Source organism: Capricornis sumatraensis, chromosome 3 (assembly GCF_032405125.1).
Source record: "Capricornis sumatraensis isolate serow.1 chromosome 3, serow.2, whole genome shotgun sequence".
Lineage (NCBI taxonomy): Eukaryota > Metazoa > Chordata > Mammalia > Artiodactyla > Bovidae > Capricornis > Capricornis sumatraensis.
In genome coordinates, this window is record NC_091071.1 from 14,572,867 (window position 1) to 14,694,762 (window position 121,896).

The following is a 121,896-nucleotide window of genomic DNA, read 5'->3' on the forward strand; positions in this document are numbered from 1 at the left end:
ATCACAGAGGCTATTGCGCTGGTTCTGGAATTTTGGGTAGTGGCAGAACTGAGGTACACCCCAAGACCTGTGCCATAAAACAAGCAAACGACTGAAAGATGAGACCCACAGGTGGAAAATGCCTTAAACTTCCCCCTTGCTGATGTAATCCTCAGTATGGAGGAGATAATCCGAGAATAAGAAACAACAATGCCAGAGAGGGGAATAATGCCCATGAGCACAGTGGCAAAATACATCTCTATGACACTGAGAAGATTGTCAGAACAGGCAAGTTGGATAACCTGATTGATTTCACAGAAGAAATGGGGGATCTCCAAGTCAGTACAAAAGGACAGCCGCAACACCAGCAAACCGCGTAGCAGAGAGTCCAGGACACTCAATATCCAAGATGCCAGCAACAGCCAGCCACAGAGCTGGGGGTTCATCTTGATTGTGTAGCGCAGTGGATGGCAGATGGCTACGAACCGGTCATAGGCCATCGCAGAGAGGAGGAAAATGTCCAGTTCTGCAAAAAGGATGAAAAAATACAGCTGAGTGAGGCAGCCTTCATAGGTGATGCCTTTGTTCTGGATGTAGAGGTTCAGCAGCATCTTTGGGATGGTGGTAGAGGTGAAACAGATGTCTGAAAAAGACAAATTGGAGAGGAAGAAGTACATGGGTGTGTGGAGGTGGGAGTCGTAGATGGTGGTCAGAATGATGAGCAGGTTTCCAGCAATAGTCATCAGGTACATGGAGAGGAAAAGCCCAAAGAGGAGAGGCTGCAACTCTGCCTCACCTGACAGTCCAAGGAGAAGAAATCCTGAAAACTGTGTGTGATTTTCCTGTTCCATATAGCAGGTGTGACTGTCTTGAAAGAGGCAATAAAAAAAATACAAACAAATAAACATTATCAACCAATTGAACTACTACTGATTATATTTCTCATATCATATGCTGCTGCTGCTGCTAAGTAGCTTCAGTCGTGTCCGACTCTGTGCGACCCCATAGACGGCAGCCCACCAGGCTCCCCCGTCCCTGGGATTCTCCACTCAAGAACAATGGAGTGGGTTGCCATTTCCTTTTCCAGCGCATGAAAGTGAAAAGTGAAAGTGAAGTCTCTCAGTTGTGTCCGACTCTCTGCCTACCAGGCTCCTCCGCCCATGGGATTTTCCATGCAAGAGTACTGGAGTGGGGTGCCATTGCCTTCTCCGCTCATATCATATAAATGCAGTTAATATTACAGTTTACATGTAATATAAATACATTCCTATATTTTGTTAATGGATCAGAGTCAGTATAGCCCAAAAGTTCAGAGGATTAAAAGTGTAGCCAATCTCCTTCTGCCACTGTCCCCACTTCAGTATGCAAACTAGCCGTTCGTAACGGCTATATTCCTCAAAGCCAGTGTTATTTCTACCATTTCTCTGAGATAGAATTATGTAGCTCCTTGCTCTTCATTGTCACTCATGGACTCACAGCATTAGCGTCATCTGGAAAGCTTGTTAGAAATGCAGAATTATATAAGAAAACTTAGGGATTTCCCTGATGGACCAGGGGCTAAAACTCTGTGCTCTCAGTGCAGGAAGCCCAGGTTTGATCCCTAGTCAAGCAACTAGATTCCACATGCTGCAGCTAAGACCTGGCACAGTCAAATAAAAAAAAATCTTTTTTTTTTTTAAAGAAAACTTTTATGAAACTCATGGCTAATAAGAATGCAAGCCATGCACAAAGACAGACATATAGATCAATGGAACAAAATAGAAAGCCCAGAGATAAATCCACACACATATGGACACCTTATCTTTGACAAAGGAGGCAAGAATATACAATGGAGTAAAGACAATCTCTTTAACAAGTGGTGCTGGGAAAACTGGTCAACCACTTGTAAAAGAATGAAACTAGATCACTTTCTAACACCGCACACAAAAATAAACTCAAAATGGATTAAAGATCTAAATGTAAGACCAGAAACTATAAAACTCCTAGAGGAGAACATAGGCAAAACACTCTCAGACATAAATCACAGCAGGATCCTCTATGATCCACCTCCCAGAATTCTGGAAATAAAAGCAAAAATAAACAAATGGGATCTAATTAAAATTAAAAGCTTCTGCACAACAAAGGAAAATATAAGCAAGGTGAAAAGACAGCCTTCTGAATGGGAGAAAACAATAGCAAATGAAGCAACTGACAAACAACTAATCTCAAAAATATACAAGCAACTTATGCAGCTCAATTCCAGAAAAATAAACGACCCAATCAAAAAATGGGCCAAAGAACTAAATAGACATTTCTCCAAAGAAGACATACGGATGGCTAACAAACACATGAAAAGATGCTCAACATCACTCATTATCAGAGAAATGCAAATCAAAACCACAATGAGGTACCACTTCACACCAGTCAGAATGGCTGCGATCCAAAAATCTGCAAGCAATAAATGCTGGAGAGGGTGTGGAGAAAAGGGAACCCTCCTACACTGTTGGTGGGAATGCAAACTAGTACAGCCACTATGGAGAACAGTGTGGAGATTCCTTAAAAAATTGCAAATAGAACTACCTTATGACCCAGCAATCCCACTGCTGGGCATACACACCGAGGAAACCAGAATTGAAAGAGACACATGTACCCCAATGTTCATCGCAGCACTGTTTATAATAGCCAGGACATGGAAACAACCTAGATGTCCATCAGCAGATGAATGGATAAGAAAGCTTTGGTACATGTACACAATGGACTATTACTCAGCCGTTAAAAAGAATTCATTTGAATCAGTTCTGATGAGATGGATGAAACTGGAGCCGATTATACAGAGTGAAGTAAGCCAGAAAGAAAAACACCAATACAGTATACTAACACATATATATGGAATTTAGAAAGATGGCAATGACGACCCTGTATGCAAGACAGGAAAAAAGACACAGCTGTGTATAACGGACTTTTGGACTCAGAGGGAGAGGGAGAGGGTGGGATGATTTGGGAGAATGGCATTCTATCATGTATACTATCATGTAAGAATTGAATCGCCAGTCTATGTCTGACACAGGATACAGCATGCTTGGGGCTGGTGCATGGGGATGACCCACAGAGATGTTATGGGGAGGGAGGTGGGAGGGGGGTTCATGTTTCGGAACACATGTAAGAATTAAAGATTTTAAAATTAAATTAAAAAAAATTAATTAAAAAAAAAAAGAATGCAAGCCATGGTTCTAATCAACTTATTCGTCAATTCATTTGATCCTCATAGTGCTACGAAGTAGGCAAGTTGCCACTTAACTGGCTGCTTAAAGCAACAGTGGCTCATCAGTAAAGAATCTGCCTGCAAAGCACGAGACCTGGTTCAACCTGTGAGTTGGGAAGAGCCCTCGGAGGAGGGCATGGCAACCCACTCCAGTATTCTTGCCTGGAAAATCCCATGGACAGAGGAGCCTGGGGGGCTACAGTCCATGGGGTCGCAAAGAGTCAGACATGACTGAGGGGGCTAACACAAAGCAACACCAGTGTATTTTCTTACAGTTCCAGAGTCTATACTTTTGAAATCAGTTTCACTGAGCTGAAGTCAAGGTGTTGGCATGGTTGGCTCCTTCTGGAGGCTCTATCATGGAGTCTGTCTTTTCCAGATTCTGGAGGCTGTCTGGATTCTTTGATCCTTTTGTTCACATTACTCCAACCTCTTGTTTCCATCATCTCATGGTCTTCTGAGTCTTTGAGCTTCTGCCTCCTTTATAAGGAACGCTATGATTAAAATAAGTCCACCCAGAGGAGCCCAACCCTAACCCTGCCTCTCGGACCTCCCTCCCACTCCCCTTATTCCACCCGTCTAGGTCATCACAGAGAAGCCAGCCGAGCTTCCTGTGCTTTATATCAGGTTCCCACTAGCTATCTGTTTTACACATGGCAGTGTATATATGTCAATCCTAATCTCCCAGTTCGTCCCACCCTCCCCTTCTGCCCCTGTGTCTGCATGTCTGTTCTCGACATCTGTGTCTCTATTCCTGCCTTGGAAATAAATTCATCTGTACCATTTTTCCAGATTCCACATATATGCGTTGATACAGTGTGTTTGTTTCTCTCTTTCTGACTTACTTCACTCTGTATGAGACTCTGTATGAGACCCACGTCTCTACAGATGATCCTATTTCGTTCCTTTTAGGGGCTGAGTAATATTCCATTGTGTATACGCACCACATCTTCTTTATCCATTCATCTGTTGATGGACATTTAGGTTGTTTCCGTGTTCTGGCTCTTGTAAACAGTGCTGCAATGAAACAGCCAAGACATGGAAACATCCCTGGTTCTGAAGTCCGGTTTCCCCACCATGAACAAATATTCAGAAAGAACTGGCTTATTCTTATGCACTGTGTCTCTCAGATATTTCAATTGCTTCCCCACTACTTCTGTCCCATCTCTGTGGTCCCTCATCATCTCTTCCTCTGAAATGCCAGGAGACTAGCATGTCTCCAGCACAATTATTGCATTGGCCCCAGAGAGATCTTTCTACAATGTAAACCTACTCATGTATCACAGTTTCCTTTCTCCAGATATTGGACCTGTTTTGTATTAAATTTAGAAATACCCTAATTGTATAACAGGGCACTTACTGATTTTTGTCTTGCCAAGCCAATTTCATCTTTTATTGTTCTTTATCTCCCCCACATTGTTCTCCAAGCATTTAGGATTATTTTTCATATCGTAAGTATGCAATGCACTTCTTAAAAATTGTGATAAAACTCACATAACATAAAATTCACGACTGTGATCATTTGAAAAGTATACAATTCCATGGCACTTAGTATAATCACAGTGTTGTATGAATATCACCAGTATTTAGTTCCAGAAATTTTTTGCTATCCTATAAGAAAAACTTGTACCCATCAAGCAGTCATTCCCCATTTACCTTTCCTCTAATCTCTGGCAACCACTAATCTACCTTCTGTCTCTACATATTTGTCTATCCTGGATATTTCATGTAAATAAAACCACACAATACGCAGCCTTTCGTGTCTGGCTTCTTTCGCTTATTATTACTCCACATTTTTACACCCCAATTTCTTCTGCCAGGAGAGCTCATACCTTGAAAATTCCAATTCCTCCATCAAGACTCATTCCAACATTTTTCTCAGGGTGCATACTCTAATTTACCCTAGGTCTTTATTGCCCCCACCCCCTGCTCCCTGACAGAGCTGAACAGTTTTTATTGCACTCTGTCAACATGCCTCCTGTGAGATTTTTTTTTAAAAAAATATTTATTTATCTGGCTGTACTGGGTATTAGGGGTGACATGCAGGATCTTTTCTTTTCTTTTCTTTTTTTTAGTTGCAGCATGTGAACTCTTAGTGGTGTCATGTGGAATCTAGTTTCTTGACCAGGGATTGAACCCAGGCCCCCTGCATTAGGAGTGTGGAGTCTTAACCACTGGACCACCAGGGAAGCCCCATATGCCCCTTTTAAAGAGATGGTAGCTGTCTGGCTCCAGCTACTTTTTGCCCAGTGGGAATATGGTCCTCCAGGTGTCTAATCTTTCAAACTGTCAAGAGAAACCATAAATCTAGGCTGTATATGAACCTTACCCCAATTTGGTAGGGAAGTCCTTATCATGGGATATTACTTTTAGTTTTTTGGTCTTAGTCCCCTCTTTGATGGAAGGAGTAACATCTTGTCCCTTCCTTTATTCCAGAACACAGTTAAATGTTCAATTTAGAGTAATCCTTGCTAATTATTTCCTGAATGAAAGAGTTTGAATAGAAATTGTTGATAGTGGAAGATAAGAGAAACAGAAACAAAAGGGAAAGCTGAAGTGGATATGGAAGATAAACAGGAGAAAATTCGGGAGAGGAGGGGAGGGGCAGCCCATGCAACTGAACGAAAAGCCAAAGCAGATAAACCATATTAAGAAACAATAGGCCACAGTTGATGCTAAAACTGTTTCCAGGTTCTTAAAACTGGAAAGTCTTGGTTTTGTTGAACTTTTATTTCTTTATCTCTGTTAGGAACCTTGAAAGTTGATACCATTAATAGGGATCCTCCCTCCATAGCTCATTTATCTCATTTTTTTCTGCACTTACAAGGATTCTCTGGCTTCCCAACTTGTATCAATAGAGTCAACTTACACTGACTCCTTTTCCGTTTCTCCTGTGAACAATTGTTAAAAGATAGAAGCTCTGCCCCCAGGAAGGGCAGGGAGACAAAATCACTCATGAGATCTCTGGAAGATACAGTTGTGCTTCCTCTATCACTGATTAAGTCAAATTGCCAAAGATGTACCAAAAAAGAAACCCATTACAGCTTCAGAAGTTTCCAGGATCAAAGTCTCATTGTGCCTCATTAAATAAATTGTTACATTGTTACTCTGTTCTCTGAGGACTAGAATTATCTAGAAGCTAAGGAGCTAAATAAAAGTTGATTTTGTTTTGGCAGTCATGCCTCTTGGGACTAGCTATGGATCTCAATGTGTGTCTTCTAATCAAGGTTAGGATTATTCCCTTAGATGTGATCTGTAGGGAGCAGGGTATAAGGATGGTCCCCTTTATATCTCAGTGTAGTTAACTCATTATAGACCTAAAGCAAAGGGTTGGAGAAAGTCTGCTGAGCTCCCTAGGCTTTGACCAAGAAATTTGAAAATGATCAAAAAATGTAAAAATTACAAAGCTTCATTGTTTCTCCGCACAAAACATTATTATTGTTATTTCTAAACAGTTATCTGGACCTTTGCTGCTCCTTCAACTAAAAGATTTTATAACCATTGTTATCAGTAATCATTGTTTATACTTCATTTATCTTATTATATTACCTACATAAATTCAATAAAAATGGAATTTCTTATTACAGTCTAAATATAGACTCTCTTCAGTGTCTAATGTACATTTTTCATGTAAATGTCTAATGTATTAATACATTTTCCAACATCAATCATTCTCAGCAAATCAAAATAGTCCACCAAATGGAAATGGGTCTTTAAATACTTGCCCATTTAGGGACATTTATTTGCTTTCTAAGTTTTCTTTATGACAATATTGATTGATTTTAAGTATGTCATTTTAGAACCATGGTAACTATATCTTTAGAGCTATATCTTGCTCAGTTTTTAAAGATATTTCCTTGATCATATTATAAATGATCATCTATTCCACGATATTCAGTTCAGTTCAGTTCAGTTCAGTCACTCAGTCGTGTCTGACTCTTTGCAACCCATGGACTGCAGCACGCCAGGCTTCCCTGTCCATCACCAACTCCCAGAGTTTACGCAAACTCATGTCCATTGAGTCAGTGATGCCATCCAACCATCCCATCCTCTGTCGTCCCCTTCTCCCACCTTCAATCTTTCCCAGCATCAGGGTCTTTTAGGTCTTCGCATCAGGTAGCCAGAGTATTGGAGTTTCAGCTTCAGCATCAGTCCTTCCAATGAATATTCAAGACTGATGTCCTTTAGGATTGACTGGTTGGATCTCCTTGCAGTCCAAGGGACTCTCAAGAGTCTTCTCCAACACCATAGTTCAAAAGCTCAAAATTTTTATGCTGTCAAATTTTTATTTTTTGTGCCATATTTTTATATATCTATCTGCATAAAATGCTTAAATAATGAGTAGAAAAATGTTATTTCTGTCTACAATAGTTTTATGTCAGGTGCCAGGTTACTCTTTCAGACAAACTTCAGAATCATCTAGCCTTGTTGCAAGAAAAATACTATGGGTTTATCCAATACTCGATTAAACTTCAAATTTAATTTGCAAACAATCGACATATTTATTGTATTCAGAATTCCATCCTAATAACAAGAATTTGCCTTTAGGTATCTCAGCCTCTTTTGGGATAAGCTTTCCTGTAGTTTGTAGATTATGCTAATTTACTGATAATAGTATTTTAATATATTTTAGGTTTACTTCCATTAAGGTATTTCCCCTATTATCTGATATATTAGGAAAACTTCTGATATTTCTGTATTTTTGAAGTATCATGTTAGTTTTCAGGATTTTTTTTTCTTAATTTTAAGATTATTTGCAAAATTCAACTTTATACTAATAATGTGTGTTAGTATTTCAGTCTTGTCTGCCTCTTTGCAGCCCCATGGACTGTAGCTTGCCAGGCTCTTCTGCTCATGGAATTCTCCAAGCAAGAATACTGGAGTAGGTTGCCATCTCCTTCTCCAGGAGATCTTCCCAGCCCAGGGATCAAACCTGGGCCTCCCACATTGCATGCAGATAGATTCTTTACCGTCTGAACCACCAGACTTTTATAAAACCTATTTCACTTTTAGGTCTTATTGCATTGATTTGACATTTCAGTGCACTATGAAAATTTATGGCAGGAGTTGGGAATTCTTGATGGCAAATTGAAGATGGTGATGTTTAAAGACCCTGACCTCATCTCCTTCCATGGGTACGCCAAAACTGCAACTATTTACAAAGCAACTATCTATGAGAACAATCTCCATGATAACAAGAACAACAATATTCCTTTAGACTAGTAGAAAAGATCTTCTACAGCTAAAGATATAAAGAAAGAACCACAGTGAGTCAAGTAGACAGAACAGAGATGGAGCCCCACCCACCAGAGGCCAGCTGCTGTAGGACCCTCCTGAGCCCTGGTCACCCCAAGACCTGGCCCCACTCACCAAAAACCCAGGGCCAGCCACACCCACCAGCAGGCTGACAGTAGCTCTGGGACCAGAGTGGCCCTACAGCCATCATGTCAAGACTTGGCTTACCCATTAGCAGGCAGGAATTGAGACTACCCTGAGGCATAGCCTCACCAACCAGTGGCTGGCAGCCTTGGCACAAGACAGCCTGACAACCAACTAGACCTGCCATGCCCACAATAGACAGCTCACTACAACAGGAGGACTCATGCAGCCCACACAGAGGGCATCTCTAAACCATGTAGCTCTGGTGACCTGAAGGGAGTGGACTACTGGACCCCATAGGATATTTCCTACATAAGGCCACTTCTCCAAGATCAGGAAATATAACTAACCTACCACATACATAGGAATAAAAACAACAAATTATGCAAAATGAGGTAATGGAGACATATGCTCCAAATGAAGAAACAAGATTAAACCCCAGAAGAACTAAACTAATTGAAGTGGAAACAAGTGATCTACCCAATAAAGAATTTAAGGTAATGATCATAAAGATACTCAAAGAACTTGATGAAGGGATGAATAGAGTGAGAAGTTAGCAGTTTTTAATAAAGAGTTAGAAAATATAAAGAAACAAGGAGAACTGAAGAATACAATAACAAATAAAAATACACTAGAAAGAATCAACAGTAGATTAGATGATACGAAGAACAGACACACAAACTGGAAGACAGAATAGTGGAAATCACTATAGCTAAACAGAAAAAGAAATTTAATGAGAAGAGTTCAAGAGACCTCTGAAACAACAGTAAGTGTACTAACATGTTCTTATCATAGGGATTCCAGAAGAGAAGAGGAAAGGCAGAGGACATATTTGAAGACATAATAGCAGTAAACTACACTAACCTGGGAAAGGAAACAGATGTCTAGGTCTAGGAAGTACAAAGAGTCCCAGACAGAATCATCACAAAGAGGGCCACACCAAGACATCTTGTAATTGAAATAGCAAAAATTAAATATAAAGACAAAATATTAAAAGCAGCAAAGGGTAAGAAACGAATCTCCAGTCTATGTTCGATACAGGATACAGGATGCTTGGGGCTGGTGCATGGGGATGATCCAGAGAGATGATATGGGGTGGGAGGTGGGAAGGGGGTTCAGGATTGGGAACTCATGTACACCCGTGGTGGATTTATGTCAATGTATGGCAAAACCAATACAGTATTGTAAAGTAAAATAAAGTAAAAATAAAATTTAAATAAATAAATAAAAGCAGCAAAGGAAAAGCAACAAGTTGCCTACAAGGAAACTCCTATAAGGCTATCAGCTGACTTTTTGGCAGGAAGTCTGCAAGCCAGAAAGGAGTGATATGATATATTTAAAGTGGTAAAAAAGAGGAAAACCTACAACTAAGAATACTCTACTCAGTGAGGCTTTCATTCAGATTTGAAAGTGAGATAAAAATGTTACAGACAAGAAAAGCCCAGAAGAGTTCCAGCACTATGAAATCAGCTTTACAAGCAACCCTAAGCAGAGAAGAAAAGTCACCGCTAGACATGGGAAAAGTATGAAAGGAAAACATCTCATTGGTAAAGGCAAATATACAGTAAAGATAGTAGATCAACCACTTATAAATCAAGTAGGAAGGTTAAAAGGCAAACATAGTAAAGTCACCTATATCCACAGTAGGTAGATATTAAGGGACACGCAAAACAGAAGGATGTAAAATATGATGTCACAAACAGTAAACACGGGCAGAGGGACTAAAAATGTGATGTTCTAAAATGCATTTGAAGTTAAGCAATTAGCAATTTAACATAACGATTTTTATAAGTTGCTTATATATATATGTAGCTTGCTACATATAAACTTTATAATAAACACAAACGATACTCCAGTACTCTTGCCTAGAAAATCCCATGGACGGAGGAGCCTGGTAGGCTGCAGTCCATGGGGTTGCTAAGAGTGGGACACAACTGAGCGACTTCACTTTCACTTTTCACTTTCATGCATCGGAGAAGGAAATGGCAACCCACTCCAGTATTCTTGCCTGGAGAATCCGAGGGACACGGGAGCCTGGTGGGCTGCCGTCTATGGGATCGCACAGAGTCGGACACGACTGAAGTGACTTAGCAGCAAATAGATGTATTAGATACACACACAAAAAGAGAAAAGAAACCAAACATAGTAACAAAGATAGTTGTCAAATCGCAGGGAAGAGAACAAAGAAAAAGAAAGGAATGAAAGAGAACCACAGTTCAGTTCAGTCGCTCAGTCGTGTCCGACTTTGCGACCCCATGAATCGCAGCACGCCAGGCCTCCCTGTCCCTCACCAACTCCCGGAGTTAACTTAGACTCATGTCCATCGAGTCAGTGATGCCATCCAGCCATCTCATCCTCGGTCGTCCCCTTCTCCTCCTGCCCCCAATCCCTCCCAGCATCAGAGTCTTTTCCAATGAGTCAACTCTTCTCATGAGATGGCCAAAATACTGGAGTTTCAGCTTCAGCATCATTCCTTCCAAAGAAATCCCAGGACTGATCTCCTTCAGAATGGACTGGTTGGATCTCCTTGCAGTCCAAGGGACTCTCAAGAGTCTTCTCCAGCACCACAGTTCAAAAGCATCAATTCTTCGGCGCTCAGCTTTCTTCACAGTCCAACTCTCACATCCATACATGACCACAGGAAAAACCATAGCCTTGACTGGGCGGACCTTAGTCAGCAAAGTAATGTCTCTGCTTTTGAATATGCTATCTAGGTTGCTCATAACTTTTCTTCTAAGGAGTAAGCGTCTTTTAATTTCATGGCTGCGGTCACCATCTGCAGTGATTTTGGAGCCCAAAAAGATAAAGTCTGACACTGTTTCCACTGTTTCCCCATCTATTTGCCATGAAGTGATGGGACCAGATGCCATGATCTTCTGAATGTTGAGCTTTAAGCCAACTTTTTCACTCTCCTCTTTCACTTTCATCAAGAGGCTTTTTAGTTCCTCTTCACTTTCTGCCATAAGGGTGGTGTCATCTGCATATCTGAGGTTATTGATATTTCTCCCGGCAATTTTGATTCCAGCTTGTGTTTCTTCCAGTCCAGCATTTCTCATGATGTACTCTGCATAGAAGTTAAATAAGCAGGGTGACAATATACAACCTTGACGTACTCCTTTACCTATCAATAATTACTCTAAAATTAAATGGATTAATTGCATCAGTCAAAAGACATACAGTGACCAAATGGATAAAGAAACAATACTCAAATATATGCTGTCAACAAAAGACTCACTTCAGATCCAAAGACACACAGACTGAAAGTAGAATCTGTTCTCCATTGATTTCTATGTTTATCTTCACACTAAACTACAATGTCTTGATTTTTGCACCTTTAGAGTAAGTTTTGAAGTCAAGTAATATGAGACTTTCTCTTGTTTTCTTTCAAAACTCTTTCGGCTATTATAGGTTCTTTGCATTGTTATATAAATATTACATAATGGTCAATTTCTATCAAGCAGTCCTAACAAATTTTAATTTGGATTTTACAGCATCCACAGAGCAGTTTAGGCAGACTTGCTCTGTATCGGGTCATTTCCCATGAGCTCTAAAATATTACTTACTTCTAACATCAATTCATAATGTAGGTGAAATTTCCTGAGTTTATCAATAAAGAACCGAAGACCAAAATGTTTTACTTCCTGTCATTAAGGAAATATTCAACAGGGAGGTGTAAACTTGAGTATGCAGAGACTGAGCTACCAAGTCCCACATTTGACCACCTAATGTCAGACCTGAGGTGTGGAACGGTCCTTGGTAGAGAAGGTCTCAAAATACCTCCATCTGACTCTAACAGTAGACCACAATCTTGATATTCAAAGTGGTAAACAGAAGAGGACCAGCAGCACCAATATCAACTCAGAACTAGTTCCAAATATAGAATCTTTGGGCTTGCGTAAGCAGAATCTGCATCTGAACAAGATTCCCAAGTGATTCATATATACATTAATGCTAGAGACATTTTGGTCTAAAATACTATTTCTCAAAATTTTGACTTTTGTGTTGGATAATTCTTATTTTAAGTTAGTTAATTGTTTTATTTTTTGGCTGTGCTGGGTCTTTGTTGCCGTGCACCGGCTTATTGAAATAGCTTCTCTTGTTGTGGAGCCCTGGTCTAGCATGCAGACTCGGCAGTTGTAGTGCATGGGCTTAGCTGCTCTGTGGCATGTGGGATCTTAGTTCCCCAGCCACGGATTGAACCCATGTCTCCTACTTTGGCAGGCAGATTCTTAACTGCTGGACCACCAGCGAAGTCCTTGGAAAATTCTTTGTGATAGGAACACCTTGTGCAGTACAGGATGTTGAGCAGCATTCCTTGCCTTAATCCAACAAATGGCAGTAGTACTTTCCCACTTGTGACAACTAAAATTTCTCCCCAAAATGCCAAGGGTGCCTGCAGGCAAAAATACCAGAGTTGAGAACCACTGGCTTTGAGCATGAGAACGAAAAATAACATAATGGGGCTCCAGTCAGACCTCATCCTTTAGTAACTTAAGGCAGATTACTTCACCCATCTAAGCCCAACTTCTGAAAATATAGAATGATATTCAAACAGTATGGACTCAGAGAGTGGGCTTTAGTAAAAATTAAATGAGACAATTTGTATGAGAATCTTAAGTTCAGTTTCTGGTGCATAAAAAGATCCAAATATATTATATATATATATATATATACATATACATATATAAACTAATGTTTTCTGAATGGCTGAATTTAACTCAGATGACCATTATATCTACTACTGTGGGCAAGAATCCCTTAGAAGAAATGGAGTAGCCATCATAGTCCACAAGAGTCCAAAATGCAGTACTTGGATGCAATCTCAAAAATGACAGAATGATCTCTGTTTGTTTCCAAGGCAAACCATTCAATATCACAGTAATCCAAGTCTATGCCCTGACAAGTAATGCTGAAGAAGCTGAAGCTGAAAGGTTCTATGAAGACCTACAAGACCTTCTAGAACTAATACCCAAAAAAGATGTTATTTTCATTATAGGGGACTGGAATGCAAAAGTAGGAAGTCAAGAAACAGCTGGAATAACAGAAAAATTTGGCCTTGGAGTACAAAACGAAGCAGGACAAAGACTAATAGAGTTTTGCCAAGAGAACGCCCTGGTCATAGCAAACATCCTCTTCCAACAACACAAGGGAAGACTCTACACATGGACATCACCAGATGGTCAATACCGAAATCAGATTGATTATATTCTTTGCAGCCAAGATGGAGAAGCTCTATACAGTCAGCAAAAACAGACCAGGAGCTGACTGTGGCTCAGATCATGAGCTCCTTATTGCCAAATTCAGACTTAAATTGAAGAAAGTAGGGAAAACCACTAAATCATTCAGGTATGACCTAAATCAAATCCCTTATGATTATACAGTGGAAGTGACAAATAGATTCAAGGGATTTGATCTGATAGATAGAGTGCCTGAAAAACTATGGACAGAGGTTTATGACATTGTATGGAGGCAGTGATCAAGACCATCTCAAAGAAAAAGAAATGCAAAAAGGCAAAATGGTTGTCTGAGGAGGCCTTACAGATTGCTGAGAAAAGAAGAGAAGCTAAAGGCAAAGGAGAAAAGGAAAGACATACCTATTTGAATGCAGAGTTCCAAAGAATAGCAAGAAGAGATAAGAAAGCCTTCCTCAGCAATCAATGCAAAGAAATAGAGGAAAACAACAGAATAGGAAAGACGAGATCTCTTCAAGACAATTAGAGATACCAAGGGAACATTTCACGCAAAGATGGGCTCGATAAAGGACAGAAATGGTATGGACCTAACAGAAGCAGAAGATATTAAGAAGAGGTGGCAAGAATACATGGAAGAATTGTACAAAAAAGATCTTCACGACCCAGATAATCATGATGGTGTGATCACTTATCTAGAGCCAGACATCCTGGAATGTGAAGTCAAGTGGGCCTTAGAAAGCATCACTATAAACAAAGCTAGTGGAGGTGATGGAATTCCAGTGGAGCTGTTTCAAATCCTGAAAGATGATGCTGTGAAAGTGCTGCACTTAATATGCCAGCAAATTTGGAAAACTCAGCAGTGGCCACAGGACTGGAAAAGGTCAATTTTCATTCCAATCCCAAAGAAAGGCAATGCCAAAAAATGTTAAAACTACCACACAATTGCACTCATCTCACATGTTAGCAAAGCAATGCTCAAAATTCTCCAAGCCAGGCTTCAACAGTATGTGAGCTGTGAACTTCCAGATGTTCAAGCTGAATTTAGGAAAGGGAGAGGAACCAGAGATCAAATTGCCAGGATCCGTTGGATCATAGAAAAAGCAAGAGGGTTCCAGAAAAACATCTACTTCTGCTTTATTGACTATGCCAAAGCCTTTGACTCTGTGGATCACAATAAACTGTGGAAAATTCTGAAAGAAATGGGAGTACCAGATCACCTTACCTGCCTCCTGAGAAATCTGTATGCAGGTCAATAAGCAACAGTTAGAACTGGACATGGAACAACAGACTGGTTCCAAATCGGGAAAGGAGTACGTCAAGGCTTTATATCATCACCCTGCTTATTTAACTTATATGCAGAGTACATCATGTGAGATGCTGGACTGGATGAAGCACAAGCTGGAATCAAGATTGCTGGGAGAAACATCAATAACCTCAGATATGCAGATGACACCAACCTTATGGCAGAAAGCAAAGAACTAAAGAGCCTCTTGATGAAAGTGAAAGAGGAGAGTGAAAAAGTTGCCTTAAAACTCAACATTCAGAAAACTAAGATCATGGCATCCGGTCCCATCACTTCATGGCAAATAGTTGGGAAAACAATGGAAACAGTGGCAGACTTTATTTTCTTTTGCTCCAAAAATCACTGCAGATGGTGACTGCAACCATGAAATTAAAATATGCTTGCTCTTTGCAAGGGAAGCTATGACCAACCTAGACAGCATATTAAAAAGCAGACATTACTTTGCCAAAAAAGGTACGTCTAGTCAAAGCTATAGTTTTTCCAGTGGTCATGTATAGATGTGAGAGTTGGACTATAAAGAAAGCTGAGTGCTGAAGAATTGATGCTTTTGAACTGTGGTGTTGGAGAAGACTCTTGAGAGTCCTTTAGACTGCAATGAGATCCAACCAGTCCATCTTAAAGGAAATCAGTCCTGAATATTCATTGGAAGGACTGATGCTGAAGCTGAAACTCCAATACTCTGGCTACCTCATGCGAAGAACTGACTCATTGGAAAAGACCTCAGTGCTGGGAAAGATTGAAGGTGGGAGGAGAAGGGGACGACAGAGGATGGGATGGTTGGATGGCATCACTGACTCAATGGACATGAGTTTGAGTAAACTCTGGGAGTTGGTGATAGACAGGGAAGCCTGGCGTGCTGCAGTTCATGGGGTTGCAAAGAGTAGGACATGGCTGAGAGACTGAACTGAACTGAACTGAATGTTTTCTAAATGGAGGGCCAAATGACAGTTCTTCATCTGTGTTGAAAGCATAAAACTCCTAATTGACTTATCAAAGGCATCACAAAGCTAATGGCTAGTACTTATGGTTTTATCTCAAAGGAAAACATCTCTCACCCTTGTGAGAAATTCTCACCTGAGAGAAAAACCAAACTAGCCCAGAGCCTAGAGATTATTTGCTAGGTAGACTGATTAATGGATCATTCATTTATTTAGTATGTTAGAAGTATCCTTTGTACAGGATGCTTGGGGCTGGTGCATGGGGATGATCCAGAGAGATGATATGGGGTGGGAGGTGGGAGGGGGGTTCATGATTGGGAACTCATGTACACCCGTGGTGGATTCATGTCAATGTATGGCAAAACCAATACAGTATTGTAAAGTAAAATAAAGTAAAAATTAAAATTAAAAAAAAAAAGACAGCTTCAGTGTCTCCAGACTAGTTTCTCAGCCTCTTCTATCATGAGTAACTTGATTCTGTGTAATTACCTTTAAAAAAAGATGTACACCTGAAACTAATATGTTATAAATCAACTATTTCAATTAAAAAATAAAAATGAAGAAAAAAAAAGTATCCTTTGGACTCAGAAATGCAAGAATCATTGCAACATTTAAATAATGGTAATGCAAGTCCTTTCAGAGGAGAATAAAGAAGGGAACAAAGGTGTAAAGTGGTTCCAATAAAATTATATCTGAAGCCTTTTGCATTGAAGAGGAATAGCAAAATAGAGTATTAGGTGTGGAGGCCTGTGCAGTGAACTGAAAACATTTAAAAATATTTACTATGGGGTGTATTTGAGCATGTTCTGTATATATTAGAAATCCAAGACCATAATATAACTTTGCAACAACAGTTCTTAAGATGAATATTTTGCATTGGTAGCACGCTGAATATTCACATGAAAAAACATTGTGTTTAATATGAAAAAGAGTATGCTAAAGAGCCTTACTTTACAATCATTTTATTACCTATTTGTGAAAGTGATGGACACATTTGAGAGGTAGAATAAAAAATTTGGCCTCATTTCATCATCATCTTCATCCACAGGAAGGAATTACACTAAGCTTTTTACATATGTCACCTAAATCAGTACATAGATACCACTATCCCCATCATTTGAGTAAAGATTCCTGTGTTGAGAAGATCCCCTGGAGAAGGGATAGGCTACCCACTCCACTATTCTTGGGCTTCCCTGGTGGCTCAGCTGGTAACGAATCCGCCTGCAATATGGGAGACCTGGTTTCAATCCTTGGGTTGGGAAGATCCCCTGGAGAAAGGAAAGGCTACCCACTCCCGTATTCTGGCCTGGAGAATTCCATGGACTATATAGTCCATGGGGTCACAAAGAGTCAGACACGACTGAGCCACTTTCACTTCACTTTCACTCACATTTTAAATGATTTTCTTGGCTCTCTATAGACCAACAGCTAATACATGGCAGATTTGATATTCTATAGATGGTTTCCTGATCTGAAAGTTTTGCATTTAAAACCATTTAGAAAGTTTTTTGCCATTTCATCTTTTACAATCCCCAATATTGCATGTTGTAATTTTCTGTTGTAAATTGAGGGTTGATTCCCTTTGCTCATTTTTCTAGTGGCATGTTCAATTGATAAGATGTCGTAACATTGTGAGGTATCATTCCTTTCCCTTGAGGATAATTTCTTTTTCCTGCTTTAGTAGCTATTCTGCATGTCAAGGGGCTATAATGGGATTAGAATGCTGCCAGAACCGGAGGAGCTTTCTCCCTGTCACAATCTCTCAGAAATCTCCTGAGCATTTTGGATCTTTCTTTTCATATGTCTTTGTCTTTTGCCTCTCTCTGTTTTTGAAATGCTTCTTTTGTTTCCTTAAATATAAGACACAAACTGGCCATATAAATATGGAACCCCATGGCCATGTTAGCTTTCCAAATGGAATTGGGTTACTGTTTCTATATTCTTCAGGGTAAAAATAATCAGATGTCCACAGCTTCCCTTGTATCATTTATTTCCTAATCATTGTGGCAGTGGTGAGAAGATCCTGGTAATAACATGACCCCAGGAAATCATGAAGTGGTAACATGCTCGGTGTGTGTATGTGTTGTACGTTGGTTGTGTGTGTGCCCTTGTGTTTTGTGGGGCATGAGCAGTTCTCAGGGCAGTGGTACCCAGCCCATAAGCTCCCAAATCTGACGTTTAGTACAGATGCCAAAATGCTAACCAACAGATGGAAATAAGAGCATCATCACCACCCACATGATTCCTTGGAAACAAAATTGATGAAGCATGAGGGATGGCATATGAATGAGGGCTCCCTGTGTCTTGAAGTTTCATTGCAGCAGAAAAGTCACCTGGTTTCTCCACATCCTCTGACAATATCTTTCATCACATTCCCTCTTGTTTCCTCTCAGCACACTGGCCCCATTTTGAGTTTTGGATATCTGAAACAAGCCCCCTTTTCAGAGTTTTTGCTAAGTCTCTCTCCCTTGTGAAAGTGTTAGTAGTTCAGTCGTGTCTGACTCTTTAACCCCATGGACTGTAGTCCTCTGTCCCTGGGATTCTCCAGGCAAGAATACTGGAGCAAGTTGCCATTTCCTCCTCCAGAGGGAACCCCAGGGACTGAACCCCAGCTCTCCCGCATTGCGGGCAGGGTCTTTAACATCTGAGCCACAAGGGAAGCCCCTCTTGTCCTTGTAGGGCAACCATTTACCCCTGAGAACCTCATGTCTTATATTCAGTCTTCCTTGAGTTCTCTATTTTTATTTGCAGGGCTTTTTGAATTCCTATTAAAAAATAACACCCTTTCCACTATTTTTATATCTACTCTTTTTTTCTTCTTCACAGGTGATAGTACCTGTCACCATTTGACATGATATATGATATTTACTTACTTATATTTTTCACCATCATTTTATTCTAGGGAATTTTCCTCTCAGTGCCTATACCTTTTGCCTAGAAGATAGTTGGTACCCAGCATTTATTTCTCAAATTCATGAAAGCATTTCTCATTAAACTTTGCAATATATGATCTCTTTGGGGAAAATCTAAGTATGGGATAGGAATCCCTTGTCAGAGAAGTCATGGGAGATCCCTTGAAGAGTATTCATGCCTGCTTGCTTAGTTGTTCAGTCATGTCTGACTCTTTGCAACCCCGTAGACTGTAGCTCACCTGCTCCTCTGTCCATGGAAATTCTCCAGGCGAGAATACTGGAGTAGGTTGCCATTTCCTCCTCCAGGGAAACTTCCCAGCCCAGGGACTGAACCCATGTCTCCTGTCTCCTGTACTGCAAGCAGATTCTTTACCTGCTGGGCCATCCGGGAAGCCCTTAAAGAGGATAAGATCCGTATAAATAAATATGTTGATTTCTTGACTGCCTAATATAAATAGTAGCAATTCAAAAGTATTAGCAATGTCTATTTGTGCAAAAATTAGTCATTACTTTTTGTTTCTTGGTCATCACCACCACCATATGGTACCAGGCAACGTCACATAATTTTCAAGATTTCTTCTGGGGCTATCAAAAGAACCAGAACTGCAGTCCCTCCTATTTGAGCTTTTTTTCCTCCATGTACATAATCACTGTGTTGGAAATTTGCTTAACATCCCAGCCATCAGTGCAGACTCCCACCTCCACATACCCACATACTTCTACCTCTCTAATCTGCCCCTTGTAGCGATTTGTTTTTTCACCACCAGAATTCCAAAGGTGCTAGTGAATATACAGAGACAGAGAAAAGTTATAACCTATGGAAGTTACATCAGCCAGATGTATCCTTACATATACTTTGCAGTAGTGGATATCTTTCTTCTGACTCTGATGGGCTATAACCACTTGTTAGTCATCTGCCACTCCCTGCGCTAAGTGATCATCATGGACAAGTCATCTTGCATCAAGCAGGATATCATTATACCTTTATTATCAATGAAGTTGTATGCTGTAGTCTCTCCTGTGTTCTGAGTCTGTAGCCAGGGGTCAGTCTATACACTGTTTTTAAGGCTCATCCATACTGTGTGTGGCTGAATGCTCTTCCATTTTATTATCAGTTTACTACATTCCTATGGGCTTTCCCTGGTGGCTCAGAGGTTAAACTGTCTGCCTGGAATGCGGGAGACCCTGGTTCGATCCCTGGGTTGGGAAGATCCCCTGGAGAAGGAAATGGCAACCCACTCCAGTACTCTGGCCAGGAGAATCCCATTGAGGGAGGAGCCTGGTAGGCTACAGTCCATGGAGTCACAAAGAGTCGGACACGACTGAGCAACTTCACTCACTCACTCACGTTCCTATATTTAGGTTAATCTTCTATTTACAGTAAAATGACTTTATTATGTCAATTAATTAAAATCAGTTCCATTGTTTCTATGTTTATATATAGCACTTGGCTTTCTATCTAGTTAAAAGAGATATTTTCCACGCTATAAAGTGAGAATCAGCTACGTGTGCTCCAGATACTACCCTTAGCTATGCACCATGCATTTTTCCTTTTTATCTAAATTATTGGAGTTCAGTTCAGTTCAGTCGCTCAGTCGTGTCCGACTCTTTGGGATCCCATGAATCGCAGCACGCCAGGCCTCCCTGTCCATCACCAACTCCTGGAGTTCACTCAGACTCACGTCCATCGAGTCAGTGATGCCATTCAGCCATCTCATCCTCGGTCGTCCCCTTCTCCTCCTGCCCCCAATCCCTCCCAGCATCAGAGTCTTTTCCAATGAGTCAACTCTTCGCATGAGGTGGCCAAAGTACTGGAGTTTCAGCTTCAGCATCATTCCTTCCAAAGAAATCCCAGGACTGATCTCCTTCAGAATGGACTGGTTGGATCTCCTTGCAGTCCAAGGGACTCTCAAGAGTCTTCTCCAACACCACAGTTCAAAAGCATCAATTCTTCGGCTCTCAGCCTTCTTCACAGTCCAACTCTCACATCTATACATGACCACAGGAAAAACCATTGCCTTGACTAGATGGACCTTAGTCGGCAAAGTAATGTCTCTGCTTTTGAATATACTATCTAGGTTGGTCATAACTTTTCTTCCAAGGAGTAAGTGTCTTTTAATTTCATGGCTGCAATCACCATCTGCAGTGATTTTAGAGCCCAGAAAAATAAAGTCTGACACTGTTTCCACTGTTTCCCCATCTATTTGCCATGAAGTGATGGGACCGGATGCCATGATCTTCATTTTCTGAATGTTGAGCTTTAAGCCAACTTTTTCACTCTCCTCTTTCACTTTCATCAAGAGGCTTTTTAGTTCCTCTTCACTTTCTGCCATAAGGGTGGTCAAAACTACAGTGAGATATCTCCTCACACTGGTCAGAATGGCCATCATCAAAAAATCTACAAACAATAAATGCTGGAGAGGGTGTAGAGGAAAGGGAACCCTCTTGCATTGTTGATGGGAATGTAACAGCCACTATGGAGAATACTACAGAAGTTCCTTAAAAAACCAAGACTAGAACTACGATATCCCTACTGGGCATACACCTTGCTGCTGCTGCTGCTGCTGCTGCTATACCTTGAAAAAACCACGGTTCAAAAAGGCACATACACCCCAGTGTTCACTGCAGCACTATTTACAGTAGCCGGGACATGCACGCAACCTTAATGCCTATCAACAGAGGAATGGGTAAAGCAGATGTGGTACAGAGATACAAAGGAACATTACTCAGCCTGCTGCAACAAAAACAGAAATGAGTTGTTTTTTTTTTTCCTCCTGAAAAACAAGGAAAATAAAGAGAACAGTGAACAGGCTAGAGAAGAAACATAAAATGGCCTGAGAGAGCTAACCAATCTAAGTTTTATTTTAACAGTTACTAATCGGTAGTGTGTATAACTAGATTTGTCCATCTCAAAGCTTACCTCCTATCATCCCTAGTATTATATAAATTACCTCCTGCACCTGGTATTTCCTCTCCCTCACTCTTTAGCAGATCACCACTTATAGCTGTTTGCATTTCAGAAAGAAGGTTGCAGGCCAATAAGCCAGAGGTGAATGGACCCAATTACAGGGCTGTTGGACCCAAGTACCAGGCCACATGATGCCAAAAGTGACTGCTTTATAATCATGCCTGCAGAATGCAAAACCTTCACCACCTTGTTCCTTATCACATACCCTGGACTACAAGTTTCCACCTATAAAACCCCATGTACTTCCCCAGGAAGGGGGACACAGTTCTTGAGGTGCTAGCCTATCACATTTCTCTTTTGCCAGGCAAAATAAAGCTACTCGCTTCTATTTCCTCCAAACTCTATCTATATATTTCTATTTGGCCTCAATAGACAGGTAGCCAAGACTTTTGGCAGCAAGCTATCAAAAGGAACAAAATTGGGTCCTTTGCAGAGACATAGATGGACCTAGAGACTGTCGTAAAGAGTGAAATAAGTCAGAAAGAGAAAAACAAATACCGTATATTAACACATGTGTGGAATCAAGAAAAGTGGTACAGAGGAACCTATTTACAAAGCAGAAATAGAGACACAGATGTAGAGAACTAATGTATGGCTACTGAGAGGGGTGGGAGGAATTGGGAGACTAGGAATGACAAGTATACACTGCTATGCACGGAATAGATAATTAATAAGAGCCTGCTATATCGTGTGGGGAACTCTACTCGATGCTTTGTGATGATGGGAAGGCAATCCAGAGGGGCGGGGATATATGCATACATATGGCTGATTCACTTCACTGTACTGCAGAAACTAAACGCTGTGAAGCAACTACACAACAATAAAAAAAGATCCTAGATGAGTCATCCATCATTTCATTTTTTCTTTTTAATTAATTTACTAGAGTATGCTGTGCTTAGTTGCTCAGTCATGTCCGACTCTTTGCAACCGCCAGGCTCCTTTGTCCATGGGGATTCTCCAGGCAAGAATACTGGAGTAGGCTGCCATGCCCTCCTCCAGGGGATCTTCCCAACCCAGGGATCGAACCCGGGTCTCCATAATGACATAAAATAAACTGCAAATATTTAAAATATACAGGCAATAGAAGAAGTAGAGGACTTTCTTGGGATGATGTCAACAAGACAACAGTAAGGAACTTTCTACCATCTATCCCCACCCAGAAACAGCAAATTGATAATGATATTATTAAGATAATGATATCCATAATTATAACTACTATATTTATGTATTTATATAATTTTGGTACATGAAAGAAAATGGCCATACCAATATGGAGGCCCAGATTTATCTATCATGAAAGGCTTAAAAAAGTTGATTTACAATGTTGTGTTGGTTTCAAGTGTACAGAAAAGTGATTCAGTTATACATATATGTATATATATATATTTATTTCAGATTATTTTCTCTTATAGGTTATTACAAAATATTGAGTATAGTTCCCTGTGCTAAATAGTAAGTCCTTGTTAGTCATCTACTTAATATATAGTAGTGTGTGTATGCGGAGAAGGCAATGGCACCCCACTGCAGTACCTTTGCCTGGAAAATTCCATGGACAGAGGCGCCTGGAAGGCTGTAGTCCATGGAGTCACTGAGGGTTGGACACAACTGAGCGACTTCACTTTCACTTTTCACTTTCATGCACTGGAGAAGGAAATGGCAACCCACTCCAGTGTTCTTGCCTGGAGAATCCCAGGGACGGGGGAGCCTTGTGGTCTGCCGTCTATGGGATTGCACAGAGTCAGACACGACTGACGCGATTTAGCAGCAGCAGCAACAGTGTGTGTATGTTAATCTCAAACTTCTAATTTATCCCCCCCTTTTCCCCTTGGGTAACTATAAGTTTGTTTTCTATGTCTGTGAGTCTATTTCTTTTCTATATGGAAGTTTGGTTTTATCATTTTCTTAGATTCCAAATATAGGCGATATTATATGATTTGTCTTTCTCTGTCTGGCTTACTCCACTTATTATGAGAGGCTACTGAGTTGGGAATTCTGGGTACCATTTCTACATTCTTAGAGACAAAATAATACATCTGGCTGGTGTGAGTTGTATTTGTTGTTGTTGCTCAGTTGCCCAGTTGTGGCTGACTCTTTTCGACCCCATGGATGGCAGCACGCCAGGCCTCCCGGTCCCTCACCACCTCCCAAGTTTGCCCAAGTTCATGTCCATTGCATCAGTGATGCCATCCAGTCATCTCATCCTCTGATACCCTCTTATCTTTCTGCCCTCAATCTTTCCCAGCATCAGGGACTTTTCCAATGAGTCAGCTGTTCACCTCTGATGACCAAAATACTGAAGCTTCGGCTTCAGCATCAGCCTTCCCAATGAATATTCAGGGTTGATTTCCTTTAAAATTTACTGGTTTGATCTCCTTTCTGTCCAAGGGACTTTTAGAAGTCTTATCCAGCACCACATCTCAAAGGCATCAATTCTTTGGCATTCTGCCTTCTTTATGGTCCAGCTCTCACAACCAAACGTGACCACTGGGAAGACCATAGCCTTGACTATATGGACCTTTGTCGGCAGAGTAACGTCTCTGTTTTTCAACACACTGTCTATGTTTGTCATAGCTTTCCTGCCAAGAAGCAATTGTCTTCTGATTTCTGAACTTCTGGAGTTGTATTTACTCCTCACCTAATCAGTAAGCCTGGGAATGGAAAAGGCATGGTAGTAACAGCCCAGAAGACCATGGTTAGATGTGTGCGTGTGTTTGGGTGTTTGCGTACCTTGTGGGATGAGAAGGCAGAGTTGTTGTTGAGTTGCTAAGTTGTGCCAGACTCTTTGAGACCCTTGGACTGTAGCCCATCAGGCTGCTCTGTCCATGGGATTTCACAGGCAAGAATACTGGAGTGGGTTGCCATGTCTTTCTCCAGGGGATCTTCCCGGATTAGGGATTGAACTCGGGTCTCCTGTATGTGGCCTCATAATTCCGAGGTGACTCTTACATTATTGACACCATAAATAAACCAATAGGTGGTACTAAAGAGCCAATCAATTCAGGGGAGGCCCTTGCAACAAAATTAAAAGTGTGGAAGAGGACCATAGTGTGAATGAGGGATTCCCTCTGACTTCCTTTTAGCAGCAGCAGGGAAGCCACCTGGTTCCTCAAATTTTTCTAACACCATCTCTCATCATGCACCTTCTTGCTCACACCTCTCTGACATACCTCGTTCCTTTGGAGCCTTGATTTTTCTGAAACGAGCACCTTTCTCAGAGCTGTTGTTCTGGCCATTCCTGCATTGAAGCATACACTTCAGATAACTTCCTGGATCCAACCGTATCTTCTTTGAGATCTGTGTTCAAATGTGGGACTTCCCCATGGGGTCTAGTGGTTGAGACTCAGCGATGCCACTGCAGGGGGCACTGGTTCCATCCCTGGTCTGGGAACTAAGATTCCGTATGCCTCACAGTGTGGCCAAAAAACAACAAAAAAAAGTCACCTTGTTTGCTGGTGTTACCTAAACACTCAGTAAAAAAAAAAAACAAAAAACCCACACTCCTTGTCTACTGTCTCCTTTATAACTGATTTCTTCATCCTGGCAGCGCTCACCATCTGACATGTTATATGTAGTGTGATAATTAGTTAGTGTGATAATTTCTAGGTCCATCATATTTCCTTGAGTTTTATTTTTTTTTCCTCGAGTTTTAAATAGCGTTTGTAGGTGTGTGCCTCTACTTTCAGGTTAGAATTCAGGTTACAAATAGCAGAAACCTCCTTAACTAAGCTTTGAAGTCTTCTGTTCTTAACAACTCAGCAGGCAGGCTGTTAGAATCCTTTCTTTTGGTTTCCAGAAGGTGGCGCTACAGCCCGTTTGTATTTTCCCCCTTGGCCTGAGCGCCCTCTGTCTACTAGGGCTCACTCTGGCAGAGGTTGCCTGGGAGCCGGCCTCAGAGTCCAAGGAAGTATGGGTTTAGCCCTTGGGGTTCTTGGGGTTCTTGGGGTGCCCACAGTTTGTAGGGGTTTCCTTGGGTGAGGTTCTCCAACTGGTTCATGGGCAGACTTCTTGCGGAAGTACTGGAGCAGACAGCAGGAAGCGAACCATTAAAGCCCTGGTTCTTATGTTTCCTGCCATGTTCCCCTCTCTTCCCCCAGTTATGGAGATCCCTCCTCAGAAACCTGGGTACTGCTGGAGAGAAATGGGTTTCTCCAGTTGGAATGTGCGCAGCTAGGAATGGGAGGCAGTCACTCACCCCTCGCGCTTCCCACCCACTCTGTGAGAGGGGTCAAGGCTTTCCACCTCCTTTGCCTGAGGGGGGCAACCCTGCTGCTGTGAAAAGCTCAACGCTGGTGGAGTCGCCCTGGGGAGACCGGCCGCCTTGGCAAGTTCCTTCCTCTCGCCTCCAGCCTCATCCTTACCTTGATCTAAGGACATGCTGACGGCCCCTCCAGGCAGTCTGGACTTCCACAAAGTCTCTCCAGAAGAGTCTCTTGGTCTCTTCCCAGTTTGCCATCTCCAGGCTTCACCCTTCCACCCCCTGCCCCCTTGTGACCAGTGGAGATAGAGGAGATTTGTGTCTCCCTTGGATCTGCAGCCCTAACTGAGGTCCTATTTGTTAATTTTCAGATACACAGGTGGGTTAGAAACCTTCTGGGCTCCTTGATGGAGTGTGCAGAGGCACTTTTGTTCCCTTATGGATGTCTACTTAGTTGTTTGAAAAGGGAGAGGAGGGACTTCCCTGGTGGTCCAGTGGCTGAGACTCCGAGCTCCCTATGCAGGTGGACTGGGTTTGATCTCTGGTCAGGGAAATAGATCCTACATGCCACAGCTAAGAGTTTGCATGCTGCAACTTAGACCTGGCGCAGCCAAATAAATAAATCTTTTTTAAAAAAGGAGGAAGGGGACAGGGAGAGAAAAGAGCAACTTAACCCACTGGCTATATGCCATCATCACACCATCTGTCTGTGCTGATCTTTCTAACTCCAATCCATTACCACGTAGATTATTCTAACCACCCCCCAACCTTGGTTATCCTTAAATTCCCACTACATTGAGAAACTCAACTCCCATTATCCACCATGTATTTACGCCTATTGTTCATTTCCAATGAGCATGTGCAACAGTATCAGAATTATTAACCAGTACTAGGGCACAGTGCTTGTATGCAGTTATCTATGGCTTAGTCTTATAGATTCCGTCATTTCCACAGTCCGATACATTAGTACATTTCATTCCCCAACCCTCTACAGTGAGGTTGTCTCGTACTTTGTCATAGTTTGATTCTCTTGTCACATGCTGCAGTGTAAGATAAACGAGACTGGGAGGTTCCAAAAACTTTCTCCTAGACAGCATGTCAACAGGACCATGCTTTCTGGTGAGCCTCTATCTCCTTCTTTTGGTCCCCTTCCCTGTCCCTCAGCACTTACTGTTACGCTCTGTCAGCTGGCCCCTCCTTCAGGCTATTTTAGTACTTCCCAGTGGTTACTTAAGGCTGCAAACCTCTGCTCTAAGAAGTTTGATCTTCAAGACCATATTTAGGAAGCAGGGCTGAGGGAAAGGGGACCAACTGTCTTCACGATTCAGGGATCAGAACCAAAGAAGAGCCAACGAGCCAGGAAGACCACCACAACCAGAACTGGTCTTTATTGAGGTGTCAGGGTGCAGCAATACCATGAAGGAGCAGAGCCCAAGGACTAGAACACAGAGGCAGCGTTTAAGGGTTTCTTAGACTTGCAGCCTGGGTCTCTGGGCTAGGAGAAAGGCAGCGTGTGAGGGGCTGCTCACGAGGACTTCAGGAAGTTCCTGTATTTCTCCAGGAAAGAGGCAGACAGGGTGTCGAGCTCTTGCCGAAACTCCTGCAGAAACTTGTCCTGCTCCTGTTGCTCCCCCGACAGCTGCTTCTTGTAATAGTTGATGTAGAAGCTCACCCAGTCGTTCACCACAGTCACCATGGCTTCTTCAGAGATGGCAGGATCACTGAAGACCTGGAGGGGACATAGGGTGGGGTGGGGGTGGGGGGCGATCAGAATTTGGCAAAGGAGACCCGGCTCAGACATGTGACTCAGGAATAACCACAAACTCTGACCTCCTTTTTTCTCTGATTTGTATTCCCTGTCTCTCATGGTTTCCATCTGGTCCACCATTACCCTCCCCACTCCAAGTTACTCTCCTTTCTCTGTCCTCATCCACCTCCCAACACTTCAGGCCTGTCCTCTGAAACAGAGCACCAGGCTTACCTGCTGATTTAGCAGGGTGTTGAATTCCTTTATTCCTTTGGAAATGAGATCCTTATTGGTCTGAATAAGGGCCATCTGCGTGGTTAGAGAAAGAGATGAAATTTAAGTATCCTTTTCTCCCAATCTCCTCACTCCCCCCGAGGATCCCTGGTGCCCTGCAGTGTCACTTCCCCTGCACCGCCTTTCTGGACGTGAACTGCCCTGAGATCACATTTCTCCCCAGCTGGCTCACCTTCAAGTCCAACGGTGCTGTGTAGGTCTCAGCCACACTTTTCAGGCTCTGGCTGTCCCTCTGTGCCAAGCTAGATGTAGACAAGGGGTCCAGTGTCAGCCAAAGAGGGAAACGCCCTGCATTTTGGTCCTGAGGGAGGGTGATATGTCAACCAGGGGAGGGGAAGGAGGGAGAGGTTTCCCTGAAATTAGTAAGATAGCAAAGCCAAGAGAAGAGATAAGTGGGGAGACCCAGAAAACCACACCAGGGACAGCCTTGCCTTCCCCGCCACATCCCAGAAGCCAGGTTCCAAAGGCTAACAAAATTAACAGTGACTGATCCCCCATTGCAAGACAAGCACTTTAAAAATCATCCCCCTATAAGTGATGGCAATTATTCTTCCAATTCATAGATGATATATTCATAGCAGCTAACATTACAGTTATGATTTGTGCGAGGCATTGTTTCAAGCAGTATTAAGGTATTTTTTCTTGGGAGTTCCCTGGAGGCCTAGTGGTTAGGATTCAGGGCTTTCAGTGCTGTGGCCTAGGTTCAATCCCTGGTCAAGGAACTGAGATTCTGCAAGCCACACAGCATGGTATTAAAAAAAAAAAAAGAACACCTCACAAAGTATGTATTCTTATAAAAGCTTCCATCAGTCCAGTTCCAATAACAGTCATAATTTTGCAGATGAGCTATTTGTAAGATGGGAGGACTGGACGCTACCAGGCTGAGTTCCACTGGAATGGACACACAGTTGTCTTATTCTCTACCATATCATCAGGTACCTGACAAAGCAAAAATACCCTTTTTCATCTTTAAAAATATTTTCCTAATGTTTTCCATTTTAATAGATTTTTTCAAATTTCTAAATCACCATATACTAATTGAAATGAATGAAACATTATAAAAATACACACTGAAAAAGTGGATCATTTTTGCTCCTTCCCCCAACAAAGTAGCCAGGATTAAAGAGATATGTATTTTCTGTCACATCTTTCTCCATTGAAAAACCAATGTTCAGGGACTTCCCTGGTGGTCCAGTGGTTAAGACTTTGCCTTCCAATGCAGGGGTTGTGGACTTCATCCCTGGTTCAATCTTTGGTGGGGGAGCTAACATCCCATATGTCTGGAGGCCAAAAAATAAAAATATAAAACAGAAGCAATTCAAACACAATAACAAATTCAATAAAGATTTAAAAAATGGTCCACATAAAAAAATCTTAAAAACAAAAACCAATGTTCACAGGCACCTGTACACTCAGTTTGTTGATATGCTTTTTGTTTATTCCATTATCTTAATTAACATACAGCAAAATTAACTTCCTTTTGGTATACAACTTATGGATTTTAATATATAGATTCATGTAACTACTACCACAATCAGGATACAGAACATTTCCATCATCCTCAAAACTCCTTCCTGCTACCCCCACTCTGATCTCTGGTGGTGTTTTAGTCGCTAGGTTATGTCCGACTCTCTGTCCATGGAATTTTTTAGGCAAGAATACTGGAGTGGGTTGCCATTCCCTTCTCCTGAGGATCTTCCCAACCCAGGCATCAAACCCAGGTCTCCTGCATTGCAGGCAGATTCTTTACTGATTGAGCTATGTGGTAGTCCCCTCTTATCCCGAAACCCTGCCAACCACTGATCTGTTTCCCATCACTACAGTTCCGTGGTTTTGAGGATGTCAGTGCAGGAGACCCACGTTCGATCCCTGGGTCGGGAAGATCTACTGGAGAAGGGAATGGCTACCCACTGTAGTACTCTTGCCTGGAGAATCCCATGGACAGAGGAGCCTGGCAGGCTACAGTCCATAGGGTTGCAGAGTTGGATATGACTGAGCGACTAACACACACTATGATGGAATCATATAGCATGTAACCTTTGAGACTGTCTTTTTTCACTCAGAATAATGCCCTTAAGCTCCATACAAGTTGTTGCAAGCAACAGTGAGTTAGTTGTTCCATTCCATTGCTAAAGTGTGTATTGCAAGGATGCACTAGATCTTGTTTATTCATTGACCCACTGGAGGCTATTTGGATTGTTTGCAGTTATTGGTAAGCATCAATAGAATAGCTATAAATAGTTGCGTACAGGTTTTTGCGTGAACGTGTTTTTATTTATTTAGGGTAGAAAGGATTTTTTTGCCACAAAGAGGAATAATCGCAACCTGACAAAGAACATGTATACAGAATTTAAAATTAACTCTGATAATTCAATAATAAGATAATGCAGCCTTTTAAATGGCCAAAAGATTGGAACAGGCACTTCACAAAAAAGATATGCAAATAGCCAATAAGCACATAAAGAGATATTCAACTCACCAGGGAAATGCAAATAAAAGCTACAATGTGATACCACTACATACCAACTACAATGACTAAAAGTTTAAAAGACTGATTAAGTGTTGGTAAGGATCTGAGAGAACTAGAATTCTCATACATCGCAAGTGGGAGTGTAAAATGAAAAGTCTGAAAGATAATTTGGCAATGTCTTATAAAGTTCAGCATACATTGACCACATAACCCAGCAATCCCACTCCAAATAGACTTAATAAGAAATGACCATACAAGTCTACAAAAGTACTTACATGCAAGTGCAAATGTTCATAGCAGCTTTATCACAATAACTCAAAACTGGAGACAACCCAAATGTCTAATAATCAGTGAGTACATATACAAATTGTGCCATATTCATACAATGGACTACTACTCAGCAAGAAAAAGAAACAGACTAATCGACAGACTACTCAGCAATAAAAAGAAACATGCTGTACTCATGACAACATGGATGAATCTCAAAATCATTAGGCTGAGCAAAAGAAGCCAAGCATAGGAGACATATACAGTGGAATTCCATTTATACGAAATTCTAGAATAAGCAAAAGTAACCTATAGTGGCAGAAAGCATTGTCCGTGGTTATCTGTGGCCAGAATACAAGAGTGGAGCTTAAAATGCAAATGTGCCAAAGGGAACTTTTTTAGATAGAAATACATATCTTCACTATGATGAGTGTTCTCATACACTGTTAGTAGGAGTGTAAGTTGGTAAGGCTTTTTTTCTTTTTCTTTTTGTTTATGAACATGGGCTTAGTAGCTCCAAAGCATGTGGGATCTTCCTGAATCAGGGATCAAAATGTTTCCCACATGGGCAGCAGATTCTTTACCACTGAGCCACCAGGGAAGCACCAGTATGGCTTTTTTAGAGGGATAATTTAACAATACTTGTTCAAATTAAAAAACACATAGGGCAGGGAGGGGAGAGTGAGACGAATCAAAAGAGTATCATTGACATATACACACTACCATTTGTAAAACAGATAGCTAGTGGGAAGCTGCAGTATAGCACAGGGTGCCCAGCTGAACGCTCTGTGACCTAGAGGGTGGGAGGGAGAATCAAGAGGGAGGGGATATACGTGTACCTATAGCTGATTCACATTGTTGTACAGCAGAAACTAACACAACATTGTAAAGTAATTATGGGGAATCTTTATAGAAACTGGCACATTCATACCAAGCCATGACTTGCAACTATTAAAATAATGAGATAGCTACACATGTGCTGATATGAAAGGTATCGAAGATGTTAAGTGAACTACATTTAGAGCAGGCTACATCAGGCTGAAAGTATGGCAGTGGGCATTAAACATTAAACTATATTTCTCTCTCTCTCTCTCAAATGGCAAACAATGCTCACTTCTGGGCATTGACTGGTATTCGTTGAAAATGGAAAGAGGGATAAATGTCAAGGGAGAATTTGACTTTCTCCATCTACATTATCGTTTGAATTATTTTACAGTAAGAATGTATCCTTCCATTATTTTTATAATACTTAAAAAGAATACAAAATAGGGAATTCCTTTACAGTCCAGTGGTTAGGACTCTGCACTTTCACTGCAAACAGCCCAGGTTCCATCCCTGGTTGGGGAACTAAGACCCCATAAGCCACGTGGCCAGCCAAAAAAGAAAAAAAGATGATGTAGTTCTAAAACCATTAGCCTCCAGTTGGACTCCTGACTCAGAGCCCAGAAGAGTAGCAGCTTCTTACTAAATAACTGTTGAATGACTAGGTGAACACTTGACGCTTTTCAGCTCTGTCTTCATCTGTTTGATGAAGCCCCATCAAACTCCAGTTTGGGTATGCAAACTCCAGTTTCCTTGTTCAAATTAGAAATAAAATAATACCTACAAGGGCTACTGAGAAAATAAATTCATTCATTTCACAAAAAGGTAGTTGGCGCCTGAAAGACAAAGTTCAGTGCCAAAGACAAAGTTCTTCTCCCCTGGGAGTTTATGTTCTAGTGGGGGCAGTGAGAGGATGAATGAGTAAAGGGTAAAGTCTGAGCAATGGAGCAGGGCCTAAGCTACAGAGCTCTGTGGGTCATGACAAGAAGTTCAGATTTTATTTATCTATTTATTTGGAAGGCTGAAGGGCAGAAAATTTCCAGTGGAGGGTCAGAGACACCAGAAGGAAAACAAACAAAAAACCCACAAACCAACCAAAAGGGAAGCTTAACGGGGCCTCAGCGATCATTTGGTTCAAGTTCTCAACACGCATGCATTCATTGATTCATAAATATCGTTCAGGCACCTACTATGTGTTGGGTATTAGGAACAGGAGTAAAATATAGTCTCTGGCCTCACAGCAGAGAAGTCACCTGAGGCCTAGAGGAGACATTGACTTGCCCAAGGCCACACAGCTAAAAATTCTGTGGCTGCACTGGGTCGCAACGCAATTCCCTAGGGACGCCCTCTTCCCTTGTCCCTATAACCGGAAGTCGCGGGTCACAGCAAAACCAGTACCTCCAGGGTCTGGCGAGTCAAAGGGCTCCCGCGGCCCCAGACAAGATGCTATAAAGAACCAGGACGAGGAAAGGCCAGCCCCGGGAGGTCGAGGCAGGGCCGGGAGGCTGGAAAGGAACCATGTCGCTGGTTGAAAGCAGACGCCGAAACAGGAGGCCCTTTCGCGGAGGAAGATTGTCCCTCTGTAGCCGCCGTAGTGGAGCCGGAAGTGTCCTGTGGCCACGTTTCCCATCGTGCAGGGCTGAGGGAGGGTTTCAGGATGGCTGGTGTCTTGTGCTCCGAGCAGTTCGGCTCCGGGGCGGCCCGGGGCTGCCGTGCCGCCCCCGACGGGAGCCTGCAGTGGGAGCCCTGGGGGCGCAGCTGGTGGGGGTTCTCCGGAGCCTTCACAGCGAAACCCGGAGGACGAGATGGGGGCGGAGGGGTGGCTCCCGGGACTGCCTCCCCACCTCTCTCCCGGCTGTTGGCCGTGTTCCTGCCTCAGGGCTTCCCCGATAGCGTCAGCCCGGACTATCTGCCCTACCAGCTGTGGGATTCCGTGCAGGTCAGCCTGGCCTACTGGGGAAAGGAGAGACGCGTAGCCGGGGCAGGGGAGACAGAGCGCCACCTGTCCCTTCCCACTTACAGACTGGACGCTGAGACCCAGAGACGAGCTGTGACACGTCCCAGGCCACACATCCCGGTGATGTGGAGCTGACGGTAGATCTCAGACCTCCATGCACCTGCGTTTACTCCTCACCCCACTTATTTTCTTCTCCAGGCCTTTGCTTCCAGCCTCTCGGGCTCCCTGGCCACCCACGCAGTCTTGCTGGGCATAGGGGTAGGGGACGCAAAAGCTTCTGTTTCAGCTGCCACGGCCACCTGGCTCGTGAAAGGTGAGCTGGGCCCCTGGAGTCTCACCGATCGCTCGTCTCAGCCCTGCCATCATCTCTGTCCTCTTTTTCCTTCGACGGGGAAGCCGAACCCCTCCTTTTCCCTTCTGGTGTTTTGACATCTAACTCTGAGCTGTGATGAGTATGTTTATGCATTCCTGTCTGATTAAATCCAGGAGCCAAGTTTCCCCGGTTCCTCGAAGAGTGCCTTGTACCGTTAAAAAGCAAAATTCAACTGAGTAAAACACTTGTGTTGTCTCTGTTGACAACTGGTGAATAACACAGGGCAGGAATACCCTTATCCCGCCCACCAGACTTGAAGCTGCACTTTGTTCCCCATACATGCTGTTCAGTGTCCCTTAATCATCTGGAGCCCAGATCCCGAAGCAAAATGTTCCCCTCCCCTTTACTCCTCATCTGTGGAGGACTACCTACAAGTTCAGTTACTGAATAAAACTGCCAACTGCCTGGGGTGTGGGAAATTAGTTAATTCTAGAAAAAAAAAATTTTTGTAATAGGTCCTGAGTGGCAGAGAGGCAGTTTGGGTAGGAATGAAAGGTGTTTTGGATCCTCTGGGAAAGTAGATGATCCATAAATAATAACTATGGTAACCATCTGTTAAATGTATACTGCTCTTTGAAAAACCATTGGGGGGGGAGGTGGAGCGTGCACAGAGATACAGTTTGGTGCCATGCCCTCTAGAGAGTGAAGCAGAAAAGAAGGGGGGAACTGTTTTCCATCAGGAGGGCCCTTGATTGTCTCTTCCATCCTTTGTCTTTCACTGTTGTTCCCAGTAGGGATTTAAATCAGACCCAAGGCTCATTGCTCCTACCGTCAGCCTGGCCACAGCTCTGGTGAGCCTCCCTGGATCTTTTGAAGAATCTAGAGGCTCCTGCTTGTACCCTTAGCATTAACCAAACTGTCCAAATGTGAGTCACCTCTGGAAAGAAGCTCTTTCTCTGAGAGTACATGTCAGTGGAAAAGTGGTGGTGATCTGTGGCTCCTGTTTGAGTTGTCTCTTCTTTTAATAATATTAATAATAGTTCCTGCACGGTACTTTTTATGTACCAGTCTTTGTTTTTTGTTGTTGTTTTTTTTAATTTTGGCTGTGCTGGCTTTTCATTGAGATGAAGGCTTTCTCTAGTTGCCGAGCACAGACTCCAGAGCTTGAAGGCTCAGTGGGTGCAGCTCACAGGCTTAGGTTTGTGGGATACCAGTTCCCTGACCAGGAATCAAATTTGTGTCCCCTGCATTTGAAGGCAGAATCAACTGCTGGACCACCAGGGAAGTCTCAGTATACCAGTCTTCAAATGTATTGATTCAGCATTCACAATAGCTCTGAGATGGGTGTTGTCATTGTGTCCAATTTGTAGATGGGGAAGCAGACATAGAACAGTAACTTGCCCAGGGTCACAGCCAGTAAGCGGTGGGGCTTGGATTTGAACCCAGGAGTTTTAGTTGTAGGGTACGTTTTCATACCTCCACACTGTTTAATTTGGATCTTTTCTATTGCACTCCTGTTGCTTAAGTGTTTGGAATACAGTGGGTGCTGGGGTCAGTAGTTTCGTGTCAATTCTAAGCACTCTAGTCTAATCACCAACATATTTATATATGTCTTCAGCTCAGGCGGGTTATTAAGAAAAAACAAGACCATTTTAAGACGAAAAAATATTCCCTTACTATAAAGCCTGTTGTTGATATTAAAAGAAGCCCCATTCATTAGAAAGGATGTTACATATTTGTTTCCATCAAACATGAGAAATTTGCATGCAGAGCTTTACATAAAAAACTCCCTTGGAATTTTTTGATACGGTCATTTTTAGTTACAAGTCTCTTTATGGAACATAATGTTAACTGTCTTAACTAGTGATATTAATACTACAAGCAGCCAGTATTTTGACAGCCTGCTGTGTGCCAGTCATTTTGCACACTGACATGTAATATCTTAATCTCTGCAACAGCCATACTGGGTAGATGCTGTTACGAATTCCTTTTCCAGAGGGAGAAGCTGAGGCACAGAGAGGTTTAGCAATTTGCCTGTGGTCACAGGGCCAAGATTTGGACCCACACTGACTGACTCCTGTGTCCTACATTTTTAAAAAATTGAAGGATAATTGTTTTATGGAATTTCGTTGTCTTCTGTTGAACATCAACATGAATCAGCCATAGGTGTACATATGTCACCTCCTACTCTTTTTTTTTTTAGCAGCTGTTTTTTAAAAAATCATTTATTTTTGGCTGTGCTGGGTCTTCGCCGCTGGCAGACTTTTCTCCAGTTGTGGCAAGCGGGGGCTACTCTCTAGTTCTGGTGCACGGACTTCTCTTCTTGCAGAACATGGACTCTAGGCACACAGGCTCAGTAATGGGATCTTTCCAGACCAGGGATCAAACCTAAGTCTCCTGCACTGGGAGGTGGTTTCTTTGCCACCGAGCCACCAGGGAAGCCCCTGTGTCCCACTCTTAACTGCCATACTCTTTTGCCAGTTAGAGTTTTCAGAGGGAGCCAAGTATAATTTGTGGACAGCTGATCCCTTACTAGGATTCAGAAGTTTTTAGATCTTGCAGCTCAGCCAATTGTAAGTGAGGCAAAGAGGACCAGGTGGGAATTAAGTTTCCTAGAGTGGTGTACAGTGTAGACTTTGAAAGACAGCGAGGATGTGTGTCATTATTGTACCCTAGAGCCAGCCTCCACAGCTGACAAGGGCTTTGCAGATGGCCTCCAAGAGAGTAGTCCCCTTGTCAGGTGTGTATGTCCTTCATCATGGTGGCTGTCTGCTTTTGAGCCTGGAACCATGACTCTCTGGTTCACTGTGGTCCGATACACCCTGCCACACATACACCTCCCGGCCAGACCCTCACGTAGTGCCTGGCACACAGTGGGGAGCCAGTAAGCCCTTGTGCAAATGAAAGTCTAGTAGATTCCAGAAATTTCTCTGACTCACCCCAGCCTGAGGAAGCCTCTCCTTCTGCCCTATACTCCCAGCTCTCTTGTCCCCAACCTGCAGTTCAAATCCTTTTCATTTATTTATACTCTAATGACCGTCTGTGAACCCACTGCCCAACCTAATAGCTAGAATATCAACAATAACCTCTGAACTTTCCACAGAGCGTTTCCTGCTTTTATAAAAAAAAAAAATAGCTTTACCATATTGATATATATACCTTGACACTATAGTGTTTAGTTTCAGTTGTTTTCAAGCTTTATGAAGAGCGTTTGTTCAGTCACTAAGTTGTGTTTGACTCTCTGCGATCCCGTAGACTGTAGCACACAGGCCTCCCTGTCCTTCACCATCTCCCAGAGTTTGCTCAGACTCATGTCTATTGAGTCAGTGATGCCATCCTCTGTTGCCCCCTTCTACTCCTGTCTTCAATCTTTCCCAGCATCAGGGTCTTTTCTTTTACGAAAGCATCAGGGATTTTTTTCTTTTACGATCAGCATACTGTTCATGACTGACTTTTTCATACAGGATGATGATACTAGGATCAATCCATGCTGAGTGAGTAGTTGTGGTCCATTGGGTTTTCAAAGCTGTCTAATATGCCCCTGAGTAAATGAGCCAGAATTCATTTATGCATTCTCCTATTGGTGAGCATTTGGTGTCCCAGTTTTTAGCTGTTATAAACAGTGCTGCAAAGAATCCTTCTGGTCCATGTCTCTTGATGTGTATGGGTGCCTAGTTCTCTGGGGTACGTGCTGAGGGGCTACTAAGTCTAGGCACTTCTGACCCCATCATGCAGCTAGAACTTATTAAACCAGACTACGCTCCCAAAGACAGTGACCCAAGATGGAAAGCCATCTTGGTGCCAGGCCCCAGAGCACCTAAGGCTCTTGCTTGTTCCTTACCATTGCCTCTTTCCCCCAGATTCAACTGGTATGCTGGGCCGCATCGTCTTTGCCTGGTGGATGGGGTGAGTTTTTCTTCCTGATCCAGAGTCATGTCTGTCTCAGCCCTGGCTGTGTTTTCAGCTCCCCCTCTTTCCTACCCATCTCCAAGGGAGGGGAAATTTAGCAGGTACATCAGAGCTAATGAGTGTAATGAGTACCCAGTACAGGTGCCTTCCCGGGGTCACCAAGCAGTGAAGCCACAGAGCCACTGCCGGGATGAGATCTGCCTTTAAGAGCACTGATTGGCCCCTCCGCTGGCCATCATGGGAAAAACAGAGAGAGCCAGGATGCTCTGAGCATCCTTTGCTAGTTTGTTAAAAGAGATGCCTGGGTGGGACAGTGCTCAGCTCAAAAGGAATGACCCTCTTGCAGTGTAGTGGCCTAGACACGTGGTTGAATTGTGGAGAGTGGGCTTGGGGAGGTCATCAGAATCCCTGTCCCACGTGGGATACATGTCACCATCTATCCAGAAGGGACTGAGGGCCTTGTGCTGCCTGCTTCCTCTTCCGGCCAGTACTGGAGGACCTCAGGAATGATTTAATATCTGCCATCAGTCGTGGTTGTGAGGTGCAGTGAGCTAGTGTATCTAAAGTGCTTAGCACGTAATCAGTGCTCAGCAAACGCCAGCTGCAATTACCAACCCAAACTGGGTCTCACCAGCTCTCTGTATATCCTCTCTAATCCTTCTAACAACTGTGTAGAGTAGGATTGAATGTGTACCTTGTCCAGATGTAAAATAGACCAGGTCACAGAGCCTGTAACTGGTGAGATGGGATTTGAACCTAAAGCCTATGCTTTTTTGAGGCATCGGAGCCCCCGTGTTCTAGTCCTGCCTTTGTCATGTATTAGTTCCCTCAGGAGTTCCCCATGTGCACCCCATGCCTTACCCAGGAATGCTCTTTTTCTGTCTAGATTTCAAATTCAGGGTCAGTGTTAATGCTGTAAAGTCTGAGCTCGCCCGAGGGCTATAATGTCTCCTGCCACTGGGATCTTGGAGAAGGGGTCCCTGGGGGTTTGTACAAGGGTCCAGGAGTCACTCCACCTGCAGAGGAGGGAACCATCTATGGTGTCGCGAAATAGAGATGTTCTAGGCTGGGTGTCAGAGCCTGGCTCTTTCTCTTGGCCGTTCATCCCCATTCTCCACGTGATCTGAGGGAAGCTGTACCCCTCTCCAGGCTAGTTGTCTGTAACACGCAGGGTAGCGTTTACGCTAAATGTAGTGCTTACAGAATATGCGGGCTTATTGCTGGGTACCCTCTGAAGCAGGAGGAAGAGAGGAGGGCAGATAGCAGAGGAACCCAAGGATGGCCTCTCTCCCAGGAGGGTCAGGGGATGGGGAGCAGCCACGGGACAATCAGTTTTTTCCTTCAGTGCCTCATGGGTTAGTAAGGGGGAAATGTGAGTGACTACTGAATGTGAGTAACCACTGAAGGTCCTCCCTGCTGATGGTGGCATTTCAGGCAGCAGTGACAGGGTGTGGGGACAGAAGTCTGGCTGGGGTGTGGGTTCTTCTTCTGAGCCCTTTGGACCTTCCCAAGTCCTGAGGATGGCTGCACGGCCCACAGGATGTTTTCCCCTTAAATCCAAATTGTTGACCAATGTCTTCTCCTCCACAGGAGCAAGATGGACTGTAATGCCAAGCAGTGGAGGTGAGAAGGGGCTGGAACTGAGGAGAGGGGAGTCTTCTAGCAGGAAGGTCTCTGACCTCTGACCCCTTATCCCTTCCCCAGGCTTTTTGCTGACATCCTCAACGACATCGCCATGTTCCTCGAGATAATGGCTCCCATCTTGCCCTTCTGTTTCACCATAACTGTCTGCATCAGCAACCTGGCCAAGGTACCCATCTTGGGGCACCCCTATACCCAAGATTCCTGCCCTGGTGGTGCTTTGTGGGGGCTCACTTGGAGCCCCGAGGGCAGCCCAGCCTGGGCCCTGTGTTCAAGGCACTTATAGAAGAGTGAAAAAGTTCAGATATTTCTTCTCAGATCCAGCGGTATATTCTGATCCTCCTCTCCAGCCAGACTCCCTCTAGAGTCTGAGATGGTCTAAGGTGGTGTCTGGAGCTGGGGGTGGGTAAGGGACCTCTGAGCAACAGATAGAACAGGGGACCCATTGTCAACACCATGGGACCAGTCCTCTAGCCACCTTTCATTCTTTCCATAAAATATTTAGAGTGCCTGCTGCATGTTTGGCACAGAATACAGGCCCTCCCATCTTTGAAAGAAAGCTGCTGCTGCTGCTGCTAAGTCGCTTCAGTCGTGTCCGACTCTGTGCGAGCCTATAGACGGCAGCCCACCAGGCTCTGCCGTCCCTGGGATTCTCCAGGCAAGAGCGCTGGAGTGGGTTGCCATTGCCTTCTCCAATGCATGAAAGTGAAGTCACTCAGTCGTGTCCGACCCTTAGCAACCTCATGGACCACAGCCTACCAGGCTCCTCCGTCCATGGGATTTTCCAGGCAAGAGTACTGGAGTGGGTTGCCGTTGCCTTCTCCATGAAAGAAAGCTACACGTAATTAAATATTGAATGATAGCTATAGGTATTCCAGATGAGAAGTATAGGGGCTGCAGGAGGGTTCAGCAGGGACTCTGGCCTGCTCAGGGGATGTAGGAAGGTCTTCCCTGAGAGTGGGCCCTGAAGAATGAGTGTGAGCTGCAGGGTGAGCGTTCTGGGCAGAAAGAGCATTGCAGGTCAAAGTCAGTGGCAAGACAGAGCACAGACCAGATAGCGGGGCTGCAGGGGCAAGTGGGGTGAATCTGGGCTCCTCCTCTCTGCCAGGCTGCTCACCCTGGTGGTTTCTTCAGGTTGGCCTCATCCGAAGACAGAACCTGAGGCCCAGCCTGTCTTCCCCACAGAGTTAAGTACCAGGCACAGAGTAAAGAGTCAGGAAGACACATAATTGATCTCCCTGGCAATCCAGTGATTAAGATTCCACACTTCCATCACAGGAGGCTTGGTGTTCGATCCCTGGTTAGGGAAGTTCTACATGCCTTGTGGTGTGGCACAAAAAAAAAGATCTAAGATCTATCACAAAGGCCCAACCATCCCTTCAAAATCAGGTGTGTTATTCCACATGGCACGAGTGACATTTAAGAGCCGACAGCTCTTCAAGGTGGAGGCCGCTGAGCTCCCTGGCCCAGGACTGAACACTGTGAGCACCCCGCCCCCTTGAGGGCAGGAAACCCCAGAGGAAAAACAGATTGTGACCTCTGCTGAAATATTGCATTGAGCTCTGCTCTGAGGGCCTCAGTCTCTTCATCTGTTAAATAAGGGACTCCAACAAGGCTATGAGCTTCCCCCTCCCCTCTTCCCACCCCTCTTCAGAGTTCCAGTCTCCAGTGACCAGCGGCAACTCCATCCCCCAGATGCAGCAACCAGAAGCCTGGCTGTCATCCATGCCTTCGCCTCCTCCCCCTGTCACCTGTCACCCTCGCCTAAGCCTGCATTCAAGACTGTATTTTCCCCTCTTAAATCTCTCCAGTCCTTTTATGATGCATTCTCATGTCACCTGGTGGGTCCTTGTTGCTTAAAAAAAAGCACAGTAATTTCCCGAGGTCATCTCTCTGAATCTTTTCTCACCCCTCTTCAGTCCTCAGAACAACCCCATAGTCCTTATTAGAGTGGAAATCAAATCAGGTCACCGCCCTGCCTGTTGCTCTTGGTATAAAGACCTTAATGAGGCTTTTGTGGTTCTGTGTGATCAGGTCCCCACCCATCACCGCAGCCTCCTTTCATACCGCATTCCTCTTACCTTTGAACAGATGCTGACCATGTCATCACTGGTTTATTGGTTTACTGGTTTATTTGTTTATCTGATGATTTCTAAGTTTCAGGAGGGCAGCAGTTGTATCTGAAGTCTACCACAGCACCGAAATGTTTATCTGACATCTAAGATATTTGACAAATGAGTGAAAGCCTTCAGTGGTCCTAGTCGATGAGCTCTCCCATCTCAGAGGGAGAGCCCTAGGTGGTCAGGGCCACTGGTGTGGGTTTTGAACTGGCCTGGAAGGCTTGGCTAGGCCTCGACTGGGGCAGGAAGAAAATGGAGTTAGTTCCAGGCAGGGAGAATGTAAGCGCCAAGCTGCAAGCCAGACTGGGCCTGGGAGCTGGACCTGGGAGCTCCGCCAGGGGAGGAGGCAGCTAAAGCAGACATTGGAGGCTGGGGAAGTTCTGGATTAAGAATGGCCTTCAGGTCTCCACCTTGGGGGAAGAAAGTGAGTTTCTTGGAGCTGGGTCCACAGGGTGGCGTGGCAGGCACACCTTTAGTTTTCTCCTGGAACAAGACAGGGGAGGTGGGCCTAGTGGAAATGCGGGGTGAAAATGGACAGCATTTAGGGTTTCAGTGTGGGGTGGCCTGAGGCCTACATTTTTCAAACTGGTTTGAGCCATTTGTTTGCTCACCCCCAGAAACGCTTGTGTTGTCACAGCTCACAGCCCCTCTGACTTTAACTCCTCCTTTCCCCACCCAGTGCCTCGTGGGTGTGGCTGGTGGGGCCACTCGGGCCGCACTGACCATGCATCAGGCCCGGAGAAACAACATGGCCGACGTGTCAGCCAAGGATGGCAGCCAGGTGAGAGCTGGAATCCGAGGGAAGGGGCGGGGCGCACGGGGAGTAGGGGGCGGGGCACAGTGTGGGAACTGGAGGTGACACAGCTGAGGGCTTCGGGGGAGCGCTGGGAGACAGGCAGGAGGAAGCGTCAGTGAGTCTTCGGACAGGTCATCAGGTGTGAGGGCTCGGACTCTGTGGCAACAAGTCCAGGCCCTGCCTGCTGCCCTGTGGCCAGGAGTGAGCCCCTGCCATGGACCTCGTCATCTTTAAGCAGAGCCTCACCCTGTGAGGTACGTGTTCTGACCACGTGAGGCCCACATGTTAAAGCTCCTGGCAAGTTAGAAAGTGAGGTGCCTGGAGTCACTGGCCTGAGGCCTCTGCTTGGCAGTGTAGCAGGCCCTTCCCGCCCAGCCCCTCACCTGACCAGAGGAGCCTGGAGTGGGGATGGGGACATTCCTACAGCCAAACCCTTAAGGAATGGGATCTCTCTGTACTCCTGTGCTAAGTGCTTGTGTGAATCCTTTAACCCACACCAAGCCTCTAAGATAGATACTATTACTGTCTCTGTTTTACAGATGTGGAAAGTGAGGCCCAGGGAGGTCACAAGTATGACACGGTTTTGACACAGAAGCCATTTAGAAATATTTATTCTCGGGACTTCCCTGGTGGTCCAGTGGTTAAGACTCTGCACTATTACAGGGGGCGTGGGTTCGATCCCTGGACAGGGAACTCAGCTTCCACATGCCAGTGGGGGTGGGGGTGGGGGTGGAGGGAGTCGGGGGTGCGTGGCAAAAAAAAAAAAAAAGAAACCTCTGTTCTCTCCAGTCCTACTTTCTGGCCATCTCTTATATTATTCTGTGAAATAGAACTTCATTTTTAAAAAAAATTAAAACTAACTCTTTTTAATATTAGTACAAGTTCTTTTTTTTTTGCCATGCTGTGCAGTGTTTGGGATCTTAGTTCCCTGACCAGGAATTGAACCTGTGCCCCTTACGTTGGAAGCAGAGTCTTAACTACTAGACCACCGGGGGAGTCCCAACACAATTTAATATTTTTTAAGCATTAACCATGTGCCAAGTATTTCACTTGTCTGAACTCATGAAATCCTTACAATGGATTCATGCAGGGTGTCATTGTTGCTACTCTACAGCTGAGGCAAAAAAGACCCAGAAAGGTTGATTCTCTCTGGGTCCCCCTGGGCTTGTCCCTTCTCTCAAGAAATGGTTGAACGAGTTCTTCCCCATTGTCTCTTCCAGGGTTGTTAGGGAGTGAGTACACCAGGCCCTGCTTTTTAGGATCTCCCAGCCCCGTGCTTGCTGTCTTGCCTGCTCTCTTTCTAACTTCCAGCCCCTTCCACCCTCAGGCCTATTTTCCAGGGCCCCGGGGCTTCCTCAGTTCACAGAGGCGGTAAGGTCACTGGGGCACCTGAGACCGGTGCTCAGCCCGGGTCCAGGCCCCTGCTTTCTGAAGCTATTGCTTTGCTGCCCACTCCATGTGGCTGCTGGAGATGACTGTTCCCACCCCGGGGAGGGCCCTCTGTTCCTGAGCTCCCAAGGCCCCTGATCCCCAGTTTACACCCACAGCCCACCCCTCTGCACCAGGACCACCTATCCCAGGGACCCCCATAGGCAGGAACCCCAGTTCAGACTTCTCCTCCCTCCTGATGAGTCGGGGGTCATGGCCATGGGTCTTTTCCCCTAAGGTAGGCTCAGTCAGGCCACCTTCGGCCATCAGTGGGGTCTGATAACATTGATTCTCCAGGGAGGTTGGGATTTTGTGCATTTCTTCCTAGGTGGTTCGTTGACCCCTTTGCAGAAGTGTCTGCCTGTTATTGCATACTGAGGGGCTGGGGGGGATCGGCCTCTTTTTTTGTTGGCCACACCATGCAGCATGTAGATTCTTAGTTCCCTGACCAGGCATTGAACCCACGGCTCCTACAGTGTAAGCATGGAGTCCTAACCACTGGACCGCCAGGGAAATCCCAGATTGGCCTTTTTAAACCACCAAATAAAGTCTTTCTACTCTGTGGATACTTACTTGCCTGAGTGTAGGGCTACACAAATGATGTTTGCAAAGCAAAGAAATGTTCCACGGGCATTGCATCTAGCTGGACAGAGAAGCAGATTGTATCTCAAAGGATGGCTCACTCATCAAAAACGTTAAAAATTTCCTAGGCACCCATATCGGTATAGGTAGCGTCTGGGGCAGGGAGGACTATGGTGAAAGGCACTCAGGGATGTTCAGTCTGGCCTGGAGGGGAGCCCTGCAGCTCCAAACCCCTCTGCCATTTTCCAGGAGACACTGGTAAACCTGGCAGGGCTCCTGGTCAGCCTCTTGATGCTGCCCCTGGTGTCCGATAGCCCCAGGTAAGCCGGAATCCAAGGCAGGGAGGAGGTGCCCAGCTGGGCCTCTGCTCCCACAGACCACCTCATTCTCTCGCCCCAGCTTAAGCCTCGGCTGTTTCTTCTTCCTCACTGCCCTGCACATCTACGCCAACTACCGAGCGGTCCGGGCCCTTGTCATAGAGACCTTGAATGAACAGCGGCTCTGGCTGGTCCTGAGGCACTTCCTTCAGCGGGGAGAGGTACTGGGCCCCACATCAGCCAATCGGATGGAGCCACTGTGGACAGGTGACCCAACCCCTTGGGCTCAAGTCTTATGTCTCCTAGCTCCTTCCTCTGCCCGGGCATCCTGACTCCAGCTTCCCACAGGTTTCTGGTCGTCTGTGTCTCTATCCTTGGGGGCCCCCCTACACTGCGTGATGTCCAGGTGAGTGTCCCAACGTCTCCCACCCATCACCACTGTCACCCTTCCTGCCATATGCTCCTTGTTTTTTTTGTTTTTTAAATAATTTTATTTATTTTTGGCTGTGCTGGGTTTTTTGGTCTTTGCTGCATGGGCTTTTCCCTAGTTGCAGAGAGCAGGGGCTACTCTCTAGTTGCAGTGCGGGGGCTTCTCATTGTGGTGGCTTCTCTTGTTGCAGAGCACGGACTCTAGGATTCGAGGGCGTCAGTAGTAGCGGCACTTGGGATCAGCAGTTGCAAATCCCAGGCTCTAGAGCACAGGCTCAGTAGTTGTGGCACACAGGCTTAGCTGCCCCGTGGCATGTGAGCTCTTCCTGGATCAGGGATCGAACGCATGTCTCCTGCATTGGCAGGTGGATTCTTTACCACTGAGCCACCAGGGAAGCCTGTGCTCCTTGCTCTGATTATCACTGGCCTCCCCTGAGCAAGCCCTACCTCTCTGGTTCTTCATTTCCATTGGCGGTGGAGGGGGTGGGGGTGTCACTGTGGGTGCTTGAGGGCAGGCGGTGTATAACATGACTATGTGGGATCTTAGTTCCCTGACCAGGGATTGAACCCATGCTCCTTGTAGTAGGAGCACTAGAGAAATCCCAGATCGGCCTTTCTGAACCACCAAATAAAGTAGTTCTGCTCTGTGGATGTTTACTTGCCTGAGTGTAGGGCTACTCAAGTGACTCTTGTAAGACAAAGAAGACATGTTTGTTGATGTGTTTGTTGGATGCGGGAAGAAAGGAAGGGTTGATGTGGGGGAAGGTAACAGCTGAGGGGCAGATGCGAAAGAGGTGCAGGACAGTTTGGGTTAACGATTAGGTGGCTGTGCAGTGACTGGATGGTCGTGCCTGCTTTGTCTTCTCCCCCACCACCGACTGCACACTCTTGTTTCCTTCAGTGTCTCTGAGCTGCAGCACCTGGTTGAGGGGCACCAAGAACCCTACCTCCTTCACTGGGACCAGTCACGAAGTAAGTGTGCTATGTTCTCCCAGCTTCAGACTCACCCTCCTGGGCTCAGCCTCTCATTCCTCCAGCCCCTGGGCCCCAAGCTCTGGATACACGCTGGACAGTTTGGAGTCTGCCTGCTGTCCTCAAGGGAGCTTGAAGCTGAGATTGAATCCATTCAAATTATATAGCTGCGTGCCCCTATAGAGTTCCCTTGACCACTCTGTAAAGTGGAGCTAGTAATACCTGCCTTATTATCTGCAGGGTTTTTGTGAGGATCAAAAAAGGCAATTATATAAAAGCACTTTTACATTGCAGCACACACAAATGAGATTGTGACCTTTGGTTCTCCCTGAGGAACCTCTTTCATCTCCTATTCAGGTCACCTCTTGAGGAAGCAGGCACTAAAGTTTAATGGTCTGCTGGTAGTATGTTAAAAGATGCTTATTCTCACTATTAAAGACATACAAAATAAGCCCACCTCAGGGAGCTGCTTTGAAGTCGTATCTTGGAAACTGGGCATTTTAGCTTGGTCAGAGCACTGGGGAGCGACAGGAGATGAAGTTGGAAAGGAAAGGGTGGGAGCTGGCCTTTCATGCCAGGCCGAGGCCTTTGGGCCAGACAGGGATGAAGCAGGCTGGTAGGCCTGAGAGAGTTTTGGAGTTGGCCCCTCCCTTGTACCAGTCTGTCCCTGGGTCTCTCCAGACCAGGTACAGGTTGTCCTGAGTCCGATGGCAGGACCTGAGGCCGTTCTAAGGGCTGCCACTCACGGGCTGGTGCTTGGAGCCCTGCGGGGAGATGGACCCCTCCCAGAAGAGCTGGAGGAACTGAGGAACCAAGTACGGGCAGGTAAATGCCTCACAGTCCAGGCTTCTTCTGACTAAAGCAGGGTGGAGAGGGGAAGGAGCCTTTTTCTGCTTGGGACACCTAGGAGCTTCTGGTTCTTCACCCCTGTTCAGGTCCTGAGAAAGAGAGCTGGGTTGTTGTCAGGGAGACACACCAAGTGCTGGACAAGCTCTTCCCAAAGTTCTTGAAAGGTAACATCCTTCTGCTCCACGGCTCCTGGACCTACTCCCCAGAGGCCCTGCCTAGTCCCATCCCTACCCCTCTATCTGGGAGGTGGAAGACCTGGATTTCTCTCTGTGATCTCAAGTCTGGGTCTCAGTTTCCCTGTCTGCAGGACGGGGAGGTTAGGACGGTCTGTAAGGCACTCAGTGTTGACAGACTATGGAAGCCCAGTTGGCACTGGAGAACAGGAGTGGGGCGGTGGGTTCGGGGGGAGGGGGAAGGCTCACAAATTACCGATGATGATCTTTCATTTAGCCCCGACTCCATTCTAACCCTTTTCCCTGTGCTGCTTAATGAATCTATATGGCAACCAGATGAGGTTTTAGCCTCATTTTACACCAGAGATCACCCCACAGAGGCAAGGGGAGCCTGAGCAGTACACCCAGCCCATGCTGCGCCTTACCCCTCTCCCCAGGGGTAGCCCAGAGTCTCACCACCCCTCTTCCCTCTCCCCAGGTCTACAGGATGCGGGCTGGAGCACTGAGAAGCACCAGCTAGAGGTGGATGAGTGGAGGGCCACGTGGCTCCTGTGCCCAGAAAAGAAGGTCTTGTGAGCAGCCCTGCTGGAGGCCCAGGTCTCAGGACAGGGGCCTGGAACAAGGACACTCTGGCTGCAGCAGGACTAAGCAAGGCAGCTTTATTTGTTCTTAGGGGAACGACAGTGGCCAGCTGGCCAAGGCCTCACAGGGTGTGGCTACCAGTCAAATGGACTGGGCCCAAGGTAGAAACAAGGCAGAGAGTAGGGGTCCCGGGGGCTCCCTGCTACTCTCTGGCCCCAGGCCCTTCTCACCGCAGCTGGCTCCCCATGCCCAGTCACCTCAAGGCTGTGACTCAGGGTATCCGACACAGTGAGCCTCAGGCATAAAAGCCCCAGAGGAATGTGGCCACGGCCATCATGAGCAGAGCATTAAGGTTGACCACGCGGGCCCAGCGTGGGTCCTCACTGATGTCCTCCAGCCGCCTGGCTGCAGCAGCTGTCTCCTCCTGGGTAGGGCGTGGGGGACTGCCCGCCCCACCCCTGCTCACGCCACAGAACCAGAGCAGGCACTGCCGCAACAGGCCTGGCCTTGGGGGCGGGGGCGCTGGGAAAAGATGAGGCCTGACAGTGAGTCTGAGGACACTCGGCTCCCACAGCGCCCCCACCCCAACTCCCGGGGGCAGTGCCTTACCCTCCATCTCCACTGCGTGCTCAGGGCGCCCGTTCTGCACAGGGGCTGCGGTCGGACCTTCTGGCTCCTCAGCATCCAGGTCCTCCCTCTCCTCCTTGCTGTGCCGGAGACTGAAAACCAGGCGGTGGAGCTGGGGAAGGAGGGAGCAGGGGCCGAGTGGGAGTGCCGTCCCCCCAGCCTGCCCCAGAGCAGGAGGTCTCCTGTCCGTACCAGCACTCCCTCGCGTCTCTGTCCAGCCTGCACAGCAGCCCGGGACCACCTTCCATGGCTGCCCTCAGGCTAAACCCAAGCTCCTCAACTAAGCGTTTAAAAACTCTTGGCCCTGCTCTGCCCTCGGCTTCATCGCCCCCATGTCCCCCGTCTACACTCACAATTCAATTCTAGTACTTAGTCTTCCAGTCCTGCCAACACGGTGTTCCTCCCTGTGGGTGTTTGCTACGAGGGCTTCCTCTTGCTGCCTTTGCCCCTTCTGCACCTGTGGAGTCCTACCCCTCCTCTGGGCCCCAATCAGCTCTGCTCTGGGGCACCCACCTTCCCGCAGCACAAAACCAAGCCCTTTGGGGGCTTTTGGGGTAGTACTCGGTCCCTCCTGGCCACCACTGAGGCCAAAACTCTGGGGGGCCACAGATCTTCAGGCCACCTCGAAACCACCTCAAATAAACTTGATTTGAATCAAAACATTGTGCTTGCTTTGCAAGTAAAGCTTCAACCTGGACGCCTTGGTCTGTCCTCACCAAACCTCCTTACAGACATTCAGGTCCTCCCCACTGGGAGTCGTGGCAAGCAGACTGCAGCCTCAGGGTGGAGAGGGTCCACACCCACCCACGGGAGGCCTGCACTTACGTGCTTGCGTGGGATGGGCGGTGTGCACAGCGAGACCACGAGGGTGAGGAGGCCGGAGCAGACGAAGAGCAGGATGGCGAAGTAGAGGTAGTGGACGCGGCAGAGGAGCGCGGGGCAGGCTGAGGGGCGCACGCAGCTCCCGGAGCCGAAGGAGAACTCGGGAACCAGGCGTGCCAGACCCATCAGCAGGCCCCCGATCAGTCCCCAGAAGGCGCCCTGCGGGGCCGGAGAGCGCCTCAGCCTCCTCGGGCGTCCAAGTCCGGCCCCAGCGCCCGATGTGCACACACGCTCACCTTCTCGTTGACGCGGGGCACGAAGAGTGCCAACACGAAGACGGCCGACACCGGCGGCGCCAGGTAGCTGGAGACCGCCTGGATGTAATCGAAGAGCTGCCCGCCCTGTGCCGCCTGCACCACGGGCAGCCAGGCCACTGACACGGCCACGATGAACACCACCCAGAGCCTGCGGTGGGCGGCCATCAGGAGGTTTCACCCAGGACCCGGTCTCCCCCTGTCCCTACTGCCCCTCCCCAGGGGCCGAGTCGTGGGGCCGGAGATGGAAAACCCAGGCCCACCGTCCTACTAGCAGCAGCTCGCGGTCGCCCGCGCGGGGCCGCAGGCGCGTGTAGATGTCCATGGTGAAGAGTGTGCTGCTGCTGTTGAAGATGGAGGCCAGCGAGGACATGAGCGCCGCCAGCATGACCGCCAGCATGAGTCCGCGCAGACCTGCGGGCGGACTGGAGCCGTGAGCCTGCGGTCGCGAGGGGGCGCCCGGAGGGTGCGGGCCGGGCGAGGGGTGACGCCTCACACTGGCGCCTGTGGGCATGGGGGGCAACCGGGGACCGCCCTCACCATTGGGCATGAGCTTCACGACGAGCCGCGGGTAGGCGATGTTGGAGCAGCCCACCTCGGTGCCGCACACGCGCTTACACACCTCGGGCACCACGCACGCCACCTCGTCTGCGGGAAGGAGGGCACCACGTGGCTAGGGCGGGGCGGGGTCTGGAACTTCGGATCGCCGAAGTGGGGACCGGGAATCCCAGCGGAGAGATGGGATCCCCAGGTGGAAGGCTGGACTGGGTGGCCCAAATCTTCGGACGGGAAGGGAAATGGGAGACGGGCACTTGTATCCTCCACTAAGAAAGGGGCTGGATGGGGCTCAGGATTCGGGGGCGGGGCGGGGTTGCTGACTTTACCCGGGTAAAGAACGCGGCTGATCATTCCCGGCATGACCATGAGGAACATGGGCATCAGCTTCAAGTAGCCACACAGGATGCATCCCGCCTTGATGTGGGTGAGATTTTTCCCAGCCAGGCAGCGCTGCACTATGACCTGCGACGAGGTGCTTTCAAACGGCCTGCGTCCAGTCCCGGGTAACTCGTCGTCTCTCTGGCCTTGCCCCAAGTCGCCTCTCTAATCCGGGCCCCGCCGCTGGCCCCTCGAGGCGGACAATTCAGTTCCAAGAACAGACCTTGCCCCTTGGATCCGCCTCCATCTGGGTAGGTCTATTTGGCAGGCCTCCCGCCCGCCCCCCACCTCGGACCACGCCTTCCACCTGGCTTCCCAGGTGGGTTCAGGCTCCACCCATCTCAGCTCCGCACCCCCGCAGGTTCTATCCGGGCCTCTCATCCCGCCGCAGCACCGACCCCTCACCTGGTCGCTGCACCAGTACCAGCTGGACACGATAGTAAGCCCCAGAAGCAGCGCGGGCCATGGCAGGTCCCCCGTCACAGGGTCCCGGAGCAGGTGATAGGAGTCCGGCCGGGGTCGATAGCAGGAGCTGGAGATGTTGCCCACGGCCGGGTCCTCGGATACCGTCAGGGACGTCACTGCCCGCAAGTATTTGTCGAAAAGCCCCGAATACCCTCCCACCTCGTGGAAGGCTGTGAGGGCAAGGCCGTCAGGGGACCCGGCGCCCGCGACAAGGCCCTCCTTCGGACCACCCCGGCCCAGACGCGCGATGTCCCTGCTCCCGGGAAGAGAGCTCTGAGAGCTGCGCCCTCCGCGCCCCTCCCCCATGGGCTGAGCCCGTACCGTAACCCATGAGGACGAAGGCCCCCGCGAGAATGACGAAGGTCTGCACCGTGTCCGTGTACATCAGCGCCGCCAGCCCTCCTGCAACCGACCTGGGTCAGGGGGAACAGCCCAGACATGCTGTCTCTAGTACATAGACTGTCTTTGCGGGAACTGGAAAAGGGTTCCCCTTTTCCAATTAATTTTCCTGGAGGGCAGATTTCAAAATGATGGCCCATTCCCGGAGCTCCTGCACTCTGACGTTAGGAGGCAGGGCTGGGTGAGCACAGTGGGGCTGAGTTTGGGGCTTCATGGATGCCAGGTGCACCCCGTGTAGGACCTCCACTACAGGCCCTCCTCTAAGACCAGGTTTTCTCGTCTGTGTAACAGAAGGAGGTGATCCTGTAAGCTCCAGTTCTCAGTTCCATCCCATCCCGAGGGGCCGGGCGGTACAGCCGGCCTTGGCACCAGGCCCCGCCCACTCTGGGCCAGCGTCAGGCCTCAGACCCTACCCCGGGCTCCCTGGGCCAGCACTGGGATTGGTGAGTTATCCTGGAGTCTGGCCAAGTCCACTCTCCCCTCCCAGACGTTAATAAAAACTTAAATCTTCCTTGCTGTCCAGGCCCAAGAGGGGCTGGGAGCTATGAACTTTCGGACCAATGCAAGGAACGTGGGGACGGAAGGAGGGGGAGGGAGGGGGAGGCGGTAGAGGATTAGGTTGGGGGAGGTGTAGTTTGCTTTCCAAAGATTTAGATCCTTCTGCTCACATCACACTTAACTTCTCCAGCCCTCTACCTTTGGTGACTCCTCTAAGCCCCGCCCACACTCCACATCCCTAGGACGGTTTTCTTCCCTAAGCCCCGCCTACAGTCCATGCCCCTAGCGCGGCTCCCTTCCCTAAGACCCCGCCCCCGCCACCTGTCACAGTGTAGATCATGGTGATGCCCAGGAGCGCGATGACGGAGGCATAGATGTTCCAGCCCAGAGCCTGTTGAATGAATACTGCCCCGGAGAACATGTCCACCTTGGGAGAAGGAGCAAGCGCGCAGGTCAGGATCCAGGGGCCAGGGTGGGGACCCAGATCCACCTCCTGCCCAGAATCACGACCCAAAACTTTTGGGTCACTTTTGAGCCAAACTTTTGGCCACACCTCAAAAGCGCCCTCATGTTTTGATACCTCCCACTATGGCTGTAGCCTCAGAAACCGATTCCTTCCAGGCCCTGCCTCCATTACGGTTGTTACAGCGATTGTTCCTCAACTGGGGCTTTCTAGAGACCTCCACTGGGTGGTCCCACCCGTCCAGGGGCCCGTTCCGCCCACCACGCGTGCTTACCGAAATCTTGGTGAAGATGTACAGAAAAAGCGAGAGCACGGACAAGTAGAGGCGGATACGATGACCGCCGAAGCGCTTGCGCAGGTACTGCGGCATGGTGATGACGCCCGCGGTCAGGTACACCGGCACGAAGAGCCAGCCAAGTAGCAGGACCACGAACAGCGCCTGCGGGCACAGCGCGACATCGGAGGGTGACTCCCGCCCGAGATCCTGCTCTGAGCCCATCCTCGCCCCCAAGGGGTCTAAAGAACCTTCCTCTCTTGGGGAACATGCTACTCCAAGGCAAGGTTGCACCAGGGCCCCAGAGGACACAAATGCAGACGATGACCTTGGGCCCTGGGCCTTCTGGATAAGCTCTTGATACTTCGCTGGGCCCTTAACTACAGCCCTTCTTGCCTCCCCAGGCCATGACCCCTGGCCATCTCTCACAAAGATGACCCCTAGACTCCTCCTCCTCCCACCCCCAGCACCTGAATCCAAGTACAGACCCTTCAGCCCAACCCCAGCCTCTGCCTCCCTTCTCCTCTCCACCCACCCAAACCTGTCCTTCAAGGCTCAGCTCAGAGGCCTCCTCCTCCAGGAAGTCCTGAGCTCAAAGCCCTGATCTTTCCAAGTCTCCGAGGCAAGCCTCAGTCCCAGAGCTTCCTCTCCTGCCTTTTTCTGCGAGGGGCTTTCATTTGGCTTAAAGATGCTCACAGGCCACCGCTTTGGAGAGCGTCAGAAGAAGCCCTGTACCAACTTTGAGACTGTTCACCCCATTTCAGAGAGGAGTAAATCGAGGCCAATGAGGGTGTGGCTGGTTTAGGCTCACATAGCAAAAGCGAATCAAACCACCTGCCGTATCCTAGTATTGAACACTATTATTCGTGTGATCAGTTTTATTTACAGCCATACTATGATCAACTTTGTTATGACAACACTGCTTACTAACAGACTCGTTCCTATGAATTCAAGCATCTTACCCTCAATGCTGATATGATCAGCTAATACCCCTCTAGACCTACCCTTGCCCTGATCCTAGGATCTCCCACCTGCTTCTGCCTCCAAGCTGGCTGCCTGAGCATCACTTGAAGGCTAGCCTCACGGCACAGTTGGGAAGTCCCAACTCTGGTCTCACACCTCCACCTGGAGCCTCTCCAGGTGTGACCCTTCCAGGTGTTTCCGGGGTGAGGGGGAGGTTATTGGCCAAAAGGAGGGACTCACATTCCACTCAAATCCAGCCACTGCCAGGCCGCTCGCCGCACCGGTCCCTGCCAGGCCCACGAAGTGGCCACTGCCAATGTTGCTGGCGAAGAGAGAGGCTCCAACCTGGGTGGCCAGTGGTGGGGGTGAGCCAGGCTGTTTCTCCAGGCCTCCTCCCGCTCCACAGCCCCGCCTGTCTCACCGGCCACCACACCATGTTCCGTCCCGCCAGGAAGTAGCCGCCAACGGTGCCTCTGTTGGTTCTGCACATGGACTGGGGGTTGGGAGTGGGGAGAGGCCTGGGTTCGGGGCACATCTTTGAACCTCATTAGCCTCCTCAACACATTCCTCAGCCTTGTTCCAGGCTGAATATTAACCAGCGTGTGGCTCCCCCGATGGTTCCCCCCGACCCCACCCCCAGCCTCCTCCCAAGACACAGATCCACCCAGGCCCTAACCCAGCATCCAGCTCCCCAAGCCCGAGTGTGGCTAGATGGGGCCTGACTTTCCTGTGGGCCCTGGATACGGGTTTCTGCTCAGCCACCTGTTATGTAGACAGGGGAATAGAGACCTCATTTAGAATGCTGTCCTGATGAAAAGCCACTGACCCCTTAAAACTAGTCCAGCCCCAAAGTGGGCAGACAAGGCACGAATGAGTGTGGCCTGGGCCGCCCTGAAGCTATCAAAAGAAGAATTACTTGTCCCACACCGGGTTTCTCCCTCAAAGATCCAGGCATCCTTCCCCTGCCACACACAGGGCTCCCTGAGACCTCCCCCCAGGCTCCAGAAGTGGGGCCCTAGCAGCATCTTCCAGCGTCTCACCCACAAGCCGACACCAATGACCAGCAGAAAATAAGCAGCGATGACTAGGATGTCAGCAGGATTGTCAATTAGAGCCTTCTGTTCCCCCAGCACTGGTGCTGAGCCTGCCTCTGTGTGCTCCTCCATTCTGCCCACGGTCTGCCCCTCAGGGCACTAGCCCCTGGATTCCCCCCTGGGAAGGATTAATGGTTACCCTGGGGGCAGTGAGCCGACAAGTTCCCCCGCTAGCCGGCTTTATTTAGCTGAATCAGGCCTCACAGAGGCTGAGGCTGTGGTCCTGAGGAGCTGGACACTTTCAAATTCAAGGGTATTCCCCTTCCTGGGCCTTAGCCCCTGCCTATTCTCCAGAGACTTGGGCTCAAAATGACTTCTTTCACTGGCTAAAAATGCCTATCCTTCAGCTTTGACCTAGGGAACCTGGCTGAGCTAGCCCCCCAGTTCAAACCAATTCGGAGGAATCATTTTCTTTTTTAAAAAATTTATTAAAAAATAATTTTATTTATTTATTTTTAGCTGTGCTGGGTCTTCGTTGCTGTGCAGACTTTTCTCTAGTTGCAGCGAGCAAGGGCTATTCTTTGTTGTGGTGCGCAGGCTTCTTGCATCGGCTTCTCTTGTTGCAGAGCATGGGCTCCAGGGTACTTGAGCTTTGGTAGTTGCGGTGTGTGGACTCACTAATTGCAGCTCCCAGGCTCTAGAGCGCAGGCTCAGTAATGGTGGCGCACAGACTTAGTTGCTCCATGGCATGTGGGATCTTCCTGGACCAGGGATCGAACCTGTGTTTCCTGCATTGGCAGGCAGATTCTTTACCACTAAGCCTTTTTCTTTCTTTTTGAAATATTTATTTTTTTGGTTGTGTCATGGGATCTTCAGTTTTCCTTGCGGCATGTAGGATCTTCAGTTACAGCATTCGGGATCTAGTTCCTTGACCAGGGATCAAACCCGAGCCCCGAGTCCTGCCCCACTGGACTGCGAGGGAAGTCCCAAGGAATTATTTTCGGACTCAAATCTGACAGTGTCACTCCCCTGCTCAGGAAACCTCCAGAGCTCTCCATCACACCCGGGAGGAGGCAGGAGCCTCTTATCCAAAGGTTTAAGGCCTGCCACGCCCCAACCCGTGCCCACCCTTCTCCTCCATCCTCTACACCAAACCCAGAATGAAATCACATTTCCTTCCCATGCCCTTGCCCTCCCCAGCCCCTGGATTCTCATACCCTCTGAACTTTTCTATAAGCTGTGCCTTCTGCCTGGAACACCCCCCTGCCTCCCAAATGGCCAGCCCCTACTCAGCCTTCAGTGCTCAGCCCATGGCATCTCTTCGGGAAAGACTTCCCTGACTTTCCTGACACAGTTCTGAGCACATTGTGTGGACCTTGCCTGGATCCAGATCTGTCTCCCCAGTAGACCAGCGACTCCCTCAAGAGCAGGAGAAGATCGGATTCATCCCTGGAGTCCCATTGCTCAGCACAGGGCTGGAGGCGAGAAGGGAATGGTTTGATAAATAGATACCTGCTGCTCTTTCTAGAAGAATTGACCAGACTTGGGTGTCTGATTATGGTAGTAGGGTTCATGGTGGAAATGAGAACAGAGAATAATATTTTAGGGGAAGGTGGTGAGTTGTTTAAGGAATGCCTTCATCATGGTCCCTTCAAAAACAAACTCTAAGATGAGAATTGGGGTGCAAGAACTGTATTGGGGAGCTGATCACAGTCAGGGCTGTGAAGGAATGAGGAAGAGAGACAAAGAAAGGAGAAAGTCAGTAAAGATGTGTTGATGAAAAGGTTACCACTGTGGGACTTCCTTGGTGGTCCAGTGGCCAAGACTCTGAGCTCCCAATGCAGGGGATCTGGGTTCAATTCCTGGTTAGGGAACTAGATCCCGCATGCCACAACTAAGACCCAGTGCAACTAAATAAATAATTAACAAATAAAATATTTTTTAAAGAAGTTACCACTTTGACAATCCCAGTGGGGACCCTCTGAGACACTATGGGGAACTCATCTCAGAATTGACCCCCAGGAACCACAGAGCTGGGAGAGTTATTTACCATTCCCTATCTCTAACTGGCTGGAGGTTCTGAGGTTACAGAATCCCACCCACCCACCCAGGCCCTCCTCCAGACAAAAACTCAGGGAGCATCTGGGGACACTGAGGGTCTGGGAAGTGTCTGCATATGACTTCCCAGATGGGCCAGGTGGATACAGGTAGGGCACCCACAGCATCTGCTTCAGCAGGTGATGAATTTGAAGTGTCTGGCCAAGTGGTCCAGTGGGTAAGAATCCACCTTGCAATGCAGAGGACTCAGGTTCCATTCCTGGTCAAGATCCCACCTGGTCGGGTGGCATGAGATCCCACATGCCATGGGACAACAAAGCCCGAGCACCACAACTAGAGAGAAGCTCATGTGCCACAACAAAGCCCCGACACAGCCAAATAAAATAAATTTTAAAAATGAAGGGTCAGGAAGAAATCTAGGGGCAAGTATCAGAGGACACATTAGGGTTGTAGGCACTTAAAATTAGATCTCTGTGGCTTCCCTGGTGGCTCAGTGGTAAAGACTCCACCAGCAATGCAGGAGCCGCTGGAGACGTGAGTTCAGTCCCTGGGTAGGGAAGATCCCCTGGAGGAGGGCATGGCAACCCACGCCAGTATTCTTGCCAGGAGAATCCCATGGACAGAGGAGCCTGGAAGGCTACAGTCCATGGGGTCGCAGAGAGTCACAGACTGAAGTGACTGAGTACGCACACACCTGCCCTCATCAGAGCCTGCAGAGGCTGCGTGACGTGGCACCTTGTTCCTCTCTGACCACATCTCCTACGACTCTCCCCTGCTCGCTCTAATCAACCACATTGGCCTTCTTTCTTCCAATACACCAAGCTCGTTACTACCTCCTGGCCTTTGCACTTGCTCTTTCCTCTGCCTGGGGTGCTCTCCTCAGGCTCTTTGCTCAGCCTTCAGAGTCTCAACGTAGATATTACATATTCACAGAGGCCTTCTCTGATGCTGTGGTTCATGTACCTCCTTCCCCACCTTGTCTTAGTTCTCTATTTATTTCCTTCTCACCTTTCCTCCTTCCCTTCCTTCTTCATTCCTTCTTTCATTAGCAAACATTTTTCAAGTACTTACCACCTGCTAGCCAGAAAAACATCTATTTCTGCTTTATTGACTATGCCAAAGCCTTTGACTGTGTGGATCACAATAAACTCTGGAAAATTCTGAAAGAGATGAGAATACCAGACCACCTGACCTGCCTCTTGAGAAACCTATATGCAGGTCAGGAAGCAACAGTTAGAACTGGACATGGAACAACAGACTGGTTCCTAATAGGAAAAGGAGTACGTCAAGGCTGTATATTGTCACCCTGCTCATTTAACTTATATGCAGAGTACATCATGAGAAACACTGGGCTGGAAGAAGCACAAGCTGGAATCAAGATTGCCGGGAGAAATATCAATAACCTCAGATATCCAGATGACACCACCTTTATGGCAGAAAGTGAAGAGGAACTAAAGAGCCTCTTGATGAAAGTGAAAGAGGAGAGTGAAAAAGTTGGCTTAAAGCTCAACATTCAGAAAACGAAGATCATGGCATCTGGTCCCATCACTTCATGGGAAATAGATGGGGAAACAGTGGAAACAGTGTCAGACTTTATTTTTGGGGGCTCCAAAATCACTGTAGATGATGATTGCAGCCATGAAATTAAAAGACGCTTACTCCTTGGAAGAAAAGTTATGACCAACCTAGATAGTATATTCAAAAGCAGAGACATTATTTTTCCAACAAAGATCCGTCTAGTCAAGGTTATGGTTTTTCCAGTGGTTATATATGGATGTGAGAGTTGGACTGTGAAGAAAGCTGAGCGTCGAAGAATTGATGCTTTTGAACTGTGGTGTTGGAGAAGACTCTTGAGAGTCCCTTGGACTGCAAGGAGATCCAACCAGTCCATTCTGAAGGAGATCAGTCCTGGGATTTCTTTGGAAGGAATGATGCTGAAGCTGAAACTCCAGTATTTTGGCCACCTCATGAGAAAAGTTGACTCATTGGAAAAGACTCTGATGGAGGGAGGGATTGGGGGCAGGACGAGAAGGGGACGACCGAGGATGAGATGGCTGGATGGCATCACTGACTCAATGGACGTGAGTCTGAGTGAACTCTGGGAGTTGGTAATGGACAGGGAACCCTGGTGTGCTGTGATTCATGGAGTCGCAAAGAGTCAGACACGACTGAGCGACTGAACTGAAATGAGACAGCAACTTGGACACTGGACAGATAACAGCAAAACAAATGTGTCATTTGACAGACAAGCTCCCAGGAGCTTGCCTTCATTTCAGAAATAAACAAGCATGGGACTTCCCTGGTGGCTCAGTGCTTGAGAATCCACCTTCCAAGGCAGGGGGCAAGGATTCCATTCCCTGGTCGGGTAACTAAGAGCCCACATGCCTAGGAGAACCTAAGCCCACTTGCTGCAACTACAGAGGCCAGTAAAAAAATAAATAAATGAACAAGCAACAAATACCTGTTTGCATTAGTGATAAGTGAGGGATTAGGGAGGTGCTATGGGTGGAAACTAGGGAAAAGAACCAGCTTTACCTAGGCCATCAGGGGAGTTTCTGTACTTTATCACACTTGTCATTGCAGTTTTGTTTCTTTTTTTTCCCCCCATCTGTCTCTCCTACGAGACCAGGAGTCCAAGGAACATGTTTCTCAGCATCCAGCATGGACCCTAGCACAATACGTAGTCAATGAACTCTTGGGAAATGAATGGCTCAAGACTAGGAGGCAGTTACAAGCCGAGGGATGGACAGCACTCTCCAGGGAGGATTTGTGAAAGAGGAAGAGCCGGAGGCTTAGGAAGATCCAGGAGGGGAGCTTCAGAAAGGAAAGAATCTGGGGAAGGTGGTTTGCCCAAAGCCAAGGCAGAGAATCTCACCTTTGGCTCTTGCCCACACCACAGCTGTTCTCCTTGGCTGTTAGCCCCTCTTTGAGCTGGAAGGGCCTTTGGGGATCCATTGTTTCTAGCCTCAAAGGTCCCTGTAGTTAGAGCAGGAATCTAGGCTCCCTTCCTAGGGAACTGTAGGGTCTAAGATACTGGGCTTAGAAAGACCACTGGGGTTTGGGGATTCAGATACAGCCTGAACCTCTCCACACCTAAGAACCCCTGGTCTCACCCTTCTCTGCAGGGGCTTGGTTCATGTGTCACCTCCTCCAGGAAGCCCTCCTTGACTTCCAAGCTGAGTTAGAAGCCTCTTTCTAGTTCATACAGCTCCCAGTTTCCCTCAGTCAGTGCCCTGACCACCCTAAGTGCCATCTTCTGCCTAAAGCAGATGTTCTAAGTCAATACTAGTATGAGAGAAGCTGAAATTTAATGCTCAGATCCAAAGGGTGGGAATAAATTGGCACTTTTGAATGGAGCCCCATCTCTGAGGGTCTTTTAAGGAAGAGGGAGGGACTGCCTTGGTGGCCAGGTGGTTAAAACGGCACTTCCAATGCAGGGGGTGCAAGTTCGATCCCTGGTGGGGGAGCTAAGATCCCACATGCCGCGCAGTGTGGCCAAAAAGTTAAAAAAAAAATTAAATTATTAAAGGAGGGGGGAAATCTGGAGACCAGACAAGGTGCCAAGGGTGAAGGGAGTCGGTACAGATTAAGTGCTTATTTCAAGAGTATAGGGAACTGAAGGGTGGGACAGGAAGGTTTGATGGGGCTCCGCTTGAATTGCCATCCCGGCTGGCGGGCCGCCATCCATACAATCCTGCGCACTTGGCCGACCTTTCCAGCCTCAGGCTCATCTGAAGGGCTGAGGCTGCAGGTCCGGCTCCCGCCGCAATGGCGGCCAGAGCAGTACAAGGGGCGGGGCGTCGCGACGCGAGCCACTCCCGCGCAGAGACACAGCACCGATGTGACGTGGAATGTGTGTTTATGTAGATAGAAAAAAGTGCACAGAACAGTGAGGGGCGGGGGCAGAGGGACGTCTTGGCCAGGCCTTGGATTCGTGAGAATTGCAAGGGCCCTCCTCCAGTCGGGGGGCTCCCTCAAGGCTGGGAACAAAGTGAAGGGTTCACGTGGGATCGGTCAGTGTACGGACCCACTTTGGGAGGCGCGTGGCCTTAAGGGTTCACGGAGCCTTTTCTGACTCGCCCACGGAGTACGTACAGTACCTTCGGGGCCAGTCCCTCCAGTGGGGTGGGGCCTCAAGAAGCCGGGCTGGTGGAGCCCGAAGCTCCAACAGCAACGCCTTGGGGTCTGGAAAGCCAGATCTTTTGAGGTGGGGGGAAGGGCGAGGTCTTTGGGGCTGCGCTCTCCGGGAGGGGCGAGCCCGGCAGGCGATCAGCCGAAGAGCTTGAGGAAGCAGGGCTGGCAGTAGGGCTTGCCCGCGCGCTCCTGGAAGGAGCCCTTGGTGAGCGGGCGCAGGCAGAAGGTGCAGGTGAAGTGGTCCGGGTGGAAGCGGCGGCCCAGGGCCGACACGCATCGGCCAGTCACCGGGAGGCCACACGTGGCGCACAGAGACCCGCGCCGCGCGTGGAAATGGTTCTCGCACAGCGGGCGGCCCTCGTGCTCGAAAAAGCTGCCTCCCGAGAAGGGCGCGAAACATTCCTGAGGAAAGGCAACCACGAAAGGATGGGTCAGGGCCAACCTTCAGACCAAAAAATCCTCTTTTGGAACTGAATAGCCCCCAGAGACTCCCGCAGCCCCTCTCATCTCCAGCGAGCGTGAAGCCCCGCCTCCCCGGGACCCCGCTCCGAATATTAACCCCGCCCCGACTCCTAGTCCCGCCCCACTGGCCCCTCCCTCCAAGGTCCCGCCCCCCACAAGTCGCGTACCCGGCAGACGAAACAGTCCGGATGCCAGAGCGCACTGAGCGCCGAGATGTAGTTGTCCAGAATGGGGCCTTGGCAACCTTGGCAGCGCGGCGCGAATAGCTGTAGGAAGTCCCGGCGGCAGTAGGGGCGGCCCTCCCGCTCGTGGAAACCTAGGAGCGGGAACAGAGTAAGGAGGAAGAAGGGTTCGAGGTGGCCCCGGGAGCCCACAAACATCTGAGACTGGGGGGCCGGAAGCGGCGCAGTGAGAGGACGCAGTCGGTGGAGAGGGACAGGGTCTGGGTTGGGGGCAGAGCGGGAGCGAGTGGGATGGGAGTCCGCAGGTGGGATAGGCCGGGTCCAGGAGAGAGCAGGAGAAAAATCAGGCCCGCGAGGATTTCGGAAGTCCAGTGGGCGGGCCCAAAGGGAGTGGGGCGGGATGTCGAGCGGACCCGCGGCTTTCAAGATGGGAGTCAAGCTCTCACCTTCATCTCCGAAGGGCTCCCCGCAACTAACGCAGCAGAAATGCTCCGGGTGCCAGTGGGTGCCCAAGGCAGTAACCATCTTCTGCGGGGAATGAAAGGGAACACTCAGCGTGCCCTCCCCCCATTTCCTCTCCCCTTCCTCTTCCACCCTGAACCTAAATGAGTGGCTTGAAGTATGAGTTGAAGCTGCGGGAGACCTAAGCAGAAACTTGGGAATCAAAGAGCGCGGAGTCGAAAGAGTTGCGGAAGAGAACCCTGGAAGCGCCTGGGGTGGGGATGGGAATCGCGTTAAGTGGATGAGGCTCATCCCACAGGCTCCTTGGGTGAAACAGAGGCAGGGCTTGTGGTCCAGGCGGGGCTCACGTGTCGGATGGGTTGATTGCAGAGGCCACATCGCGGAGAGAAGCGCTCGAAGTAGCACTCAGGACAGAAGGGAGCTCCATCCTTCTCGAAGAAGCTGCTGCCTCCCAGGGCGGTGGAACAGCCACCGCAAACGAAGTGCTCAGGGTGCCAAGCACGGCCAAGCGCCGTCACCACCTGTGAGTTGGGGGTTGAGGCGGGGATCAGAGTGGCCCTGGGGCTGCCAGATGTCCAGTGAGCCAAGGTTTACGTGGCACTTTTCACATCTTATCTCTGAGAAGTCAGGATGAAGTATCGAATGTCCAAGTAACTCAATCCCAAAGCGATGGAGATTTAAGCCGGCTTCCAGCACAGTACCTAGGGCCCACCATACTTTTTGTAGGCCACAAAAATGTTGTAATTTCTTTTAAAATTAGAAGAAAAAAAATAGCTAGAAGAAAATGACTAAATATATAATATTAATGTATTCATCTTCACTCCAACTGCCATAAAATGCAATTTATATATTTTTTAGTGGAGGAAGGGGCCCATGAAGGTGAAAGTGCTTAGAAAATTCATAATGTCACCCTGCTCTGCTGAGATTGGAAATTCTCACCAAAATGGATGGCGGTAGGGCACTTTATCTAGCAGGAGGATCTAGATCAACCACTGGGCACAGTTGCCCATAACATCTGCTCAGTCAATAAGCCAAGAACTGGAGTTCCCAAACCAGACTGGTGGAGGAGAAACAGTCTTTGTGGGTCCTGAAGAGATGGTGGGTGGAGCCAATGACGCTTTTGTGAAGATTAAATGAGAGGGGGGACTTCCCCGGTGGTGCAGTGGATAAGAATCTGCCTGCCAGTGTAGGGGACACAGGTTTGATTCCTGCTCTAGGAAGATCCCACATACCTCAGAGCAACTAAGCCTGAGCACCACAACGACTGAGCACATGCTGTAAAGCCTATGAGCCTCAACTACTGAGCCCATGGGCTGCAACTACTGCAGTTCTTGTGCCTAGAGCCTGGCTCTGCAACAAGAGAAGCCACCTCAATAAGAAGCCTGCACACCACAACTAGACAGTAGCCTGAATCTCCGCAAGGAGAGAAAGCCCACGCACAGCAATGAAGACCTAGTGCAACCAGAAATGAAATAAATTGATTAATTAAAAAGTTATATGGGGGTTTGTAAAGGAGCTAGCAAAATGTCTGGCACACAGTAGGACTAGAATAAATAAAACCTGGATTGGAATCCTTACTCTGCTACTCACTTGCTGTCTGACTCGCATCTTCAATTTCCTCATCCGCAAAATATGAATAACAATAATACCCACTGGCTCTCAGTGAAATGAGTCTATAGGTCTCTGGGCTTCCCAGGTGGCGCTAGTGGTAAAGAACTTGTCTGCCAAAGTAGAAGATATAAGAGATGCAGGTTTGATTCCTGGGTGGGGAAGATCCCCTGGAGGAGGGCATGGCAACCCACTCCAGTACACTTGCTTGGAGAATCCCATGGACAGAGGAGCCTAGTGGGCTACAGTCCATAGGATCGCAAAGAGTTGGACATGACTGAAGTGACTTGGCACACATGGGTCTCTACCCCCTTACTTGCAGAACTTCACTTACTTGCCCAGCAATGGGTTTATTGCAGGAGCCACAGAGGCCCTTGGCCTGGGTGGGAACGCCACGGCGGCTGAGGTCAGACTGAAGCAGCCCCAGCATGGTGTCCAGGCTGCCTTTGCTGGTGGGCCCTGGTGGGGAGGGGGCGTCCTCACTCATGGAGCTTGGCACTGGTGGTGGGGTGGGCCCTGAGGCTGGCAGCTGCAGTCGTGAGGACAGGAGAGTTGAGTCAGCAAGGCAGCGTGTGTGAGAAGGTCTCAGATGGGTTGAGAGCCATAAATCCACAGTGGTCCACCCCGCACTCCCTGAGTGACTCACATGGTTCTGGACACGGAAGTCAGAGAGTGAGGCCATCAGTCTATCTAGCTCCAGGGTGGCTGAGGTGGCTGAAGGCTTTGGGAGAACAGGGGAGGGGCTGGGAGGGCTGTGAAGAACACAACTTGTGTCAGCTCAGAGTCTCAGCGTAACGCTTCCTCCAGTAACTCCAGCATCCAGAACTGACTACCTCTTTCCCAACCCCGCCAGCTATGCCAGACTCACGGGCTGGGCCTTTTCTTGTCCTCAGACTGGTCCTCCTTCTGCTCCTCTGCTGTCTCCTTGCTAGATGGGAACTGAGACATTATTTCATCTGCAGAGAGGAGAGAAGGGCACTGGGCATGGAGCCATGTGCTAGCCTCCTTCCCAGTTAAGGCTCGCATCCCTTTAGCTGCTACCCTGGGAAATCTATGGGCTTCCTTAGTGACTTGGACAGTAAAGAATCCATCTGCAAGGCAGGAGACCCCAGTTCAATCCTTGGGTCAGGAATATCCCGTGGAGAAGGGAATGGCTACCCCCCTTAGTCTCTGCCCAGCCCTGCCCCGCCCCCCCATTCCATCAAGGCCTGTCCCAGTAACCCTGGTACCTGTTATGTTGAACTGAGTAGCGTTAAGTTCCTGAAGCAACCTGTCTAGCTCACAGAGCCCCGTGCCCAAGACACCGCAGGAAGAGGAGAATGGAGGGGTGGCAGGGGCTGCAGGCTTCGGGGACCGAGGCTTGCATACCGTGCTGGGAAAGAGGGTGGGAGCTTGGGTTCAGGGGTGGGGAATACAAGCCTGAGTCTCAATTGGCCACCCCATCCCCCCATACCCAGTCTTCTCACCTGTACAGATGGTCTTTGTCCCCAGAGGCTCCTGAAGATTCCCCAGGCCCCATCTATAGAGAAGGACATGTGTGTGGGATGATACGCCCGTACTCTGCCCTACTCAGGCCCGGGTTTCCTTTCCTCTCACCAAACCTGGCCCGAGTGGTTGTCCCTCTCCCCAGCATCTGAGCTCACCTGTGTCAGAGGAGACGTGAGGGGCTCTGGGGGCCGCTCTTTTAGAGCCCCTGACCTTGGCATGTGTGAGGTTGTGGTCTCCAGGTCAGAGAGCAGGGCATCTGCAGGGAGAGGCCGTCAAGGTGAGAGGTTGAGAGGTCAAGGTTAAGGCAGAGACAGGGCCTTAAGAGATCAGAGAATAAGTGTTCTAAGTGGGCAGTGTCTGAGGAGGACAGAAGCGAGTATTAAGAGTAGAGGTCAAGAATCAGAAGAAATACAAGGCAGACCATGGCAGAGATGTGGAAGGGCAGCAAGGACTATTTACGGTCACAACATCCCACGTGGCTTATCCTGAGAGTCATTTACAAGCTCAGCTACCTGACTCTTTAATTCTCTGAATCTCCGGTAATACAGTCAAAATTGGCTCTTTACTGGAGGCAAATTTGGCTCCACCCCAAATTGCTCAATTGGCTGTATGCCTGACACCTGCTTTCTGATTGGATGCTCTTTCTGACACACCCCCTACACTTAAACAGGCCCCTCCCAGCCCTGGCCCTTCTCCAGATGCCACTGGGCTCCGCCCTATGCACCTCATTGGTGAGTCTGCTGGGACCTGCTTTCTGATTGGTTTTTTCTTCAGTACCAGTGCCCGTTACTCATTCTGAGCAGCACCCCCTACCGCAGGGTGCTGGAACTCCTTCTCTCCCACAGAGCGCACAGCCTTCCCGCCCCAGTTCCAAAAGACCGGGAGGATGAGATGCGTGAGTCCTTTCTGCCCCAAGTCGGAGGGACAGACCACAACTCCCCTCGACCCCAACACACACAACCCAACTCCCCCCGTCTCCATCCCCAGATCCAGAACCTTTGAACTCTTTACCTTTCAGAATTTAGAAGTCCCTGCTCCTTTACTCTGCATCTCTGAGCGCCTTGATGGAACCCTTAACCTCTCTCGCTGGCATCTCGGCACTCATCTATTATATTTACTTTCTGCCCCAAGGACCTGACCCTACCATACTTAAGGGCCCTTAACTCTTTCGTTCCCCAAACCCTAGGGCAAACCCATTTTCTTCTCCAGAACTTACTGTCATTGTCTCCTTTCCCGACTACTTTCCCAGGCCCTGGACCCAAGGTCCTTTTAACTCCTCCCTTCCCAGAGCTCCCGAGCCCAGGCGCCTGCAGGCTCTGCACCTCCCTGCCCATCCGTATGCAGCCAGCGACGGGGGAGCGAAGTGAAGGAAGAAGGGAGGGAGCGACCAGTCTGGCAAAGGCAGGAAGGGAGCGGCAGGAAGGGGGACGTGGAGTCGGAAAGGAGGCGCCGGCAGAGACCAGAAGCGAGAAGACCGGGAGGCAGGGATGGAGAGATGCCGGGAGTGCTAGGGGGCCCCAGGATGGGAAAGCGGGTTCAAGCAGTGGTGAGGGGCTTGGGGACAAGAGGACCCGGACCCCACTCACCCAGGTCCTCCATGACGGGGCGCGGGCAGAACGCGCGGGGCGAGCAGGGCGGGGGCCGTGTCCGGTGGGGGCGGGGGGCGGGGGACGTCCGGGAGCTGGAGGCCCAGCCGTGACCATGTAAGGAAGCCGGGACCCGCTGGGATAAGGCTGGAGGGGGGACGGGGGGGGGGTGAGAACGGGAGAACCCGGGGTGGGGGCCTGTAAGGGAGGGAGGGCCCCGGCCCACCCAGGCCCAGCCCGCCTGCCTGCTGCGCAGACGGCCACACCCCAGCCTTGGCCTCAGCTGTAGGGAGCCCCAGGCGGCCAGAGTCGGAGTAAGAGAACTGGCTCTTCCAGAAAAAGCCCGGGATCCTCTGCTCAGTGAGACTCTTGGACACGGACTGAGGCCCCCAAGCCCACCTCCCCCCATCCCCAAAGTTAGTACCTTGAGTCCAAGACAGAACTCCTCTCCCACCCCCTGCTATTCCCAGAAGATTGCTCTAGACAGAATTTTGGAGTTGGAGGCGGTGGTGATGTTCTAAGGATCTGTCAGGTCCCAGGTTCAGAGATCTTTCCTAAGAGACTGTGACAATGACATAAACAGAGATCCCAAAAGGCACACAAACTGGATACAAAGAAATCTCTGAGAGACAGAGATGATGAATTCATCCACAGACTCTAAGCCATAGAGTTGGAAACAGACATACAGACACAGATAAACAGAACTTGAGGCCCAAGTCCCATGCAGACTCAGGAGAAATGCTTCCAGGGAGCCAGACCTCAGCCAACTGTCCCCTGCACCGAGATGACCCAGACCTGTCCCCCAAGAGCCCTTTCCCAAGATACTGATGAATATAGAGAAGAAAGCAAGACACAGACTCCGGCCACAAAGGAACAAGAGGCTTCCCTGGACTGAGAAATCAAGTTGGAAATGGGAAACTAGAGATAGGTGTGGACAGACACAGCAGTGGAGCAGACAGACTGTGGGTCTCAACTCAGACACAGGTCGACTGAGCACTGGAATGGCAACTCAGGGGCTTTAAAAAAAATAGATGCCGGGGGAGGGGGCTCCGCTGGAAAGGAGAGGACATACATATCCTTATGGCTGATATGCGTTGTATGGCAGAAACCAACACAGCATTGTAAAGCAATTATCCACTAATTAAATAAAAAAAAATACTGATGCCCAAGGCACTCTCCCCTCAGTCCAATTCAGTTAGAAAGGGCCCGGGCATCAGCACTTTTAAAAAAGTTTTCTGGGAAATTCCCTGGTGGTCCAGTGGTTAGGACTCCAAGCTTCCGCTGCAGGGGGCACAGATTGGACCTCTCGTCAGGGAACTGAGATCCCACGAGCCGTGCCAGGCAGCCAAAAAGAAAGAAAGAAAGAAAAGCTGGAAAGAGAAATGAGTAAGTCCTTAAATAAATATTTATATATTCCATTAAAAAAAAAGCTCTCTGGGTGATTGTAAAGGACATCATGAGAACAAAGACCTGGATACTCTCAGAGGCAGCAAGGGGCCCCGTTGGCTTCCCAGAAGTTAGTGGACACCCCCAGTCCAGGCCCTGTCCTCAAAGTCAGGGGTCAACGCCACCTAAGTGGTCAATGATCTGGGAGCCAGGTTGATGGAGACCCTGCCTGGGCAAAGCAATGCCAGCCTAGGGTTCCAGCTCCCTCTGGGCATGACTAGTGGCCTCAGGGACTTGAAGAACACAATAGGTCTTCCCTCAGAACAGCAGGACACTTGGTCCAAGAGATGAGAATGGACCCAGAGACAGAAGGTCCACGATAGGTGATGGGTGATGAAACGATAGTGCCAAGGTCTTGGACATCCATCCCCACCCACACATCCCCTCAGCCCTGATCCAGGTCTGTGTCCAGCTGTGTGGCTGTCTGAGCAATGAAGTAGCCTGAGCAGGAAGCAGGCTTCCCCTGGGGCCCAAAACCACATCCTCAGGAGCAGCCTGGCAACTGCAGCATATCCCAGGGTTCCAGGAACCTGCACATTGTTACTTATTAAACTCCTGCATGCCAGGGGTGGTCTGTACTGAGACACAATTGTTGTTGTTTAATTGCTAAGTCATGTCTGACTCTCTACAAGCTCCACCAGGGTCCTCTGTCCATGGGATTTCCCAGGCAAGAACACTGGAGTGGGCTCTCATTTCCTTCTCCAGGGGATCTTCCAGACCCCAGGACTGAACCTGCGTCTCCTGCAGGAGCAGCAGTTTCTTTACCACTGCGCCGCCAGGGAAGCCCACTGAGACACAGACACCTGGACACAACCCTGCTGGATGGGTTAAGACGTGCAGGTACTCCCACAGGAAAGGAAGCAGAGACACCACACAACAGAGGGAGCCGACTCCAAGGCTTTTAATTTCAACTCCATAAAGCTGGGCCAGGCCAGGTGCCTGGGGCCCTAGGCTGTTCTCCACCTCAAGGGCCCCATGCCCAGACCCTGGCCTTGGCTTCTCACTCCTGAGTCTTCAGACACCCGGGCTCCAGGTCCATCCTCTCATGGGCCCTCAACAGTGACTCCTTCTGCTCAGCCTCCTCTCGTTGAGAGAGACCTCCTCCTAGCTAACTCATCCCTGGGTCTCCTCCCAGGGTACATCAGTCTAGGTTGGGACCTTTGCCCCCCGATTCCACCCCCATCACCACAGCCAGTAAGGCCTCGGTCAGGGGCCCAGCCTCCTCGCCGGCTGCTTCCACAAGCCCCACCAGAGCCAGGGCCCGCTTCCGGGGGCACTGCCCCGGCCCCAGGGTCCAGCGTGCGCAGTGGGCAGCCAGCCGTGGCCGGCCCAGGCGGAACACCTCCCCCACTGACTCTGGGCCACCCTGGGGTCCCAGGTGGATGCGGCCCACAGCTTCTTCCAGCTCCTCCTCCAGCCCTGGCAGCAGGAAACGGCCAGCGGCTTCCAGAGCCTCCTCGGCTTTGGAGCCCAGCAGGGGCTGGCCTGGCGGAGGGACAGGCCCCAGGGCGGCCCCACAGCCCCGGCAGCCATGCAGGTGATGCAGAATGGGCCAGGCCGCGCTGGGCGACAGGCCTCGGAGGGGCACTAGGTCCATCTGGGCTTCGGCAAAGCTGCCAGCCAGCAGGGCCCGGAAGAAGGGGGAGGCAGTGGCTGAGGCGGCTCGCTGGGCAGGGAGCCGGAGGCCTGAGTCCAGCAGGAAGTGGAGGTCGGGAGCTGGCATGGGGGCTGGGCCCAGCAAAGGTTCATAGAGGCAAGGGGAGGGTGGGTCTAGGTCCAAGGGGATTGCAGGTAGGACAGCGGGGCTCCCCGTGGGAGACACCAGGCCTTGGAGGCAGGAAAGGGAATCTGCGGCAAAAAAGAGGAAGAGCGGGTGCGGAGCGGGTCGGGTAAGCGCCGAGAGGAGGAGCCGAAGGCCGCCCTGGTCCAGAAGTAGCCGCCGCCACAGAGAGGGCTTCCTTTGAGGGAAAAAGAGAATCTTGAGAAGCTGGAAAAGGGCAGCGCTGGAGAACAGCAATCTTGCGCCCCCTGCCCCTGCGAGGTGCCCACGTCTCCCTCACCGACAGATGAAGGGCAGGGTCAGGGCGCAGGCCACACGGTCCTCCGGGCTCCCAGAGAGCAGCAGGTGGGTGAGGGCCCCCACTCCGAAGGGCGACTCAGCTTGCACTGTCAGGTTCTGCAGCAGCATTTCACCTGCGCGGGCGGGCGGAGCAGGTCAGGTTGGCAGCTGGGGTGGGGGTAGGGGTGGGCAAGAGAGGCCCCTGGGTCCCCGAGAGGAAGGAGGGGGTGACCTCAGGGCAAGGCAGAGGGTGATGACCGCAGGCCCTGGAGGGATGGCCACCCAACACGAGGAACTGGAAGGTTAAGGGCCAGAACAGGAAGTGGGATGGTCAGGGAATGATTCTGGGTCCTCAAGGGCCAAAACAGGACACAGAGGACTGGGCAGTCCCTGGCAGGCTTGGAAGGGGACTTTCAGAGGATGTGAGCCTGGGAAGACGTGGTGCTTGACTCCCAGTGGAGTCAAGGACAGTGCAGAATTTAGGAATACGGGGAAATGAGAAGAGACTGAGGAAGGAGAGGCAGATTCTAAACTGTTTGGGCCAAGCCTGGTGCTGGGGTCCCTGGGCCCCATTACACAGTCAGAGATTGAAGAACTATGTGTGGGGGCAATGGAGAAGAGAATCCTTCCCGGCCGCCACTTGGTGGCTGTTGTTCCCAGGGATGGCGGTGAGAGAGCAGGTGAGGCGCAGTGGGAGGGGAAGGGTGAGAAGGGCGCAGGACCCACGCAGGACCCACCCAGCTCCCGGTGCTGGTGCTGGCTGCGGCGGGCTGGCCGGGTGCGCAGCGCCGGCCAGTCGTCGGGGGCGACGCCGAGCACCAGCCAGGCGCGCAGTAGCGCCGCCCCGTAGCTGCGCACGAAGGCCTCCAGGCAGGCGGGGTTGCAGGTGAGCCGCGCCAGGATGCGCAGCGCGCGGGGGCTCGGCGGGCCCGGCGCGCCCGTCACGTAGGCCAGCAGGCCGCACAGGGCCGGGCCGGTCACCAGCGCCCCGCTGGGGTCGGGAGCCTGGGAGAAGCGCGACAGCAACAGCAGCGCCGGCCCCTCGCGGCCCCAGGGCTCCTCGGCGGCAGAGGCGGTGGGGCTGCGGCCAGGCGGGCGCAGGGCGCGGGGCGTCCGCAGCGAGGTGGGGCTGGTCAGATCTGCCGGTTCTGGCGGCGGCGGACAGCACTCCGGGGACCAGTCGGGAGAGATGTCTCCCGGGCCTGCAGCATAACCCTCGGAGATCAGCCAGGACCTGCAGTGGGGAGAAAGGATATGGAACCTAGAGCCGAGGGGAGGGAGCAGGTCAAACGAGCGGTACTCCAAGAGGTGACTGAGGCCAGAAGAGAAGGCAGCCTGAGGGGGACAGGGGAAAAAGGGAATCCCAACACCCACCCACCCAGCCCCCATCCAGCAATTCCTGACTGCCTATTGGCTAGTGTATGCTAAACGCGTTTCAGGTACTACAGAGAAGCAAAAGCAAAAAAAGATCAAGACCTTCTGGAGTTTCTGTTCAGCGTGGTGTGAAGTGATATGCGTGGAGAAAAAATAAAAGGGAATAGAAACACAGGGTGGGGGGCTGAGCTTTCCAGGTGGTAAGGAAAGAGCCGATGTTTTAAATCAAGTCCCCATGAATATAAGATCTAATCAAGGCATCTCAGAGGAGTGCCCTGGGCACAAGGAACAGTAACCAAAGAGGCCCAGCACGCAGGCATGCACGCACGCAGGCTAAGTCCCTTCAGTCGTGTCTCTTTGCGACACTATGGGCCACAGCCTGCCAGGCTCCTCTGTCCATGGGATTCTCCAGGTGAGAATACTGGAGTGGTTGGCTACGCCCTCCTCCAGGGGATCTTCCTGACCCAGGGATTGAACCCAGGTCTCTTGCATCTCTTGCACTGGCAGGTGGGTTGTTTATCACTGTGCCATCTGCAGAGAGCCAAGGTCAAACAAAGGTGGCTCCAAGAGAGAAGAGGTGTATTTGGGGTCTGGAAGGCAGCCATGTTCAGTGAGAACAAGGTATTAGGAGTCAGAATCAAAGTCTTACAAAGACAGAATGGGTGGGAGCAGGGTGAGTGAGGGTAGTGAAGAGGCCTCACCCCATAGCATCAGGTGGGAACTCACTGGAGGCTTCGGAAGCTTCCGGCCTCTGCCCGCTCTGGGGTCCTCTCCTCAGGAAAGTCCCAGGAAGCAGCTTCTCTTCCCTCTTCTTCCTCATCACCAGCCTCACCACACAGCTGCCCAGCCAGGAGAGGTACCAATCCCAGAGCTTGAAGCCGGCCCAGGGCCCCTGTATCATACAAGAAGCCCACAAGGGCAGCCACCACACGAGGGTGCCAGGCGCTGGCACGGGGATCCTGCAGCAAGCCCATCAACAGCTCCAACCCCCCAGCATCTCGCAGCCGGGCCCGGTTGATAGCCTCCCGGCACAGCAGACACACAGCCCGCACCAGGGGCTGCTGGGAGGCTGGGCTTGCCCCGTTGAGGCCCCGGCGCCGCCGGAGTTCACCCAACAGCACCTCCACGCCCCCAGCATTGCCCAGGGCAGGCCGCACCAGGCCCTGGGCACACAAGTTGGCGAGGATCAAGATGGTAGCCTCACGCACGGCTCTTTTGGGATGGGAGGCCAGGCCGACCAGTGGGCCGAGTCCCCCACCCAGACTGAGCTGCTCAGCACAGGCCCGGGAGCAGCCTCGACTCAGCTCCAGGAGGGCACGGACCAAGGCCAAGGTCAGTGCCGGATCTGGCGCTGCAGCCAGAAGTTCAGCCAGTGGGCGCACCGCTCCCTGCTGGGCCAGGGCCAGGCGGTGCTGGGGTGAGTCCGCCAGGTTGCGGAGGGCACGGACCACACTCTGGCGGCACTGGGAGTCCTGGCAGGCCGTCAGGCTCTCCACGAGCAGGGGAACAGCACCTTGGGGTGAGGGAGGAGATGGAGGGTGAGTGAGGACAGACCCCCGCCCCCCCATCCCTTCTTTCATCCCCAAGCCCCAGCTGGCTCCACCCTCAAAGCCTGCTCACCAGCACAGTGGATGTCCCCGCAGCTCTCAGGTTCCATGGCTAAGTTCCCCAAAGCACGGGCGGTTCGGTTCTGGATGCTGTCTGTCTTCACACACTGAAGAATAGTCACTGCAAGAGAGTTTGGCCTCTTGAGGGTTCTACTCCTTCTTGTCTCTCTCCTTAATCACCTCAAGAATGTGGCCTCAGGACAGGGAGCTCAGGGCCGGTGCACTGGGATGACCCTGAGGGATGGGATGGGGAGGGAGGTGGGAGGGGGGTTCAGGATGGGGGACGCATGTACATCCATGGCTGATTCATGTCAATGTATGGCAAAAACCACTACAATACTGTAAAGTAATCAGCCTCCAATTAAAATAAGTAAATTTTTTTTAAAAGAATGTGGCCTCAGAGAGTCAGGGAAGGCCTCCAGAATAGGCCTAACACTTGCGGGATCTGGAAGGTTCGATAGGTAGGTGTTTTCTAGGTGGATGGTGGATGGGAGTGTTAAGGGACATTTCGGGTTTGGCAGCACCCTTTGCAAAGGCCCAAAAATGAGATCTAGTGTTTATGTTATGACTTCACAAAGCGCCTTGTCAGGTCAAGAGATGAGGACTTGAATGTGAGGGCACTGGGAGCCATACAGAGTTCTAAGAATGGACATGACATGACCTAAACTGGCAGTCATGAGGAGAATGGATTACAGGGGGAAACGGTAAGGCAGAGGGAGCAACCCAGAAGCTGTCGCAACAGCAAGAAGATGGGCTGACCCAGATACCAGCACAGCCCAGCACAGTCTCTGGGCATGTGATGGAAGAAGGCAAAGCAGTGGCATGGATTCAGGAGATATTCAAAGTACAGAACAGTGAATGAATGATGGGGGTTATACACTAACAACAAAATGTGTATTTATTGAGGACTTAATGTGCCAGGCCCCTTGTCAAATACATTATGGTCCAGATACATTTTATGAAAACTGAAAATAATGTTTTACTTTATCAAAAAAAATAAAGATTTCATAAAAATAGGCCTAAGTTTATAGCTGGCAGGCAATGAAGAAGAACGCTGTGTTCACAATGTTGCCACTAGAAGGCGCCAATTTAGCCGGTAAACAGAAAAGCTTGCTATCTTCTGGGTTTGTTCTTATTTGAAAAACTGAAATGAAGATAATGCACAATATTATATAAGTTGTGTGCTCTGCTGCTCAGTTGTGTCTGACTCCTTGTGACCCCAGGGACTGCAGCCTGACAGGCTCCTCTGTGCATGGGATTTTCCAGGCAAGAATACTAGAGTGGGTGGCTAGTTCCTCCTCCAGGGGATTTTCCGGGCCTAGGGATTGAACACACATCTCCCGCATTTGGGAGGCAGAGTCTTTACCACTGAGCCACCTGAGAAGCACTATTGTATAAGTTACAAATGTACACTGTATAAGTTACAGATGTACAATATCAGTTCAGTTCAGTTCAGTATAGTGATTCCCAAATTTTAAAGGTTACATTCCATTTGTAGTTATAACACTGGCTTAGGATTTGTTCTAGTTTTTGGCTGTGCCTGGAGGCTTGCAGTTCCGACCAGGTATGGAACCTGGGTCCCAGCAGTGAAAGCACCAAGTCCTAACCATTAGACCACCAGGGATTTCCAGGATTTGTTCTTAACGTGCTAGTTTTTAATAACTGGGAGTACCAATTGAGTATCTGTGCTCCGTCTTTGTATTTTATTTTCTCCCTATTCCAATTTTTTAAGGTAGTTACTATTACCCCATTTTATAATCCTAGTCTCTGATGGGTCTAGCTCACTGCAGAGCCCACTTTCTGAAGCACTACACCTGAAGTCTAGCTCATCAAATGGGATTTCAGAGCTCTGCACAAGGCTAGACACAGCAGGCACTGAGTGCCTGCTATGAACATGAAGACTAAGAATCATTTCAAAGTCACCAAATAACCTCTTGGCCTCCATTATCACTTCATGGGAAATAGATGGGGAAACAGCGTCAGACTTTATTTTTTGGGGCTCCAAAATCACTGCAGATGGTGACTGCAGCCATGAAATTAAAAGACGCTTACTCCTTGGAAGAAAAGTTATGACCAACCTAGATAGCATATTCAAAAGCAGAGACATTACTTTGACGACTAAGGTCCGTCTAGTCAAGGCTATGGTTTTTCCAGTAGTCATGTATGGATGTGAGAGTTGGACTGTGAAGAAAGCTGAGCGCCGAAGAATTGATGCTTTTGAACTATGGTGTTGGAGAAGACTCTTGAGAGTCCCTTGGACTGCAAGGAGATCCAACCAGTCCATTCTAAAGGAGATCAGCCCTGGGATTTCTTTGGAGGGAATGATGCTAAAGCTGAAAACTCCAGTACTTTGGCCACCTCATGGGAAGAGTTGACTCATTGGAAAAGACTCTGATGCTGGGAGGGACTGGGGGCAGGAGAAGGGGATGACCGAGGATGAGATGGCTGAATGGCATCACTGACTCGATGGATGTGAGTCTGAGTGAACTCCAGGAGTTGGTGATGGACAGGGAGGTCTGGGGTGCTGCGATTCATGGGGTCGCAGAGTCGGACACGACTGAGCGACTGAACTGAACTGAACTGAGCCCAGATGCGAGAAAGGTGATCCTTAAGCAATACTCAGGTAATTAGCTGTAATTATCGGATCTAGGAGGGCTAGCATATAATTTCTAGAAAGATAAGTGACGTCACGTATCTCGACAACAAGAAAACTGAGGGCGCTGCGCCGTCCTAAACCACAATCCTTCAGGTTGCAGCACAAAGAACTCGAGACTCCGCCCAGGTCCAGACAGAGGTATGGGTGGAAACGTTCTAGGAAGTGAGGGCGGAGCACTTACCCAATGGGAGAATGCCTCCGAGTCTGCGCACTTCAGCTCGGCACGCCCCTTCAGTACAGCAGTTGGCTAGGATGCTGAGCGCCAAGTCCAGCGTCTTGCGCAGGCGCGCTGGTGGCGAGGGTGTCGCTGGTGACGCAGAAGAGGGGGCGGAGCCCGGCGAAGGGGCGGGGCCAGAAGAAGCCGCTGACTCGACCGACGAGGGGGCGGAGCCTGCGCCACCCTGGGACGGGGCGGGACCCGCTGCAGCCGCTCGCCGTAGCAGCGCGAGAAGGGGGCGGAGCCCGCCGCGTGCCCGGAAGCGCTCTATTCCCCCGGCTGCCTTGACGTGGCGCGTACGGAGGGCTAAGAGCGCACGGCCCAAGGGTGTCTCGCTGGTAGCTGTGTCCTTTCCCCCACCTAGACCCTCCCCGGCCGCCGCCGTGAGCTGCGCGAGGCAGAACGAGAGCGAGTCCGTGGGGGTTGACTTCGCAGCCGCCATCTTGGCTCAGGCCTAAGGCTCCGCCCCTCTCCTCGCAGCTCGTCCAAGGGAGCGGAACTGGAAAAGAGGGGCGTGGCCAGGCACCGCCTCTCTGACGCTTTTTAAATAGCGCCGCCGCTGTTCTGCAGGTTGGAAGTTGTAGTTCTCGATCCTGGTGCTCTGACTTGCACAGTCGCAGAAAAAAATGTGGAGAGTAGTGGTTATCTAATCGTTGTGAGAAACCTAGAGGCGCTTGCGGTGCATGCTGGGATATGTAGTCTGCGCCAAGTTTAAAACGTCTAGCTTAGGATCGATGGGAAACTAAAGGGCCTCAGGTGGACCAGTACCTCCGACCTTGGAGTCTCAGTCAGGTGCTACTCCAGGTGACGTGTCTACTCCGCCCCCAGCGTGTCCTTGGCAACGACAGCTCGCTTTGCCGCCCCCCAGCCGTGGCCGGGGCACTGAAGTCTGCGCCGATGGGGTCTGAACCTCGAGCCAAAAGGAAAGTGTCAAGTTCCTGATAGCGCCTGCAGATGGGACCACTTGCACCGCCAGGTGAACGAGAGGGTTAAACCCACAGAGACCGTTTGCTGCCACTTCCTAGAATGGCACGAGCTAGTGGACATTTCCGTTTCCGGTGCCGGATTCCTGGGTCCCGAGAGTCTTCAGTTCTGGTTGTGCTTGTGAGTTGAGTGATTGGTATCTAGGAAACGGGACGCTCTTCCGGCTATGGAGTCGCGGGCTCCAGAAACGGCAAGGGAGGACTCCGACGGCGCCGCGCAGCGGGGGAACCGGTTGTCTGGATCCCAGGAAATCCCAAGGTCCGCTTTTGTTTGCGGAGTTGTTTCACGCAAGCGGCCCTTGGTGTCGCCGGGGCAGCCGGCCGCCTGGGAAATGATGCTGGGCCTGCGGTACCTAGGTAGGTCAGTCTCTGGCCCTGGGGAGAAAGAAACTCCTGCCAAGACCAACTCTTCTGCGGTCCCTGGAGCCTTCGAGTGCCAGCAGTGTGGATTGACTACCTCCCCGATCTCAATCCACCAAAGCAGCCACGGCGGTGATAAACCCTACTGCTGTCTCCAGTGTAGCAAAAGCTTCCGACGGGGCTCAGATCTGGTTAAGCAGCACGGGGTACACACCGGCGAGAAACCGTCCCCCTGTCCCCAGTGTGACTGTTGCTTCAGCCTGAGCTCTAACCTCAGGCAACACCGTCACTCTCACTCAGGCCTCCGGCCTCATAAGTGTCTGGAGTGCGAGGAGCCTGTTATTGTCCGCAGCTCGGACACCAGCGGGGCCACATGGGCGAGAAGCCTGACAGTTGTGCCGAATGTGGCAAGACTTCCTGTGTTAGCTTCAGCCTCATCCAGCACCAGCGCACGCGCACGTGGGAGAAGCCCTACAGCTGCGGGGGACTGCGGCAAGCGCTTCAGCCTCAGTTCCAACCTGGCGCAGCACCAGCGCTCCCACACCTGTGAGAAGCCCTGCCTCTGTGTCTGGTGTGGTGACCGCTTTGGGTGCAGCTCTTATCTGCTCAAGCACCAGCGATCGCACGCGGAGGAGGAGCAAGAACTTCACCCACAGATCCGACTGCCTAAGGCACCGACTCACCTACAGTGGAGAGTGACCCTTCAAGTGTCCTGAGTGTGGGCGTGGCTTTAAAGAGCGCACCCAGTTCACCAAGCACCAGCAAGTCCATGTGAGTGAACGACCCCACGCCTGCCCAGAATGTGGCAAAACCTCTCCCACAAATCCAAGCTTCTTAAATACAGTGCTCGCACACAGGCAAGAAACAAGTGCACCAAACTCAGCTGCAGCAAGAGTTTTGTAGACAGTTCAAATCTGCTGCCGCACAAACACTCCTGGGCCAGAAACCTTGGGCTTTGAGCCAGTGTGACAGGAGCTTCCGCCAGAGCTCTCCCCTGCTCATCCACCGGGTGGTGCACCGCGGAGAGAAGCCCTCTGTCTGCTGGGGGCAAGGCCTTTGCCCCCAGCTCCATACCTGGGCCAGCACAGCGGACGCACCAGGGTGGCAGCCCCTGCCAACACCCCTGGCTTAAGTTGCAGCCCAAACTTCAGTTCTGACTTTGGTGCAGTCCTTCAGGAGACTGAGGGGACCAGAATTTCTCAGCAGGCCTCTTCTGCTCCTCTGGGGCTGCTGATGTGTGGGCTGAATCAGGGAAGCCCAGGCTGGAGGAATTGGGACAGAAAAGTGGGGTTGGGCATGTTCTCTGAGGCCCTGAAGATGGGACTCGAGCGGGAGGGAGAGTTTGGGGATGGACTGAACTGGCCAGGTTGCTTTAAGATGCAAAGCACCTTTGGCAGCCGCTGATCAGATCCCTTCACAGGTCCAGGGAGTGAGGGGGCGAATTACACAGGAGTTGTGGCCCCCTCCGCTCAGGAGAATGGGGCCAGATGCCAGGCAAACCCCCGTGAGGAAGACAGTGGAGAAGAAGGAGGTCAGGGAGGGCCTCACCCCCAGAGGGGACCAGAAGGAAGGGTGTGTCCTAGCACAGGGCTCAGAGAGGTTGAACTGGGGACCATTAGGTGAGCTCAGGGGTGTATGATCCCTTTGAAAGACAGCTGTCTACAAAGTGAAGCTGGTGGGGCCCAGGACCAAAGCAACAGACCAGGAAGCTTGGTGGCATTTCTAGGCGGGGGCAAAAGACCAGAGGTTGGTCATCTGCCCCTTCCTCTCCTTTAGCCTCTTCCCTCAAAGGTTTCCCAGGTTCTTTCTCTGACCCGTCAAAGAGGAGGAAATGATGACAATCTAGTGTGCCCAGACACTGGGGACTGCGCACAGCACTGTAGTCTGACCACTGGGGTGGGCTGCCTATGTAAACAAATGTGTTTCTGTTGGTAAAACAGTCTATGGGAGCCAGAGGGAGGCTTCTCGAAGCACAGCAGAATGTGCGCCCAGAGCAGAGGCTAAGCTGTGGGGCTCTGCTCTCCTCCTTGTAGCCGGCAGTATTCCTGGGAGGGGCACAGAACGTAGCCCTTTTGAGGTTGGGGGAGGCCTAGTGCCTGCCCCAAGGAATCATGAGACCCATGCCTCTGGTGCCTTGTCCCGAAATCTTGCCTCTTAGCAGCTCGGTGCTTGTAGAACTGTACCACAGAGAATAAGGGCCAAAGGGAAGGGATGTGAGCTTCTAGCACAGAGTATCTCTTCCTAACTGCACGACCTTGGACAAGTCTGCCTCTTCTGAGCTTCAGTTTCTTCATTTGTAAAACTGAGGGTGATGGTTGCCTCCCAGGACGATAGTAAGCTCCCATGGGATCACTGACTTGAAACACCTGGGTCAAGGAGGTAACTCGGCAAAACTCGGCTGCCAACTCTGCTTCCAGCCGAGCACCCTGTCACTGGGGGTGTCAGTCTGCAGGCATCACACCAGCGCACTTTTTGCCTCCTCCTGAAGGTTACAGAAATGAGGGAGATAGCCCCAAGCCCCGGGGTAGTGTGGTGTCATGAAGGAGATGGACTCGAACCCAGTGCTGGCGCTGGAGAAAGGGCGTCACCTGCAGCGAGTCTAAGAGTCTTCATGAAGGTGCATCTAATGGATGCCACTTGCCTCCTCAATCTGGGTCTGTGATGAAGGGAAGGGTTCTGGAATGTTCCCTGTTGCCGACAGCATTTCAAAGAGCACAAGCCAGGGTTTGAGCGAGAGGCCTGAGCGGGGCACATCCATAGTAAGCACTCAATAAATGGATGTTATGATCAGCTCCTGTTTTTCTCTTACTCGTGACCTTGAGGCTTCAGCTTCCTCAAAGCTGGATTCTGTTCTCTGCAAAATTGTAGGTGCAGCTGGTCGTGAGGTTCATGGAGGAGATGGACATGGGAGGGGGATCTGTTTGTAAAATCCCTTTCTGTCAACTGAAGCTGGTTCTCACTTTAATGTAAGTAGCCCTGCGCTCCATCCTCTCAGTTGTAGAAACGTTCTGCCTGGAGCAGGGAGGCAGACCGGACCTTGGAAACAGGAATTGGGGTTTATTCAGCATTCACTGTGCCCTGAGCTGGGAGGGAGGCAGTGATAATGCCCAGGCATGTCACCAGTGTTCAGGGCAGAGACGGCAAACACGTTAGCTTTGGCCTTCATGGTGTGTTTTTGTGTGTGTGTGTGTGTGTGTGTGAACTATTGAGCCAACTTTTTGTGTGTGTGTGTACACATATGCACACTTTTGCAGCTTGAGGGATCTTAGTTCCCTGACCAGGGATCGAACCCATGCCCTCAGCAGGGAAAGCAGGAAGTCCTAATCATTGGACCGCCAGGGAATCCCCATGAGCCAACATTTAAATCGGGAGATTTCACATCACAATCTAGATATCTGGTTTGGGGAGAGGGGAGAGGATCAGAAAATTCAGCAACACTGGTTCTCTCCAGCAACAGCTATTGACAGGGCCGAGTAATGTCTGCCTGGGACATGGACAGTCCACACTGCTCCCTGTATCCCTGAATCAGTGTGTTTCATTTGTATTACTTGCCTAACTGCTACAGAAAGGCATTTGGGGGTGACCTACATTTTCATGAGTGACCAAGACTCTTCATGCAGTGGAGGCAGTTTCTCTTTTTTGTCACCTCTTCCTGTCCCCTCCCCCAATCATTTTTTTCTCCTCTTCCCTCCTCCTCTACATCCCCTGTCTCCCCATCTGAGATATCACCCTCCAATATTGACACTCCTTTCCATATCTGCGAGGGAGTAGGGACAGAGCTTACAGATTCGGCAAGGCAAGGCAGACCCGTGTGCCTTGGTCAGAGGGTGAGTACTGGACCCTGTGAGCCTCGGGGGGGGGGGGGGAGTTGCCCCTGGCAGACATCCCTGGAAGGGCTATTTTGGGAAGCAAGAAAGTGTGGAGACACCCAGTGGGCTCAGAGGGAGGGGGAATCAGTAATACCATTTCCCCTGAGCTGGCTCTGCTTCTGCTTAGTTCTGGACATGAGCTCGGACTCCATCCAGTTCTGTCTCTGATCTCATCCACTCCTGGGACCCAGGTTCCACCTCTGAGCCTGGTGGGCGGTACAGAGGCTGGTGCTATGTACTGGGTGTGCCATAGGCTGGCAGCGAGAGTCCCGCCCACCTAGAAGCTCCACAGTGGCTGGTAAGTGCTTTGGACATGCACTAGGGATGGGAACAGCACCGCAGCCCCAAGCCACAACCCCTCCCTCCCTCCCTTAGCTAGTCACACTCCGGGAGGACAGGAACTCCATGTCTGCTGAGTCCCCGCATCCCAGATGGGACAGGGGCAGATCAACTTTAGGAAGGGCTGATCACTGCCCAGGTGATTTGCCGATTTTCTTCCGTAGGATTCAGGATACCCTGGCCCTTTCTCTTATTTCCTCTCAGTTCAAAATGCTAACATCGCTCTATATTCCTAAATAATGTGTATTTTCTAAAAACAAGGACATTATCAAAGTCTGGAAATTATCCATGCTCCGGTACTATCATCTAATGAACGGACCTTATTACACCAGTGATTCCAGTAATAGACTGTATAGCAAATGAAACAAAAGCGCGCGATTGGGACGCCCAGGAGAGCGAGCCCTGGCCAAGGTGATATGGCTTAACGTGGTGCGGTGACATCTAAAAATCTCTCGCTTGAGGAAAAACCGCTCCTAGCCGTTTCCTTTCACATTCTAATTAGGGACTGGGATGCCGTTTCTCCGCGATTCTTTGTGTTGCGTTCATTGCTCTGACCGTTTCAGCCGGTCTTGAGAAGGTTGGGGGCCAGGTGGGGCGTTTTGGGGGGAGATGCTAAGCAAGCTGGGCGGCCGTGGGTGGAGCGCCCCCTGCCGGAAGCTGAGTAAGGATGCCCGAGGCCCTCCGCATCCGGGTCTCGGGGTCTTTGGGGCTAGAGGGTCAACGCACCTCGTTTTCCCGGGGCACCTTGCGGACTACATTTCCCAGCAGGCCCGGCGGAGGCTGCCGGCCTTGAGAGTTGGCGGCGTGCCTCACAGCCTTTGCCTCCCGCTCCCCTCTGGGTTCTGCCATGTGGGGTGGGGGCCCTTGCTACGCAGCGGGTGGCTTTCCTTGAGCTGGGGTCGAACAACCCTAGCACATTGCACCCTCGGGAGTCATGCAGGAGACACGTGGGTGCGGGGTCTCCGTGGATAAGAGCTGGCGACGATCAGCCTCTCGGGCAGCCGCCTCTTCCCGGATCAGGGGGGCGATTCTGAACACTCGCCTCCACCGAGCCCCATTGATGCGGCGGGCCTTGAGCCCCGAAAGCACATGGGTGTTCTCAGAGGCGGGACTAGCACCTCCACGGCCCATTTCAGCTTCCCACCCTCCATTCTCTTCCTGGAGTCTAGTTATTCCATTAGCTCATCTCCCAGTAGTCCCTCAAGCAACTCCAGCTACACCCGCCTTATAATCCGGGCATCTACTACCGTTCCAGATGTTCAAGCTGGTTTTAGAAAAGGCAGAGGAACCAGAGATCAAATTGCCAACATCCGCTGGATCGTGGAAACAGCAAGAGAGTTCCAGAAAAACATCTATTTCTGCTTTATTGACTATGCCAAAGCCTTTGACTCTGTGGATCACAATAAACTGTGGAAAATTCTGAAAGAGATGGGAATACCAGACCACCTAACCTGCCTCTTGAGAAAGCTGTATGCAGGTCAGGAAGCAGCAGTTAGAACTGGACATGGAACAACAGACTGGTTCCAAATAGGAAAAGGAGTACGTCAAGGCTGTATATTGTCACCCTGCTTATTTAACTTCTATGCAGAGTACATCATGAGAAACGCTGGACTGGAAGAAACACAAGCTGGAATCAAGATTGCCAGGAGAAATATCAATAACCTCAGATATGCAGATGACACCACCCTTATGGCATAAAGTGAAGAGGAGCTAAAAAGCCTCTTGATGAAAGTGAAAGAGGAGAGTAAAAAAGCTGGCTTAAAGCTCAACATTCAGAAAAGGAAGATCATGGCATCCGGTCCCATCACTTCATGGGAAATAGATGGGGAAACAGTGGAAACAGCGTCACACTTTATTTTTTGGGCTCCAAAATCACTGCAGATGGTGACTGCAGCCATGAAATTAAAAGACGCTTACTCCTTGGAAGAAAAGTTATGATCAACCTAGATAGCATATTCAAAAGCACAGACATTACTTTGCTGACTAAGTTCTGTCTAGTCAAGGCTATGGTTTTTCCAGTAGTCATGTATGGATATGAGAGTTGGACTGTGAAGAAGGCTGAGCGCCGAAGAATTGATGCGTTTGAACTGTGGTGTTGGAGAAGACTCTTGAGAGTCCCTTGGACTGCAAGGAGATCCAACCAGTCCATTCTGAAGGAGATCAGCCCTGAGATTTCTGCTGAAGCTGAAACTCCAGTACTTTGGCCACCTCATGCGAAGAGTTGACTGAACTGAGAAGTTAAAGATTTAAGGAATGTTGTAAAGTTAGCATATTTTACTATAGCTTATCAGTTCAGTTCAGTTCAGTTCAGTTGCTCAGTCGTGTCCAACTCTTTGCAACCCCATGAACTGCAGCACACCAGGCCTCCCTGTCCATCACCATCTCTCGGAGTTCACTCAGACTCAAGTCCATCGAGTCCGTGATGCCATCCAGCCATCTCATCCTGGGTCGTCCCCTTCTCCTCCTGCCCCCAATCCCTCCCAGCATCAGAGTCTTTTCCAGTGCGTCAGCTCTTCTCACGTGGTGGCCAGAGTACTGGACCTTCAGCTTTAGCATCATTTCTTCCAAAGAAATCTCAGGGCTGACCTCCTTCAGAATGGACTGGTTGGATCTCCTTGCAGTCCAAGGGACTCTCAAGAGTCTTCTCCAACACCACAGTTCAAACGCATCAATTCTTGGGCGTTCAGCCTTCTTCACAGTCCAACTCTCACATCCATACATGACCACAGGAAAAACCATAGCCTTGACTAGATGGACCTTAGTTGGTAAAGTAATGTCTCTGCTTTTGAATATACTATCTAGGTTGGTCATAACTTTTCTTCCAAGGAGTAAGCGTCTTTTAATTTCATGGCTGCAGTCACCATCTGCAGTGATATTGGAGCCCAAAAAATAAAGTCTGCCACTGTTTCCACTGTTTCCCCATCTATTTCCCATGAAGTGATGGGACCAGATGCCATGATCTTCCTTTTCTGAATGTTGAGCTTTAAGCCAACTTTTTCACTCTCCTTTTTCACTTTCATCAAGAGGCGTTTTAGCTCCTCTTCACTTTCTGCCATAAGGGTGGTGTCATCTGCATATCTGAGGTTATTGATATTTCTCCTGGCAATCTTGATTCCAGCTTGTGTTTCTTCCAGTCCAGCATTTCTCATGATGTACTCTGCATAGAAGTTAAATAAGCAGGGTGACAATATACAGCCTTGACGTACTCCTTTTTCTATTTGGAACCAGTCTATTGTTCCATGTCCAGTTCTAACTGCTGCTTCCTGACCTGCATACAGCTTTCTCAAGAGGCAGGTTAGGTGGTCTGGTATTCCCATCTCTTTCAGAATTTTCCACAGTTTATTGTGATCCACAGAGTCAAAGGCTTTGGCATAGTCAATAAAGCAGAAATAGATGTTTTTCTGGAACTCTCTTGCTTTATCCATGATCCAGTGGATGTTGGCAATTTGATCTCTGGTTCCTCTGCCTTTTCTAAAACCAGCTTGAACATCAGGGAGTTCACGGTTCACGTATTGCTGAAGTCCGGCTTGGAGAATTTTGAGCATTACTTTACTAGCATGTGAGATGAGTGCAATTGTGCGGTAGTTTGAGCATTCTTTGGCATTGCCTTTCTTTGGAATTGGAATGAAAACTGACTTTTTCCAGTCCTGTGGCCACTGCTGAGTTTTCCAAACTTGCTGGCATATTGAGTGCAGCACTTTCACAGCATCATCTTTCAGGATTTGAAACAGCTCAACTGGAATTCCATCACCTCCACTAGCTTTGTTTGTAGTGATGCTTTCTAAGGCCCACTTGACTTCACATTCCAATATGTCTGGCTCTAGATTAGTGATCACATCATCATGATTATCTGGGTCGTGAAGATCTGTTTTGTACAGTTCTTCTGTGTATTCTTGCCACCTCTTCTTAATATCTTATGCTTCTGTTAGGTCCATACCATTTCTGTCCTTTATTGAGCCCATCTTTGCATGAAATGTTCCCTTGGTATATCTAATTTTCTTGAAGAGATCTCTAGTCTTTCCCATTCTGTTGTTTTCCTCTATTTCTTTGCATTGATTGCTGAGGAAGGCTTTCTTATCTCTTCTTGCTGTTCTCTGGAACTCTGCATTCAGATGCTTATATCTTTCCTTTTCTCCTTTGTTTTTCGCCTCTCTTCTTTTCACAGCCATTTGTAAGGCCTCCCCAGACAGCCATTTTGCTTTTTTGCATTTCTTTTCCATGGGGATGGTCTTGATCCCTGTCTCCTGTACAATGTCACGAACCTCATTCCATAGTTCATCAGGCACTCTGTCTATCAGATCTAGTCCCTTAAATCTATTTCTCACTTCCATTGTATAATCATAAGGGATTTGATTTAGGTCATACCTGAATGGTCTAGCGGTTTTCCCTACTTTCTTCAATTTAAGTCTGAATTTGGCAATAAGGAGTTCATGATCTGAGCCACAGTCAGCTCCTGGTCTTGTTTCTGTTGACTGTATAGAGCTTCTCCATCTTTGGCTGCAAAGAATATAATCAATCTGATTTCGGTGTTGACCATCTGGTGATGTCCATGTGTAGAGTCTTCATAGCAAACACTATAGCTTATAGAAGTTAGGAATTTTTAGAGACACTATAGCTAGAAGCGTTTTTAAGAGATAATGAGCTCAGGATGTTAGGGGCAAACAAGGCTTAGGAAGATAATAGATGATAAGGCTGATTCCGAGAGAATCATTGAAGCAGGAACTCTGTTTGAAGAGCAACAATGATTTATGGAGACTAAATCTGGAAGAGGGGAACTGAAAATGTCAAACCTCTGGCCTAATGTTTTTGTCAAAGTATAAAAGAGAATCTTAAACTTGGAATAAACAGGCAGTCCATAGAAAAATGAGAGGCTGTCTCATTCGCTGACACCGTTCAGCTCTTCAGGTTGAATCCCTGGCTGCTGGAGTTGGACTCCGCCAGGCGCTTACTCCTTGGAAGGAAAGTTTTGACCAACTTAGATAGCATATTAAAAAGCAGAGACATTACTTTGCCAACAAAGGTCCGCCTAGTCAAGGCTATGGTTTTTCCAGTGGTCATGTATGGATGTGAGAGTTGGAGTATAAAGAAAGCTGAACGCCGAAGAATTGATGCTTTTGAAGTGTGGTGTTGGAGAAGACTTTTGAGAGTCCCTTGGACTGCAAGGAGATCCAACCAGTCCATCTTAAAGGAGATCAGTCCTGGGTGTTCATTGGAAGGACTGATGTTGAGGCTAAAACTCCAATATTTTGGCCACCTGATGCAAAGAGCTGACTCATTGGAAAAGACCTTGATGCTGGGAAAGATTGAAGGCAGGAGGAGAAGGGCACGATAGAGGGTGAGATGGTTGGATGGCATCATCGACTCAATGGACATGGGTTTGGGTGAACTCCAGGAGTTGGTGATGGACAGGGAGGCCTGGCGTGCTGTGGTTCATGGGGTCACAGAGTCGGACATGACTGAGCGACTGAACTGAACTGAACTGAACTGAACTACTGTTCCTAAGGTCTCCAGCTGGGTACCACCTTCACCCACCACACCCCTCACACCGACCTAAACACCCGCCTTCTGGCAGGACCCGCTTTCTCAACTTTCCACAAGGCCACTGGGTACCCTCAGCCGGGAGACAACCATTTAGATTTAGACTATTTGGTGAAGTTAAATTTTATCATCATGTGGCATTGAATCCAGCTACTGAGAGCTGTGCACACCCGAGTTCAGGACCATGATCTTAGTTTCTTAATACTCTGGACCCGTGGCTCAGAAGGGAAGCACTGCAGTGAAGGCCAACAGATACTCCTTTAGTTCAAAGGTTCTCAACCTTATGTGTGTGTTAGTCGCTCAGCTGTGTCCAGTTCTTTGCGACCCATGGTCTCCCGTCAGCCTCCTCTGTCCATGGGATTTCCCAGGCAATAATACTGGAGTGGGTTACCATTTCCTTCTCCAGGGGATCGTCCCGACCCAGGGATCGAACATGGGTCTCTGCACTGTGGGCAGATTCTTTGCGGTCTGAGCCACCTGTGTGTCATTGTGATCGCCCGGTGCAATGTACGCAAAAGAATTTTGCAAAACTTCTGGGTAATTCTATTGTGCAGCCAGAGTTGAGACGACTGCTTTATCTCCTAGGGCAGATGGGTGGGGCCTGGGATGGCCAGAAGCACTGGGCCAGGCACCTCCAGCTGGGAGCAGCCTCCACCCTTTATCCCAGTGTGGTTCACAAATCACTGTTCACATTTTGTATGTGTCCCAGGCTGTGCGAAAAGGAAGCTCTGCCCTGTAGTAATAAATATATTTGATAGCTTTATGTAAGGCAATTGGGAGAAAGGCCAAGTAGGAAACAAACTAATCCCAGCAAGGGGGAAGGAAAGCCTGAGCTAGATGGGGAATGTAATGAGTTTGTCAAAAAGTTCAATCAGTTTTTTCTGTAAGATGGTACAGAAAAACCCTAATGATCTTTTGGCCAACACAATAGGAGGAGACAGCTGGGATAGTCACAAAGTAATGGATTAAGGTGGCTAACTAGATCAAAGTTCTTGCAAACCTGTAACACTTTTTATTGTCAGAAGAGCTGATGGCACTGGCTATGGCCCTGCTGACTCAGGAGCATTGCCAGCGCTGCTGAGCTTTACCTAGGGCTCCCAAGACCATGAACAGACTAGGGTCATCAAGCTAGGCTCAGGCTCAGACATGAGCAAATCGAATTGCAGCCATTCATATTTTTATAAGAACATCTGCCTTATGAAGACCAAAGGCCCTTGCCTACATGGGGCATCAGCTATGCTCCTGACGATGATTCCTATGTGAGCTTCAAAAAATAAGCTCTGTGCATGGTGTGAAGATGCTTGTTTCAGCATTTTCTATAGTAGTGACATATTTCAATAATAAAAGAGATGAAAGAATTGTATGTAGCCATTAAAATATGATGATGAAAGAATATGAATGAGCCAGAAAATGTTCACGAGTTAAAAAAAGAGAGTGCACAAGGACTTCCCTGGTGGGGAAGATTCTGTGCTCCGAATGCAGGGGACTCAGGTTTGATCCCTGGTGAGAAAACTAGATCCCACAGGCCACAACTAAAGATCGCACATGCAGCAAGGAAGAGTAAAGATTCCTAGGGCTGCTACTAAGACCTGGTAGAGCCGAATTAAAAATAAAAGGATTGCACATATTCTTTTTGGAGAGCAAACTTGGACTCATCTTTCGCTTGGGGTGGTTTTCTCTTGTTCAGTAGCTAAACTGTGATTGTAGAGTAGTCTAAATGTGCAGGTGTGTTGGCAAAGCCTGAATAAACATGCTGAGTGCTAAACGTGCTGAAGAAAATGCAGAGGTATTAGTCTTAGAATTGGTGGAATTATGGACAAAGGAAGTTTCTATTTCAAAAGTGTCCTAATGAGACAGGCATTTGTAGCAGAGGAATTAGGAGGAAACTCTCTTGAGCCAGACCCTTTGGGTCCCAGTTCTGCCATTTATCATAGGAATGATCCACTGGCAAGGTTAAGACCTTTCAGTGCCTCAGTTTAGTCATCTGTAAAGTGGGAAAGCCTCTCTCTTGGTTAATTGTCAGAACAGCCCCTGGCCCATAGTAAGTACTCACTATTTTATTTTATTACTTAAAAAAATACATATTTATTTATTTGGCTGAGCCGGACATGGGATCTTTGATCTTTGTTGCACTTGTGGTACGTGTGGTATATTTTATTTTTTTAGCTGTGGCGTGTGTAATCTTTATTTGCAGCACGCGAACTCTTAGTTGTGGCATGTGGGATCTAGATCTCTCACTCTGCATCGAGCCCCTCCCCCCTGCATGGGAAATGTGAAGTCTTAGCCACTGGACCACTATGGAAGTCCTGAGGTCTAACATCATTTTGAGATTGAAAAGGAACAACTTCTCTCTGGTCCCTCAAACTTCACAGTTTACAGAAGGATTTAGAGAGGCGGTAGGCAAAGGTAAGTTACTGAAAAGTGTGTCTTCTTGGTATGGACAAACATAATATTAAACGATGTCTCAACATCAGTGATAAATGACTTCCCTTATGTTTTATAAAAATTATTTGCTGGCTTTCCTAACAATGTGCTGTTAGCATAAAAAAAAATGTCCAGTTAGCCGGTGAGAATTCAGACTGCACAGAAATGCTTCATTGCCTTGCCCATCGCATTTCCAGGCTTACTAGCCGAGTCCTTGATTCCTCTTTCTCCCGTAGCTCTGCAGCTGCAACTCAAGTGCCTTCAGGCACCACATCCTTTTTATTTTATTGATTTATTGTTTTGGCTGCGCTGGGTCTTCAGAGCGGTGCTCGGGCTTTCTCTAGTTGCAGTGCTCAGGGGCTTCTCTAGTTGTGAGGTGCGGGCTTAGTTGCCCCACAGCATGCGGGATCTTAGTTCTCCAACCAGGGATCGAACCCATGTCCGCTGCATTGGAAGGCAGATTCTTGACCACTCGACCACCAGGGAAGTCCCCAACCTTTTTGTTCTACTCAGGGAAGATTTCTCAAGTCCATCCTTTCCTTGCTGTTGCCAGTACTCCTACCTTACATGCCTATTGTTGTCACCACCTGCCTGGATTATTGCAGAAGACTCCTCATCAGCCTCCCCTGCCCCTAGTCCTTGCGTTCTGGTTCATCATCTGTATAATCCACCAATGATAGTGCTCCCTTAAACCCCAGGCTCCGACATCAAATCTGATGTCACTCCCCTGCTTCAAAGCATCTGTGTCCTAAGCCCCACCCCCAGCGGGGCCTGCACAAGAGTCAAATGCTCCAGCACGAACATCAGAGATCCTCACCCTAGCTCTGCCCCATCTCTGCAGCTTTGCTGGCGATGGCTTTTCATGCTTTTGTACTTATTTTATTTCTGACTTCCCAGAATGCCCTTCCCCCTTTTCTATCACCTGAAGTCCTAATTATATGAGCCCCAGCTCCACTGAAAGTTTTCCCAAACTCTCCTATCACACTCGATGTGGCGTCTGCTTCAGCGGCATTAGATTTCATCACGACATCAGGTCACTCGTGTGACTCCCCCAGAGTCTCTGGCCTAGTGTGTGACACAGTAGGTGCTCAATAAATATTAACTGAATCAAGGAATCACTTCTGGTTGCTCAGGTTTTTTAATGCTAAGACTCAGGTTCTTTCTCTCTTTTTCACTGGCTGCACTGGGTCTTAGTTGCGGCAGGCAGGATCTGTTTAACTGTTGCACATGAACTCTCAGTTGTGGCAAATCAAATCTGTAGAATGTAGAATCTAGCTCCCCAGTCGGGGCTCAAACTCAAGCCCCCTGCATTGGAAGCTCACAGTCTTAGCCACTGGACCACCAGAGAAGTCCCCAAACTCAGATTCTTTTATCCTTGTCTTCTTTCCAATGTGGACACACTTGGCAAGTTAACCAAAGTGACCAAGGAAGTGACCACACCCAATTTAAGTCTTCCCAGTGGCTTTGCCTGCCAGTCAATGAGATTGTGGTTATTTCTATAGCAATAACATAGAAAAGCAACTAAACAATGCTTTTTATTTGGGTCCAGTGCCTTTCCCCCACACATCTGTGTTTAGTTACTCAGTCGTGTCTGACTCTTAGTGACCCTGTGGACTATAGCCCACCAGGCTCCTCTGTCCATGGAATTTTTCAGGCAAGAATACTGGTGTGGATTGCCATTTCCTCCTCCAGGGGATATTCCCAACCCAGGGATCAAACCCACGTCTCCTGTGTCTTCTGCACTGCAGGCAAGTTCTTTACTCACTGGGCCATCCAGGAAGCCCAGAATCTGTAGTAATGAGATTATCACAAATTACCAGGATGGTCTCATCAGTTTCTGCAATAGGTGTACTTGAGCATGCGCGCCACAAGAGGGCGACAACAGCAGAGGATGCTAGCAGCCCTTGGGCCATTGGCCAAGCACCAGGCAGAAGAGCTCTTAGTGGGATCGTCCAGGGTGAGACTAAGGGATGGGCATCCCCAGGGAATTGTTTGGTGATGACCAGCAAAACTCTGAGGGGAGAGAGAGGCACCTAGGACCTTTTCGGGTAAAAATACTACATTTTTGTTTTTACCAAGAGCCATAATCTTGAGTAGGGAGGAGGTTTAAGATTTGGACTGCCTGTGGACAAAGAAATCAAGTAATTGTAACTGAAATAAGGCCCTGTCTTCTCAGTAGCAATTCCAAAGTCCGATTGGGAAAAAGCAACTGTAGGAAGAATTCCATTATAGCTCAGTGAGGGCCCCAGAATAATTTAGCAATACTATATATAACATTTAACTGTTCAACAAGTTACTAAAACTTCCTCTGTTACTTTACTTAAACTTCACTGAGATCATCTAAGGTACAAATTATTATACAGTATACACCTGAAAAAAACCTGAGATTCAAAAGGACACTTCATTCATTCTACAAATATTTATTAAAGGCCTACTGTGTGCCAATCACAGGGTCTAGAGTATTGAGCAAAATTACTTCCCTCCAACTAAGAAAAGCACGGCTTACTGTACTTTAAATGTCCCCTTACCAAAATAAGAGGCACAGTAGAGCAAGCTGCCTGGAGAGAAAGACCTCTTGCCAGTCAGGCCTCATTTTAAATATAGAAACCCCCCAAAATAGCCACCCATGCAAGGGACTCAACAGGTGATTGGCAGGAACAGAGGGGAGGGGAACCGAGGCCTCACTGAAGGAGAAGGAAAGGACAGTGCCCTTGTCCCCAGCTTCTGCCACCGACATGGCTTTGCCTCTGAAGTCCTTGAGTCGGGGCTTGGCCAGTGCGGCCAAGGGAGAGCATGGCGGGACAGGAGGTGAGTGCACCTGGGGCCTGACCCTGTGGCTTCCTGACCTTGTCCCTCGGTTCCCTCCCAACCCCCTGCCCCTGGGGCCTTCCAGGGTCCTGGCGACCCCCCTATCTCTCTCTCACCCCTGCCTTCCTCCCCCACCCTCCGCTGCAGCCCGCACCTGGCGCTTCCTGACTTTCGCGCTGGCGCTCCCGAGTGTGGCCCTCTGCACCCTCAACTCCTGGCTCCACTCGGGCCACCGCGAGCGCCCGGCGTTCATCCCCTACCATCACCTCCGCATCCGCACCAAGGTACACCGACCCCCTTGCGGACGCGAGCGGGCGGGTGAGTCAGGGGATGGGGGACCCCCAGACTGACATCTCGCTCCCCTTCCCTCTCTCTCCACAGCCCTTCTCCTGGGGAGACGGCAACCACACTTTTTTCCACAATCCCCGGGTCAACCCTCTGCCCACGGGCTATGAAAAGCCTTGAGGCTTGGCTGATGCCCCCAGACACAATAAAATTGTGGAAGCTGTGTGTCCGCGGCTCCTTGGGGACCACGGGGAGGGGCCGGTTCGAGCTGGGCGCATGCGCACAGTGCAGCGGGTGCTCCACGTGCTCTTCCGGAGATCCTGACTCCCCAGGGACTCGCGAGAGCATCCTTGATGGACAGGTAGGAGATAGCCCCTCCCCTTTCACCTATTCATGGTTAGGGCTCTAGGTTGTAAAAGGCTTTCACATACACTGATTTCTCATGATAACCCTGGGAGCAAGGCATAATTTCGGTTCTCTCTTCTCCAGAGGAGGAATATGAGATGCTCAGAGATTAAATGACTGAAATTCAGGCGGCTCACAGAGGCCCGGTGGGAACTCAGGGCTGCAGGCCCTGAAGTACCACAGGTTGCCTGACACGCCCTGAGGGCCTCTCTGAGTTCCCGCTGTGTGGAGACAACAGTGATTTCAAACACTGTCTACAGCCCCATGTGAGAGGCTTCTTGAGCTAATTCCGGATTTGGAATATTTCAGTCATGCTCTACACCATCGTTCACTGGTCTTCTGTATTATTTGGGGGAAGTTAGATGCTCCCTTTCTGGAAGTCTGATTCTCCTAGCTTCTGGGGACCCCGTTCAAGGGTTCAAGCTCTGGATATTTCATTCACCTTCTAGGACAGTCAGCTCACTTGTCATTACCAGGGAGCCTGAGCGGAAACCCATGACCAACACACACACACACACACGCACACACGCACACACACAGAACTACTTTTGGCCTCCTCTCCTAACACTGCTTACAGTGCACTTATGCTCACAGGTCCCAGTCAACTGAGAGAGTAAGAAACATCTCTACCCACGAACAGCCCCACCCTTCTAAAACAGCGCTGCTGCTGCTGCTAAGTCACTTCAGTCGTGTCCGACTCTGTGTGACCCCATAGACGGCAGCACACCAGGCTCCCCCATCCCTGGGATTCTCCAGGCAAGAACACTGGAGTGGGCTGCCATTTCCTTCTCCAATGCACGAAAGTGAAAAGTGAAAGTGAAGTCACTCAGTCGTGTCCGACTCTTAGCAACCCCATGGGCTGCAGAACAGCACTGAGGTTCCTGAATTAGAGCTCTTCCTTACAGCATAGTTATCATATAAGCATCCTCATTTAATGTGACAGTTCTTATACATAAGAGAATTCATACTGGCATCATGCCCACTTCTGTGAAAAGTGGGTCATCACTGAAGAAGTCTGGTGGATATGGGAAAACACAAAAATCTTTTGACCCCTTGGGAAGATGACTTGGTACCTGGTAAGCTGTTCGGGCCTGTCCCTGCAGATTGGTAGGTGAAGCCAAGGTCAGCCAATGGGAATAGAAATAAATGGGAAAGTGGATTATTCGGACAGAAGTGGATCTGGAGCCTCACTGTGGATATCTTCCCCATTGAATGCAGCAGTGTCTTCAGGCTTGTTATCCATCATTTCTTTGTACTGACGTTTGAAGAAGCCACACTATGAAGGGAAATAAATCAGAAAATCTGGATAAGAGGGCAGAATGGGAAGTTGGGAGTAGGAGGAAGCTGAGACAGAAGGGAACTAAGTAGCCTTGTATTTGTGTGTTAGGATACTTATGTGAACAACAGCCACCACCGATTGAGTGTTTGCTGTGTGCCGAGCTCTGATCTGTACACATCATTCATAGATTCTGCATATGCTGGCCTCATGTCTGTGTTGTTTCAGCCATTCTGTGATATAGGCATTATTATCATTTCAAAAATTAGGAAACAGGCTCAGAGAGGTTGGGCAACTTGCCTGACATTAAACAAGGAGTAAGAGCCTGACTCCATTGTCTGAGTTCTTCCCTCTGTATGATCCTGTCTGTGGGAGGGCAGGGCCGGATGCTGGTGGTCTCAGGAGTGGGATGAAAACACTCACCTTGTACAGTAAGGCTGTGATGAGGGCCAGGAGCAGCAGTCCTCCCATGGAGCTGCTCACAAGGAGGGGCATGGGGCTGTAGACCTCATACTCTTCTAGCACCATCTCTACCTGATTTGGGGATTTCAGGGTCAGAAAGTATCAGGCCTCCCACATTCCCTTTTCTTTTTTTTTGACTGCATCATACAGCATGTGGGAATCTTAGCTCCCCGACCAGGGACTGAACCCTCTCCCACTGCATCCTTGCATTGGAAGTGTGGAGTTTTAACCACTGGACCACCAGGGAAGTTCTTCAGTTTCCCAGTCCTTAACTCCCTTCCTTCTTTCATCAGGCTCTGCCTCAAGAGGTGACATACAGAAGCTCTCATGGGCTTAGGGACGATTGTCCCATCCAGGGGCCTCCATCCATTCTTCCTCTCTCCAAACTTGCAAGCCCTTCCCCGCCCCCCAACCACTCAGCATCACAGATTTAGCATCCAGAGCTCCCTGACCAGCCCGGCCACTGCCTACCACACGGTCACTACCTGGGCTCTCAAAAATGCCTCCTGTCCTGAAATCTGGGTGTACACAGATCTGTTGAATGTGACTTCAGCCATACTCACGACCAACGTCTTCTTCTGCAGCAACTGCAAAAGAAAAGGGGAGATCTGGGAACTAGCTTTATAGGGGGTAGGGGGGCATGCAGGCAGCTCAGGGATAGAGAAACACCCTGGCTTGAGGGGGGCACAGACACTTCAAGCCCCATCTGAGTCAAGGAAGGATGTACCTGGCTGGCCCAGCCAAAGCTGAGGTTGCCCTTCAGGATGAAGTCAAGCTCCTCCTGGACGCCGAAGGAAGGGATGTCACAGCGGAACCTCAGGCAGTCAGCGATGGAGCAGTCCTGGGAACAGGAGAGGAGTGAAGTTGGAGAGGATCTTCACTTAAGCAGGAACCACAAGAGAGAATGAAATCTAGCTGATTTGGGGATGGGGAATAGATAAACCATCAGAGAACATAAACATGGCTCTGAAGCTAAGCAGTCTATTTCCTGGGAGCCTCCAGTGCCCAGCTGGTCCTGCAGTGGGACCTTTCTCACCAGCACGAGACTGCTTGGCATCTGGGTCTGGAAGTCCGGCTGCTGGGGAGGTTCCCTCTCTGACACACAGGGGAGACTCTAGGGAAAGAGAGAAATAGCTACAGGATGATCCGCTGGTTGGAGGGTATGGGCATTGTGGGATCAGACTCTGGGGAGTGGTGAAAGGCAGGCAGGCACCTGTGAAGGGGCCACCAACACCACATCCCACACGACCACACCGTTCAGCAGAACGGGGACCCAGAAATGAACGCTGATGGCCAGTTCACGCTGACTCAGGTTATTCACCTGCAGAAAACAGAGACAAAACATGACTGTGGTCCCTGGAGCATCCCTAGTCCCACCCCTTTCCTGACTCCAGCTTCCAGCTCTTCTCCATCCTTCCCCCACCTACTCCCTACATCCCCACGGTAGGGACAGACGTGGATACTCCCTGGCCTCTCACGCGGTATCGATGCTCAGCTTCTTTTCTGCTCTTCTGGTCCGAAGCTGAAAAATTGAAGTACTTGGTGGATTCTTCTTGCCTGGAGAGAGAGAGGGCTTATGGGTGAAAAACAGCCCGGGGACCATCCTTGGTTGCACGTGCTGGGGAAGGGGCCCAGCATGTGACCCAGGGGATCGGTGATGGTCCCCACGGGCCTGTGCAGCCTCAACTTTAGCCTCAGTCAGGGAACTAGATCTCACAAGTGCAACTGAAAGGTCCTGCATGTCACAACTAAGACCCAGTGCAGCCAAACAAATAAATATTTAAAAGGGGGGTATAACAATAACCGTATCCTAGACCTAGTAGGAGGGTTGGGCTTCCCTGGTGGCTCAGATGGTAAAGGAACTGCTGGCAATGCAGAAGACCCCTGGGTTGGGAAGATCCCCTGGAGAAGGGAATGGCTACCCGCTCCAGTATTCTTGCCTGGAGAATTCCATGGACAGAGGAGCCTGGTGGGCTACAGTCCTTGGGGGCTCACAAAGAGTTGGACATAACTGAGCGACTAACATTGCCACTAATAGAAGGGTTAAATTATGTAAATACATGTAAAGTACTTCAAACAAGGCCTGGCATGTCATAAGTATATAAAAGTAAGCTCTTATTGTGAGTTTTAGTGCTTTCCCATGGACAGAAGGGGAAATTCACACATAGAGTTTGGAAGGGCAATGACACTGCTTGACCCCCCTCTCTAGTTCCCCTAAAAATTGGTACATCAGCAGCAGCAGCAAACTCTGTCCCATGGCAATATTATAAGCTTATGGCCAACTCTAAAGTCTCTGGAGTTTAGCCAGGTAGGTGAGGCTCTTTGTCTTGCTTCCGGCCTGGCCCGTCCCTGCTCCCTCCACCATTTTCAGAGCCCAGAGCAGCAGCCCTTCACCTGCCTTTCCTGTGGCCTGCTGAGGCTTGTGCTCTTACAAACCATCCCTACAGTTTCGCACATCTCTGCTCTCCCCTGAGTTTTGAGAAAACCTGACCTTTCTCTGCTCTGTGTGGTGACAGACCATATCCTGTTGGCGACAAGCTCCCCACTTCAGAGTATTCAGAAAAGCCTCAGCTCTTAATCTAGTAGATCCAGTCCAGTGTCTTTGTGTTTGGCACAAAGGCTAGAGTTGGCTTCATGTTAAAGGAAGTCTGCACCTTGGAGAGAGAAGAGAGGATGCACAGGGGTGGCAAGGTGTGTGTGTGTCCCACCAGCAGGTCAGTTCATCAGAGGAGAACCAAGAATTATGGGATATGGTGGTGCAGTGGATAAGAATCTGCCTGCCCACGCAAGGGACATCCCTGGTCTGGGATGATCCCATATGCTTTGGGGCAACTAAACCCAAGCACCACAATTATTGGGCCTGCCCTCTTGAGCTCGTGAAGTACAACGACTGAAGCCTGCACACTCTAGGGCCTGTGAGCCCCTGTGTGTCAGCTACTGAAGCCCATTTGTCTGTGCTCTGCAACAAGAGAAGCCGCAGCATCTAGAGAGTAGCCCCTGATGTCCAAAACTAGAGAAAGCCTGCAGGCAGCAGTGAAGACCCAGTGCAGCCAAAAAGAAATAAAAAGCAAATAAATATAGCAGTAAAAAAAAAAAAAAAAGAGTTATGGGACATGGTGTGCTTAATTGCTCAGCTGTGTTGGACTCTTTTCGACCCTATGGATCGTATCCCACCAGGCTCCTCTGTCCATGAGATTCTCCAGGCAAGATTACTGGAGTGGGTAGCTGTTCCCTCCTCCAGGGGATCTTCCCAACCCAGGGATCAAATCCAGGTCTTGTGCATTGCAGGTAGATTCTTTACCGTCTGAGCCACCAGGGAAGCTATGGTGCTATGCTGTAAGTACATGGCTGATCAACAAGAATTCTCATGTGAGAAATCAGAGGGGCTAGCTTAGATACTCATCCTCAAAAGTGCAGGCTGGCTTGCAGGAGGAGGTACTAGGTTTGGAAGAAGGTCCAAGGGGAGGACAGGGATTAAGTACCTGCTGATCACTGTGTAGACAGCATATTTCACCAGGAGCTCCAGCTGGGAGGTAGTCTTGTTGGATGTAGGTTTATTATTTTCGCTGGAGGGAGAGAAGGGTGCCTGGTTGGGAAGGTATCCAGGAAGAGTCTCCAGCTAGAGCATGGAACAGGAGAGAGAGGGACACACCCTACCTGGCCTGAGCTCACCTGCTTATGTTGGCTCTGAGATGAAACCTATCTCCTAGGGTGGCCTTGTAGGAGACATCAAATGTGACTATGAAGGTGCCCTGAGGGGAAAGAAAGAAGGGTTGAGGATGGGGGAGGCCGTGGTGGAGAGAGGGAAGGAAAGGGGGTCAGGAAGAGGGAGAAGAGCAATGAGAATTGGGGGAAGCTCTGACCATGATGCCCTCACGGAAGATGGGGTGGTTGATGCTACAGCTGCTGCTCTTCAGGCCCTCGTTTCCGGTGGGCGCTGCCTCACATGCCAGGCGCAGGGGACGCTGAGCAGGTTGCTTCAGAGGAGAAGGAATTTTTAAAAACTTAGCCATATGCATATACAGGCTTGATGCAAAACAGTGGTGGCATTGCAAAGCCGTAAGGGAAGCTCTCAGTAAATGGTTCTGGGAAAACTGGCCCATACAAAACAAGCAAACACATGAACAAGCAAACACTGGATCCCTACCTCACTCCATACATTAGAATAAATCCCAACTGAATGAAAGACTTAAATGTAAAAGGCAAATTATAAATCTCTTAGAAGATAACAGAGGGGAAGGTCTTTATAACCATAGAGTAAGGAAGTACTTCTTAAACATGATACACATATAAAATACTAAATACAAAGGAAAAGTTTGATAAAAATCAACCACAATCAAATTAAGACCATCTAGGGAAGGAAAGCCAGTTAATGCTAGAGGAAATCAACCCTGAATATTCACTGGAAGGACTGATGCTGAAGCTCCAATACTTGGGGCACCTGATATGACAAGCCGACTCATTTGGAAAAGACCCTGATGCTGGGAAAGCAGAAGGGGGTAGAAGAGGATGAGATGGTTAGACAGCATCACCAACTCAACAGACATGAATGTGAGCAAACTTCCAGAGATAGTGGAGGACAGAGAAGCCTGGTGTGCTGCAGTCCACGGGGTCACGGGGTCACAGAGTCAGACACGCTGCAGTGACTGAGATGTAGAGAACAAGCGTGGTCACCAGTGGGGAGAAGAATGAAGGGAGGAGCAAACAGATCAGGTGTCAGAGGTGCAGACTACTGTTTATAAAATAAATAAGATGCAAGGATATATTATGTAGCACAGGGAATATAAGCAGTGTTTTATAACAATTTCAAATTGAATGTAATCTATAAAATACTGAATTGTTATCTTGTACACCTGAAATTGATATAAGATTGTAAATCAACAGTACTTTAAAAGTTTTAGAAAAAAGGAACATACAAGATGTTTCCTCACGGCAGAAAGCGAGGAGCCTCTTGAAAATGAAAGAGGAGAATGAAAAGGCTGGCTTAAAACTCAACATTCAAAAAAAAAAGATCATGGCATTTGATCCCATTACTTCATGGCAAACAGAAGGGGAAACAAGGGAAACAGTGACAGACTTTATTTTCTTGGGCTCCAAAATCACTGCAGATGGTGATGCAGCCATGAAATTAAAAGACACTTGTTCCTTGGAAGAAAAGCTATGACCAACCTAGACAGCATATTAAAAAGCAGAGACGTTGTTTTGCTGACAAAGGTCCATATAGTCAAAGCTATTCTTTTTCCAGTAGTCATGTATGGATGTAAGAGTTGGACCATAAAGGAAGTGGAGTGCTGAAGTATTGATGCTTTTAAACTGTGGTGTTAGAGAAGACTCTTGAGAGTCCCTTGTACTGCAAGGAGATCAAACTAGTTAATCTTAAAGGAAATCAGTCCTTAATATTCATTGGAAGGACTGATGCTGAAGCTCCAATACCTTGGCCATCTGATGTGAAGAACTGACTCATTGGAAAAGACTTTGATGCTGGGAAAGATTGAAGGCAGGAGGAGAAGAGGATGGTTGGATGGCATTACTGACTCAATGGACATGAGTTTGAGCAAGCTCTAGGAGTTGGTGATGGACAGGGAAGCCTGGTGTGCTGCAGTCCATGGGGTTGCAAAGAGTCGGATACGACTGAGTGACTGAACTGAACTGAACACGTTTCCATTTATATGAAGTTCAAATATTGGCAAAACTCAACAGCATAATCTAGGGATATATTTATGGGTGGTAAAAAAAAATACAGGGAATTGAGTATTACAAGGCAGAATAGTGATTACCTTTGCAGAGAGTATGAGGTTAGGATGAGGAAAGTTATATAAAGGGCTTCTGGAGGTGCTAGAAGTGTTTTATTTCTTTTCTTTTCTTTCTTTTGCTCTTTATTCATCTTTGGACTTTGCCACGCGGGATGTAGGATCTTAGTTCCCCGACCAGGGATTGATCCCCTGCCCCCGCACTGGCAGTGCAGAGTCTTAACCACTGGACCACCAGGAAAATCCTCCCCATCTTTTAAATTTATTATTATTTAAAAAAACCCTTTGGAGTGCTTTATTTCTTCATCTAGATGTTAATTGCATAGATTTTTGCTTAATATTTTGTTATTAAACTATACATATGCCCTGTGCACTTCTCTCTTGGTGTGTGTTGTATATTTCATCATAGAAAAAATGAAAGGAACCTATTATAACCCGGAGCAGCAGGAGAGAGGTCCCAGCCACTGAAGCCCGAGGGAGCTGTTTACCTGGATTGCTAACGTGCGTCGATAGGACAGCCCCGCTGGGTAGTAGAAGCTGATCACCGTGCCATAGGAATCCTCGCCCTCATTGGACACCATCACTGTCACATTGAGCTCCAGGGAGCTCCCCACCACCAGGGTCTCCAGCCTGAACAAGGAAGGACAAGATTGGGAGAGAGACTCCAAGGAAATAGGCTGGAATTGTATCAGGAGTCGGGGCAGGGCTGTGGGAACGCATGAGCTACCTGCTGATGACCATCCAATCAAAAGCACCTCTTTGTTAGAAGGAGAGGCAAAGGGAAACACAGGGACTTCCCATCCCATGAGGATGGGAGCCTCCAAAGCTTTAGTGTATGGCTATGAAAGGAGACAGAGCTCACTCACCCTGAGAAGCTCAGGCTGACACTGAGGTCCCCTTCACAAAGGTGATCTTGCCCACAGTTCTTCTCAAAGGGGAGCTGCAGCAAAAAGTACATTCTCTTCCCATCCGTGTCTCAATCCATCCCCAGTCTCATTAGGAACACCCGTCAACACTGAGCATCACTGAGCGCCCACCCTGTGCCAGACGCTGTCCTAGCACTCACTGTCCTAGACTCTGGCAAGGAGGTGGGGCAGACAATGCGAGAGGGGCAGTTAGAACATAAGAGAAAGAGAAGACAAGATCCTTGGCTTCAAAGAACGTAACGTTTAGTTGAGGAGTCAAATTCAACTGGAACAAGCATTCAGCACACATTATTAACAGTCGCTAATGAGACAAGTTCTGCACTTGGAAGGTGGCAACTGCAGGTGAATCAGACATGGTGGTGCTTACATTCAAGGAACCTACAATCCCCGAGGGGTCCACAGAAGTGGAGGCAGATGGCTATCAGTCCAGTCACATGGTATTTGGCCGGGTATCACCATGACACAGTAGGAGGCCAGAGAAGAAGTGACAGGTGCTGAGCAGTGGTTTTCAAAAGAGAAGGAGATAAGACTGGGGCTCTGGGGATGAGAGGAGATCTTTGAGGTGGAGAGAAGATGTTTTTCCAAATAAGAAATATGACATGCAGGAAAGATATAGAAATCAATGCCAAACCATGTCTTCAGCTGTTTATTATGCTGCCCTTACTAGGAACACTATGAGCAATTACAGGTACCTGTAGTCACTTGACAGGGCCTCCTGTTGAAAACAGAAAGGAACTGCAACATGAAAAAGAAAGACAGACAACATGGACAAAGACATAGAGGTAGAAATGAGAAAAGCTGGGGGACTTCCCCCGCAGTCTAATGGTCAAGACTCCATGCCTCCTGTTAGATAACACAGGGGGCTCAGCTTGGTTCTCTGTTGCCCTGTGATGACCTAGAGGGGTGGGATGGGAGGGCTGGAAGAAGGCTCAAGAGAGAGGGGATATATGTATATTTATAGCTGATTCATGTTATACAGCAGAGATCAACACAACACTGGAAAGCAATTATCCTCCAATTTAAAAAGTTGCATCTGACTAGAGACGGTCGTGAAGTCACTCAGAAAAAGACAGACACCACCTGATATCACTTATATGTGGGGTTTAAAATATGACCCGAATGAACCTATCTACGAGACAGAAACAGAATCAAGATTATAGAGAACAGACTGGTAGTTGCCAAGGGGGAGAGAAAGGAGAGGGTTGCATTGGGAGTTTGGGATTAACAGATGCAAATTGGTATATACAGAATGGATAAACACCAAAGTCCTACTGCATAGCACAGGGAACTATACTCAATATCCTGTGATAAACCATAGTGGAAAAGAAAATGAAAAACATGTCCATGTAGGTATAACTGAGTCGCTTTGCTATACAGCAGAAATTAACACAACATTGTAATTCTACTGTGTGTGTGTGTGCGTGCTAAGACACTTCAGTCGTGTCACACCCTTTGTGACCCCATGGACTGTGGCCCTCCAGGCTCCTCTGACCATGGGATTCTCCAGGCAAGAATATTGGAGTGGGTTGTCTTGCCCCCCTCCAAGGGATCTTCTCAACCCAGGGACTGAACCCTCGTCTTCTACATCTCCTGCACTGGCAAGCAGGTTCTTTACCACTAGAGCCACCTGGGAAGCCCAATTCAACTATACCTCAAAAAAAAAAAAAGATTCTGTACTCTACTGCAGGGGGTGCAGTTTTGATCCCTGGTCAGGGAACCAAGATCCCATGGGCCAAGTGACACAGTCAAAATAAAAAAAATTTGATAAATAAATTAAAATGTGGATTTAAAAAAATAAAAGAAAAAGTTCGAAGGGTCTGCAGAATGAGAACCAGAGAGTTTATGTTGGGGCAAAGTGGATAATCAGCTGAGGTGTGGGTAGGGCTCCAAGCTGGGCCAGGCTGTGAGAATGGGGCGGAAGCATGTTAGATGTGATGTGGTTTCGTGGGCACCTGGGAGCCAGCCTAGATTCTTCAGCACACAGAGACACAGCAAGAGTCAGCACGTCCCTGGGACTTTCTAGGAAGACTCACGGAGGCCGTGAAGAGGTCCTGGGAGCCCACAGCCAGCACGGGGCGGAGGTTCTGAGATGAGGCGATGGGTTCCCCAACCAGGGAGAAGTTGAGTCGCAGGATAATGGGGTTCACTATGTCCTCCACACAGTCCTGGAGAAGAAGCGGCTTTAAAGAATCTGCTCTCCTCCTCCTTACCGGCTACCCCAGTGGGATTTCTCCCCCACCACATCCACACCGTGGAAACCCGATCCCCCAGCCTCAACTTTCTCCTCTCCTGCCCCAGACTCCCCGCCTTTCCTGCCTCATTCAGGAGGGAGTGGAGGTGTCAGAGGCTGGCCCTGGGCTCCTTCCTCCCTCTCCCAGAACCCACAGTCCTCACTGGTAAAAGCAGCTTCATGGAGTCACAGTGCTCTCCCAGCCCCAGGGTTTTTCTTCGAGTCAAAGTCCAGTTCTTGGTCTCATCAAAAACAGCACGAGAAATCAGCCGACCTGGATCCAACGCCAGATCGTATGTGACAGAGCTTTGGACGTCACCTGAAGCAGAAGGGACGGAAGATGAAAAGTGAGAGAAACGCGAAGGTTCTGTTTTCATTTTTTTATGCAATGGAGATTCACTGAGCACTTTCTGTGGGCCACGAACTGTACCAGGTGCTGGGATACAGGTGGAGAAGATGGAGAAATATGGTCCCTGCCCTCCTGAGCTCGCAGCCTAGAAATGGAGATCAGCATGAAGGACATAACATCGCAGCGTGATCCCTGCAAGGGCCAGAGCCTCAGTGGTACCAGAGTGGGCTTGCTAACTCAGATCTGGCGATCAGAGATGCCTTCCTGGTTGGACCTTGTCTGAGCTCTAACCTAGAGGATGAGCAGGGGTCAGGTGAAAAGTGGGGAGGGGAAAATCCCATATCTGGGGAACAGTGGCTAAGACCAGAAGGGAGAGGGAGGCTGGTACATTAATTAAAAATTATACTGAGGAGGGCTTCCTGGGTAGATTAGTGGTGAAGAATCTGCCTGTCAATGCAGGACACACAGGTTTGATCCCTGATCTTGGAAGATCTCACATGCTTTGGAGCAACTGACCTCATTTGCTACAATTTCGGAAGCCCTTGCGCCCTAAAGCCTATGTTCCACACCAAGAAAAGCCTCTACACTGCAGCTAGAGAAAAACCCACGCAGCAAGGAAGACCCAGCACAGCCAAATATAAGTTAAAAAATTTTAAGTGTATGGATGGAATTCCCTTGCAGACCAGTGGCTAGACTCCATGCTTTCACTGCCGGGGGCCAGGAGTTTGACCCCTGATCAGAGAACTAAGATCTAGCAAGACCCTTGGTGTGGCCAGAAAAAAAAAGGAGGGGGAGTGCTTGGAGTAAGGGAGGCTGGAGAGGCAGAGGGGCCAAATCATCGGGGTCACAGTGGGCAAGAGTTTTAGTCTTTATAAATACAACATGGGAGCGGGTGAGGAGTGGTGAACTGTGTTCAGGACCAATCAAGGTAACTACACCTGGCGCAGAGTGGGTGGGAGGGAGCAAGAATAGCTGTGGACACAGCTCAAAGAGGGTGGGATGGAGAAGCCTTGTCCTCTGGGAAGGTGGAAAAGAGGGCAGACCTCCCATGAATCCTGGAGAAGGAATCTAAAGGCCTGGGTGTGGGAAGAGGAAGGGAGAAGGGCAGTTGGGTGGACGTGGAGGTGAGATCTGGGTTCCTGGCTCCATTTGGCCCTGAGGAGAGGGCTGGGTAGGGTGCCTCTGGGAGGTAAGGGTCTGGTCTACCAGGAGGAAGCTCACCTAGGTGATTCTGTGAGCTTTTGTGGATGGTGAGACAGACTGTGGCTTGCCCAGCTTCCACGGTGGTGGTCAGCTCATCCCAGCACTGATACACAGCCTTTGTCACCTCCGGGGGTGTGAATTTCATAGTCACGTTCACCTTCAGCACTGGCAGGCTCCTGAGGGTGCATGAGGGGCTGAGGACCGGCTTCTGGCCTCCGGCAGGGAAAACGAGGGAGGGGGCAGCTTGGTGAATCAGACACAAGGGGCAGGCAAGTTGGGGGGGGGGGGTTGTCACCTGAGCAGTAGTGCGTGCCCCCGGGCCCCCACAGCAAGATCCACCAGTCCATCCTGCGTGAGGTCCTGACCCCCACTCAGTGAATGCCCGAAATACTGGAGCCCCAGGGAGAGCTGGGAGCCTGCGATCCGCTGGCCGGAGAGAGAAAAAAAAAGTGCAAGTCAGGGGAAGGGGATGGGAAAGGTTTGAGAAGGAAAATTTGGAAAGGACACTGAATAGAGTAGTTGAAGAGAAGGGAGGGGACATTCCTGGTGGTCCAGTGATTAAGATTCCATACTTCCAGTGAAGGGGGCACAGGTTTGATCCCTGGGTGGGGAACTAAGATCCCACATGTCACAGGGCACAGCCAAAAAATAAAATAATAATAATAAATAAAATTTTAAAAAAAGGAAGAGAAGAGTGGAGAGCAAACAAAATGAGGTCCCCAGGGTCCCCAGACAGAGATGGGAGCACTTTTGGTCCAATGAGGACATTGAGGATGTAAATTAATGACAAAATCAAAGCATCATGAAGAGAGCATCATTCATTTACTCATCCTCTGTACGTTCATTCATAAATATTGGAGGAATGGACAGCTTCGTGCTGTCCTCGAGTTATCTTTACAAGAAGTCAATGGAATTTGCTCATCCTTTTATGTTTCACAGAAGGAAATCAAGGTTCACAGAGGCTAAGTCAGTCACTTGCATAAAGCCACACAGACCACAGGGCTGGTCAGGCGTTTGACCTGGGGCCTGTGATCTCTTAACCACTAAGCTGCCCACCCAGTTTGAAGTCTGTTTGGAGTCAAAGGAGAGAAGAGAGAGCATTTGCGCTTAGCTGGGCCAGGAGCAATTCAGGGAAGTAAACCACTAAAAGGAGCAGGGGAATGGTCACTGCTGAGACTGGGACAGGAGGTGGCATCAGGTGAACCTAAGACACGGGAAAGGAGGTGAAGGCTGGGGGGGGGGCCTCACCTGGCTGTGGGAGGGGCTGATGCCCAGTTCTGAGGTTCCGTGGAACAGGTAGACAGCACCCCGGTTCTCCTGCTCTCCCGGGGCCCCAATGGCCACATCCACCAGCCTGTCCCCATTCACATCCCCCAGCATGGTCAGGGCTGCCCCAAAGCGGCCCCAGGGGTGGCCCGGCTCCCCTCGCAGGACAGCATCACACTTCCACTTAGTCCTCTGCAGAACGAGAATGGTGTCAGGGCTCACCCACAGCCAGACCCCACCCAGCCCGGGTCTCACCAGCTACTCACCCCCCGGGGAAAGGGGCACACGGACACCTGGCCCCCCTGGGTCTGCTCGTAGAAATGAGGGGCCCCGATGAGGACCAGGTCAGAGCTACTATCTCCATTCACGTCCACGGAGCAGAGGGAGGCCCCGAAGTAGGAGCCGATCTGGAGGGCAGAGTTGGGAGTCATCCTGTCTGCCCTCTCCCAGGAACACGCCCCCTGGGCCAGGTCCCGCCTCTCCCCAGACACCAACACCTCCCCCAGAGGCCCTGCACCCCCTTCCTCTCCTCCTTCTCTACCCCTGGAGACCCCCTCCACACTCAACCTGGGTCCCTGTGACTTCAGCCTTCGGCCTCCATTGCCCGGACACCTGGGTGAAGAGGACCACCTTCCCGGTGTGCTGATGGCGGGGGGCCCCCAGGATCAGGCTCTGGACCCCCTTCCAAAGGGCCAGCTCTGTGGAGTAACCTGAAGGGGCCAGGGTCAGCACCGAGGCTTCCCCACCCCTGTCCCCTCATCCCCCAGCCCCAGGCCCCTGTCCTTCCCAGGCAGCCCATCTCCTGCCCAGCCCCCAACCACAGCCTTGTCTCACCCAGGTAAGAGTCCCTCATGTCCACGTGCTCCTGGGACATGTTGATGAAGGTGGGGGTCTTATTTTGGGGGTACAGGAAAGCACCTCCAGACCAGCTGAAGCTCCCCACAGCCCCCAGAACTGGTCCATCCTGGGAGAAAAGAAAGGATTCCAGGGTGAGCAGGTGGGAAGAAGACAGCCTATTCTGAAGAAATGCCTGCCGCTGACTCCGCCACTCATCTGGAAGTCTCTCTTGTCATTTCTAGCTCTCAGCAGCAGCCTCGTGTCCCTGACTCCTACATCTCTCAGTCCATCCCCACTGCCACTGCCAGAGTCACCCCAGCGCCTCTCACCCACTGTCCTTCCTGCCTCCTCGCTTGTTCTCCTCTGCTTCATCTACTGTCCAGAGCTGGGCTTTTTAAACCCAAATGTGAGGCCACTACCCTGCTGGCAAACCAAAGTGACTTCCTGTCATCAAACCCCCGAGGGTGGCATTTAGTATCCTTCGCAATCAAGTCTATGGAGTTACCCGGTATTCCAGAACACACCAACCCTCTGACCTGGACACTTCTCTCTCCTTTTTCTGGGACTCACCTCCTCTCTCTGGAGGAGTCGACCTCAAAGTTACATCTGTGAGATGTTCCTGGCTCCCTCAGAAAGTGCTAGGCATTTCCTCCTCTGAATATTTTGTTTATTGCCTTTTCAAACTCTTGATTATGGCTAATTTATGACATATACAAAAGTCAAAAGGAAAGTGTAATGAACCCATTAGTACCCGTGACCTAGCATCACTGGTTAACTTATGACAAACCTTGTTCCATTTCTCGGTCCCCCTCAATTGCCCTCAAAATTATTCTGGGTAAGGGGCTTCCCTGGTGGTCCAGGAGCTAAGACTCTGCACTCCAAATGCAGGGAGCCAGGGTTCATACCCTGGTCAGGGAATGAGATCCTACCTGCCACAGCTGAGACCTGGTGCAGCCAAATAAATATATCAATAAAAATTATTCTGGATAATATCCTTCTGAATATTTTGAACATGTACTTCCTTTCAGACCACTGTCTGTCTCTATCATTATTTTGAACTGAACTGATCGTCACTTCTCCGGTCTTTGTGGTCTGGTCTTTCTCAACTCTCCAGCTCTCTCTCCATGCTGCCCCTAGCTCCCCCGGCTCCGGCTGCACTGGCCCTTCTCTCACTCTAGCGTAGGAACCCCATTCCTGCCTCAGGACCTTTGCACCTGCTGTTTCCTCTACCTGGAGCAATTTCTCCCTAGATATTTCCAGGCCTCACCCTTGCTCATCATTCAGCCTCTGGTTATTCCTTAGCCCTCCTCTGATCACCTCTCTTCTTCTACAGCAGTGCTTAGTACCATCTGAAAGTCTTTCATTTCTTTGTCTTTTATCATCCCCTCCCACTAGTTACACATTCCAGGAAAGCAGGGACCTCAGCTATCCCATTCTCTGCTGTGCTTCTAGCACCTATATTCACTGCCTGCGTGTCTCTCCCAGACTAGACAGTGAGCTTGAGGGTTGAGTCTGCTTTCTTATTTATTGAGTCCCGGCTCCCAGCCCCAGGCTGGTGCCTGAGACTCTTAATCAAGCACACACTCCACCCACCATTGTGAGGATGGAACTGAAGCCTTCTTGAGACATCTCATGCTGGAAGGAGCTACTTGTCCCCGACTGCGTTCCTGTGGGGGAAATGGGTCATTCAGGCTCCCAGAGACCTAGAGACGGTGAGGATTCAGAGCAGAGAGAGGAGAATGTGGTTTGGGGCTTGAGTTCTGGGTAACGATTTGGGGCGAGCTAGAGTAGGGATCCAGAAAGAGGACTCTTGGACTGCAAGGAGATCGAACCAGTCAATCCTAAAGGAAATCAACCCTGAATGTGCACTGGAAGGACTGATGCTGAAGCTCCAGCACTTTGGCCACCTATGTGAAGAGCCGACTCATTGGAAAAGACCCTGATGCTGGGAAAGATTGAAGGTGGGAGGAGAAGGGGGTGACAGAGGATGAGATGGTTGCATGGCATCACCGACTCACTGGACATGAGTTTGAGCAAGCTCCGGGAGACAGTGAAGGACAGGCAAGCCTGGAGTGCTGCAGTCCATGGGGTCACAAAGAGTCAGACACGATGGAACTACTGAACAACAACAACACGAGTAGGGACAGATCCTGGGGACTGTGGGGGACAACTGGATCTTGGCTCTTTCAGTTCCGACACCCAAACTCACTCCCCATTTACCCTCAACTGCAAAGATCTTCTCCTGAAGCCGCTTTAGGATGCTGCTGAGTGCTGCAAAGTTGTCCACCTTGAACACGTGGTCCTCCGAAGGCATGGAGCCAATGATGTTCAACTCCTGCCTGGCAGCGGGTGCCTGGAAAGCATCTCCCACCTGCGGCAGAGAGGCACATGAGGAGGAGGGGCCCGCCAGCCCTTCTACCTGGGGGAGGTGAAGGCTGAGTCTGGGGGAGCCAGGAGCAAAGGACGCACCCCAATAGCGTAACGGATGATGTTGGCTTTCTCTGCCTCGGGGATGACGTCGGTGTATTTCAGGGGGTCTTTAAATTTCTCCCCGTCTGTGATGACAATGATGATTTTCCTGGCACTCTTACGGGCCCCATTCTTACTGTGAAATAGTTCTCTCCTGTCAAGGAAGAAAGAGGGGGTAACTCTACTGAGATTCTGGGAAGCAATCATTTGCAGGACTAGAAGCTCCTCTGGAGAGACTGGGGAGGCTTGGTACCCTGAGACTCAGGCATGTTAAGTCATGGCTTCATAACATTACTGACAAAAATTACTGGCCCCAGCACCTAAGCCATTTTCGTCCTGGGCCACCTGGCCTCCAGTATTGGGCAGGCACGTGGTAGTATGTAGAGAGTGAGAATGGATGAGGGATGGGGAAGAGAAAGGAGCTGAGTGGGGAGAAAAGCACAAAGAAGACACTTGGCAATAATTCCTGAGTCCCTTCCAGGGAGGTAAAGAGGAGCTGCATTTTTTTTTTTTTTAATTAAAATCCACAGCCGTTATCTCGGACTTCTTGGGCAGAAGCACTGTGCTCATGTTATCTCGTTTAATCCTTCCAACCAAGTTGTGAATTTATCCTCATTTGACAGTTTTCCAAGACTTAGAAAAAGCCGATTACACCAACGGTGACCCAGGTAGCAAGCCGGGAGCCAGGATGGGAACCGAGAAGCAAACCCAAGTGGGCTCCGAGTCCAGCCAATCCAAAGCCAGGCAAAGGGGAAAGAAGTCTGACCCTCGTCCTGGCTCAGGGGATTGCAACCAGTGAGGGGACCAGAAACACTCCAGGAAGACTCTGCCTGTGGCCCCCTCGCTTCCCCGTGAGCCCTTTCTCCAGATCCTCGGCCCAGCACTAGACAGTGGCAGGGAAGCATTTTATCTGCAGGTAGCAGGGGTCGGAGCTTACACCACTCTCAGGATACCGGTGGCTGTGAATGTCAGACCATTCAGCTGGGCGATGGGATCCACCAGGCTCCGAGAGCTCCGGATGGTCCGAAATTGGTTGAAGGTGAAGTGGGTCTTCATAAGGTTTGAATATTGCATCAGCGAGAACTGTGAAGGCCAAGAAAAGGGCCCTGGTGTTCAGGAGTTGTTTTTGTGTGTGTGTGTGTGTGTGTTTTTAGTAAGCTTTAAATTTTGGAATAATTTTGCACTTACAAACCATGTTCCACATGATTTTGAGGCCTGACAAGTATATACTGAAACCCAGAAAAAGAAAACTGGAAAATCAAAGCTAAATATTGCTTCTTTCATGGTTTACAAAGAATAACCTTGCCAAATACCATATTTGTTAAATTTAGATTTAAAAAATTTTTATAATATACAAAATCAATTTGAAGTCTATATTTCCTTGTTTCTCAAGAATTTATGGACTTCCTAGGTGGCTCAGTGGTAAAGAATCCACCTGCCAAAGCAGGAGACTCAGGAGACTTGGGTTTGATCCCTAGGTTGGGAAGACCCCCTGGAGAGGGAATGGTAACCCACTCTAGTATTCTTGCCTGGGAAATCCCAAGGACAGAGGGGCAACGAGAATTTATACACACACACACACATATATATACACACACACTGGTTACTGGGAAATAAAATAATAAGATAAAGAAATCATGAGTTATATGGAAAACATGATAAAGAAATCATCAATTATTTGGCCAAGTTACCTTCAGTCAAATTTCACAGCAAAATTATTTTATATTCCTTTCAATGTATTTAAATAGCAAAAACCTATTTCCTGTGGCGCATGGGGACATAGTAAATGTGATGGGGAAACCTCCTCCCAGGTCAGGTCTCCAATTGGCCCTGCATGGGAACCATGACTTGACCTTGGACTCTAGCTTCCTCAAGGCACAGGCCTATTGATCCAGCCCCCAGTGATGCCCGGCAGCCTCCCAAGTTGACCTTCCCAGAGGTAGACCCTCCCCCATCCCACTCCCCAGGCCTCAGAGGGCCTAGTCTTCACCTGCGTGTTGGTGCGCTTGAACAGGTCCATCACAGCTCTGACAAAGTTCTTCATCCGTTTAAAGTTGGTTTGGTCAATGCTGCCGGAGCCATCAATCAAGAAGGCGATGTCCATCTCTTGATTTGGACACTCTGCCCAGAGGGAGAGAGGAATCAGAAACGCATGTTTGAAGGGACTTCCCTGGTCGTCCGGTGGCTAAGAATCCTGCCTGCCAATACAGGGGACATGAGTTTGATTCCCGATCCGGGAAGATTCCATATGCCTCGGGGCATCTAAGCGTGCACCACAGCTACTAAGCCCATGTGCCCTAGGGCCTGTGCTCTGCAACAAGAAAAACCACTGCAGTGAGAAGCCCGCACACCACAATGAAGAGAAGCCGCTGCTCGCTGCAGCTAGAGAGAGCCCGCGTGCAGCAACAACGGCCCAGCTCAGTCAAAAGTAAAGAAATTCATGTGTGGGTCCCAGCCACTTCCTGGGGCCCAGAAACCCTTTCTGCTCCACAGAGTCGGGGAGCCATTCTTGGCACAGGGACCAATCCCCACACTATCCACAGAGGAGGTCCAAATTTGCTGTCTCAGCCCCTTTCCCTTTAGCAGAGTCCCTGTTTCTCCCCGCCTCCCACAAGGCTTACAGAAGGGGAGAAAGAAGTAGAGTATGGGGGCCGGGTGGGCTCCTCACTCTGTTAGTCAACAAATTTTTACTGATTACACATGTCAGGGATGCTGTGGCCTGCGTGCGTGTGTGTGTGTGTGTGTGTGTGTGTGCGCACGCTCGCTCACGCGCGCTAAGTCACTTCAGTTGTGTCCAACTCTTTGTGATCCTACGGACTGAATGTAGCCCACCAGGCTTGTCTGTCCATGGTATTTCTCAGGCAAGATACTTAAACATTGCCATTTCCTTCTCCAGGCGACATTCCTGACTCAAGGATCGAAACCCTGTCTCCTGCTTGGCAGATGGATTCTTTACCATGTAGCCACCTGGCCGCCCACACAAGATTTTCGCAAGGATGAAAACAATGAGTATGTCAGCGCTCCTCCCTCCATTCGTCCCACCCTCTCCTTCCCATGCTGTGTCCTAGACAGTACAGGGAGCTCCGCTCAGTGACCTAGAGGGGTGGGATGGGGGAGCGGGAGGGAGGCGCAGGAGGGAGGGGATATATGATTACATGTAACCGACTCACTTTGTAGTACAGCGGAAACTAACAACAATGTAAAGGAGTTCTACTCCAATTTGAAAAAGGAATGAATACATACATAAAGTACTTAAGACAGGGCTTGGCAGCCCATAAGGGGTAGTTGTTATCACCATCATCACCATATACCAGGCATTTTTCTGTGCCCAAGGACACACCTGGAACAGATGCTAAGGTGTGCTCCCAAGACCTGTCCCCCATCAGGATGGACGTGCTCATTCCCAGCTGTAGGGAGTTGGCTGTCAATGGCTCCCAGTGGAGTTCCTCCCTAGGTGTCACCCTACTCAAAAGGGAGGTGTCTTGCCCAAGGTTACACTTTCTGCTCCAGGGGGCAACCTGTACCCAGCCATGCTCCAAGCTCCCGGTGGGGCGACTGAGGCCTCTCACAGTCTACCCTGTCCATCTACTCAGTCCTGCTTCCCTCATACTCTCATGGGGGTTGCTCCTGAGAATATTTTCAAGGGAGCCTCAGAGCCCGTCTTTAGGGAAATCTGATTGAAGACCAAAGTTTTATAAAAAATCTCATTCCTGCCCTTGCGAGTCCACACAGTAGAAGAGAGACACAGCATATGCATATGAAGAAATAAGACATTTCAGGCTGTCCCCAGACTTACGTAGGGGGTTGTGGTCTCGGTGCAAAACCCAGCTGATGCCTCTACCAGCACCCCACATCCTGTATTGGTCTCGGGGTGCTGGGAGATCAGGCCACCACAACGTTGAGGTGTGAGGCTGAGCTGTGGCAGCCGGCCTCAAGTCACTGAAGCAAAAATGCCTTCTCCCAGCTCCTCACTCCTCCCCTCCCCTGCCTGCTCAACCAGTATCACCAGTGCTGAGAAGAAATGGAAGAATGGAAGGTCACTTTCCTCCCTGGTTCCTAGTCTTCCTAGGAAATCCAGCCACCCACACGGCAGGCTGAGTGTGTGCTCAGGTGCTCCCAAGCTGGGTAGCTGGTGTTCTCTGTAACCACATCTTGTGCTCATACCCACTTTTTTAGCTCCATGACAAAATCACCCTCCCTCTCCACATGCTCTCTCAGACCAGGCCTGTGGCCAGTGCCCTTGCAATGTCACTACTGTTTCTTGCTGTTTTTATTGTATCCCACAGCAGGCACCTGGCTGTAGCTGATTGCCTTCTGGAAAAAGAACCAAGCCAATCAGGCAAGGTTGGTTCAAGCTCTGGGCTTTGCCACTTCCTAAAGTGGAAACTCATCTCTCTGAGCCTCAGTCTTCTCATCTATAAAACGGGGATCATCCTGGCCTCCACGAGGATCTTATGAGGACCTAGAAGGGGATGCACACCCAGCACCCAGTACCCAGCACTGCCTGGCGCACAGTCCTTCCGTATCTATTCAAACCTGCCTTGTCTGCACCAGTTTTACACATGTATGTCCCATTTTCATCAGACATCACACCTCAGGAGCCCCAGAAACATCTAAGAGAAGACATTTACCACTTAGTGTTCAAAGCTACCTCTCCTGGCCTGCTGCACAGACATCCCCGGTGGGGCCTGGGACTCACTAGAGTCTTTGCTACTCTCTCTGTCCCCTCTGTAGACTCTGCTCTCACAAGTTTGTCTGGGGGCTATTTCTGCTGCTGCTTCACTTCTGGCTAAAAGCCCACAAAGTCTGGGTTTGTATTTCCTCTGGGCCAAAACACATGCCTTGGGACTCCCCTGGTGGTCCAATGGTTAAGAATCTGCCTGCCAATGTAGGGAACATGGGTTTGATCCCTGGTCAGGGCAGTAAGACCCACATGCTGTGGGGCAACTAAGCCTGTGTGCCACAGCTACTGAGCCCAAGCTCTACAGCCCGTGCTCTGCAACAAGAGAAGTCACTGCAGGGAGAAGCCCGCACACCACAACTAGAGAGTGACCCCTACTCACTGCAGCTAGAGAAAGCCTGTGTAGCAATGAAGACCCAGTACAGCCATAAATAAACAGATAAGTAAACAACAACAACAAAACATGTGCCTTGTGCAGTCCCTGGCTCTCCCTGGGGGCCCATTGTTTCCTTTGATGCCACACACGGGGTTGTTTATCTCCTTTCTGTGCCTTCCTCCTGGTCCAAACAGATAGTCTTCAGTTAGAAAATTAGCCATAAAGGCAATCACATACACATGCCAGGCTGGAGTCTAAGCACTTAGACATGTATATTAAATCTTTTAAATCCCAATAACCACCTCAATTATTAAGTTCCATTTTACCAATGAGGAAACTGAGGCCCAGGGAATGAAGCCACTTGCCCAAGGACACAGAAGATGAACTTGTAAAGACTGACCCTCAGAGGACTTCGCTGGTGGCCCAATGGTTAAGAATCTGCCTTGAAATACAGGATACTTGAGTTCGATCCCTGGTCTGGGAAGATTCCACATGCCTCGGAGCAATTAAGCCCATACACCACAACTACTGAAGCTCTTACGCTCTAGAGCCTGGGAGCTGCAACTACTGAGCCCGTGTGCACTCTAGAGCACGTGCTCTGAAACAAGAGAAGCCCCCACAGTGAGAAGCCCTCCCACTGCAGCTAGAGTAGCCCCTGCTCATCACAACTAGAGAAAGTCTGTGTGCAGCAAAGAAGACTGAGCACAGCCATAAATTTTTAAAAAAGAAAACAAAAAAAAAAAAAAGAGGAAAGAAAGAAAGAAAAAAAAAAAAAGACTGACTCTCAGAGAGAGAGACAGCTGCAGGGCCCACTTAGGCACCATTCTCTGCGGGAGACATCAGTGCTGGCAAAACTGTGCCTCACACTCGCCATGATCGGGTCCTTTTCTGCCCTTGTAAGGGGAAGTGTGAGTTTGGGGGTATCTTGGCAGACTAGCAGAATGCCCCAGGACTGCCTCCCTCTTGGATTCTTGGATCTATGGTCCTCACCTCATGTTTTCACCACCCAAAACCCTTCCTCTGGAAACCAGGAGGCACCCCAGCACCTGTTGGCTGATGTGGGACCCTCATGCTTCCTGCAGCAGCACCCCGAGGCTCCTTCCTGCCCCGTCAGAGTCATCACAGCTCCCCAGCTTAGGGGGTCCTGCTGTGACTACACTTCCTGTTGGGCAAGACTGTGCCCCCAGCCCCTGCTGAGCTTGCCGAGCCCTCTGGGAGGGGGCCTGGGGCAAAAGAGGCCCAGGAAAACAAAGACCCAGAAGGTGGGGACCCAAGTTTCATGCTCTGCTCGCATGAGTGGTTCCAGTACTCGCTCCACCCAGAACTGGGCATCTCTGGGGGACCTACCTGGTAGGGCGGTGGGGATGGTCCGGATGACCTGCAGGTGGGAGCCCAGCAGGAGGCAAGTGCCTTTTATGTACATGTTATCCCCACAGGCTTTGTGCACGGTCGGGCCGCAGGCCTGGGGGCAGAGGCCCGTGTGGGTGAGGGGCCCCCAGAACACTCCCCCTCCTTTTCCCTCAGCCCCAGCCTCCTCTCCCCCAACCCCATCAACCTCTTTCTCCCTCAAGACCCTCCAGAGACCCAGAAACACTCACCAACAGCTGGGAGAGATGGGTGGAGGCTGCCAGGGACAGGCCCAGGGACATGTCCACAGCCTCTGAGGGGGCTGAGAGGGCAGACACACAGGGTTACACCCATGGGTACACCTTCACTTGGGGGGACAGTCCGGACTGGAGGCTGAGGAGGGGGCAGTCCTGTGTAGGAGGTTGAAGGACCCAATCCCTGGGGCGAGTCACTCACTGTTTAGCGAGATGGGCTGACACCGACGGGTGGCAGGCATGCAGTCGTACAAACGTCCTGTTTTGTTGACTGTGACCACCTCCAAGGGGGCTCCCACCACGAGTCTGGAGGTACAACCAGGACAAACAGTCGCAGGAGGGGTGGGGGCACGGGGCGCTTTGGGTGAAGAAGTGTCATGGGGAAGTGAGATTTCACGATGGGAGCCCTCGGCCTTGGCCTGTGTGAGGCTATTCAAAATCAGGGCCTGAGTCTAACCCACGGAGGCTGAAAGGCCATGCTGGGCTTTCTGTTTGTCTGTTTGGGTACATGTGTGCGTATATAAATATACGTGTATTTGTATATGCAAATAGTTTTGGAGACTGTGTGTGCGTGTTTTAACATTCACTCAGAATAAAACTATTCAGAACAAAAAATAGCATTTCCCAACCACAAGTCAGTGCAGTTTGTCTCCTAAGAGCCCTCATTCTGAGAGAGCCATTATTCCAAGAAACAGGTCACCTCAAGTTAAATGGAAAAATGTTCTGAAGCCAATAGATAATTCTGTAATTAATTGGACTATTTATTTATTTACAATTACAATTTTATTTATTTATTTGGCTGCTCTGGGTCTTTGCTGCAGCAATGTGGGATCTAGTTCCCTGATCAGGGATTGAACCTGGGCCCCCTGCACTGGGAGCATGAAGTCTTAGCCACTGGACCACAAGGAAATTCCCAAATTGGATAATTTAAATATGATAACCAATTTAATTTAAAGCAGCTGTATCAGAAACTGCTTCATATAATTTCTATTCATTTATAAATGCAACTGTTTATTTGCAAAACACCTTGAGAGGGGAGAATTTTTTCATTTCTCATTGAGAAAAATGTTCTCATTACCAACAAGCTCGCTATTCAGGTGAGGGAACTAGACAAATACTAATATATTTTACTGATTAGCCATGCAAGATTTGCTGAACTGGCCTTTAAAGATTCATTCTAGAGGACCATTCCCTTATGGAAACCTGAAATCCTTGTTTGTCTAAGACTTGAGGATGACACTGAATCAGGTGGTTGGAGATGTAGCCATTTGGTGTCTTCTGGCACAATCGGGTAAATAAACTTTTAGTCTTAAACTATTGACCTACAAGGGTTTTTTTTTTTTTTACCCCAACCCATTCCTTCCATGTCAGCTCAACCTTTTCATTATCACTCAGCAGAAACCAGGAAAAACAGTAGCTTTGTAGCAATCAGAATGACATCCAATATATATTATATACTTGGTTGGAAAGTCACTCAGTTGTGTCCGACTCTTTGCGACCCCATGGACTAAAGCACTGGTGAACAGCAGACAATCAAGAGTTTCATTTTTGAAAAAAATAGGGCCTGAACACAAATTGATGGTAAGTGGGACAGAAGCTGTTGGATTTGTTGGGGGTTGTGTGGTCGTGTGGGGCTCCAGGGAAGCCAGTGGGGGGAAGTGCTGGAGAGATTCTACATCTTGTTCTAGGTGGTTGTTACCTGGATACACATATGTGAAAAATTTATTGAGTTGGACCTTCTAGATTCGTGCATATCAATCTCTGTGTTATATTTCAAAACAAAGAAAATAAAACTCTAGGGCCTGACGTCTGCTTCCATGTCCTCAGCCTGCCAGTCGAGGGAGAAGGAAGGGATGTACATTTGGGACTCAGTGACCTCTGTGTGCTCTGTCTTGGCTAACTGAAACTTCCTGTGCTCTCAGGGTCATTGCCAGTGCCACTGCCTCCGTGAAGTCCTTCTAGAGTTCTCTCCTGGGTTTGATGTCTCCCTTCCTGTGGCTTCCAGACTTTGGTTATGCTTGCATCACACTGTGACTTCAACTCCTTGGGTCCTGGTCTCTGGGACCCAAGAATGTGCCCTTCTGGAGGCAGTGTGGATACATAATTTGCCGATCCCAATGCAAAATAAAATTATGAGGCCTCCCTCCTGTTCTTGGAGAAAAGATTTTATCTCCCTTTCTTCTACAGGCCCTCCCTCTCTGCTGTCCTGGTGTTTCCTATTTGCTATTTAGTGTCACACTCCTTCATACACCAGGAATACAGCACAGATCCTTAGAGGCTGGGCAAGCCAGGTACAGCAGACCCTAACCTTGCCCGCCTCATGCAGGTGTGGTGGACAGGTTTGTAGCCCATGCTGCCCTTCCTCCAGGTGGTAGCAATCAGAATGCCAGCCTGCAGGCCAAGGGGGTGGAGTTGGGGAAAGTGGGCGGGGCCTACCTAGATCTGTCAAACTGGACCACGCTCTGGCCAAAGCTGGCTATGTCCTCTCGGAAGACCAGGGGCTCCTCCACATCCAAGTTGAATCCATGATAAGAAGCCAGGCCTGAGGAATACGGGGAGGTGGGGAGAACAGTCAGAGAAGCCCCTTCTCCTTTGAACCCCTGACTTCTCGGGGTCATGACAACCACCACGCTCAGCCTTGATTCCCCGTCTGCCCGGGAGAAAGGCATTCTTATTATTGCCACCTGTGTGGTTCCCATGTCTCCTCCTCCCTTAAAAATAGTCTAATCACAATACAGAGGGCAACCATCCAGAGAAATGCCCCTCACCCACAGTCTGACATTAGGCCAGTCACCTCCTGATAGGTTAGATAGAGCAGGAATATCCCTTAAAGATAAAGTGACCGTACAATTTATTGTCTAAGCTTGGACCTTCCAAGAGGGGAGGGGGCACCATTAATAATTACACCAGGAACATTGGTACTGGCTCCAGGCGACTAGGGCGTGTGGTCATCCCACTTAAAACTGTCCTGCTGCATCTTCCCATTAGGCTTGGGAAACAGACTTGGAATTCTGCGATTTATTACTTGTCATTTTGTATTCTCCGTGTCCTCGTTCCTGGTGCCAGGCTCTAGGAGGACAAGGACAGCTCCACCTGCCTTGTCTTGGTGCCTGGAACAGTGCCCAGCCCTTAGCAGGTGACTTTAGCATTTACTGACTGACTCTGAACCACACAGCTGGTCACTGGCACAACCAGGATTCCAACTCACTCTCCCGATTCTTGACTCATCCCAGTGGCTAAGCTAGAAAGCCCCAGGGGAAGACACTTTACATTTCAAGAGCTTTTCCCAATCCCTTCTCTCCCAACCAATCACCTTTCCTCTCCATCCCTCCTAGAAGCCTGGTTGTCTCTGGATGGAGGAGCTGACTCCAACCCCAAGAGTAGGAAAGCTTTAAGGAGACCAGGCATCAGGCCAGGCAGTGACAAGGAGGGTCCAGACACCTGAACCCTGGGGCTCTGGGCAGAGGCCAGATGTTTAGGGTGCTGGTCCTTACTGGGTCCACATGCAAGGGAACCTCACGTCCAACATCTTTCTCACAAAGATTGATTTTATTCCTAGTCTGGAAGCAGCCCCTGTGATCTGACAGGTAGAGGATACCAAGAGACTCAGACCCAGATGCCTCAGGGGCCAGGCAGGTGACATCAAAGAGTGAAGTGGGCGGGTCTGAGCCCCAGGGGGTAAAGGCAGCATCCATTCCCAGACTCTGGTACCCAGAGCAGCCAGACCTTCCCATTTCTCAAGAGAAGCTGGAAAGACTCAGGAGATGTGCAGGACCAAGGAAGTGCTGTCTAAACTAAAGTCTTCCCATCTCTTGTGGATGGTGTGGCCTCCCCTCCCAGGGGCCCTGGGGCAGACGCCCCTCACTCCCAGCACCCACCCCAGGGCCCCCAGGAAAGGAAGGGAGAGAGAAGCCATGGGCAACCTGGAGAGCAGCTCACCTTCCACCCAAGCATAACCCGTGAACCCACGTCCCTCAGCTCTGCCCAGCTCTTGCCCCTCCCCAGATTCCAGGCCATTCCTCCCACCACACCAGACTGGACAGGAGTCCTCTCCTTTTCCTTCAGCTCCTCCTGCCTGCCCTACCAGGCAGAGACCACCGCTCCCCCAACCCACAGAAGGCTTCTCACAGCCCCGAGGACCCCCACTCACCAGTCAGGAACAGCACAACTGCAAAGGCCATCCCCAAACAGCTCATCAGAGAAAAAGAGGAGGGCTGGGCAGCAGAGCACTGGAGGGTGCTCAGTGTCTCCGGGGGAGTTAAAATAACGAGTCAGGGCTTGACGTGGCAGGAGGAAGGCTTGGTGAGGAAGTACTTGGTTATTTATAGAAAGGCGGGGGCCAAAGACACCTTGGGGAAAAGCCCCCATACTCCTTCCCATTCTACGTCCAGGGAGTTGGCTTCCCTGGCTGCCCCAGACCACCCTCCCCCGGCCCTTGAGACCTGCCTGATGCCCAGGGTCCTGGGAGCTCTCTGGGGCCTCAGGAATCAGGCTGCATATGAGTGGAAGAGGCAGGACAGAAGGCCGCAGAAGGCCCCCTGCATGGACATGAGCCTGGAGAGGAGCAGACCCCTGCCTGGGTACTTGGGGGGGCTGGAGCATGGCTGAGGGTGTTGTTTAAAGAATCAGAGCCCAGGGACTTCCCTGTGGTCCAGTGGTTAAGACTTCACACCTCAAATGCAGGGAGTGAGGACTTGATCCCTGGTTGATGAACCGAGATCCCACATGCTAGGTGGCACGGCTAAAAAAGACTTAAAAAAATTTTTTTTTTTAAGAATAAAGAAGCAGAGCCCAGCAAGAGGAGAATGGACAACTAAACTGGTAAATTCCTACAGAGCACTTACTAGTCAGCAATAAAAGAGAGCAGACCAAAGATATGGGTAACAACGTGGATGGATTTCAACTTTGTCATAAGAGGAAGAAGACAGACACCAGAACTGTATAATATGAATCCTTTCGTAGGAACAGGTGACATTAATCTAGGAAGCTGGAAATCAGAAGAGCAATGGCCTCTCGAGGGGTGGGGATGTCTAACGTGTTAAATTTAACATTCAGCACACAGAATTTTAACATCTGTTTCACTGCTACTGCTGCTGCTGCTGCTGCTAACTCGCTTCAGTCATGTCTGACTCTGTGCGACCCCATACTGGGGAGGGTTAAATACATGGGTGGTTGTTATTTTCTCTGTAGGTTTCTCTCCCTCTCTGGTGTGTTTTCATTGAAGTATAGGTGATCTACAATATTATGTTACTTTCAGGTATAGCAAAATGATTCAGTTATACATACATAGATATCTATTTTTTTAGGTTCTTTTTTCCTTATAAGTTATTATGAAATATTGGCTATAGTTCTCCATAGGTCTTTGTTGGTTGGTTAGCTATATTATATATAGTAGGGTGTATATGTTAATCCTGAACTCTTAATTTTATTGCTTCCCCTCCTTTCCCCTTTGGTAACCGAATCTGTGTGTGTGTGCGTGTGTTTGTATTTTGGCCAGGCTGTGTTCCCCATCCAGGAACTGAACTCATGCTTCTGCAGAGAAAGTACCAA

The 121,896-nt window shown here is 49.2% G+C and overlaps 9 protein-coding genes across 12 annotated transcripts in view; 3 read left to right on the top strand and 6 right to left on the bottom strand.

Moving 5' to 3' along the window:
* The window catches only part of LOC138077190 (olfactory receptor 7A10-like), a 939-nt gene extending 109 nt beyond the window's left edge, over nt 1-830 (bottom strand). Inside the window, exon 1 of the mRNA XM_068969596.1 lies at nt 1-830. This exon is cut by the window's left edge and continues 109 nt beyond it. Within this exon, the coding sequence (XP_068825697.1) occupies nt 1-830 (830 nt within the window).
* Nucleotides 831-27,610: 26,780 nt separating this feature from the next.
* Nucleotides 27,611-28,496, bottom strand: AHSP (alpha hemoglobin stabilizing protein). The gene is made up of 3 exons (XM_068969517.1): nt 28,321-28,496; nt 28,089-28,163; nt 27,611-27,836 (listed from the first exon to the last, which is right to left on the bottom strand). The coding sequence occupies exons 2-3, from the start codon at nt 28,161-28,163 to the stop codon at nt 27,633-27,635; spliced, it is 279 nt and encodes a 92-aa protein (XP_068825618.1). The 5' UTR covers nt 28,321-28,496; the 3' UTR covers nt 27,611-27,632.
* Nucleotides 28,497-33,364: 4,868 nt separating this feature from the next.
* On the top strand, nt 33,365-49,020 carry RUSF1 (RUS family member 1). Its single transcript, XM_068968763.1, has 13 exons — nt 33,365-33,646; nt 33,863-33,977; nt 37,838-37,883; nt 39,477-39,509; nt 39,591-39,696; nt 42,327-42,428; nt 44,703-44,773; nt 44,853-45,037; nt 45,119-45,176; nt 46,101-46,171; nt 46,853-46,996; nt 47,107-47,184; nt 47,672-49,020. The coding sequence occupies exons 1-13, from the start codon at nt 33,365-33,367 to the stop codon at nt 47,767-47,769; spliced, it is 1,389 nt and encodes a 462-aa protein (XP_068824864.1). The 3' UTR covers nt 47,770-49,020.
* SLC5A2 (solute carrier family 5 member 2) lies at nt 48,071-54,702 on the bottom strand. Of its 2 annotated transcripts, XM_068968759.1 has the most exons (14): nt 54,577-54,702; nt 53,958-54,029; nt 53,777-53,881; nt 52,574-52,738; nt 52,158-52,263; nt 51,261-51,341; nt 50,880-51,109; nt 50,423-50,558; nt 50,079-50,186; nt 49,802-49,952; nt 49,521-49,689; nt 49,228-49,443; nt 48,385-48,514; nt 48,071-48,297 (listed from the first exon to the last, which is right to left on the bottom strand). In XM_068968759.1, exons 1-14 carry the CDS (start codon nt 54,700-54,702, stop codon nt 48,071-48,073), a joined length of 2,022 nt encoding a protein of 673 aa, XP_068824860.1. The 2 variants fall into 2 exon arrangements, with proteins under 2 accessions (XP_068824860.1, XP_068824859.1); XM_068968758.1 differs by having other exon boundaries at nt 48,071-48,514.
* A 5,796-nt stretch (nt 54,703-60,498) lies between these two features.
* Nucleotides 60,499-66,572, bottom strand: TGFB1I1 (transforming growth factor beta 1 induced transcript 1). 3 transcript variants are annotated; one of them, XM_068968761.1, is made up of 11 exons: nt 66,551-66,572; nt 65,120-65,220; nt 64,943-64,995; nt 64,706-64,848; nt 64,345-64,432; nt 64,123-64,228; nt 63,811-64,005; nt 62,216-62,389; nt 61,853-61,934; nt 61,392-61,540; nt 60,499-61,164 (listed from the first exon to the last, which is right to left on the bottom strand). In XM_068968761.1, the coding sequence occupies exons 1-11, from the start codon at nt 66,561-66,563 to the stop codon at nt 60,898-60,900; spliced, it is 1,371 nt and encodes a 456-aa protein (XP_068824862.1). In that variant the 5' UTR covers nt 66,564-66,572; the 3' UTR covers nt 60,499-60,897. The 3 variants fall into 3 exon arrangements, with proteins under 3 accessions (XP_068824862.1, XP_068824861.1, XP_068824863.1); XM_068968760.1 differs by having other exon boundaries at nt 65,078-65,220; nt 66,551-66,563; XM_068968762.1 differs by lacking the exon at nt 66,551-66,572 and adding an exon at nt 65,976-66,176.
* Nucleotides 66,573-69,016: 2,444 nt separating this feature from the next.
* ARMC5 (armadillo repeat containing 5) lies at nt 69,017-76,371 on the bottom strand. Its single transcript, XM_068968598.1, has 6 exons — nt 75,874-76,371; nt 73,050-73,157; nt 72,156-72,942; nt 70,793-71,289; nt 70,057-70,189; nt 69,017-69,954 (listed from the first exon to the last, which is right to left on the bottom strand). Exons 1-6 carry the CDS (start codon nt 76,349-76,351, stop codon nt 69,138-69,140), a joined length of 2,820 nt encoding a protein of 939 aa, XP_068824699.1. The 5' UTR covers nt 76,352-76,371; the 3' UTR covers nt 69,017-69,137.
* A 688-nt stretch (nt 76,372-77,059) lies between these two features.
* KRBOX5 (KRAB box domain containing 5) lies at nt 77,060-78,155 on the top strand. The gene is given in 4 exon segments (XM_068968377.1): nt 77,060-77,606; nt 77,609-77,733; nt 77,735-77,889; nt 77,891-78,155. Coding segments are annotated over 4 exon segments (1,092 nt in total).
* Nucleotides 78,156-92,157: 14,002 nt separating this feature from the next.
* Nucleotides 92,158-92,695, top strand: COX6A2 (cytochrome c oxidase subunit 6A2). Its single transcript, XM_068969586.1, has 3 exons — nt 92,158-92,230; nt 92,378-92,514; nt 92,612-92,695. The coding sequence occupies exons 1-3, from the start codon at nt 92,158-92,160 to the stop codon at nt 92,693-92,695; spliced, it is 294 nt and encodes a 97-aa protein (XP_068825687.1).
* A 1,384-nt stretch (nt 92,696-94,079) lies between these two features.
* ITGAD (integrin subunit alpha D) lies at nt 94,080-120,542 on the bottom strand. The gene is made up of 30 exons (XM_068968254.1): nt 120,497-120,542; nt 118,783-118,888; nt 116,549-116,652; nt 116,344-116,414; nt 116,093-116,207; nt 111,679-111,809; nt 110,626-110,771; nt 109,689-109,842; nt 109,440-109,590; nt 108,813-108,886; nt 107,217-107,346; nt 106,950-107,092; nt 106,649-106,789; nt 106,365-106,574; nt 105,412-105,542; nt 105,135-105,292; nt 103,729-103,883; nt 103,368-103,499; nt 101,275-101,348; nt 100,897-101,038; nt 98,522-98,635; nt 98,331-98,410; nt 98,141-98,224; nt 96,137-96,215; nt 95,872-95,979; nt 95,695-95,772; nt 95,386-95,499; nt 95,144-95,245; nt 94,620-94,730; nt 94,080-94,196 (listed from the first exon to the last, which is right to left on the bottom strand). The coding sequence occupies exons 1-30, from the start codon at nt 120,540-120,542 to the stop codon at nt 94,080-94,082; spliced, it is 3,501 nt and encodes a 1,166-aa protein (XP_068824355.1).
* Between the last annotated feature and the right edge of the window lie 1,354 nt (nt 120,543-121,896).

What these genes read in the sequence shown, in the direction of transcription:
- TGFB1I1 (XM_068968760.1), bottom strand. An exon ending in TACTCAGTTCAACATAACAG is followed by an intron (nt 64,433 to 64,705) that starts GTACCAGGGTTA and finishes TCCTCTCTGCAG; the next exon opens with ATGAAATAATGTCTCAGTTC. An exon ending in CGGACTGTTTCGTCTGCCGG is followed by an intron (nt 61,165 to 61,391) that starts GTACGCGACTTG and finishes GCCTTTCCTCAG; the next exon opens with GAATGTTTCGCGCCCTTCTC.
- COX6A2 (XM_068969586.1), top strand. Translation starts at nt 92,158, where the DNA reads ATGGCTTTGCCTCTGAAGTCCTTGAGTCGGGGCTTGGCCAGTGCGGCC. An exon ending in AGAGCATGGCGGGACAGGAG is followed by an intron (nt 92,231 to 92,377) that starts GTGAGTGCACCT and finishes CCTCCGCTGCAG; the next exon opens with CCCGCACCTGGCGCTTCCTG. An exon ending in ACCTCCGCATCCGCACCAAG is followed by an intron (nt 92,515 to 92,611) that starts GTACACCGACCC and finishes CTCTCTCCACAG; the next exon opens with CCCTTCTCCTGGGGAGACGG.
- AHSP (XM_068969517.1), bottom strand. Translation starts at nt 28,163, where the DNA reads ATGGCCCTTATTCAGACCAATAAGGATCTCATTTCCAAAGGAATAAAG. An exon ending in ACACCCTGCTAAATCAGCAG is followed by an intron (nt 27,837 to 28,088) that starts GTAAGCCTGGTG and finishes TGTCCCCTCCAG; the next exon opens with GTCTTCAGTGATCCTGCCAT.
- ARMC5 (XM_068968598.1), bottom strand. Translation starts at nt 76,351, where the DNA reads ATGGCGGCTGCGAAGTCAACCCCCACGGACTCGCTCTCGTTCTGCCTC. An exon ending in GGAAGCTTCCGAAGCCTCCA is followed by an intron (nt 71,290 to 72,155) that starts GTGAGTTCCCAC and finishes TCCCCACTGCAG; the next exon opens with GTCCTGGCTGATCTCCGAGG. An exon ending in ACCCTGCCCTTCATCTGTCG is followed by an intron (nt 69,955 to 70,056) that starts GTGAGGGAGACG and finishes TTTCCCTCAAAG; the next exon opens with GAAGCCCTCTCTGTGGCGGC.
- ITGAD (XM_068968254.1), bottom strand. Translation starts at nt 120,542, where the DNA reads ATGAGCTGTTTGGGGATGGCCTTTGCAGTTGTGCTGTTCCTGACTG. An exon ending in CATCCCCACCGCCCTACCAG is followed by an intron (nt 111,810 to 116,092) that starts GTAGGTCCCCCA and finishes CCCTCTGGGCAG; the next exon opens with AGTGTCCAAATCAAGAGATG. An exon ending in GTCAGCCTGAGCTTCTCAGG is followed by an intron (nt 101,039 to 101,274) that starts GTGAGTGAGCTC and finishes TTCCTTGTTCAG; the next exon opens with GCTGGAGACCCTGGTGGTGG.
- SLC5A2 (XM_068968758.1), bottom strand. Translation starts at nt 54,702, where the DNA reads ATGGAGGAGCACACAGAGGCAGGCTCAGCACCAGTGCTGGGGGAACAG. An exon ending in TGGCTGGATTTGAGTGGAAT is followed by an intron (nt 52,739 to 53,776) that starts GTGAGTCCCTCC and finishes CTGTGCCCGCAG; the next exon opens with GCGCTGTTCGTGGTCCTGCT. An exon ending in GAGCTGCTGCTAGTAGGACG is followed by an intron (nt 49,690 to 49,801) that starts GTGGGCCTGGGT and finishes CGCCCACCGCAG; the next exon opens with GCTCTGGGTGGTGTTCATCG.
- RUSF1 (XM_068968763.1), top strand. Translation starts at nt 33,365, where the DNA reads ATGGCTGGTGTCTTGTGCTCCGAGCAGTTCGGCTCCGGGGCGGCCCGG. An exon ending in CTGGTGTCCGATAGCCCCAG is followed by an intron (nt 44,774 to 44,852) that starts GTAAGCCGGAAT and finishes CTCTCGCCCCAG; the next exon opens with CTTAAGCCTCGGCTGTTTCT. An exon ending in GAGGAACCAAGTACGGGCAG is followed by an intron (nt 46,997 to 47,106) that starts GTAAATGCCTCA and finishes ACCCCTGTTCAG; the next exon opens with GTCCTGAGAAAGAGAGCTGG.